Raw genomic sequence first — 144179 nt, forward strand, 5'->3', positions numbered from 1 at the left:
CTGTCTAATCAAACTCTTCCCAGATGTTTAAGATAATTGAGTGTTGCATATTTTCAAGCTATCTTCAAGCCGATCTCTCTTCTTCACCTCAATTAAATAACACAACACTTTGTAGGAGCACCAAAGAGATAGAAACGAATTTCCCTCTCATCTGCCACCTTGGCCCGCCCATTCAGAATTGCAGTCCTGTACTATTAGAAATAACCTGGCCAGCCCTAAAGTCTGCGCTGTGTCCTGGGGTCAGCAGCACTGTGGCTAATGCAGGTGTTCTATTTTGGGAATGCCATAGATTTTTCTGTAGATTTCCACAGGAAATTACTGAACTCAACATAGTTGATATTCCCAGGCTCAGAACGGTCCATTTTTTCCAGCCCACACAAAAGAGGTTAGTATACAGTAACATTCCTATGACCTGTTTTGGAGGATAAAGACTTCTGGCCAAGGTATATCAGCAAGACAATCTAACATCTTACTCTTACGTAGCTCCGGGTCAGACTAAAAGAAATTTTTTTCCTACGACAGGAAAACATGAAATGTGAAACTCACAATGAAGTATATTTCTGTGATGATTTGCACAAATTGCCCGTCTACATCTACATCTAAACACTTCGACCAAGTGAACCAAATCCTTAAATTGAATGCATTTCCAAACAAGAGTGCCCAACCCTTCATTAAGGCCACAGAAAAGCACATCAAGGACAGGGTGAGGTTTTGCTTGTTTACGTAATAAAACAGACACCAATGTTTAGCTGCCAAATGTATAAATTTAGCCTGTGTGACAGTGGGGAGCTTAGAGGGAAGGAAGCAATTAGGGAGATACCTCCTCCCCACATCACAAACACCCTCAGACCCATCAGAAGACCCCAAAACTGGGCCTTACAATATGTGCATTTTATACAGCAAACCCACCCTCTGGCTTCAAGCTGTGTGTGACCTCGTTTCTCCTTTTAATTTTATAACGAGAGTGGAAAGCTAGCAATGTAGTATGTCATGGTCAATATGTCAACTGCAAAGGAAGTCCAATGTTGCAGAAAGATTCCAGGAGTCATTTAGTACTTTTCCCCTGACACTGGAGACAACATTGGAGAAATGTTTGGGGTCTGGAGTACCTAAAGTCAAATCCCCACGCCTCTCGTTCTCTGACTGGGTTTTGGAGTAAATTTTATGTACAGGGGTAAAAGGAGTTTCTTTCTGGAGGTGGAGGGCTTTTTGGGAATGGATGAGGAAGGCGGGGTGATGCTTCTACGAGCTATTATTTCATTTTAACAGTTGTCAGACACATCATCCCTACTACTTTTGAAATGGGGAACACACAAGTCCCACTGCTCGGTCGGGCATAAATGTTCCTACAGTATCACTACAACATCTGAAAAAATATGTTTTTGGTAATTTGTGAAACTATAGTTGAAGGCACCTTTTTGCTTGATGGGCTGCTTTTTTTACCCTACTGAGCATATAACACCTACGCACTAGGACTTAGGGCTCGAGAGTCCCCTCCCTGCCCACCCCCTGACAAGCAGGACCTCAACTCAATAAATATGAAAAGCGATACCCTCATTCGTAGTTTTCTCTTTGCAGTCAAGTTCATCCACGAGAGGCCCCTTCTCAGCCACCCTAAGCCCCCAAACAATCAGGGAACAGAAATACATTTTTAAAGTTGGTTCAGCAAAAAGAGGAATTTTAAAATCCTCGTGTAAACTGCATTCCAACAGCAGTGACGTTTATCTTAGGACTTAGTCATGATGGTAAATCTTTTTTTTAAAGGCAGGTAAGAGGCCAGAGGGTAATTTCCAGAAAGTGATGGAGGCTGGGGAGGAGGTTCAGAGGTCCTAGGTTTATAACCTTTTCTTGGCTCCCTCTTTTTATGCCTTTCTTAGAAATGGTTATGAAGCAGGAGTTTGGGGGGCAGCAGAGATGAGTGAAAACTGTGGGAGTTAGGGAGGGGATGACCTCAAGACCCAAAGTAGTGAGAATTCATTCCAAAGGAAGAGGGAGCGGGCCAAAGTCTCTGGGGCTTCAAGAGCAGAACTCGGCTGGACTAGCACTAGCGGCTGTGGGTGGCTGTCGTGGAATCTACATGGTCGCATTCGTTTTTCCTGATTAGTGGCAAGCCAGGCTAAGACAGCCACTGGGCTTCAGAGCAGATGGTGCCTGGGTAACAGGATGACCCTTGTCTTATTTATTCAAGAACGAATCATGTCATTGGAAACACTAACGTCAGACTGCGGGTGTGGCTGGGTGATAGGGCCCGTGCCCTGCTAGTGCTGGATTCCATTCCTGGTCCTGGGGTGCATTGAAAACACTGAAGTCATAACACAGGATCCTAATTGGGTCCCTCCATCTTTGGGAAGGAGGACAATTGCTTTAAGCCAGTGGTTTTCAAATTGTGGTTGTGACCCATTAATATTGGGACCTGATTTAACTATTTGATCCATATTTTTAGTGGAATATAATAGAAATATCAAAGTGTATCTCATATACAGTTTTGTGGATTTTTCTTGCTTCAGTTGTATATATATAAAGATATGCATGTGCTGGTTTAGACTAGAACGTGTAATTCTTTTTGTGAGCAAGCTCCAAAAAGTAGAAAAAATACTGCTTAAGGCTACTTTAAAACAAAAGGAAGATATGTAATTAGTGTAGTTGGGCGCACAGGGCCCAGGTGTGTTTTTGTATAGGTGTGCACGTGTGTGTGTGTGTGTGTGTGTGTGTGAGTGTGTGTGGGATCTAATTAGGCCATGTTGTGCCCGACCATGTTGCATCTCCTAAGAACAAGAAATTGTGAGATTCAGAGGTTCACCTAAGGAAACATCTCTGTGTATGATAATTTAGAAAATCTTATGGGTTCTTAAGATGAACATGTGTAGCTTTTTGACATTGACCTAAATTTGTAAATAAGTTCTTCTTTTTGTTTTTTTCAGTTCACCATCTCTTTGCTTAAGCAGAAATCTGTTAACTCGGCAATAATACCACAATTTCCATGGTTGATATTATGAAGAAAAAGTTTCAACTGAGTTATTAGTGGTGCCTGACTCCTGAGGGGACACGTTTCCTGAATATATTTCCCTAGCAAAAGCCTAGAAAATCACCAATATTGCCCTGTTTCCAAACAAAAAAAAAAAAAAACAAAAAACAAAAAATATTTCTGCTTTAGCAGAAAAATGTTATCAGCCTTTAAAAATCTCATATCTGGTAGCAAGATAAGTGTAAAAAACTAAGTATGCTCACTCCACGAACACCAGGAGAAGTCTTCTGATAGAGAAAAGGTATCATGATGTTCAGACACTCAGACACATTATCACTGATTAATGGAACATTTATTATTACTCGTAAGGCATAGACTGTAATACCAAAAAAAAAAAAAAAAAAAAAAAGAGAGAGAGAGATGTGAAATGACAGGTGGTGTCCTCATTGGCCTGCTCTGCAGCTGTGGGCCTCGCTGGTTCAGGCCATACACTCTGCCAGTCTGAGGACTTGGGCTCTGTTACCTCCAGCACAAAGCCAGGGCCTTGTCTGCAGTGGCAGCTGATGCACCCATCTGGATTTTGTATGTTCACACAGTTGGCCACTAGAGGAGATGATAGTTACCTTCACCTGCGCCTCACTGCCAACCTGCTGAAGTCTCTCTGCTCCTGACAGTAAGTTTCAGACACCTTGTGACGGTCATTCTGAAAATGGATGCACATGAGAGGCACAGGAAGGGCAGATGACGGCAAGAATCACTGAAGGAAGAGAGGGTGCAATGGGGATGTTCACCCTCTCAAAACCATGCAGGGAACTGCCCACCACTCCCTTCTGACAAGACCTCACGGACTCTCTTCCCAATTTGCAAGCAGTCCTCCCGAAGCAGACACTGGTCTAAGGTTGAAAACGTTAAGTTCACTTTGCCGTGTCTTCTGCCATTCTGCTAGGGATTTGTCTTATGTTGGGAGTAGCCAATTCTTCCAAATCCTGGGTTTCTGGGACTTGCTATTTACTCAGCAGTAACTTGTAAAGTCTATGTTTTTCACTTGATTGAAAGAAATGAATCCACAGCATCTTTCATCATAAATATAATGCCCTGGGAGAGGATACAGCAGCAAACCAGACAGACAAAGTCCCCAGGGACCACAGTACCCAGGACAGTGCCTGGCACACAGGCATATGGTCTCCATTGAGCAAATATGCAAATGACGACTGGGCTGAGATTGTTAAGGTCACAATCTACTTCAATGCTTTGGGTCTCTGAAATCACCAACTTCCATCTAATCTGTTAACAACAGTATTTTGTTTTTTCTTGGCCAGCATTATACTTGAAATTGATTCATACAATAAAAATATGGACCATTATAAATATCTTAGATTTCCTGTCTGGGTACCTTCTAGGGGCCAAATCTTCATACCAAAGAGATGTTAAGGAATTGCAATATTCCCAACTTGCTTGCAAAGATTGACTAAAATAAAATAGAATCATCTTATCCAGGTTATAAAAACAAAAAGTTATGAAATAATTTTTCTGTACAAAAGTAGACCAGTATTATTGACCATAATGCCAACTTAGTTCCTCAGGAGCTTTATCTCATTGAACTTTCAGCTTGTTGTTCTTTCATCCTAAGTATAACAGTTCAATGTCTAAGGAATTACGTTTCAATTAGTAATTACTTCAATTCCTTGTAAAATGTGAGCACACTCTCCTCCACTTTTATACACAATGATTATATCATTGCTTAAGAGTCCCCCTTTTCAAAAGAAAAATTGTAACAGCATAGTGGAAGACTAAAGAAAAATCTCATGAGTAAATGTGGTGAAGTGTTAGTTATCTGAGTACCTTATACATCATATCCTATTATTATCATTCTCAGAGGCTGCATGCTAATCAGTTTAACTGCCTTTAAGCTATATATTCAAAATGTGATTAAAACATACAGTCTCACAGTAAATTTAAATGGCTTATTAAAGGCCTCAGCGTCGGTATCATGTGTCAGAGATGAATGGTGTTTCTAATATGCTAGCCACTTGGGTCAAGTTCACTTTAAGCAGGAAGCATATTTATACAAGTAAGGGTAACAAAAATGGTCTCTTGGGGAAAACTGTTTGTGAGGGTTTAACACTTTTATGTATGCCTTTGTATTTCTTCTAAATAGGCATTTTATGGGCATTGGGCCTTAAACCCTTCCTTGATACAGGTCTAACTATCGTCACTGCTGCCTGAGTATATAGGGAAGGGTGGGGGTGCGTGTTTCGGGGTCAGGCGGAGGTGGGCGAGGGTCAGGGCTTTGAGCCACCTTCCTTTGAATGACATTTTTTTTTTATCTGCTTCTTCAAGTTGGAAATGTAGAGGCTCCCCCAGCCCCACCCAACCAGAAGCTACTTCAAAGCAGATCCCAGATGACCCCTACGCAGGTCAGAGTGGGGAAGCCCTGCAAGAGGACCCCGAAGTCCTGCTTACTGGTGGCCAAGCAAGACATGGTGTCCCCTTTCTCTTTCTTCCTCTCTTCTAAAAGCATCCTTCTGAGAGTGCAGCATCTCCTCAGCCAAGGTCACCCTTCCTCTTGTCACTCCCTCACACACTGCCCAGACCCACATGAACTTCCCAGCACTGAGGTCCTTGCTTTTATCAAGAAGCTACCTCCCATGCTCCTCCTGACCTCAGAGGCTTCTTGGGCATGTCACCATGTGGTATTGATTCCTAAGGTTGTGAATTTGTTCTCTTCCTGTGGCTGAGCCCTACCTCCTTCATCCATCCTCCATTGAGATCCCATCCTCCTCTGTGGTCCACCCAAGTGCACCCCCTCTTTCCAATTTAAATCCCTTCTGTGCTCAAGGGGGGCCTTCTCTGTCCCTGTTTCTATTAGGGAACATTACCCTCCTCTAAACATCACTCTTACCTCCTCTGCTAGTATTTATGGGCTACTGAAAGGAAAAGAGGCAGTCAGGTTAGATGTTTGGCAAAATGTTTGGGGGACTAGCTGCTGGGGTTTACTCAGTAGCAGGAGATGCTATGCAGTTACCTACGACCACTTGGCAGACCCCGTAACACACTTCATTTGGCCCCACCTTGTGCTGAGAGGTTCAGCCTACAGCAGGCGCCCTGAGGCAGCTGGGCATCCAAACCTGGACTCAGACTGGTCAGCCAGAGGCCCCTGGAAGCAATTTGGTCCCTCTGTTCCAAACTGAGCTGGGGTAAAGGGCTCTGAAATAAAGTGAACTGGCATTTAGAAGCGCATTGCTTACAAACTCAGGCTCCGTGGGCTGGGGGTTAGCGCAACCAATGATCAAGGGGACATTTGGGGGTCAACCAGGTGAGGACCCCTCGAGGCTCTTCTGGAGTGGTCGGCACCCAGAACAGATTTCTCTAATCAGAGGAGACGGGCAGAGGGAGAAACAAGATGGCTTTCTGGCCGTAGTGAGTCCGGGGACCGCGTTTGCAGCTTCCGTTCTTCTTGAGGCCAACAAACCAATTCTTCTCTGCGTGCTTCTTGGAGGTGTAGGTGTTGTAATGGTTTTCCTCCAGCCTTTCCAGGAACAAGCATTCCTCGTTTGGGGTCTGCTACAAAGATAAAACCAAAATGGGGTAGAACTCGTTAGCGAGTGCTTTTAAATGGGGTCCCTTCATTTGTTAGCAGTTTAATCTTGGGCAGATTACTGAACTTCTCAGTGTCTCAGAATCTTCTTCAGAATTGGGATAAAGAGGGAACCCATCTCAGAGGGTACTCACGAGGACTTTGAAGGGTAACCAGCATGTGATGGGTCTTCAGATGCATCCACTATTACTCTGAGCCCCACTTCTGCCTGCTGTGCTCAGGACCTAGGATCTCTGCTGGGAGATCCTGCTAGACTAAGGACCTCAAGGGCAGGCTGGAACCCTCATCTCTGTGGAGGTGTGGCTGGCAGACACGATCATGGAAGAATGTTCAGGACAGGTGAAGCCGGGCTGTGATGCAGTGGTGTTTTTCAAGTTCGGATTTGAAATAAACAAACATCTACTAATATTTTCTTTCCATTCTGGTGATTTCTACTAACAATATCTGAGGATTTTACTTCAGTGTTGTTATGGATGTGAATGCTTGTGCAAAATCTGTCCTAAGCATAAAACATATCCTGGAAGTTAAATAATTTTTTTAAAAGTAAAAATAACTATTTTTTGCTACCTATGAAAAGAATCGAACTTTTATAAAAACCCATAACTTTATTTTAAAATGAAAAAGAAAAGAAGCAACCAGAGTCCACCACTCAGATATGGTTTTTTGTTTGTTTGCTTTTTGTGTGTTTACTCATTTTGTTTTTGTACAGTCCCGGGGATGGAAGTCCGGGCATTACTCATGCTAGGCAAGTGCTCTACCACTGAGCTACACTTCTAGTCCAAGGCAACTGTTAACAGTTGATGAACCCCCTCCCCTCCATCTCTTTATGTACATACACAATAGATAAGACTCTAGGAATACAGATTTATGGTATTATCAAAATGGCATGTTTTATCTACCGTTCTAATATTGCACAATAAAGCTATGAAAACACATTCAGTATTGCCAGCAAGAAGAATGCAAGCTAAAAAATGATCATTTGTTGGCTATCTTCTCTGCAAAGACCGAAGAGATTTCCATATCAGTATTGGTGAGGGTGTGAAAACCGGCCCTTTCACGCACTGTTGGTGAGATGCGGGCAATTTGGAGGTATGTATCAGAATTTAAAATATGCATAATCTTTGACTCAGAAATTCACTTCTAGGAATTTACCCTTAGGAGATAGTTAAACAAGTGAAAGACCATAGTTTCAAGAATGTTCTTTGAAGCATTGGGTATAATGGCAACAAACTGGAAGCAACCCATTTGCCCATGGTAAGGTGTGAGTGGGTCTGGTGCAGACGTAAGTGTATTAAGCTGAAGCAGCCACCACAACATTATTAAAAAGAGTAGAGGACAGTGGAATGAGTTAGACATTATTACCCTATGTGCATATATGATTACACCACCTGTGTAATTCTGCACTGTGTACAACCAGAAGAATGAGAAGTTATACTCCATTGATGTATGATGTGTCAAAATGCATTCTACTGTCATGTATAACTAATTAGAACCAATTAAAAATAACTCTCACAAGAAAAAAAAAGTACAGTACTTGGAAATTATCCACCCACTGATGTTTTACTTATAACTTATCTGTTAAGATAGTGGGGGAAGCCAGTCTTTGAACTTTCTATTTGTCCAAATTTTAGAATACATTTACTCCCTTTGAATTTGAAGTGGGGATAGCAAAGCTCTTTTGCTGTATACTGTCCTTCCAATGACCTCCTATGTCTAACTTGGCTCCTTTTTCAAGTTGAATGATCTGTAAAGTCTCTCTCTACCCATGTGGCTGGTGATTTGCTTTCTTGCTGTTTCGTCATCTTGGTCATTGTTCTCTATTTGTGGACGTGGTTGTCCCATTAGACTGCAAATCCTACTGAGGGAAAATAGGATCTTGTTGGCCTTGTGTCTATCCCCAGACACAGAGCCACCTGGTAGGTGTACACCAGCTAAGGCAGCAAATTAATTTGATTTTTTGTTAGTTTGTTTCTGCTGGGAATTGAACCATGTGTATCCTGGGCGAGTGCTCTACTGCTGAGCTACATCTCAGCCCTAAAGTTAGCTAGTTTTCATTAGTAAGAAACTGTAACAGGAAGTGTCCTACTTCTTATTCATTGGAGTGTAGTGAAAGGAAACCTGCGTGAGACACTTTAGCCCTTTTGGAACAAGATGAGATATAAATGTACTAATTGGCTGACTGACTGCCTCCAGAGGAACTTGGTCTGGACCTTTGTGTTTGATGCACCTTGTTGGGGTGGAAGGAGGGAGGAGTTTCTGGACTGTGTGGGCTGCTGACCCCCAGCAGGAACAGCTCGCCCCATGACTCCCCCCAGTGGGTTTCAGGCCTGCCTTCTGTCATGCAGGTGAGGTGGCCGATTCCCCCCTGATGTCTCGACTACACTGGACATAGACAAAGCGACTGAGTCACAAGCTGAGTCGCAGGTCAACCCAGAGGTACCACAGCCTCAGCTGGGGCTTTTCAGCACTTGCTGTGCATGAGGTAGTGCCAGCATGTTGATTCACGCCTGTTACTGTGGTTGTTTCTTTTTTATATTTAGCATGCTTTTCTTCCAGTGACACAGGTGACATACTCACTATAGAAGATTGGAAAATACAGGAAGGCACACATGTATGGTAAAATCACCCATTAACCATGTCCAGAGATAACTGTGTTAATATTTTGGTTCATCAACTTTCAAACTTACTCTCTTAAATAAACACATCCTTGGGAGGGGTGGGGGGAAGGGAAAAAATAACAGAATGAATTAAACAACATTACCCTATGTAAATTTATGATTACACAAATGGTATGCCTTGACTCCATGTACAAACAGAAACAACATGTATCCCATTTGTTTACAATAAAATAAATAAATAAATAAAATGTAAAAAAATAAAAATAAAAATAATAAACACATCCTTTCTACGTACACATTCAAATTAGTCTGAATAACTAAAATTTGTTCATGAAGCACGGCTGTGAGGTACTTTAGAATTTCAGTGGGGGAAATGCTACAAGTTAGGTACAGTGAGCTAAGATCATATTTCAGGTGAGCTGCAGGGCCGGCCAGGGCAGTCGTGGGAAAGGGGCTGCCTGGAACCTAAAGGAAATTGGAAGTTCTCCCACAATATTTTTACATAAGTAAAAGAAGTTCACAATAAACATCAAAAGTGGGTCAGGTGTAGTGGCACACACCTATAATCCCAAGCTACTCAAGCTAAGGAAGGAGGATCACAAATTCAAGTCTAGCCTTGGCAAACTAGAGAGATCTTATCTCAAAATAAAAAAAAAAAAAGGGGCTAGGATGTGGCTCAGGGGTAAAATCCCCTGGGTTCAACCCCAATACTGCCAAAAAAAAAAAAAAAATTTAAAGGAGAAAAAGTCATAAAATATACTGTATAATCTAAGACAGGAATTTTAGCTATTCATCCTAATTCAAATGTGTGTGTGTGTGTGTGTGTCTGTGTGTGTGTAGAATGGATGCGTTTATTTCAGCAAACAGCCCAAGAGAGGCTTTCTATTACTGTGACCATTCCACCTTCTGACCCCTAGTGGGCAGTGTAACAAACTGAACTCTGTTCACATTCAGCACCTAGGCTCAGCCAAGTCAAGAAAGGGTTTCTGGGGGCTGGGGAGATAGCTCAGTTGGTAAAGTGCTTGCCTTGCAAGCACAGGGCCCTAGGTTTGATCCACAGCACCACAAAAAGAAAAGAAAAAAAAAAAAAAGAAAGAAAGGGTTTCCTACCCCTGCTCCTACTTAGCAATTTGGTATAAGTCAAAGGAAGCCCCTGATTAAACTCACCCTATGGCTACATTTTTTTGGAGATATTCATAAAAGGGAAGAGTAGTTTGAACTGGGTCATGAATCACAGTCACACCTTGGTTATGGGCTGTTAAGATACAGAGAAGGATGGTTGAAATTTGGAAATAATTACAAATCCTGCAATTATTCATTTCGACTCTCCATTCAGTTAAATCTTGTCGTAGAGGAAAATGAGGGGCAAAATCATGTTGCCTCTGTTTCTATGCTTTTCCCACAAAGACCAGGAGGACATTCTCTGTCAAACCTGTAGAGTGCATTTATTCAGAGGAAAGAAGCAGGTGCGCAGGGTTTTAGTTACTGAAGAAACAATAGCCTATACTTCTTGATGTGACTCATTCTTCTTTATGTCCCTTTTAGTATCTAACATGGCACTGAGACACAGGAGGAGCCATCTGGGCTCTGCAATTTTTATCCAAAGTATTAAGATACACGCCTATAGCACATAGTAGGTGCTCAAGAAAACATTTTGGGAATGAATGAATAAAGCAAGAGTAGGTATTCTGAAATGAGTGTCTGATGAGTTACTAAAGCATCAATCAATGTTTCCTCTTGGTCTGTATGATAATACACCTGAGTATTTTGAGAGACTACCACAAGAAACTCTTTTATGTTTATACCTAAAATAAGGCAGGGTAGAGGGTGGGAATCCTACTGGAAAAAATAACAAACAGAGACTAATTGATACTTTTGAGTTTGCATCACTCAGTGTGACAAGATTTCCGGAAACCTCAAACCTGGGCCGTGTCTGGAGGCACGTCAGTTTCATACTTACTGAGCCATATAAAAGCCCATCGGTGTCCATGGCCAAGTACTGGCCGGTCTCGGTACTCTTTATATACACCTCCCCCACACTTTCCGCACTGAGCTGCAGCTGAACTGGAATAAAAATAACACAAGAAAAAGTAAATCAACACTATGCTTGTGCCGGTAGGGCCAGGCAGCCAGGACAGTCAGCTCTGGAAAATTCTGCTCATTGGTTTTGTAGAACCCCAAGGATGAGCTTTCAATTAATCAGAACATAGAAACACAGTTGCTTTTTCTTTGCCCTCCAAAGAAAGCTGTGCATGGGGAATCACATTCTTGAGAGGAGGAGAGAGAATGGCTGGCTCCTCTATTCCTCCACCCCGGTTGTTACAGTAACCCTGAGGGAAACCTCCTGGTATCCACTCCCCTCCTGCTGTCACCTGGCGAAGAATCTTCAGGAGGAAATGGCATTTGCTTCCCTGGCTCTGTCATCCCATCAATCTTGGGGTGCCATAGAGCTGACTAGCCTGTGACTCTTGCTGACAGATTTTTGATGTTGTTGTTTGAAAGACAACGTCCAACTAACTTGCCCAGACTGGCCTTAAACTTTCGATCCTCCTGCCTCAGTCTCCTGCCCAGCTGGGATAGCAGGTGTGTACCATCACGCCTGGCTTCGTTATATTATTATTATTATTTTTAACTCTGGAGTTGTTATTTCATTTTATTTTTCCATACAGATAAGTTTCCCAAGGAGTTAGGATGGTTGGTTGTCAGCTATGAAATGCAGGGAACTAACCACAATGAAGTTCAGGCAACCCCTCAACCTCTGGGGAAGCCCACCTGGGGTCCAGACCCAGGGGGAGTCACTAGCTTCCCATCTAGAGTGAAGCAGTGGCCTGGAAATGCAGTGGTGAGAACAGGGATTCTTGGCTGGGGCCATTTTGTCCCACAGGGGACACTGGGCAATGTCTGGGGACAGTTTGAATTGTCACAACCAGAAGGGTTGGAGGATGTTACTGGCATCTAGTGGGCAGAGGCCAGGGGATGCTGCAAAACAACGCACACAGCAGCCCCCAACAAAGAAGCATTCAGCTGGAAGTGTCAGTGGTTGAGAAACCTGGAGGTCGAGGGCAGTGGCCAGGTCCCCTTCCACCTGTTTTGCACAGATGGATAATCTCAAGGTGCCTTGCCCAGTGCTGGGTTCAAAATTGCAATCCAGTACGGAACTGATGCAGGTGTTCTTGCTTGTTCATCCCAGAGTGCCTCTGAAGGGAGGGACTTTGAGGGTTCTCATTTAGGAACTGGGATGAATTCTGGGTGGTCCTGGACAATTTCTGTGGTCACCAGACTATCACAAAGCACCCATACAATTAGGCCTGAAATCCAGACCAGGAACCTAGTTCTCCAGGAGGGCCAGGCAACTTCTCTAAGGCTCAGCTTGTCAGAGGCCGAGGGGCGATGGGGTTGGAACACAGGGCCTTTGGTTTACAGTCTAGACCCCTTTCTTTGTTTTAGTTTTCATTTAATTTATTTGAACATTCATTCCCATGCTTCAAACTTAGAAGCCGTCTCAGAAAAGACAGTGGAGAGTCCTCTGGGACCCCTCCCTCCTCCTGCCATCTAGCCGGTGCAGAAGTTGGAACACCAGCAAAGATCCTGCCCTTCCTCCCTGCAGCTCATTCTCCTGGGGAGACAAGGAGGAAGCCCTCCTTCTAGCGAGATGATCTGCATGGATTGCTGAAGCCGCATCCCATTTATTGTACACAAATGATAACATTCGATTCACACAGTGCTACACCCTAGGGTTGGTTGGTTGGTTGGTTGGTTTTCCTTAACAACTCTGGCAGTACAGAAACATTAAGTTCATTGTTTTTGCCAGTTGAATTATGTTCTACCATGTGGCTGCACCATAGTTATTTAGCCACTTCCCTGTTGATATGCCTGTATTTTCTCCTTTCTGCTGTTGTCCTCACCTGATTCATCCCCAGAGTGATACACAGCTCCAGCACTCCCACTGAAGATGAGAAGTGGACCAGGGATGCTTCTCCCATTCTTGGGAGTCTTTGCTGTAGACTCGGGACTTCTTCCAGCTGCCTGTGGTAAGTGGAATTCTTTGAATTCACTGGAAGGGAACTGGAAGCCTCTGATCTTTCCCACAAGTCCTCTTGTCTTCATTTACCTCTGAGAGTGTGGTCATGAAAGAACAGGCCAAAGAACTTCCATCGGGATCTGGGTCCTGCCCTCTCCAGCCTCGAGTTACACCACCTGCTTGTTCAATCACTCCAAGCTCTTTCTTGCCCCAGGATCTTTGCACATACTATACTTTCAGTCCAGTACCTTCTTCCTCTAGATAGTCACAAGATTGTTTCTTCCTTCCTCCAGGCCTCAACCTAAATATCCCCTCCTTGGAGACACCTTCTCCAAGTGTCTGATGAAGTAACATGTGATGCTCTGTATGGTTAGTCCTTTCACCCCACCTCTGCCCCACCAGTACCTCCCTAGTCCTCACGTTGTTCTTTCTCAGGCCCTTGCTTGCCTCTTTTGTGGCCCTTAACATATAATTACCTTATTATTTAGGGGTTCACTCATTTGCTTCTGCCTTTCCAAGAAAAGGTACACCCTAACAGGAAGGGCAGGAGTCTTGTCTGGTCTGTGCTCCCTTGGGTCCCCAGCCTCTCCCCGTGTCCTGCACAGGGGGGACAGCCAGCATCCATTCATTGAATGAATGACATCATGCAAATGTTGGCAGAGATGATTCTGCTGGTCCACCATTAGTAAGCTGTGTATTTTGAACTGTGTTTCCAATGGTGCTCTGTGGGGTGAAGGGAGATGGGACCAAGGTGGGAGTCAGAAGGCTGGAGGCTAGCCTCTGCTCCCAACCAGCTGGCCACACTCCACCTGGTCTCTGGGCCTCAGCCTTCTTATCTGTATAATAGGAAGAGTTTGGATTTGTCTCTATGAAGTTCTCTCCAGGTCTAATAGTCGACAAAGCAAGTAGATATGTTTAGCAATAATGCTACATACAATAGAAAATTTTTCCTTCATAAGAAGGAACCAAGTACTGATTCGTGCTACTTTGTGAATGAATCTTTGAGAAAAAAAGCCAGTTACAGAGGACCTTTTTTTTTTTTTTTTCTGCTCTGTACTGGGGATTGAGCCCAGGGGCACTCTAGCCCTGAAATATATCCCCAGCCCTTTTTATTTTTTACTTTGAGACAGTCTCAAAATCGATGAGTCTGGTCTTAACTTGCAATCCTCCCTGCCTCAGCCTCCAGAGTCTCTGGAATTACAGATGCACATCACAGTGACCAGCAGGACCACATATCTTATTATACCATCTACACAAAAGACCAAGAATAAGCAAATCTATAAATATAGCAGTAGGTTAGTGGTAGCCAGGGACTCAGGAGGGGCAGGAGTGGAGATGGAAGAATAGTTAAGAGACATGGAGTTTCTTTTTGAAAATATTCTCAAATTGATGGTGGAGATGGTTGTCCACCTCTACTAAGAAAAATTGTAAGAAAAAAAAAAACCACTGGATGATATACTTTAAATGGGTGAATTATATGGTATGTGAATTGTATTTCAATAAAGTCATTTTTTAAAAAAGTTCTGTATTTTCATTGGACTTTATGGTCATCGGGGAACCTTCACAAGTATTTTTCTATGGATTTCTCAGCATAATCCTGTATGTTTCATCGAGTCCAAAGGAAGGTGATAACCATTCATAGGTCACCTCCACGTGCCAGGCACCAGGCTGGTTTCTGTCTTAGTAGAGTGTAAAGTTAAGGAGTGTGCTCTGGAGTCAGGCACGTGGGCTCCAGTTCTGGCTGGGCGATGTGGCTGTTGTGTGATCACTGGGCAGGTTGTTGGTCCCTGTGTCCTTACCTATTGCCATCGCTGTCATGAGGGTCAAACAACCCGCACATGTAAAAGGGCCACTCCAATCGCCATCCTTGCCTCTGTGCTTATACAACCTTGTCCGCTCTTCACCGAGTTTCCCTGAAGGAGGTGGCGCCTGCTCTAGGTGACAGGTGAGGAGCTGACGCTTTGGTGAGAACAATTGATTTCACTCCAAGTTATAAAAAGAGGCAAAACCACGACCAGAACCAGGCTCAAGTCCCCCAAGGTCCTGCTATGTCCTCTCTTTCACACAACTTCTTGGGCTCCATTCATGGGATGGACTAGTCCAAATCCAGCTGTCCTCTCCAGGGTGGACCCCCTTATATTGGCGATGTTGGGCGATCCTCCAGGTTCCCATTAGTAGCCGTGGAATGGAGTGAGGCTTGTGCTTGGGGCTTTGTTTTCCTACCCACCACTCATTTATGCAAGTATTTAGACAAACACACTGTGAGGGCTATAGAAATCCCAGAGGGCAGGTCCTTTTAGGTATCGAGGAGGATTTTTAAAAGGCTCTTCATTTCCTTGTTCTGTTCTATTGCCCGTTTGTCTTGCCACGGGGCCGAGTGGAGTCGACTCCGCTTTCTGGGGAGTCCCGCCATGGCCTCACAGAAGTCAAGGTGGGCTGAGACCTGCCTAGCACATGACCAGCCCTCAGGCAAGCGCCCCAACACCAGAGTTCGTCTCAAGAGTTTCCTCTGTAAATATTATTTCTCCAGGATGTCCAAGTTTCATAGCTCATTTTCGCTGGATTTCTTTCTGGCTGAGTTTCCTCGACATATATCCTTCTGCAAGCAGAGCTGGCAGGAAGGAGCAACACCCGGCTGGGCTGCTCACGCGGCTGACTAGGTGTCCAGCTCTCTAGTGTGACTTCATTCCAGTTTTCCCAGACCTACATCCTTTTGCAGCTGCTGCTGAAGAAGAGCAAGGAAGGAGAGAGCCTGGGAAAGGGGCCTCAGGGCAGGCGAGGGGGCACCAGGGCTGGGCCGGGGCTGCTCACATCCTGAGAACTGTACACAGCGCCAGGCACAGGCCCTGCGCCCAGGGCTGATGCACAGTCAGTGGCATAAGTGACATATACATGAACCTACATGATAAGGCAACACAACAGACTCCCCTGGCTTTTGAGCAAAAGCAAGCAAAAATTCACAAACTACAGTAAGAGTTCTCTCTCCCTCTCCCTCCCTCCTTCTTTTTTTCTCTTTCAAAGAAAAGCAGAAAATCACATATAACAAAAACCCAGGTTGTGGGAGAACATAGTGAATCTTCGACGGGAATCTCGTAGGAAGCGTGAACCCATGCGCACAGTTCCTGTGAAGTAAAACATAAAACTGCACCGGATACGGCCCAAGGGCGTAGAGTAGCTGCCCTGGGGAGAAGAAGAAGAAGGACTAGGACTGGAGAGAGAATGGAGGGACGGTCTCCTCCCTCCATGCTTTATTTCTTTAACAAAGAATCTGAGGCTACCTCTGCATGATGGGCACCGTGTCTGCTAGTCTTTGGTCTGTTTCTAGCACACCTTTTTTTTTTTTTTTTTTTTTTTTTCTGTTTTCCTACATAATTATTCATGAGATCCACGGATTAGTTTTTTTTTTTTTTTTTAATAAAGTTTCCATCAAAGACTTGCCATCTCCCGCAATTATTTTTTCTCTTGTACCAGGAATTGAACCCAGGGGTGCTTTACCACTGAGCCACACCCCCAGTCCTTTTTATTTTTTTATTTTGGGACAGGGTCACACTAAATTGCTTAGGTCCTCACTAAGATTCTAAGACTGGCTTCAAATTTGTGATCCTCCTGCCTCAGCCTCCCTATCCTGATTCTTCTCTCTCTCTCTCTTTTTCTCTATGCAGAACTCAGGGTCTTGCTCATGTTAAGCATGTGCTCTACAGCTGAGCTACACCCCACCCCTTCCTACTCCTATTTTAGGAATGCCATAGAGTGTGTTGGTTTAGGGGATGTTCTGTTTATCAAAAATAAATGTCAAGTAATCTGAAAGGTACAGTCTCACCTTTGTGGCCCCTGCTCATATCTTGTCGTGTGCTCATTATTTAAACCCAGTCGTGGGTCTCCACATACTGAAGGCACCTGCCAAAAGTGAACCCAGAGCTTTCGAGAGGATATGCCAGTCCTGCTGGGCACTTGCCTTTTGTTCGAGAAACTGTGAGCTTGTAGCTGTGGTTTGTCCTCAGCTCCCAGAGCCTTCCATGGTGTCTTAGTGGTAGTTTGTTGGTAGTGAGTCACGTGATCCCTCACTTTCCAAGGGCAGAAAGGAGGAGGAGGGATGCGTCTGCCCAGGCCCAGGCAGCAGCGCCCCGGTCACTGCTCTCTCTTTCTGAACCTGGCATCTCTCTCTCCTGCCCTAGGAATTTTTAAAGATAAGGTTGTAACGGGTGCTGGAGAGTGCGGAGAGCTGTGCAGCCCGTCTGCCCTTTAAACCTGCTTCCCAAGGAGAGGCCTCAGGGATGACGCGCGGCTTATTCTGGGCTGGAGACTTCCCGTCCTTTGCCGTGTTTACCCAAAGTGAGGTCAGCCTCATTCAGAACTCAGGGAGGTTGTTTTATGTCAGTGGCATTTATAATTAAAATGTAGCCACAAGCCGGGTTCCGCAGAACATTAAAGAAAGACAGAGAAGGGGAGGAAAGTGGATTTGAGGGAAAAACAATTCCAATTCCAGTTGTTTCGAATACACACATGCACACGCATGCACACGCACACATATATATGAGAAAGACTTTTTTTTCTAAATTCACATAGGTGTCTGCTCTTTTAATGTCTGAAAACGATGCCTGAAATTTTTTCATTTAGCCCAGAGATTGTTATCATAGAATCATGATATCATATTTATATTTCAAAGTTCATCTGGAAAAATCCCTCCTTTTAATCAGATAAGGACTAGACATTATGAAAAATGGTGGACTGAGACAGGCATCATTACTCTATGTACATGTATGATTACACGAATGCTATGAATCTACATCGTGCACAACCATAGAAACAAAAAGATGTACCACATTTGTGTACAGTGAATCAAAATGCAGTCTGTAAAAAATAATAATAATAATAAAAAGGACTATACAGGTAGGGAGAAGGGGTAGGGAGGCTTTTATATCACCTATGACCCTGTTGTGGGAATGCTCCTGCCTGGAGATCTGCTCTTTGCTCTGACATCTGGCAATGGGGCCAACTCTGCCCACTGTGGGCATTTGGAAAGTTATCTTGACTCTGGGCTCAAGCTAGTGGGAAACCTTTGAGTCACATCTAACCAGATGACAGAAGTCTGGTTCCCCAAAACAATGATCAGGGAGGGATTTCACTGAGGAGCCATCTGCCCTGGATAAAGGGCTGCAAAGTAGGATTCTTCTGACCAGCAAACCCCCTAGTGCCTCTAGGATGTGGCTGGATTTATAAATATTTGATTGACACACACTTCGCTCAAGAACATTTCCATTTGTATGGTGAGTGGTGCCGGTAATCCTTCTACCCACACAGCCTGTGACGTGTTTGGGGAGGCTACTGGCTGTGGGCCTTACGAGGCTACAGACTAGTGATGCTCATGAGAATGTCATTATTCTGCCGTTATTATTCCTATTGAGGAATAAGTCACAACACTCCACCCCTGTTTGCCAAGTTGCTTGTTGGACCAGAGAAGTTAGACAGGGCAGAGCTTGTGGGTCCAGGGCCCAGGCACGTCAAGCCTCTGTGCCAGGCTCCAGAGCTCTCACCTAGGTAATCCCAGAGAAGCTGGCATGAAAATCCACCCTCAGTTCTGTGAGCAAGAATATAACTCACTTAATTTTTCAGATTTGAAAGATCAGATGGTGAGATGAGGGAGGCCAGTAAGCCTAGGAGTGACAAGGAAGAGTGTCACATTCAGCATTGACATGCCTGGTAGCATGCAGCACACTGTACAAACAGGGTCACATTTCAGATCCCTACTTGCCTATGAGTTAGTTTGTTACTGTGGCCATGAGGCACTCAACCACTGAGCCACATCCCCAGCCCTATTTTGTATTTTATTTAGAGACAGGGTCTCACTGAGTCACTTAGCACCTCGCTTTTGCTGAGACTGGTTTTGAACTCACGATCCTCCTGCCTCAGCCACCCGAGCCACTGGGATTATAGGCATGAACCAGTGTGCCTGGCTGCCATCCTTATTTTTAAAATGAGGAAACTGAGGCACATAGAAGAGAAATAACTGCCCCAAGGTGACATAGACATAGAACTAGTAAAAGGCAGTGATGGGCCCTGTACATCCAACCATCGGACCCACATGACTCCAGCGTGCTTATTTAGTGGCGAAACCACCATCATGGGGTTGTTGTTTGGGAGATGGAGGGACGTGGAGAGAACTGTAGTACTGGAAGTGAAGCATGACTGGGCAAGCTGCCCCCATTGGGAGCTGTCCACACCCTGTCAGCTTCAGTGTTTTCAGAGGAACCACTCAGGGTTAAAGTTAGGCGGAAGTGAAAGAGTCTAGCATGATGCCTGGCAGAGAAGCAGGGCTTGATAGAAAGTTCTTGGATCTATTGCTGAGCTCGAATTTATCTTCCACCAGTACAATTCAGTTACTCAACAAATTAATGCATACCAAGGGACAGGCTATGGGCTGGACACAAAAATTGCAATGTTGAGCATTAAGAGACACAGTCCTTGCTCTCAGAGAGCCCAGTGGGAAAGAAAACTGTCAAATGATCACACAAGGAGTGAAGATGTGTAGCTTCAAGGTGGGAATTCCTCATGGCACCTTGCAAATGCTCTGTGTCCCAAATGGAACCGGCCATCATCCCCAGCACCTTTGCCTCTTTCTGGACACTCCTCCTCATGGTGACCTATCTCCCCTTCTCTGGCACCAACAGGAGTCTTCGCACACACTGCACCCCCTGGGTCTGAGGCTGCAGGTCTCCCCGTCTGGTTGTACCTGGCATGGGTGGTGTGGCAGGGTAACCAGTGTCCACAGCCCAGATTGATCACTGCCTACTGCTGTAATCTTCTCCATGTGCAGAAATTCCCACTAGTGGAGACATTCTACTCAGTTCCCTGTTAGGATGGCTGGCAACACACACTCCCTAGAAAGAGGGTGGTTCCACAATAAGGTACTTGGAAATTCACTCCCCACTAGGGTAGGAGGAAGACAAATTGGACAACTTCCCAATTTTGCCCAGCACAGACCAACTAGTTGAGGACAAGGACAGGGTGTGAAAGGAATTATTTTTTGCCTTGTGGAGCTTCCAGGAATACAGTTTTTTCTTGAAGGATTTATTAGATTGATTTAAATATTTGTTTGTCTGTTAGGGGTGCTCTTTCTGAGGGAAGGCTCAGAGTGTGACTCTCGACCTACGGCAACAGTCTAGTCACACTCAGACTAACGATCAAGGAGTAGGAATCCATCCCCCTGCTAGACAGACTGCAGATCTCAGTTACCCAGGGGCATCCATGCCACACCTGTCCAAGGCTGATTCTGTTTCAGAATAACTTTGGAGTTCAGAAGGACCGTGGCAATACCACCACTGGGCAGAAGAGGGCGACAGATCCACATTCGGAGTCCATTGGTGCCTAGGAGGACTCCTGTCAGCTCCAGGATCTTACTAGTTTTCAGCCTTGTGAAAGACACAGAGCAATGGTATCATTCCCATTCCATGGGTAAGAAACTGAGTCTCTGAGAGTAAAAGATTTTCCCCAAAATCAGACTGCTGAGGACACTGGAGATTGGAAGAGTCTTATAGGTAGGTGACTTGAAGTTTATTTTGCTGAACGCTTCATGCAAAATGAAGAGAATGTTCGTCGTCCAGTTTGGAAGTGGCAGAACAGGAATATGGGCTTTCGAACACTAAATCTAGGGCCCCTGACTCTGCAGATAGTATGCAGATTATCCAGTTCTGCAAAGACAGGTCAGGGATGGATTTCTGCCCATAACCCCTACTTACTCTGAGTTTTGCCCCCTGAACCCTTCCTTAGCTTCAGAGTAAGAAAATAATAGACCAATATAACCACTCTGAACATTGACAGAGAGGCACTGAATTAAAGCTTGAACCTAGACCCTTGCCCTTCCTGGGCAGTGGCATTACAGAAAAGAGGACTCTTGGGAAGTTCCTTAATATTGTGCTGCATTTCCATATGCTGCATTGAATACGCAGAAGTCTTGATGATGATAACAGCAATAGTAGCCAATATTTGCTGCACTGTTACTCTGGGTGGGGCATTATGCCAAGAACTTTCAATATATCACCTCATAACTTCCCCCAAGAAACCGGTTAAGCAGGTAATATTATTATTTTTATTTTACAATTGTGAAATATAAGACCAGAAAAATTAAGTGACTTGCCCAAGTTCACCTGGCAAATAATGCAGCACCACTTGGATGCAGGCACCTGACACACTCCTGTGCCTGCTGTGCTAAGAACCAAGGGTTCCTGATGACTTTAGTCAGGTAGCCAAATCCACAGCAGACCTTAGAAGTTGTCCTGATGTTATGTACCCAGAGTGCAGTCTTTAATGTTAATGATGGAATGACAGTAACGAAGACATACAATGTTTGTACAGAAATCTCACTCATTGCAGCCTCTCATGACCCTGGAATTCAAGGTTTCCCAGAAAAACTGGCTTTACCCCAAGGAGTATGTCACCAAGGCTGGATCTCAGAACCTCTTCCATTGATTCAGAAAACGATAAGACTTATTAGAGACATTTAAAGCCCAGGGAAATTAAAGCTTGCTTCCCTCTTGTGTGGGCAGATCACATAAATTGTATATCATGCTCAACACAATGGACTAAAATCTTAGTCCATTTACTTACAGGAAATGCTGCTTGTGTTTAATGTACTAGAGTCTTTTTCTTTCTTTCTTTCTTTCTTTTTTTCCCTTTTGGATTACTCTGATACTTATTTTCCACCGAAAATAAAGCATGCAGGAAGTCCATTTGAAAACAAGTCACCAAAACAAAGCCCTGACCTTAGCCTTCCTGCTTTCTTCTGCTGGTCTGAGTGAAGGGTGGGAAGGAAGGGACAAATGTCAACTGGCCTGTAAATGCTGGCATCCGTGCCAGTTACCTGTACATCTGGGGACAAAGAGCGGGTGGCAGTGAAGTGGTCCTTGCGCTCCAGGCCTGCACCCTCTGGTGCACAACCCAGGAATATCAACACCTGCCTGATAGGTAAACCAGAACCTCGAAGGAAGGCAGTGTTTTGCAATCCGTTTTAAAGCCATCTCATGGAACCTGACTTCCTGCCTGTGCTCTGGTGTCTCCTGATTTCACCCACACTTCCCTCCTCTTGATCTGCAGCGTGTTTGACTCTTGAGATTGCAGTCCCCCTAAGCAGGATCCAGATTTGACTTTCAGCTTCTCTAGGACATCTAATGCGTTAGTGGTCCTCAGGGAATCTCCAAAACATCACTGTAGGACCCAGAAACCTAATGGCACACATATACTCCAAGACCAGAAATACAGAGGGATTTCTGAAGGAAGAGGTCTTATACTTAGTCAAGAAGATTCTTTTCCCTGAAGTCATACGTCCATCTATCAACATCCTCTGAGAGTCAGGCTGCCGGGAAAGCCTGGAAGAGACAGTCAGCCTTTGGCTGGATGGCGCTTCCTCTCTGGCTTCTAGAGAATCTGGAGAATGACTTTACCCCTCCTGATTACCACAGCCACATCTGCATGATGTGCGGCGGGAGAGCTGCATAATTTATGATGTGTAAGAGTACAGTTATAGACCAGGATTTCACAAATCAAGCCCAGCGGAAGCATAACCTGGAGAGTCCGTTCACTTGAAACCGAGCCCACGTCTTTGTGCAGGATTTACCGTCCCTGCCCATCTGGCTCTTCCCATCATGGAGCAAGCCAGCCCCGGGCCAGCCTCAGGGGCCAGATCTTTCACTAGTTACGGAAACTCAGGAAACACCCAGCAATTGAACACCGGCAGCTAGTTATGTTAGGTCAGCAGAGAATCCTTTTAAAAACTTGCAATAGGACCCCTTTAGATGTGCAGTGGCCCACAACTCCCCATTTTCCAAACCACCTCTGACTGTGTCATGCCAGAATAGAACCTTGGAGAAGAGGGGACTGGTGCTGAGTTCCCACCCTCTCCCATCCTTGACTAAAGAAGACAGAAAGAGAGAGGGTACAATGCAGACGGCTGCTTACTGTGCTGGTCGCTCCTGTCCCTTGTCCCATCCACTGTACCATCTGGAAGGATCCTCAAGAAGTGGCCTCCATTGCTACAGTAGAGCAGTTTGGGCTTCTTGTAGTTCCCGGGAGGCAGATTGAACTTCTCGGTCAGGGCTGTGAAGGTCGTGATTTCCCCTTCAGCCATGGCTCAGTAGCGGTTGCTGGTGACACCTTCAGGACTGTAAGAAATTAAACAAACCTGTAGAATGTTCTTCCAGCAAAGGCACAGCAGACACTCGGAAGAGAAGGACTGCTTCGGAGCACAGGGTGCCTGGTTAGCTTGTGACCATAGACTGGCCAGGTGATGTCCACAGATGACGGACCCGTGAGGTGTCCGCTGGCTAAAGAAGGGTGGTCCCTGGCCTGGGAGGGGTTTCACAGCACTTCTGTCTTTCCGATTGGACACAACTTGGGACCAAGCTGTGCATTTTTTAGAACTTCAAATTTAATCATTTAGCCAAGGGGAAAAATCATGTTTTGGTCCCTCCTTCTGGTCCACACACATCCTCAAATTAAACACTGAAGTTGCACTAAAATAACACCTGGGGTCTGGCTGAAACCCACAAAAGCCAAGAGGCCAGGCCTGAGGTTCAGCCCTCCACCCTCACACTGTTTAGACTAGGTGCCGCCAGGCTCCCTGCCGCAGAGAGCAGAGATGGCAGGGGACATTTGGGGACCTGTGAGCAAAAGACAGCAGAGATAGCAAAGGGTTAAAATGTGAAGGAGTCATTCTGGGCTGGTGAGGAGGCCTAGGGAATGAGGCAGGGAGGGGGTCAAAAGTGGTTGCTGAAAGGAAAGCACTATGCCAAAGGAGGCTTCATGAGCTAGATCTCTACAAAGGCTGTGCCTGGTTGCTGCTTGTTCCGTAGTTCTCACACATCCCAACCGCACACAGAGAAGTCGGGTCTGTCCCTGTCACAGGCCATCTTCATCCTGATTGTCTTCTAATATGAGACATAACACAAAAACTACCATATTGCACATTATAATCCCCAAATGTTGTACACACCACTACATATAAATTCATATTATTAGTATAAATATGCATCCATGATTACCCCCAAAGGATTAAAAAAACAAGGCCAATGAATGCTAGAATTTTAAAACATATATTTCCCTTACGGAAGGGCTGGTGACTATAAAGATTGTAAAAGAAAGAAGTCAAAGACAGCAGGAGATGCTGTGGGGGCTTTGCTTCTAAGTGAGGAGGTGACAGTTGTACACATAGACTATCAAGTGGTCTTATAATAATAACAACCATCACCACCAACCACATATGCTGAGCCACAGGTCAATGCCTGTTAACCCCACCGTGACCCTCTGGCATGGACACGAGTATCCCTATCTTTTATAAAATGAAATCAGAGCTTAGAGAAATTAAATGACTTTCCCAAGGTCAATAGCTAGAAGGGATAGAGCCAAGACTCAAAATGAGTCTGAATGCAAAGCCTCGATCAGCCCTTAATCACCAAGAAAAGGTTAAATGACTTCACGGATATGCATTATCAGCAGAAGTGGGGTTTTACCTCTACCCGGCAGGTATATCCGCCTCCTTAAATTTGTCATTCAGTTCTTTCCATTTTTGACCCAAAGGTTGACTCCACCAATAGCCTCTGCTCTTGCCCTCTGCCGACCTTGAAGCAGGATTCAGGCAGTTCCTCATTCCCGGAGAAGCCCAGAGCACCAGCACTATGAGCCCAGGAAAGACCCACTGGCCTCCCTGGATCCCCACCTGAGCCGTGGGCTGCTCCAGCAGCAGCCTCCTGGAGCTGCTCTCACAGAAAGCAGTTCCATCATAAAACAAGGCACCAATTGAATCATTTGTCCTTATGACATTGAAATTGGGGCTGATGTTAGAAACCTCCATTTGTTTTCTCTGCTGTTTTGGGTACATTTTTCCTAATCTGCAGTCACATGGGTCATTTATTGACCTGTTTCAACTGCTGTTTGAGGTTCCTCCAAAGACCCCCAAAGCTAATTTTGCAAGTACCATATGAACTATGTTTATAGTCAGACCATCCCAAATGGCCCCTCCATGTATGGTGAAACTCTGTCCAGTCCTCTTCACACAATACAGTCACGGGGTGAAAATTAACTTTATTTGTGTCTGCTTCAGAGGGCAGACAGCAGAATTGACTTTGCACAGCACATTCTAATTTCCTCTTAAATTCCCACTATCTCTTCCAGACCCTTCTCTGTCATCCAAAGCCTCTTAATCTCTCTGTGCCCATCTCAAGTCTCCCTCACTCTCTCTCTACCCAGCCTCTCAGTCTCAGTCTCTCTCTGCTCAATTTTAGATCCCCTTCTCTTCCCTCTCCCTGTCTCCCAGGGATGGAACCCGGGGTCTCACACATGCTAAGCATGCTCTGCCACTGAACCACGCCCCAGCCCTGTGGACCCCCTTCTGATACAAAGCACTCGAGCTCTTCCAAATGTGAATACTTTCATCTATCACATCTCCATTACACACAGACCCCCTTTCTTAAAATACAACCTCGGATTTCATATATATATATATATTTTTTTTTTTTCTTTTCATTTTTTTCCAAGCACTTCCTAAGTCATTTACTTAATTTGGTATATAGGAGACAACAATTATATTCTAGTGGTTGCCATTTAACTGTGCAAACAGATGAATGCGTTTTTGTTTCTTGTAGTCTCTGCGTCTCCTCTAGTGGGGATTTCTGGTTGTTGTTTCCCTGATTGTGGGACAACTGCCTGTTAAGGATCCAGCCTTGGTGAGCAGTCTCCATTAAGTAGTTTTCTAGGTGTTGAGCATGGATTTGACTCCATTCGTTTGCATTCTTGCTTCCACTCCATGGGGACAAAGATGATGCACTAGCAGAATTGCTGGAGCTGGAGGTAACTGCTCTGGCCAAAGATGACACTAATGCTCATATTCACTAGTGTGGATAGGCCGTGCAGCCTGGCCTTAGTCACAGCAGAGCTCCCATCAGCTAAATGACCTTGGCCGGAGCCCAGCAGGTCCTCAGGGTCCCCTTCCTCCTGAACACAGTGTGACATGCAGTTATACAAGGCCACACTGCTCTCTGCCTATTCTTTGCTGTAAGATGGACAGTCATGGGGATGACTGTATTCTTCAGATGGCTCCTATAACCCTGGAAAATGGAACATAATCCTAGAGTCAACCCAGAGCTGATAGGCTATGGCAAGAGGATTTAGCAATCAGCCAGAAACCCCAGGGGACATGAAAAGCCCTTATTTTTAACTTTATTTACAATTCACCTATCTTCTGAGCTGTGGTTGGTCTGAAGTTCTTTGCCAATTCACTGTTTGTTTAGGATAGGAATAAAGGAAGTATATGACATGATAAAACCATAAGGCAGCAACCTTAGCAGGCCCTTGGGGATTTACACAAATTGTTCTAATAAATGAATCCATTAACCAAGTGAAATCAGGCATTAAGCATAATGGAAATTTATGAGCTCTGCTTCTCATTACTATTTTCTTTTTATTGACTGTCAGGGGAAGGGATTATCTCTGCTTGTGCTGAAGATGGAGAAGATCAAGCCCAGTGGACTCCGTGTCATCATCATGCACTAAGCCCAGCCCTTGGAGGTTTGGGACACTGGTGAGGTTTTAGGAAAGCCAGGTTATTGTCTTGATTTACCAGTGACACCCACGTAAGAGGAGCATGGAGTCCACTGGAACATCTGTGTCGAGTCTGACACACTTGGTCAGCTGTGACCTCTGGAGGAGACTCTGGACTTCGACATGTGAGCAAGATGTGAAGGGTACACTCTTGTCCAGGAATACAGCAGTCACGTTACAGTGTGGGCTAGTGAGCAACCACTGCACTACCCTACCAGTACCCAAAGTGGCTCTGGGAAGAGGAGCAGCCCCCTCCTTCCAAGGTGTTTGATTCCAAGGTATCTGATGGGTTAAACTGGCACAATATTCACAAAAGCCCTTGGGAAAGTATAAAATTATGACTCAACCTAGAGGAAATAGGAGTAACTGGTTATATTAAACTAGTTGAAACCTGGTGTGGTCTAGGTTATCTGTGATTAAATACTTCATTTAAGATAATTTTTCAATGGGCTTTAACATAGAGGATTTTTTCTTTTTGCAGTGCTAGACAACTGCTTTACCATTTAGCTACATCCCTAGTCCTGAAAGTTATTTTCATTCCCTCCCAAATTTAAGCTAAGACTCTCCTCCCAGTATTTAGGCCTCAAACAGCAGAGAGGAGGAACAAAGCAAAGGTAAACCACATTGTTTAAGAGGGTATTCAGGTCTTTTTTTAGATTGGTTCTCAGCTTATCAGTAGCTTTTGAAGCAACATTTATTAAACTTGCTATTTCTAGAAGACATGCTCAGCTTGGCTCTGGCGACTACGCTGAAAGGAAAGACTTAAGATTCTAGAAATCAAGGAAAAGCAAACATTGACATTTATTTATTTATCCCTGTCACTACTTATGCAATACAGAATACCCATAAAGCAGGACATTTTGCAAAGTATATAAAGCCACCAAAGGTAGATATGTGTGAATCTTAGTTAAGATGATAATTAGATGTGTCCTCAAATCCAGCATATAAAAAACAGGATTTAGCTTTGGTTCCAGATTGACTCTCAGTCCTCTTTCTTCCTTGTCTCTGTAGATTGCATCACCCAAAGCCTTAACTGTTCCTTAGAGATATTAATTAACCTTAGATTTTGTTAAGACAAATATGCATATTAAATGTGAAGGGTAAAAGAAATTCCAACCAGTATTTATGGGAGAGGGGGATAAGGTGAAATAAATAAAACCTAGCAAAAGTGTCAAGAAAAAAGAGGAAAAGAACAAAAAATTTTAAAATTGCTTAAAATTAGGTGGCAGAAATTAACCCAAATATATTTATAATCACAATAAATGTAAATGGACTAAATTTTCTAGCTATTGGATTTAAAAAATAATCCACATACATTCTGATTATAAGACATAAATTTAAAAGTTAAGGATGCAGAAAGTAAAAGTATGAAAACTAAGTGGGGCATGATGGTTTCCACTTGTAGTCCCAGTTACTAAGGAGACTGAGGCAAGAGGACAACTTGAGCCCAGGAGTTTGGGACCAACCTGGGCAATATAGCAAAGTCTTATTTCAAAATAAATAAATTAATGACTGAATAAATAAATAAGATGATCTTCAAAGGTCAACAAAAAATTTAAAGTTGGTATGACTATTTTAATATCAGATAAAATAGACCTAAGGCAAAGAGAATGATTAAGAGTAAAAGGAATTATTACATAATGATAAGTGGAAAAATTAAACAGAAAGATAGAAAAATCCCAAGCTTGTGTATATCTAATGACATAGTCTCAAAATATATAAGGCAAAAATTAACAAATATATAAAGAGAAATTAGCAAATCTACAATGGTGATGGAAGACTTTAATACACTTCTGTCATAAATGATAAAGCAGACAGACAGAGGATATTAACGAGGATGAAGAAGACTGAAATATACAATTAGGATGTTTAGGTGAACAAACACCTAAGAGAATTTGCACCCAACAGAGAAGTGGAAAATGTTCTTCTCAAGGACATGTGGAACATTTACCAAAATTTCCTAAGGCAAGACTCAACCCAAACAGAAGAATGAGTTTCATTTAAAGGATTCTCTGAATAGAAATCACTCCCATCCATCCAAGTTGGTGACAAGGTCCTTCCACTTTTACCTTTATAATGTCTCCTAAAAACATGGAGCCCCTCTCCTCCATCCTCACTGGGCTGCCTTAGAGCAGAGCCACACCTCCTTTCGCCTGGGCTGCTGTAGTGGACTGCAGTGGTCTCTCTTCTCCAGCACTGCTCCCATCAGTCACTTCCAACACTGCTGCTGGTAACCTTTCTAACTAGGGGTCTGATGATCACTCCCCAGTTGAAGCTCTTTGAATGGATCAGTGGTTCTCTGCTGCCTTCAGAAAAAGCCCAGTCTCCTACCGAGTCCTATGAGGCTTTCCTCTTCTGCTCTCTGCCTACCCCAGTGGCCTTTTCGCTTACTGGCCTCTTCTCACAGTTGCTCCACACTCCCACACTGACCCAGGCCTTGACCCACATGTCCTCCTGCTGCCAGCAGTAACTCTCTCCTTTCCCTCACCCTTCCAGAGGCCTGGTTAAGTCATACTCACCCTTCAAAAATTCAGCTAAAAGACATTTCCTCCTCCGGCAGGCCCTCTTTGGACACATCCCATCACTTGACCTCTGACATTTCCCTCCACACCACGCACACAGTTCAGATGAGTTGAGTCTCCTGTGCCCCCAGCACTTATTTGCTTCGTGGCAGCACTGGGTGTAATTGCCATCTGCATTCCCTGCCCCAGTCCCTCCATGGCTTCTTGCTGCTCTGTGGTAAACACCAAAGCCTTGACCCAGCCTGGGGGACCCCAGGAGGACCAGCCCATGCTTCTTCCCCTGGTTTATCTCCATTACACTCCTTCCCTTCTATTTCCTGGAAAGCACTGGCTCTCTCTGGCCCTAGGACGCTTGCCCACACTCTTCCCTCTGTCTGGAGCGCTCTTCCTCTCCTCCTCTCTGCTCCACCCACCTGGTTTACTACTCGTTTTTCTTCAGCTCTTAGTTCAATTGTCAGTTCCTCAAGAAATTCTTTCCTGGCTTCTTTTAACTGGGTCAGGTTCCTCTAGTTCTCACAGGACCATTTAATATTTCTTCAGAGGGTTTACATCAGTTTTTAAATATGTACTCATTCCTGTGATTAATTAATGTCTCCCTTCATGACTGTTGGTTCCATAATAGTAGAAACCAATCTGTGTGGCTCACCGTGGTTTCCAGTGCCTGGAAGAATGCCTGGCATCTGATGGTCACTTGACAAATATTTTTTGAGTGAGTGAATGAACATAATTTAACTATGCTTCTTGACTGTCTCCTTTATTAGTCTCTGAGAAACTGCTCCTTTTCTTTCTGTATACAACACTTAGCAAATATCTGCATGTGTCAGTATCTGGTGCAGTTTGTTGACTGAATATCAAGGCAATCCCTTCTCAGGAGGCTCTAGCATGCAAGGTAGTATCCTGCAGACATGGACAGAGAAGCTAAACCAAGAGCCAGTGGGTATTTTAATCGGGTTCAGTTTGCAGTGAAATGCCCTGCCTTCAGTTTCCAGCAGGCCCAAATTCTATTTCCATTTATAACAAATCTTTCCTTACTTCTTTGAAGGAAATACTACAGAAATCAAGGATCTCAAAAGTTAAACGATCAGACTTTGGTTCCAAGTCTGACTTTGTTAAACCAAACAACAACTGCACCAAAACAATTTCTAGGGCCTAGAAAAAATATTCCAAGTTTTGTCATTTTAGCCAAGATTATTAGGCTGGCAGTACCCTTCTCAAACCCTCTGGTGAAGGAATGTTTGAACTAAGAGAGACAGTGTGTTCTTTACCCTCAGTGATTCGTAAGGGGTCTGAAGTAGGAGTGTGGCCTTGGTTGACTAACCTGGGCTGACATATCAGCATGCTGTCCTCAAGTCAGTTCTGTTCCAGGAACTGTAATTCATTTTCCAAAATTAACTGTAAACTGTGAATTTCACTATGGAATGGACTTGACAGTGGTGTACAGGAGACAGCTCCTACAAGTTTATGCAAACCAATTATTACACATTCAAGAATTTTGCTGCTGACCGTAGCTTGAAATCAGCTCAGATGAAGATATTTATACTACAGAAATTGGCAAGTGCTATAAATCAGGGCCTTTTCTTCTTCTTTCTTTTTTGTCCCCTTTGTTAACTGAATTACCAGCATACTCCTAAACTTGGGTTTAAATCCTGCCAGGGAACTCATTAGTAAATTACTATTCCCACAGGGCCTCAGTTTCCTCATCTGCAAAACGGAGCTCCATAGTAGTAGGTACTGCACCTAATCCTTCTAAGTATTAAGTGGTGAGTCTTACAGAATGCTGAGCCCTGCACTTGAAAATCTGTGAGACTCAATAGGCGTTAGCCTGACTGTCACCATTCATGTGCCCCATTGTTAGTTTTGGTCTTCATCTGTGCTACTGATTTAGAATTGAACAAACTTGATTTTTAATATTTACTAATACTTTAGCAATATTTAAAAAATGCCATTTTCTGAGTGAGAGGCTAGGGCTTTTCTCATCACTGTGTGCAATGATGCTTTCACCTCAGGTCTCACTATGTTTCATAGGTTCCCATGTCTTACTGTCCAGGATGACAGAGAACTAAGGATTTAACAGGCTTCTAATCCTAAAAATCCCCAAGTCACTGAGCATGAACTGTTCCCAGTCTTCTAGGATCAAATATTGAAGAGAGATCAAGATACCATACTTCAGGTGCCAACAATGCCTACTCAGTGCTATCATGGGCAGAAGGCTGCAGGTGTCCTGGAAATGCAAATGAAAAAAAAAAAAGAAGAAAGAAAAGGAGAAGGAGAAGAAGAAGAAGAAGAAGAAGAAGAAGAAGAAGAAGAAGAAGAAGAAGAGGAGGAGGAGGAAGAGAAAAGAAAAGGAAAGGAAGAAAGAAAGAAAAAAAGAAAGAAAGAAAGAGAAAGAAAGAAAGAAAGAAAGAAAGAAAGAAAGAAAGAAAGAAAGAAAGAAAGAAAGAGGAAAAGAAAGGCTTAAAATTCTTCTTCCCCAGTTCTGAAGCCTCGAATGCTCTGAACACTGGAAATTCTTTCATAACTCAGACACAAACTGTCCTGAGACTATGTCATCATTAGTTACTCCACTTTGTGTTGATATTTATATATCTGGTAGAAAATCACAAATATGTTTGATTCTAAGTTACTGTCCCAGACCTTACTGAAGTTGTTCTGTAATATATGAGCCATAGTAACTTCTAAAATTCCCAGAAGTATAGGTTCTGAAACATATCTAGTCCAAGGTTTTTCAGATAAAGGATTGTAGTAGAAATGGGTTTCTGTCTTTAAGGAGGTCACATTCTACCCATACCTGACTCATCAAGTCATGCTTCAAAAGAGATGGGCATAGAAAATGGCGGCTGTTAGTCTAATCTAGCAGAGTGTTCCCAGTCTTGGCTGCCACACTCCTTTAATGAAGAGCAGAGAAATGTAAGGGTGTGCATCCACACATGCACACATCCCCAAGGATTGCCTCCATCTGGGGTTTCTTCCCTTGATTCAGGATCTTTCATTCTCTCCAGTCTAGCATATCCACTCCCCAATACACGTCCCTGCCATAGAGCATCCTGCAATTGGAGATTAGGAATTCTTTTAAGTGCTTGCAGAAAACAGCAACCACTCTAAGAGGAAAAACAGAGTGCTTCCTCTGCTGCGGCATGCTCTGCTGACCTCAGTCCTGCCTGAACTTTAATGGTGCACACTGGTCCAGAGCATCCTGCAGGCTCCCCGCCATCCCAAGGACCTGCATACTTCTTAAATGAAAATCCTTCCTGCAGACTGAAACATTAAAGCTCAGGGATTTGAGCCAAAAGCAAAGTGATTCTGCAGGTACTCTTGCAGCCTCATGCCCCTTCCTTTAACCTTCTCTTATTGATGTGTCTCCAAAAACCTTTTTAATATGTTGTGTGAGTTACAGTCTCCAGAAGCAGCCCAGCAAGGACATTCCTTTTCTGTCAACTCACTTTCTAGCTCATAGGAAGGTGGTCTGTTCACTGGTTTGTTTTTTCCCCCCTTCCCTCCTGACCTAGAATATTTAATCTCTCCAAACTCAGTTTTTTGAAGTATATGTCTGTTATCTGTTTGGAAATGCTGAAGGCTAGCTCCATCATATATTACCCAATCACCTGCTCTAGATATACCCATAAATAATCAAAGACATCCATAAATAATGGAATAGCAACCACTTCTTGAATGTGTACTATGTACCGGGTACTGTCCTAAGCACATTAAATACATTTTTTTTTTTTTTTAAGTACTGGGGTTTGAACCCAGGAGAGCTTTTCCACTGAGCTACATACCCAGCTTTTCTTTATTTTGAAACAGGTTCTCACGAAGTTGCTTAGGGTCTCACTAAACTGCTGAAGCTGGCCTCAAACTTGTGATGTAAGGGTTGTGACTCAGTGGTAGAGTGCTTGACTAGCATGTGTGAGGCACTGGGTTCAAATCTCAGCACCACATATAACCAAATAAAGGTCCATTGACAACTAAAACAGTATTTAAAAAAAATAAATAAACTTGTGATCTTCCTGCCTCAGCCTCCTGAGTCATTGGGATTACTGGCATGCTCCACCACACCCGGTAGGAAGGTCTTGCTTTTTGGTGGCGTTAGCTGAGAGGCAAATGTATAGAGTAATACTTTCTATGCAATCATGTACTCTATCTAGCCTGTATTAATGTCTGGAAGTTTAACAGAAAAGAGAGCTACCCTAAACAGAACTCGAGGCATTGCTTTTTTGTTTCTGGTTTTTTTTTTTTTTGTTTTTTTTTTTTGTGGTGCTGGGGATTGAACCAGAGCCTTATGCCTGCCAGGCAAGTGCTCTGCCACTGAACCATATTCCCAGCAATTTTTTAAAATTTTATCTTGAGCAGGGTCTCCCTAACTTGCCCAGGCTGGCCTCAAACTTGCCATCCTCCTCAGCCTCCTGAGGAGCTGGGGTCACAGAGAGTTGAAATCTAGTCACTTTTCCAGGATCACACAGCTGAACAACTGTCACAGCCCAGACCTGAAAGAAGGTTTTCTGATTCCAGAGTCTCTGATTTGAATCATTGTGGACAAGAGAATAAATGTTCTTGGACTGAGAGACCCTTCACCCTCTCTGTTTTTTCACCCCACCAGCATCTGTACCTCGTGTGGCCTTTGATCATGTTCTGAGAGAGGTATCTGCGTTCACTGAAGTCCTCCTCTGACAGACGCTCCTCTTCCACAGTGGTGCAGTGGCCACCACGAATGCTTTCCTAGTTGTCACCCTGGTACCTCCTCAAGGTGACCGAGCATCATGAGAGACTAGCTGGGCTCTCATCAGAGTAGCCATTTGCCATTGCTGATAAAGTACCCAGGATGGCCTGAAAACACAGGGTGGTGGGTGAAAGGTCCAATTTCAAGAGGCTGCAAGTACTCTGAAATTGAGACGTTCTCACGAGCTGAGAGTGGCAGACTTAGATATTGGTTTCTGCTATGTCATTAACTCCTTGCATGACTGGCAAATCCTTAATGTTTCTGTCCCTCAATTGCCTCATCTGTAAAATGAAGCTGTCTGGGTTGGAGTCCCAGGCTGCGGATGTGGCTCAGTGGTAGAGTGTGTGCTTAGCATGTGAGGCCCTGGGTTCTGTCCTCAGGACCACCATAAAAAAGGAAGACAGGAGTACTGGTCTTGTCAGGGTGCCACAAGGAAGAAAGAGAAAAAAGCCTGGGAAGGATCTCGCATACAGTGAGTTCCAGAAAATGCCAGGCATTATTATTGTTCATTAGAGCCTGTATCTTATTAGGTTGATTATTTGAATTTTTAAGACACTCGAGGTTTCACAGAGCATTTTATAAACAAACAAGCCTCTCTGGGTGACTATTGTGTGGACAGAACGTTAGGTACTTTATTCTCACTTTGTATTTGCTACTCTTCTTCCTACAAGAACCCCACCCCCACCCTCCAGGCAAGACGACTGTGCCGCAGAGGCTGAACAGCTTATCAAAGCAAATCTGCAGCTTAGCCAAAAACAAAACCCTCATTTGGAGACATGGGTTTATGATGTCGCCCCTCTGTTGGGCTGCCTCATTTCCAAAGGGCCCTGGCTCACTCAAAACAATTAAAAAAAAAAAATTAAAAGAGACACAACTCACATTTTTGTCAGACAGATGATACCCAGGCAGCTCAGGAAGAATGGCTGGCAGTCCCAGCAGCAGCTTTGTGTTTAAGGTGCTGGGATACAGGGAGGAATGTAAACCCATGGAGCTCTTTCCCATGTCATAGTCTATTCTGGATCTTGAAAGAGGGTATGGAGGCCCCAGCTGGGCCTGGAGAGTTCCATCCTGTGGAGGCGTCCAGCGCCATGCAGGAAGCTGGCAACAGAGCAGGGTCCAGGATTTGCAAAGGGTCTCAGTGGGTGTCACAGCCAAAGGGCAGGAAGAAAATAGTCACTGGCCCCAGTGCCAGCCTTCAAGGGCCCAGCTTTTGCAGAGCCTGCCTTAGGACAGTATAAATCTTGTTCCCTTTTGCATTCTTTCTTTTTAAGGACTTTGGCTATTTTTAGAGATTCCTCCTTCTTGCCAACTCTCCTTGATCCCCTATGAATAATACAAAGGGGACCATTTTCCCATTTGCACTGTTTTCCCTATTTTGATGGTGCCAAGGGCATTCAAGGTCTCTGGGCTGTGTCACTGCTTTCCACACACGGGTCCCCACACAGCCTAGACATTGGCAGGAACCAGGTGGGTTTTCTGGGAAGGAGATGGAGCAAAACACCACCACAGGCCCTGGGAAACCACTGGTGTTTGATAAGGAATGAATGTGCTTGGAAGTGAGTCGAAATCTGGTATCCAAGAAGCTGGCCGAAGAGATAAGTCTGGCCCTAGCATCTCATGTCTTCAGGACGGCATGCATTACAGTTAAGACACCATTTGGTAGAAAAATGGCAAGGGTATGTAGGTACCGACAACCACCGCGGTGTACTCATCTGTCAGAAGAGGCCTCTCCAGGGAGATTACTTCAGATCTTGGCAGGTAGCTCAAAGCATGGTTGGCTTCCAGCCCTTCAGCTCTTCATGGTCTCCCTCCTTGTTTGTTTCTTTTGGGGAGCTGACCTTTCAAAGCCATTTATCTCCTTCAAGGTCCACTGGCCCCTCTCATGTTTCAGAGATCAAAGACCCACTGTGTTGGGTGGGGCTGTTTGAAAAGTGGAGAAACTTTGAAAGCAGGTTAGGCAACAAGAAGCAAGGGGAAGCATCGGAGGGGCTTCTCTTCCCTTCTCTGAGGTACCATCTTTTGCATATAATTCTGACAGACAGTCAGAGATCCTGCATTCCTTGTCTCCTCCTGGCTTGGTCAGGTGCAAGGGCTCTCCTTGGAATTTGACAAATCTAGACCTTGAGATAGTCCCGTGGGGTGAGGTGGACAGAAGGCAGAACATTTTCCAGTGTTTCATCAGAGTGTATTCTTGAATCCTTAATGGTGTAAGTTTTCTATAGATCTGTTCTTACAGAAAATAAATACACAGTGGGTGTTGCTTTTCAAAATCTTCCTCCATAGGAGAAAGTTGCTAGCCTACATTATGTAGGAGTTTGACAGACTTGACTTGCAAAAAAATCTTTATTAACACATAACATAAAGGGTATCTGCCTTCCTGAGTCTAACCCCGTGGGGCCCACCTTGTCTGAAGGAGGCCCCCTCACTTCCCTGTTTTCTATCCCCTGTTTTCTATCCCCTCCCTAAATGTGTTTCTTTCATATCATTCCCGATAATTTATAGTCATTGTTCTTTCTCTCTACACTACTGTGTGCACACAAAAATGCAAGAGCGCATATCAGGCTCGTCTGCTCACATTGTATTGTCAGCACTATTACTCAGCCTGCCTTTTAGAAATCGTCATTATCATTCAAATAATTATATCAAAATAAATATTATATATTTTGTTCCCCATGGATATTTATGTATTACAGCAGAATTTTGAAAAATATCATATGAAAATATGACTTAGTGTGATTACTGAGTGAAGTTTTTGCCTGAAGCAGGTACTTCCCTCTCCTTGTCCTAGTCCCAACCTGTCAACTGGTTAACTTCTCTGAGGTCTATTAATCAAGGCCTTTGACTCCAGTCGAGGCTTAGCAAATGTCCATACTTATTAGCAACCCCCCTGGCAACCCCACTCCAGTTCCCCAGCACCTCCAGCCTTACCCCTAAAATAGCATGCTCCCCCAACCCTCTTTTTGCTGTTGTCCCCTCCTGTCATTTTCGTACACTGGGCCTGAGAGATCTCTTAAAATCTATATCAGATTGGTCACTCCTTGGTTTGAAACCTTCTATTCCATTTCTATAAATCTATAGGCGTTCCATTTCTATAAATCCTTACCCCGTGGTCTCTAAGACCCTGCATCCCTCCTGTTATCCCTCCTTTTGTCCCTACGTGTTAGTCACCCCATTTGCTCCTGGATCCTTGAGCTCACTGCAGTTTTCTCAGGCTGACTTCCTGCAGTCTCCTTCCCAACAGTGGCCCCTGGTTGGCACCTACTCACCTTTCAGATGGTGGCTGAAGCGCCACCTCATTGGAGGTCTTCCCGGCCTCCCCACCATTCTCTTCTGGAGCCTTTCCAAGGCTAACCACTGTTTATTAGTGACTGTATATCCACCTGTGTGAGTCGGTGGGGGCCTGGTCTCTTCTCCTTTAGACGGTCAGCTCCCAGAGGACTACAGAAGCCAGGTTTTTTCAGCTCCTTCCCAGCCCTCAAGCAAGGGCAGGCACAGAGGATTGACTCAAATATTTGTTGAGTGAATGAGGGAGGGAGGGAATGAGTGAATAAATGAATTTTTCAGATTGCAAATTTGTGACCTACAGACTCTGTCACACACTAAGGGACATTTGTGTACCATTCTGATCTCTGTTGTAATGACCTTTGCTCTTCTAAAGGGAGTGTTTTTCCCCTAGATTATTTTTATAGAAAAAAGTGAAGCAAATATAGAGATAATTATTGATTCTCACTCATCAAGTCCCTGTTCCCTATCACCAACATCCTCCTGAGAGCCTGTTGTAGAATTCCTAGGAACCACAGGAAGTAAGTCCACTAACCACTTGAAATGCTCTTACAAAAATAGATCGGTTTCTTCCTGCGGAAGGGCCTCTTTCCTTAGAACAAACATTGCAAAGAAATTTTATCTGTTTTTAGGATCCTCCGCCTCCAATCAGATAAATCCCAGCAGGATTTATCTGAACAGACTCAGAATCCTGTTCTGAAATTGTCTCCCTTTGGCTGGGTTATCACTCAAACAAACTGCTCATTTTTTTTTTTTTTTATTTCCGTGTTATTGTTTTTCTATTGAAATGATAAGATAGACCCAAATTAGGGTCTGGGAAACTACTGGGATATTCTAGTGCAGGTTGATATTCCAGAAGGGCTTTCCAGGCCTCCAGAGGCCTTCACATCCCCCAGACTTGGCTCAGGGGTGCTGTCTTCATTCTTTTGATCACTCCTTTCTTATCAAATTTCTTGCCTTTAACTTTCATTTAAATTATCCATGAGCAGTTTCACTTAAGTTTAATGTCCCTTTCTAAAGGAAGCTTTACCTCTCTAGTGCAATTGCAAAAATTTCCCACAAATAGCAGGCAGTCAGAAAGATAAACTCATGAAAGGATGAACTTGTCACTGACTTCTGGTTAGAGGCCTCCTGCTGAGCCCTTTGGCTCACAGAGAGAGCAGCAGTTCCTTTGGCAGAGTTGAAAACCTTTTTTTGTCTTCGCACAAAAGCTTTCTCCTTGAATAACCATAATAACTTAAGGAGCCTTAACAGGGGACTTGGTTTCTCTGAACTCTGAGTGCTGTTCACTACTGCTCCTGTATCTTGGGGTGCCTACCTTGAACTTGGGAAGCCAAGAACTAGTATTTAGGTCTGTTACTTTACTGCTGTTATCAATTCAACAAGCAGTGGATATCAGTCTACTAAGGAACTCTTAAATATGAGGGAGTGTTACAAATATTAGTAATATAGATAAATCACCATTAAAAGTTTCTAAGGACTGTGTAGGATCATTCTTTTTTTTTTTTTTCTTGTGATGGGAACCGAACCCGAGACCCTGTGCCAGCCAGGCAAATGCTGTACTATTGAGCTACAGCTCACTTGCTTGACTGTGTATGATCATACGTGTCAGCATTAACCTCTTTTAACTTTTTTGTTCAGATATGTAAGCAGTTTAGAAAGTGAGAAAAAAATGCATACCCTATATGTTTATTTTATAAATGTACATTTATATATTTGTTATAAAACAATTACAGAGAATCTAATTATTATTGATCCTCTTTTTTTTTTTTGTACTGGGATTGAACTCAGGGGCACTCAACCACTGAGCCACCTCCCCAGCCCTATTCTGTATTTTATTTAGAGACAGGGTCTCACTGAGTTGCTTAGCACCTTGCCATTGCTGAGGCTGGCTTTGTACTTGAGATCCTCCTGCCTCAGCCTCCAGAGCTACGTGTGCCCGAGTGCCTGACTATTGATGCTCTTTTATAGTGTGAATTTCTCAATACATTACGAACGTTTTCCTCATGAAGTCCATGCACATCTCCATTTGTGATGACTGCAAAGGATTTCATTTTATGAACATGCAAAGCTGCATTACTAATCCTTTATTGTTGGACATGTGGTTTGTTTACTGTTTGTCCTCATTATCAACAAAACTGCCAGAGTCATCTTTGTGTACCATGCCATTACTTCCTAAGGGAGAATTTGTGGAAATGGAGTTTGTGGGGGAAGCCATGTCCATTTGATAAGGTTTTTACTCAAACATTTCAGGAAGTCTCTACTTGTTATGTACTTACCTTGTAGCCCTGTCCAGAGTTGGGTGTGCCCTGGTCACCTGCCGTGGGGCAGAATGCCTGATGCAGTGTTGGTTGATACAGCCTCGAAAGCACCTTTTGCCTCAGACTCCTTGGGGGCCTGCTTGTTCGACCTCCCTCTCCCAGCTGTGACATCTGTTCAAAGCTCAGATCCTTACTTTTTTTTCTTTCTAATTGATACATTATCCTACAGATTTATGGGGTACATTGTAATCATTCGCTATGTGAATACAACATGTAATGTTCAAATTGGGATAATTGGCATTTCCAGGTCCTTGTCACTTCTCTGTCACTTCTTCAGGCTCCCCACGTCTAGTTCTGCATAACGTGTAGCAGGTTGTTATATCAACTCCTGACTTCCGATCTCCCCGGGCTTCAGACCCCTGTTCAAAGCTTACGACTTCCATGAGCCTCCAGGCATTGAGGACGCTGTTTAATCTAGACCTTTCGTAAAATCACCTCTAAATGTTTTATGTGTGTCCCTTTGATCCACTACAAATCTGGGCACTTGTTGAAGGGGGGACTGCATCTCCTACTTAGTAAAAGTGGGGCTCTCATGCCTAGCAGGGAGTATAATGTAGGAAGGTAGTGAGTAAATACTTGCTAAAAGAAAAAATCCAGTTAGTCTCCCAGAGTGAAGGGCAGCTTGGCATAGCCAAGTAAAAAATGGCAGACAGTTGAGAATTCTTGCTCACTTAGCATTCCAAATGGTGTCTGTCCTTACTCTCAACATTCAAGATAGCCTAGATACTAGGTGAGAGCCCTGGCTGTGATTCAGATTCTGTGCTCCTAAAGAGAGATGCATAGCTTCCTTGCTCTATTTCTTCATCTGAACTTTGTACCTACTCCCAGAGTGGGAAGAGATCAAATCTGATAGTAACAAGTAAAGGAAACAGTGACCCAGCCTGAGATAAACTCACCACACCACACATAATAGTATCAACATCTTTTATATTTTGGGACTTCACAAAATCATTAAGCCTCCCTCCCAGGTTTGTGCTATAGAACCGTCTGCTCCTGCTCTCCTTCATGTGATGCTGGGGAATGGGGCTGCTGGGCTTTCTCTAAAAATGGGTTGACTCTCTCCTTCTATGGAGGAGGGCAAATAGCTACTTTGGTTACAAACTTTCCTGTTAAGACTCTGCAACAGAGTCTGCTGAATAATGAACCAGAACATGGTATCACTCACCAGATGTGCCCAGGCTGATTGCTCATTGCTGTATAAAGCTGTATAATTTGTACTTTCCCTTTTGATTTTCTTATGCCTTTTCCATTTAATTATAAGCATCAGAAAGGCAGGGAGACATACCATAATGGTTTAAACCAGAAATTTCAGAGTCAGGGAGACCTGGCTTACAGTCTGGCTCTGCATTGAGTTACTAAGTGACTTTGGCCAAGTTCCTCCACTTCCCTGTGTCTCATTTTTCTTGTCCATGGGATGAAGATGATAATAATATCTTGCAGGGTGATTAGGAGGATTGAACGAGACAATGCATGTAAAATACATAGCACAAACTAAGGTCTCAGTAAACTTGAGTTACCATCACCATCTTGCCCAATTCCATTGCCTGCATCACCTTTTTGTTGTACTTAGCACAGGTACAGTTCGGTGTCAACTGAAGTGAGCAAAATAAACAGGATGTGTCCCTCTTCGCTTCCACCAGAAGGTGATATCAACAGCCTTCATTTTTCTGCATAGTGGAAGTCTGATTTACTTTGAAAAAGTTTTTAGCACTATGGTTGGAGTCTCCAGGAGTAGACTGGAGCTTCCTCCTGAGCTGCCTCTCATGTACTTGGCATAGGACACAGGACACACTATGGCCCTCACACCCTGAGCCCACTTCCCCTGCACGGTGTCCCAGTGTGCAGGAATCAGAGTCCCTGTCCCTGGGGTTCTGATTCGCTGGGCCGAGCTGGGGCACCTGTGTGTTCAACAAGACTCCACAGGGAACTCTGATGCACACCTAAGTGTGCCACCCCCTGGGTCTGGGGGAACTTTTTCTGTCCCAAGATAGAGGAAAGCCTTTCAGCCAAGAAGGGAGGGACAAGCTTGATTATTTTCCTCCTTTTAGCGAGGTCACTGAAGTATCTCCAAATCTTCTCTCCTTGTTTCCTTTAAAAGCAATGGTCAGGGAACACTGCCCATTTTGATATGTTTATTTTTTATCTTTCTTTCCATTACTCATATTTCCTTTACTGAATTGTTGTTTGTTGCTACTAGGGGGAAGAAAGTAAAAACAGAGAGTGAAGCGAAATGAAAGAGGCTGCTTCTCAGCCTGCTCTGCAGCCGTAGGCGTGGCCAGCGGCAACAGCCAACACATCTGGGCTGCATTTGGCTTGCTGGGGCTTTGCTTTGCTGACTGTAGTAGTACCTGGTGGAGAGGCCCAGATTTCTCTGAGCTGAGCCAGAAATGGTTCTGAAGAATCAACTGGGACCTAATCACAGCATATAAATCCACAATAAGATGAACTGGTGACTCCAGGTTGAGGAAGGTCACGTAGCTGGGAGTTGCAAGGGGGTGAGGCTCTATTAAGTTTTGTTTTCTCTCTGCCTCTTATTCGAATCCATAAAGTTGCTCCTAACTGTTTACCCATCTGAATACTCTTTATTCACTTGACACGTATTTAATAAGAACTTAGTATATGCCAGATACGAGGAATAGAGTAGAGAAGAAAGCAGAAGAAGGGAGGCCCTCTTGGAGTTTGAATTCTAGTGTGAATGAAAGAGCCCTATGAGGAGTTTCAAGATGGCGGAATAGAGAAGTCTGCGTTCCTGGCTGCTCTGTGGCATGAAACCACAGGCAGCTTCTCAGCAAGGAGGGTAAACAGAAAGAGCCCCATGAAAGGGATTTGGAGTGAACTTGGTGTTACAGTGGTAAAGTCCAAGACACCGTGGAAGGCAGGTACTAAGTGACCTACAGATGCCTGGGAGATGGAAGGACTTCGTGAAGGAAGGGGTGGTTATATTGCTAGTGAGTAGAGAGAGAAAGGTAGCAGTTAAAGTATGCACAAAATTCCTGAGTCCAGAGCATGTTTCACTTGGGGAACTGAAAAATGCATTGTGGATGAGGAGAGAAGACCGTGGCTGGGGAAGCCAGATCACTTCAAGCCTTACAGGCATTTAGCTGAAGGACTGTGGGAAACCACTGAACAATGCGGGCTATGGAATGACATTCCTAGATGTGCATCTTAAGAATGTCATTCTGGCTGCTGAGTGTAATACGGGAGGAAGGGCAGAAAAAGGGAAAGTACTTGCTATGGCCCAAGCCAGAGGCTGTGGACTTCAATAGAATGATATGTGTGGGTATGAGCCAGAGGTGCTGTCACTCTTCAGAGTGACTGCTCAGATATCCTGCGAGTATTGGCCCAGGAGCCTGCTCCGAGAGTCTGCAGCATGTAGTCAGTGCATCGTACCAGGAGATGAGCTAAACTTGGATTTAAATAGTGTACCGTGAATACACCAGGACACAGAATTCCCACACGGGGTGGTGCTGCTTTGGGACCGTGAGCTCATTGGTCTTCAGTAGCAGATTTGGAAATGAGGTCCTAAGACGACTCAGTAGATGACACATGTTGCCAGGATTCCCCCACTGCCTGCCGTGCCAGGCTGGGCACTCAGGATGGTTGTCTGTGCTTCTGCATCTTGACCTCAACTCACCAGTGACTGGACTAACTGTCTCTCCTTGGCAGCGTAAGCATGACCCCAAGAACTGAGTCTTCTAGTCATGCTACTATAATTTGCAAAACCTCGAAGACGGTGTCATTTCTGAGTGACTTAACCTGGTGGGGGTGGGGCGGGGAAGAGAAGTAGGACAGCTGGCTTTCCAGATATGTCTGGACTTAGGCTTCTGTGCATCCTGCTGATGCCAGAGGAGATGGCTGAGACTGCCAGGTGGACTTCATTCATTCACTTTGTAAATGGTCTTTAAGAATCTACCTTGTGCACGGTGCCATGGCGCACACCTGTCATCCCAGCAGCTCGGCGGCTGAGGCAGCAGGACTGCAAGTTCAAAGTCAGCCTCAGTAACTTAGTGAGGTCTTAAGCAAAATAGAGAAACGCTGTCCCAAAATTAAAAGGACTGGGGATGTGACTTAAATGCCCCTGGGTTCAATCACTGGTACCAAAAAAAAAAAACAAAAACAACAACAAAAAAAAAACCACTCCTTTGTTCTGGTTTCATTTTCACATGGTCGGCAAAGTCACAGAGGTTCCAGCCCCTGTCAGCGTACATTCTAGTAGCCCAACCTTCCTCCAAGCTCTCCTCATCTTTGTATTGCATAAAGACAAATGGCCCAGGAGTTCCCTGACATTAAATCGACCAGTGACCTCAAAGGAGAGCTTCTAGCTCTCAAATGTGCCAAGTTTGCTCTCACCTCGGGGCCTTTGAACTTGGTTTTCTCTTGGCCTGGAGTCTACCAAGGCTGCCACCACTCCCATTGCCTCAGAAAGACAGGACATTTCTCCCAGGCTTCAACTCAGAGCAGGCCTCATGCCATCTGTGTGCCTGTTTCCTCCAGGGCAGGGCCCCTGTCTATCTTATCCCCGTGCCTAACACAGGCCAGGCACATGAGATGTGTTTAATATGTCGACTCACACCATAGACTAAGAGCAACTCAAAATGGGTTGACATCTTACATGTAAGGCCTGAGGCTGTAAAATGACTAGAAGAAAACACACAAGAAAAGCTTCTTGATATTGGTGTGGGTGATGATTTTTTGAATATAATCCCAAAAGTACAGGCAACAAAAACAAAAATAGACAAATGAGATTGTATCAAACTAAAAATCTTCTGTACAGCAAAACAAAAACAAAAACAAAAAACAGCCAAAGAGTGAAGACACAACTCACAGAATGGGGGGAAATATTAGCAAACCATATACGATTAAGGGATTAATATCCAAAATGTATAAGGATCTCAAACAAATCAATAATAAGAAAACAAATAAGTCAGTAAAAACGGGCAAAGGACCTGAACAGATAATTCTCGTAAGAAGATATACAGAGAGCCAAGAGGTATATGAAATAACATTCAACATCACTAGTCACCAGGGAAATGCAAATTATAATCACAATGAAGTACCACCTCCACTTCTTAGAATAGATGTTTTAAAAAATACAAAAAGTAACAAGTGCTGATGAAGGTATGGAGAAAAGGGAGCCCTTGTCACTGTTGCTCAGAATGTAATCTAGTTCAATCATTCTGGAAAATAATATGGAGTTTCTGCAAACAATAAGATCCAGCAATCCTGCTACTGGATATATAGCCAAGGGAATTGAAATCAGTATCTTGAATAGATATCTGGCTCCGTGTTTATTGCAGAATTATTCACAACAGCCCAGATAAGGAATCAACTTAGGTGTCCACTGATGGAGGAATCGGTCAAGAAAATATGGTATATCTACACTGCAGAATATTACCCAGCCTTAAGAAGAAGGAAATCCTATCATTTGCAACAACACCAATTAACCTAGAGGATATTATGATAAGTGGAAAAGCTAGGGATGGAAAGACAAATACCACATGATCTCACTTATATGTGGAATCTAAAAACGTCAAACTTTTTTTTTTTTTTGGGTGCTGGGGATCGAACCCAGGGCCTTGTGCTTGCAAGGCAAGCACTCTACCAACTGAGCTATCTCCCCAGTCCCAAAACGTCAAACTTTATAGGAGCAGAGTAGAATGGTAGTTGCCAGGGGCTGGGGAAGGGAAGTAGAAATGGAAAGATGTTGATCAAAGGGGACAGTTTCATTTAGGAAGAATAAATTCTGCAGGTCTAGTGTATATATGGTTGTCATAGTTGATAATCATGCATTGTATATTTGAAAATTGCTAATGAAGTAGATTCCCCAATGTCCACACCACATACACACATAATAACTATATGACGTTAGAGATACATTAATTAGGGTGATTGAGGAAATCATCTCATGGTGTATACCATGAATACTTATAATTTTTTTGTCAATTACACCTCAATAAAACTGAGAAAAAAACGTATTTATTGAAAGAAAAGAGGGTGTTAGGGAAGAAGACACCCTGCTTCATCCTGTGTACTGCATCAGTTTGCCAGAAAGATACACACTGGCTCAGGCCCCTTCATGAACCAAGGTCCCATCAAATATACTACTTTTCCAATTATCATACTGAGCCAAAGTGTGAACATTTTTGATTAATTAAATCAATATGAAATTAATCCTATTTATTTTCTAAAACCATTGACAACTTCCCAGCCCCCACAAAAATAAACTGGCCTGCCAGAGAGATGAAAAGTTGGGGAAGAGACAAGATTTAAATAGATTATTATCATTCATTAATTCATTCAAAAACACATTTATTAAATGCTATCATTTAATAGGCACTAAGAGCACAGGGGCAAATAAGAAAGGCCAACTTCCCACTTTCCTTGTCTTTTTATTCCTACAGCAGGAGATATTACTCTTTCTTTCTTTCTTTTTCTTTCTTTTTTTTTTTTTTTTTAGTACTGGGGATTGAGCTCAATGTTGCTCTACTACTGAGCTATATCCCCAGCCCTCTTTTAAAAATACTTTGAAACAGAGTAGCTAGGATTATAGATATGCATCACTTCACCCAATGAGATATTGCATTTTAAAAAGTGAACAGTTAAATATGAAAATCTGGAATGACCAGGTATGGTACCATATACCTGTAATTCTAGCTTCTTTGGAGGCTGAGGCGGAAGATCCCAGTTTGAGATCAGTCTTTGCTACCTAGGGAGACCCTGTCAGAAAAGAAAGGAAGGAAGGAGGGAAAGAAGGAAGGAAGGAAGGAAGGAAGGAAGGAAGGAAGGAAGGAAGGAAGGAAGGAAGGAAGGAAGGAAGGAAGGAAGGAAGGAAGGGAGGGAAAAAGAAAATCTGAAATGATGCAAATGACCCTATCTCCCTGTCGAAATGAGGGGTGGCTGGAGGACACTGCAGCAGTAGCTGGCAGGTGGTCAGAAAGAGGGGTAGGGGCTCTTCAAGGAAATGACAATGAGTTGAGGCCCTTGAGGGTGAGCAGGAGTTTGCCAGGTGAGGTCAGGGGCTGGTGCAGGGCCTCACACATCTAAGCCTGTCTCACTCAGTGGAGGAGGTTTTGTGACCCTCGTGAGGAAGGAGCTGGAAGAAGCAACAGAACACTGATCCTCCCCCAGCTGTTAGCTAGAAAGGGCAAGGCATTCAAAATAACCCACAGGTTGCAGGGGACTGCAAGAGTTAATATAATCTTTTTATAGGACAAATGCTTCCCAGGGACCAGTGCTGCCTCCATCCTGAATCTGTCCTGATTCCTACCAAGCCAAAATTCATTTCCTCTATGGCATCCTGTGCATGTCGGCTGTAGCTGTTTGTGGCAGCCACTCACTCTACCCTGCAATTAGAGTTATTTGCATCCTCTGCTTGGCCTCCCTGATGACCCTTCAAGTCCTCAAGGGCAGGGATTGGATTTGGACACACCTTTCCCCTGTAGACATGCCCTCTGGCCATACACTGTAAGTGCTCAGTGAATATTTATTGATGCTCATATCCTTGAAGAACGAGGATATGAAGAACGAGGATATCTGGCTAGTACTTTGGAGACATACTTATTACAAAAAGAGAGGAGTTTTGACGTGAAGGAAGGGGAAGATTAGAGACCCTACAGTAGGTGGTTTGATCAACAAAAACATGGAATGCTTCAAGATTTTCCATTGGGGGTTGGCCAAGAATAATAAAAAGGAAGTTGTAGGGGACAAAGAATGGTGGGGGTTGGGGAGTGGACAATGGGGACTAATTGCCTATATTCCTGATTTGGTCTTGGTGGTGGTAAAATACCATTTTGATTTATCTTGCATGCTCCCTGCTACTCAAGGCTACAAATGTCCGTGTCTGCTTGAGATATTTGCCATCTTGGTTAGTTAGTTGGGTGATGTGGGGTTTGTTTCAATTTTCTTATCTTCTTATGTTTTCTATGTTCTTTCTTTCTTCCTTTCTTTCTTTCTTTCTTTCTTCTTCCTTTTCTTCTTTCTTTTTCTCTTTCTGAGGGAGTTTATTTGCTCTATATGCAGAATTTTTTGTCTTGAATAATCTAGACATAGGCATCTAGAATGTATTTTCTCTTGTTATTTAATGAATAGTTTGAAAGTTGAATTAGCATTTAAACTGAAATTCATTTAAACTGGAAATTTACTACTGAATATACTACTGAAGGTATCAAACTGGTTCTCACTTTTGAGAGTTGTTGTAAAAGTAAATGTAATTTTAAAACAAAACACATATATCTAATTAAATCTAATTTATTTGTACTCTTTTAAGTACTTCGCTTATGTTATCTCTTACTTAACCTATTGTAAAAGTGACCATAGGTACATGGTGTATTCCCATTCTCATTTCTCAGGTAGAAAACTGAGATCCTGAGAAATTAACTAACTTCCAGAGTTGGGAGATATTTTAAACATACAAACTACTATCCAGCTTTTGTTTGCACATGGAATATGTAAAGAGAACCTGGTTAATTTCATGGAGCTAAAAAGTAGGACAAAAATGGCATTGGAGATGATTAACTTTTAAAATAGCTACTTGTTTAAATGTTTACTTTCTTAAGTACAAAGAAAATCTAGTGAAGTATGGAAAACAAAACCAAAAGCCAGAGTAAAGCAGAAATTCTTTTCTAGCAAGAGTAGGTCCAAGCACCCACCAAAGTCCGAGGAACCAGCTGGCCCCCAGCTTCCTGGGTTCCCCAGTGGATGCCCTTGACTGTGACATCTCACTTCAGAACAAGGAATGGTCAGGTGAGAGAAAGGTTACCAGGAGGCAGAGAAGGCAAGAAAGATCCATGCGCTTTGGTTCCTTCTTGGCTGTAACTTATTAACTGGAATCAAGTTCATTTTCTTGTTTCCTTAGACTGGGGCAAAGTCCTTGTTGAGGCCTGCAGGGATAGTTTGTGGGGCCATTTCAAGGTCAGAAAACTCACAACCGAGCAGCCTTGTTTGCATCAGCAAATCCAGCTGCATCCTGCAAACGCTGGACCAGCCCGGACTTCCAACAAAAAACAGATGTCTGGGCTACAAAAGGAACACACAGAGCTCCTGATGTGGAACTTAATGACTTGAAAAAGGACAGAAGGTAGGTGGCACATGGTATGTGAAGAATTGACAACAGCAGCAAGGGAACAGACCTGGCTTTGTGTTGGCTGGAGCACGTGGGCTCCAAGAGGAGATGCGGGGAGCGGCCTGGGAAGGCCATGCAGCACCCTGCCTGAGAGAGCCAGGACTCTGAACTCTGTGCTGCGGGGCTTTGAACTGCCTCGGACTGGATTGTGGGAAGAGCTGGGGTCCCCTAAACCACTAAAGGGGAAAAGAGATCAGAACGAAGATTCCACCTGGAGCTCAGCTCTAGACACCGCTCTTCTGCTTTTTGTCTGCTAACATTATTGAATGTGATGCATATCATAGGTTATGTTATAAATGTCTCCTAGTAAATAAATGGTTGCTTGATTAGGTTAATCATGCTAAACATCTTTCAGGCAATGCTTACCAGCTAGAAGTATTAATAAATAATGAAAAACCAGATCCTGCCAGGTGTGGTAGAACGTGCCTATAATCCCGGCAACTTGGGAGGCTGAGGCAGGAGGATTGCAAGTTCCAGGTCATCCTCAACAATTTAGCAAGGCCCTGTGCAACTTAGCAAGACCCTGTCTCAAAATAAAAAAATAAAACGGGCTGGGGATGTAGCTCAGTGAAAGTGACCCTGGGTTCAATCTCTGGAACCCAAACAAACAAACAAAAAAATGAAAACAAAACCCCCAAATCTTTCTTGAAGGACCATGCAATTTCCCACTCACAGTATCCAGGGCACCCAGAAAACCCCCATGGCTTCTGTCCACTCATTTAAATGAACCAGTTTGTTTCCATATCGTATTGTATTCTACTAACTGAGATTCCTTTAGTAGATTTGCAAACTTGAATATTGTAGTACAATTCTCCCTAAGGACAAGAACTCAACAGATGCAATAACAATTTAAGATATTAAGAACTGTGATTTTTAAAAGGCAATATCAATGTATATGCATTGGGGAAAGAAGCTACAAATTACACACACACATCCCACAAGGAGTACATACACCAAAATATGAGAACCACCATCATTCGATGGTAAGCTTAAAGGTGTTTTTTGCTTTCTTCTTTTTATTTTCTAATGTTTTACAAAGAGCATGTATTTTTATATAGTCAGAAAAGTTTTATTTAAATGATCAATTTAAAAATACCATATATACTTCTTGCTGTAGTCTGGGAGTTAATACTTTGATTTACTGCTAAAAGTTCCTCAAGGCTCCCTAGAGGAAAATAGGGCTTTTCCCTCAGGTAAAATTTGGAATTTCTCAGTAGAGAACAAAAACTGGCCTTAAGATTCCAATGGTGCCGAGCATGGTAGTACACACCTGTAATCCCAGTGGCTCAGGAGCCTGAGGCAGGAGGACCGTGAGTTCAAAGCCAGCCTCAGCAATTTAGTGAGACCCTAAGAACTCAGTGAGACTCTGTCTCTAAAATAAAATATAAAAAAGGGCTGGGAATGTGGCTCAGTGGTTAAGTGCCCCCGGGTTCAATCCCTGGTACCAAAAAAAAAGATTCCAATGGTGCCTATGAAAGGAGATAACTAAGGGATGAGGCTTCTTATCCCTGTCTATGTACTCAGTGTATAAAAGTGTTTTCTCCCTTCCAGGTAACCATTTTTCTTCATCTGACCCTCACCTTGTCTTGTCTGTCAATAGGTTCCTTGTTATATAGTAAAGCAAATCTACGTTGGCTAGCCCCAGTTTGCTAATCGCAGGACTGTGGTCAAGTCACATAACATCTTTGTGCCTCAGTCTGCTCCTCTGTGAGCTGATAGGCTTATGGTAAGGATGAGATAAGTGCCCCACATGAGCTCATGTGAGCACCAGCCTAAAACGCTGGCCCTTATCACCATCCCACTGACCTGAACCAGTCATGCCTTCCAATCAGCACGTGAAGATCGCTTCTCTGATTTACCTGGGCTCTGTAATCTCCAGATGTGTGGTGGGACTCTCCTTCCAGAATGACCCCAGAAGCACTTCGAGAAGAAAAAAAGGAAGTAGTTCTTGCTTACCTGGCTGGCCTCCTGCAGAGGTGGCAGAGCCTTTGGTTGAGTAGTGAATTTCACTCCCAAGGAGCCCCAAGAGCCTGCTGTGTGGTGGCCTGCTGCCTCAGTAAGCAGAGCTCTCTATAAGCTGTTCCTTTTGGCTTCTCTGACTCAGAATGTCTTATGTCATCCTGAGACAGCCTTCTCCTCCCCACCTTCCCAATTTCTACCTGCTGTTCTGGACATTTGTCATCCTTTTTGACTGCCCAGCATCTGAAGCCACACCCCACATGTTTGAGAGTTACCACTCCACCTATCTGCCCCCCACTCCCTACACAGACACACACACACGCACACACACACACACACACACCAGACATGTCTTGGTCTGGCTAGACCATTCCTGCTGAGTGATTTGCGGCCACCAGACCTTCCCAGTGACTCTGCGAGCCACACTGCATTCTCTAATTTTCAGGAGTCTGTTTCAGTTGCTTACAGTGAAGAAACCCAGCCAGCTCCTCCTTGGCCTTCCTACCTACCAAGGCATAAATCCTGGCTGGTGGTTCCCAACACTCCTGGGTTTCCATTTCATGTCGTTTATTTACTGGTTGTGACGTGTTATTATTAGTGCCTGCTTGTTCCCCCTAGACTATTAGCTCCGTGAGGACAAGAACTAGGCTGTCATCCTGGGCAGGATCTCCACCACAGAGCAGACTGCCTGGCACACAGTTAGCCCTCAGCAAGGGCCAAATGAATGAACAAGTCAAGACCCTAGTGCACACCAGGAGGCCAGAGCAAGACAGTAGTTTCCTGTGGAAAACCAGCTAACTAGCCAGCTTTCTGATATCCTGGCTCAGCTCCTACCGGGATCCCAGGGGAAACCAGGTTTCCTTTAGGCTTGGGCAGGGGAGAAGCTCTTTCAGCAGCATTCTGTGCTCTTGGCCACAAGTGGGTGAGTGATCCCCCAGGCACAGCTTAGTGTTAAATCCTGGCTTATAATGCAGTCATCTCCTGGAGCTCCCGCTTAAAATGGAAAGTGGCATTACTCATGGCGAAGGGCAGACAATATAAAAACATTTAGGTGGGGCCCACACAATGGAGTGAGTATTCCCTGGTGATGGAGGAGTGCCTCTCTGCTCTGAGCCCTCGCCGCCCTGGCAGACGGCTCATCCCGAGCTGGGCTTTTGAGCTGCACTTCCAAATTAGCTCATCATCCTTGATCTTTGAAGTGTCGTGAGACATTTCATTCTTCAGCCTGCAGCAGGCCTGGTGGAAGGAGTGACCCCGAATCAATCAATACCAGGAGGTGCCGAACACGGGCTTTGGCATTCAACAGAACTGGGTCAAAATCCCAACTCTTAAGAGTTACTAGCTCTGTGATGTTGAGGAAGTTACTTAATCTCTCTGATCCCCAAGTTCCTTCCTCATCGTGAAATGAGTAAAATAATAGCTATTGCATGGTCATCAGGATAAATAAATAAAGCCCCTTTCCCAGGGCCAGGCACATTATCAACCCTCACTCAATAAGCGACACTGCAGTTATTGACTATGTTCTTTTCTGTCTTCCTTCAGTAGCTTCCACGACAGCCCCACTCTTTACGTTTTTATTTCTTTGTTAATGTCGCTTAGCCTCCATACCCTTACTTGGTCCAGGAATCATCTTTTACCTTTCACATGCTCCTGAGCTCAGCTCACACCCCAGCCCCCTCCACGTTCACTACTCTCATTTCTAAGTTGTCTCTGTTCACTTTGTAGGTGAACAAGATCCCACTATCCAATATCTGACCTTGTCATCTTTTTTTAAAATTTTTAGTTGTAGATAGACATGATGCCTTTATCTTGTTTATTTTATTTCTATGTGGTGCTGAGGATGGAACCCAATGTCTCCCATGTGCTAGGCAAGTGCTCTACCACACTGAGCACAACCCCAGCCGGCACCCATGACTTGGCGCCCCATGAAGCAAAACATGCTGAAATAAATTGATCTGATTTTAATGCAGTCGTATAGATTGGGCATAGATCATAAAACAATTGGGGCCTGACAGTTTCCAGTGCTGTAGCACAAATGCCTGAATCTGCAGAAAGCAAAGGACCCAAAGTCCAGGCTTATAAAGCTGGACGTGGGGTGACAGAGGCCACAGTGAAAACACTGCATATGAATTTTTTTTCCCTCAGGAAAGAACATACTGCTGACTTTCTAAAGATAGGCTTCTGTAGTGAGTGCATAAATTAGATTTGGATTTTTTTGAGGAAAATCCCTAACCTAAAGCAGGTTACATGCAGGGGACCGAAGGTGAATTGAGACTGAGCATTGTGCCCGGTAGTTCTACACCAAAGAACCAGACATGCAGCCACCACCAATTCCCCTAGGGTTTAGAAAACCTTCCACCTTTGACTACCCGTGACTAGATTAGCCTGTCAGTCATCTCAGTGACTCTGTGAGTCACACTGCATTCTTTAATTTCTCGGTGCTGAGCACATTTTTGGATACCATGCAAGATATTGTAAAAATAAAATAAGTAAATAGGTAGGTGGTTGCGAGCCTTGCACTCCAGAAACTTAGCAGCCAGCACAGGAGTTAATAAATGGGGGGGAAAATACGACAAGCATCACAAACAAGATAAGTGGCCTCAAGGCACAAATCACTTACGATGGAGATTTGGGGAGGAGGGGTCACTGGGGTCACAAGTCTAGGGTCTCAAAAGGCCTCAGACTGGTGGGTGCACTGGGCAGAAGACATGACTAGGCAAGGAACAGAGTGGTGAGATGCAGAGTGAGAATGGGAACAGTCACTTGGAATCCAGCATGTCTCCTTCTGTGGGCAGGGGGGAAACCTGGGAAAATCATTTGTAGTCAGATGTTACATTCCACCCCTGCTGAACATCTCCATTTGGATGTCCACTGCCCACCTTAAAGTTAACACAGTCCAAACAGAGCTATAGATTCCCCTTGCCCAACTCCCCATCTGTTCTTTCCCAAATATTTCAAATCTTAGTAAATATTCCCAGCGCCTTAGCCCCAAAAGAAAACTGGTTCTCTCCCGCTTACGCCGTCTCCTTCACCTAGCCTAATCCATTTCATTAGCAGTTTCATTAGTTCACCTTCGAAACAGATCCTCAACCTGGCCTGTTCTTCCCTCTCCATTACTACCACCACGTCTCCAGCCACTGCCATTTCCTACCTGCCTCCCAGCTTCAGTCCCTGTCCCTCCCCCTGCTGGGTGGGAGTGGGAGGAGAGCCATTTAGATGGTAAGGTCAGAGTTCTTCTCTCATGAGCACTATGAGGCACCAGGATGTTCAGAAATGACCTGCAGAGTGAAGGGGAGGTAGAACCAGAACTACTAGCCTTGGGTATGGCGGCTGCGAGCTGCTCTGGAGAGTGCTGACTGGTTGTTTATGAAGCACTACCTGATTGGGTCATCCTATTCTATGGGATGATAGCCCTGTGACACAATGACACTGATGGCCCCATTTGAGGCAAGAGAGGTGCCCCAGGGTCCCAGTGATGCTCCCCCATGCTTCTTCCCGCATTGCCTGCACCTACCTCTCAGGGCCCTGCTGCCCCCTCAGTCAGTGGGCCAGCACATGCTGTCCAGGCATGTGTCACAGTGCAGACACCCAGGAGTGCCCAGGTCCGCCTGCATCTGGTCAGAGGAGTGGCCACCTTGGCAGCCGGCTGCGGCCCTTTGTCATGGCCCCGTCACAGGACACACGTGTGTCTGCGCCAGCTCCGTCGGGAGCCTCATCCTGGGCACCTCGGCTCACTCCCTGTCCCCTCCACTTCCTTCGGCCCTGCATTTCCAGACAGAGTCAAAAATGGGTTCACATCAAATAAGATTTGTTTTGCTTCAGTGTCATTTTCCATTTATAGATGGCCTTCTCTCGGGAGGCTCAGTCCTCCTTCCTCCGTCTTGTTTTTTTCTCTGGGTATTTGGGATAAACTCTTGGCGGTTGTTTTTGAGTCCTGTGGTCAGCAGCCCCGCCGGTCATTCATTCAGTATGTCTCCAGAAAGCCAGTGGTTACCTTGACAGGAGTTTATGCTAATTTCTGTGGTTTCTGAGACCTCTATGGGACTATGCCCACAGATCCAGTATGAATTGTTAAAAAGAAACATCCGACCTGGCTGGGCAGGTCCTTGTCCCCAGGTGAGAATGATGACGATTGCAATGAGCACAGTAGCAGCTGACAACAGCAGCAAACTCCTCTGTGTGCTTTGCAGACGTGGACTATGAGGCAGGTGTTGTTCAAAACCCCGTTAAACAGAGGAGGAAATGAGTGCACAGAAATGCAGGCCAAGGTCAACCAGACTCCCATGTGGGGTCTGACCCGCTGACCCGCTCTCCTTTGCCAGCCTGTGCTCTAGCCACACCAGCCTCACTTTGATCTCTTGGATACACGATGGTCCTCCTGCTCCAGTTTCTGTGCACGTACCTCCCTGTGCCTGGACCTTGGTTCCACCAGTCTACAGCTAATTCGCCCTGACCCATCTTTCAGATATTCTTTGAAGATGCTCTTCTGACCCTGTCCCTCCCCATACACCCAGGCCAGCTGCCGCATTAACTCACAGAACCGCCTGCCTCGTCTCCAGGGCACTGGCTGGAGTTTAAATTCTACTTTTATTTGCGCAATTTTCTGATCAGCATCTGGCTCTCCCTCCAAACCGTAACTCCAGGAGGGCAGAGGCTTGGAAGTGCTGCCTGTGTGTAACTCTCTCATTTGTGCTCACCATGCTGGACTGGAGTGAGCTGTTTATCGTCCGTCTCATCCCTTGGTCTGTGAATTTCCCTAGGGTGGTGTCCAGGTCTTCTACAAACACAGTGCTCAGCTCAACAAATATTTGGTGAGTTGGACTAAATGAACTGGATTTAATTGAACAGTGTAACTTGGGAAAAGGAATCGGAAATTTTGGAAATTTTCGTGGAGCAAACCCATAAAATACAACCCATGAGGCACAACAGCCCACTCATATAACCTCAGTGACTGGGGAGACTGAGACAGGAGGAGCACAAGTTCAAGTCCAGCCTGAGCAACTTACTGAGACACCATCTCCAAATAAACCATAAAAAGGACTTAGGATGTAGCTCAGTGATAGAGCACCCCTGGGCTCAATCCTCAGCCCAACTACAACAACAAAAATAAACGCATTGGTACCAAGCTCTTGGAAATCGGGAATGATTTTAGAGAAAATGTTAGCCTTTTAAAAAGTCAAGTTCTCTTACAATGAACTAGAGGTCATTCACTGATCTTTGGATAATAAATTAGAAGGATACTTGACTTTCCCAAAGAAGCATCATATGTGCTTATAAATCCAGTTAGAAGTAAGGAAGAAACAATGTGCGTCCTTCCAAGTTCAACTGAAGTTTAGTAGTTAGGGCATAAATAACCAGTGGAATCTCACTGGATGCTGCACAGAATTTGGTTCCTTCCAGCCTTTGGTCTTGCATCATTTCCTTATCTCTCTTGGATGACATTGCCTGGCTCATCTGCCAGTGCTTTCGCCTGCTGTCTTCTACTCCATGAATACTGTGGCCTCATTGAAAGGAAGTACCCTCTTTGGGACTGGACTTTCCAGGGTTTGATCCCTCTGTACTGGCAGATGAACCCCAAATAAGAGAGAGAAAAGGAAAAGGGGGACTTCTTTTATGCCCAGAGGAAGGATGAGCAGAGGGTCACGAGCCTGCTGTTCACCCAGCAGGGTTTATGAAGACAGTGCCAGGTAACCACAGGTTCCCGCAGCCAAACAGGGCCTGGCCTCAGCTCTGCCCACCCAAGCTCCAAGGAAAACAGTTATTTGGAAAAATGGTTTTCTTTCATGCTGCCTCCTCCCCCCTATCATAACAGATCATGAGCGTGTTCCTTGGAGGATTGAATGGTCCTTTTAAGATGTTAGAAGACATTTCTGAGCGAGAGGATTAGCCTAGTTAAATTTAGTAGACTGGCTGCACAGGACATATTAACAGGTAATTTGAAAGAACATCATTGAGGCTCCAGTAAACCATTATGATGCTCCTAAATTTCCAAGCATTTTGCAATAAAAATACCACCTAGTTATCACACTTAATGATGAAAGTGTAACTGTTCTCATCTTGTCCACCACTGAAACTTGCTCTTAGCACACTCCCTGGCACATAGTAGGCACTTGGCAAATATTGCTAAATGAATACAGGAAAGACAAGGCTGTCCTGTGGTTCTGACAACTGTCCAGAGTGGACAGAAAACCTCAATCTCAGTCACGATTGTTTGCTGTTCTGCTTTGGCTTCTAGATCTAGTTCTTGCTTATCCAAAATTACGAATCTTATTTCCAATAGTTAATAAATGTAAGTGGTATCCCAGTAGCTTAACTCATATCTAAGAAGGCATTAAAAAAAATTACTGTAATCACCAAGGAATTATTCCTAAAAAGGAAGCAGAGCCATGAGTAACATGAAAATATAGCACAAATACTAAAAGAGAACACCTTGGGGTTTCAGTGGCTACAGCAAAAGAAAGTCAAAGATTTCATTTATGTCAGCATTAGAGAGCTAGCATTGCTTTCCAAAGTAGAAATCTGGCTGGACTCAGGCTGGTTCGTGGCGCCTGAGATCAGAAGAGGGCGCTCTGAGTCAAGTGTGCTGCAAAATCAGAGGAACTCCACCAAGAAGCAGTTTATGCTTCGTCTTTGTTTTTCCTAAATGTTTTTTTGTGTGTGTGTGTGTGTGTGTGTGTGTGTGTGTGTGTGTTTTCTACCCAAAGGAGATAGGGTTTTACCTACTCTGCACCAAAGAATGATCTGATAATTTCACATACTAAATGCCAAGTCCCAGGAATAAAATGATGTCTGTCTTTAAAAATGTTAATGAACATAAACCTTTGATCTCCTTGAAATCCGTGGACAAATTTCCCTCACGTTAAATCTTAACAGTGTAAATGTGCCCTCAGGAATGAGAATCTTCTTCAAATATTGACTCTACACATAGAAGGTCATAAAAATCAAACCAAGAAGGTCAGACTGTAATGTTATCTCTTTGAAAGTGATTTATATTTGGTCTATGTTTATCAGGTGAATAGGAGTTACTTATGCATAATACAATTACTACAACATCTTGATTAAAAAGAAATCTGTATATTCATCAAGTTGGAATACTTGTTTTCAATTTACAAGCTCCCTTGGAAATGTCTTCTTCCCTGTGCTTGTTATTCCTAGCCCTGAGAGAACAGACAAATCAAGAGGTCCTTCCAGGAACCAGCACATTATGTGCCAGCCCTACAACGGGCAGGTCCAGTACTAAGAATTTATCCTACAAAAGCACTCACACAAGTGCCCAAAGATCTATGTGTGAGATTCCCTGCAGGGCTGTTTGCAGTAGCAAAAAATTTGAAAATAAAGTCATATCAATAATAGAGTAATAAAATAAATCATATAGCCAAGTCACATCAAGCAACTGTAAAAAAGAGAGAGAGATTTATGTAAATTTTTGAGTAGAGAAAAAGAAAGCCCTAGAATAATAGATAAAGAATTACCCTATAACTTTTTAAAATCACATATGTATGTGTATACATAGATAGGAACCTGAAAATTTGATTACTTCTGGGGACGAGTTGGGGTGGATGAGAAGTCACATTCTATTCTGTTACTGTAGAAATTTTTGTAATTTAAAAGAAAACAAAAACTTTTAAAACTCCCTAAAAAGAGGGCAAGAATACTGTTCACTGAACTTTTCCCTTTGGCTCCCAAACTGCCTCAGTCCCTTCCACCTGAAAACCCTTCTGTATTATGGTGTGGATATGAGAAGCCCCATAAAAGCTCCTGTTAGGCAACACAGGAGAATGCTCAGAGATGAAACAATTAGATTACGCAAACGTAACCTAATCCATGGATTAGTTCATTTGATGTATTAATAATTTGAAAGAACTACCTAGAAAGCGTAGGCAGGGATGGTTGGAGCTAGAAGGTCACTGGGGTTACTTTGGGCTTATATTTTGCCCATGACTTCCTGCTCTCTCTGCTTTTTGGCTGCCATGAACTGAGCAACTTTCCTCTGCCACGCCTTTCCACCATGATGTTCGCCATTACCTTGGGCCCAGAGCAATGGAGTCAACCCACCATGAACTACATCTCTGAGCCCCAAATAAGCTTTTACAACTCTAAGTTGTTCTTGTCAGGTATTTTGGTCAGAACGATGAAGAGCAGATGAACACACCTCCCAATCCACCTGGAGGCCCTCTCTCCCCTGCCACTCTCAGCTTCTTTGCACAGCTGAACTTACTAAAGGAAGACAGCATCCTGGTCCCTTGGAGACATCCGCAGCCCTCTGGGGCCCTCTTCCAGCCTATTCCTCCATGGAAACCCATCTTGGAAAAGCAGGTGCATGATCTCCTCCTGCACCTGGGTTGCAATGTCTTGAGGCTATATTGTGGACATTGTTCTTTTCTTTTCACTCTCTCTTTTACTTCAGTGCTAGGGATTGAACACAGGGCTGGGGATTGAACACTAGGAAAGCACCAACACTATACTATACCTCTAGCCCTTGAATATTGTCCTTAATTGACTTGATTTTACCAATTGGAAGATTTCACATCAAACTCCTGCTCTCTGGTTTCTCTTTAACCATCACAGGACCTGGCCCCTTATACCCGCTGTCTTCTCCAGCTGGAGCTGAGTGAATCCAGAGACTGAGACCAGCTCTCTACCATTTTCTTGTGAACTCTCCGACCCTAATGGGCATTAGGACTTTTCATCCCACTCCAGATAATGCTGCACTTTCTGGTTTCTGGGTCTTCTTTCTCTGTACCTGAACTTGCTTAGTGCCCCGCACTAGTTTCTTTTCCTTTAGCTGCTGTTTTAGTCAGCTTTTCATCACTGTAACAAATACCTGGGAAAAACAACTTAGAGGAGGAAAGATTTATTTTGGCGCACAGTTTCATAGGTTGGCTGGCTCCATTGCTTTGGGCCTGACATGAGACAGGGCAGAAGGGTGTGGCAGAGGAAAACTGCTCAGTTCATGGCAGCCAAGAAGCAGAGAGAGAGGATAGGGACTGGGACGAGAAATACCTTCCAGGGCACATTCCCAGCGGCCTACTTCCTCAATCATGCCCAATAACCTACAGTTTCTACCATCTCCCAGAAGTCCATATAGCTACCAGTGGGTTCATCCACACATAAGGTCTGAGCCCTCATGATCCAGTCACTTCTCCAAAGTCACACCCCTGAACGTTGCTGCACTGGAGTCCAAGACGACGACGCATGGATCTTTGGAGGACATTCCAGATCTAAACAAAAATATCCACCCTTTGAAGTATGGCATCCCTCAGGGTCCTGTCTTGGATGATCTCTTTTAATATATGTTCTCTCTGGGTGTCCTGGACTGCTTGAGAATCCACCATGTCTCCCAAATCCCGTTCTATACCTCTGCCCTGATCTGCCAATTCGTAGCTCCCACCACTTCCAAGAAACCTTCCTAGACATTCTGTAGATACATCCCAAGGCAGAATCCGTGTGTTCCTCCTTCCATTACTCCTGAGAACACAGCACAATGTTATGAAGTAACCGAACTGCAGACTCAGTCATGTTCCCTTTCCCTCACTACCTACGTGCATCTCCTCATCCTTGGATCTAAATGTCTATTAAGTTTCCCTTCCCTTCTATCAATGACTTAGCTCTAATAAAATAATTCTCAATTTTTATCCATGGAAGTTGCTTCTACTTTTTCTCTCCGCAGTTTATTCTTCTTACCTGGTCCATGGCATCTTTAGCCTTGTCCTTCCAAACCTCAGATCTGACCATGCCTTGCCCTTGATCAGATTTCTTCCATTATTTCTCATAGCCTACATGCCAAAGGCCCAACTTCTTAGCTTGGCAGACAACATCTGTACGATCTGATTGCAACCTTTGTTCACCCAGGCAACAAATAACATCCACAATGGGTCATGCCTCACAAATACTTTTGTGAACTGAATAGCCATGATTCTTGCCCTAATGGGACCACACTGTAGTGGGGTTAGTGGGCTTTATAGGTAGCACCCCTGGGTGCAGGTATGCATGCCCTTCCATGTGCATGCAAGATCCTGGGAGACCTCTGAAAGTCCCCAGTTTCTTTATGAAACATGAATGACACCAGTTTCTACTTTCCGAGGGCTGCTGGAGGATTCAAGGACACATGTAAAGAGTTAGCACAACACCTGGGACAAAGTAAGGGCTCAAAAGCCAGGGGTGCCACTGTTAGAGGAGTGCCATTCTTTAGCTGGGCCCATCTGAATGCTTCCAGATGCTTCTGAAAGGATTGCAACCAAAGATGACAAAGGCCATGAACTTTGGACTGTTTTTATTGACTCTCTGACCCAGATACTTCTTGACTCCAGAGAAGCTTCTGGAGTCTAAGCAATGCTGATGGGACCATATCCCTGTCTTACCAGCCCCCTATGGGGATACAGTAGGAACCAGACTCTGGGCAATGCCACAGGCTTCCTCATACAACATGGCCATGGTTTCCCTTAGTTTTTCTGTAGTGGGGGTTTCCTCACAAGACCCTACCTGTTAAGTAAATGGAAATATCTGCATTCTTATCCCATGTGAGATTTAAATGGTCCAATTAGGAAATGTTCTGACCTCAGTGCCCCGCATCCCTGCCCCTGGCTATAGGAGAAGTAGAGGGGGGGGTCACTCAACTCAACCTCTTCCTGGAAGAGAAGAACCAACGAGGCTCCTGCAAAGGGTCCTCTTGGGGCCCAAGCTCTCTGGCATGAGTGTTCTGCCCACTCCTTGGCCTTTATGACTCAAGTTGGGACGACTGGTCTGTCTGGGCCCAGGGCGGCTCCTGGACTGACCAGCTCTGGCTGGCCATGGGCCTCTGGCTCCCCACCCAGAAGGTTTGCCCAGACCCCACTGTAGGGTCACCCATAGCAGCCTCTGGCTCATATCTCAGCATCTGCATCATGTGGGAACAGCATCGAAGCACACCCACTTGCCATCCATTACTCCCGTCCCCCTCTCAACCCTCACGTTGCAGCCCCCCACGTTGAGAACCGCCTTGTCTCCAGTTCTCCCCTCAGTGTGTCAGGATGTTTCTAAAGCCAAAATCTCCAGCCCCCACCACACACACCACACAGACCTTCTTTTTTAACCCCATCTTTGGGACTGACCCTCGCACCCCACCCCCACAGTAGTGGGCGCTCCACAGACTCTCTGCCGAGCCTCGCCCTCGCTATGTGAATTGGGAGCACAAACCATTTTGCAAGTCTCTCCACAAATCTTGGCAGTTGAGTCTCTCCGCTGTCTTCTTTATTCTGTTTCCTCTTCCTTCTCTGGCTACGGGAGACCAGCCCCCTGGCCCAGCCTCTGAATGGGAGGCCCAAATGGAACGCGGATTACAAGCATTGGGATGAGGTGAGAGGAATGACAGTGGCTTGGTTCATCTTTCCAAAACATTTCCCTCATACAACCGTCCCTCTTACAGGCGGGGCTATCAGAACCGACATCCTCCAAGGCCTACTTCTTTGCTCACTCTTAGTTACGTTCATTCCTGCTGAGCATCTCCAGTGTGCAGGCACTGTGCTGTGGACACTGTAGCTGCCTCACAAATGGTACAGATATTCTCATCTCCACATGGAAAGATGCTCAACATTTCTAGCCACCAAGAAAATGCAAAACAAAAGCACAATGTCATGTTATACCCACCACGATGGGTTTAATGGAAAAGAGAGACAATAACAAGTATTGCGGAGGGTATGAAGAAATTGGAACCTTCATGTGTTGCTGGCAGGATTGCAAAATGGTGACCACTTTTGGAAAACACTTCAAATGGTGAAGCAGAGTTAACCAAATGACCAACAATTCCACACCTAAGTATATACCCAGGAGAAATGAAAGCATATAAAAGTGAGTCTACTCATGTTCATTAAATTACTCATAGTAGTCAAAAAGTAGAAACAACCCAAATGTCCATTGAATATGAATGGATGAAGAAATGTGGTACATTCATACAGTGAAATATTAGCCATAAAAAGAGTGAACATAACATGATGAATCCTGAAAACTGCATGTGAAATGAAAGAAGCTGGTCACAAAGGACCATATTTTATATGATTCCAGGTGTAGGAAATGTCCAGAACAGGCAAATCCACAGAGATGGGGAAAGAGACAAATAGAAAATAGCTGCTTAAAAGATATGGTTGTTTTATTTTATTATTTATGGTGCTGGGGATGGAGCCCAAGGCCTCACACATAGTAGGCAAGCACTTAACCACTGAACTACATCCCAGACCTGTTTTTTACTTTATTCAAACACTAAAAACATCCTGAAATTAAATAGCACAATAGTTGTGCAACTTTGTGAATGTACTAAAAGCCATCGGATTGTACACTTTAATAATAGGGTGAGTCGTAATGGAATATGAATTATATTTCAGTAAAGCTGATAAAAATGCCCTCATCTATTCTCTAATGGTCTATCTATCTACATTCCTTAGCTTTCCTTAGAATGAACATGAATTCAACTTTCTGTCATGTCAAGACTTTTTCTAGCACATTTATTAGAGTCCCATATTATGTGAACACCAATATAATGATTTTTTAAAACATTTTTTGAGTGGTTGATGGACCTTAATTAATTAATTACTTTATTTATTTATATGTGGTGCTAAGAATCAAACCCAGTGCCTTACATACGCCAGGCAAGCGCTCTACCACTGAGCCACAACCCCAGCCCCCAATATAATCATTTTTAGTGGTCATTTTCCACTAGAAGGTGGGCTTCCAGAGGGCAGGAACTTGTGTCTGTTTTATTCTGTCCTGTCCATCATGCTTAACACAGGACCTGAGAGCAGGGCCTCCCTCAGTATTTGTGTCACAGAGCTCACCTCTTAAGTGCACACACAATCCCAGTGACAACTGCTCGTCATTCATTCAGCACGTGAAAGACTTCTTGGTGTATGGAGTGCAGGGATGAGGCAGACATGGCTGTGCTCTGGAGGGGCTTAGAACAAAGAAGCCCACACTAAGCAGGTTTCACAGTTCAACCAAACACTGAAAGCAAATGATGTCTAATATTTAATACAAGTTTGCATATATTGGGATTGCAAGATTTTCATTGTTTGGTTCTTGTTTTTGAGATGGGGGGGTCTCTGTATTATCTCAGACTGGCCTCAAACTCATGATCGTCCTGCCCCAGGGGACCTAGGGTTACAGGAGTGTGCCACAGCACTCAGTTTGCAAGTTGTTTTAAAGTTCCTCTTAAAAAAATAAAAATAAATAAAGTTCCTCTTGGTGGGGCTTTGTAGGAAGGTTAAGCTGAATTGAGACAGTCATGTGAAGAAAAAGAAGGAAGTTTCTAAGGGGCCGAGGATGGGTAAGAGGAAGGTCATTTGGGAAAAAAGAAAATCACCCAATAGAATGATCTTGTCCATTAGGAGGCATTTCCAAATTGTGATTTTAATTTCTTGTTGACACGGGGCGTGTAAAATCAGAAGAGGGGAGAGTGCCAATTCCCATCCTTCATCTCCAGTTGGGGAAGGCTTTGAGAAGAGGTGTGATGGGAAAGGGTGACTCAGTGACTGGGAGGGGAGAGAACGAGGGTGTCTCAAAGAGCTGAGAGGATTTAATGAAGTATAATTGCCCTCTTCACTGTGGAAAATTGTGAGGAGGAGCGCCAAGAGGGCAAGACAGAGGGCGAGAAGACCACGATGACGACACGGGTTGGAAACCCAGAGGCCCACTTGGCCATGCTTAGCCCACAGTGGACGGTGGAGGTCTTGGGGTCAAAATGAGAGCAAGGGAACCTGTCCAGTGGACTTTTTTCCACACAGGCAGCCTCTCTCTCGCCCTTTATTTTCATCTTAACATGCAGGGATTCCAGAAAACCTTTCATGAGGAGTGGGGTCCACAGGACTGGGAAATGATTAAGGCCTGAATAAACTCCTGAGAAGGCAGGGTGAGGTTGAGATGAAGACGCTTGGGGAGGTGGGAGGAGGCAAGGAAGATGTGGGAAGAATAATGTCAAGGTCAGGGAAGAGGTCACAAAATCTGGCACAGATCACCAGTGGAGTTTGGGGAAAGGGAGAGATGGGTCAGAAAAAGACCGTAGATGGAGGAGGCTTGTGAAGCAGGAGAGGACTGGCCTTCAGATGTCCTGAAGGGCTTGCCTGACTTCACAAAGCAGATGCCTTGCATCCCAGAGTCCAGCGGGAACCCCAGATGCCATGAGGGCCCAGGCACAGATGAGCCTGTGTGGGTCGACCAGGCAGCATTCTCTTCTCCTGCAGCTTAGTGTCTCCGTTTCGTTCTTTGTTTGCCAAGCCCACCAGAAAGAACAAATGACGAAGATGGCCCAGATTGTTCACAGGCAGTGTGGACTCCTGGCCAAGGCCCGGGAGTTTGGGCACAGGAAGTTGCTGAACACAGATCTGGGTTCTGCAGCTCCCTAGCTCTGTGTAACCTACTGCGAGCCAGACTCCACTGCTTCTAGCCTGGGTCCAGCCCTGCTTTTGCAATGGGAAGGGCCACTGTGACAAAATGTCACAGTAGGCAGAGCCCCTAGTCCAGCACAGCCTTGCAATGTTCCATCAAACTCAGATGCACCTTTGGTTAATAGTTTAACATCTCTAAAATCAGGCTGTGCAGCAGTTTTCTCTTAGTGCTACCCAAAATGATGGCATGTCTTACAATTTATGGTCCTGTAGATTAAATACGGGAGTGGTCAGACAGTAAGTGGCGGTTGGGGTGTTTTGTGGCATTCTACCTGTGTTTGAAACTTGACTGATCTACTTTTGGGGGTTTCCTTGTTTTCTCCAGGCTGGGCAGGAGCTGGAGCCCTGGGCGCAGCCCAGCTGAGGACAAGTCTTTACTCCATTAATGCTTTCTGTGAGAACTAGGCTAGAGCCTGTCACTTCTCTGAACCTCAGTTCCCTCTTCTTTACAACAGGGATAATAACAATATCATCTAAACACATTGTAGGGTTGTTGTGAGGATAAAATGAGATAAGCTTATGCAAAGTGCTTAGCATGATGCTGCACTATTAACTAAGGAGGCAGAGGATACAGATTATTAAATAATATTACCTTATTACACATTATAAAAAGTTACTATAAGAGACCTGGACTATAAGAGACCTGGGTGGCTCCACTGCAAAGTACCCATCTTAGACTCTCACTGGAAGGGAGATCAAAACCCCAGGGTCATTGTCTGCCATGGTAGCTAGGATGCAGCTGCCCATCTACACTGCACCCCTCAGCCCAGCTGCCCACCTGCCCTCCTGCCTGCCTTCCTCCTCTCTGAGCCAGGCTTCCATATCCCGGTGCTGCCCCTCCTTAGGGTTTTGGACCATTCTGGACAAATTGGTTGAGGAACTGCTCACTGTTAGAAAACTTCACTGTTAGAAAAGCTGTATATTTACCACAATGGTAACTCACGCTCCTCAGATGTCCACAGATCTCCCACTCTCAGTCCTCCAGGGACTGGGGAGCATGGCACAGCCTTCCTCCTCCAGCACAGTAAAGGAGCTTCTCCTCTGGGGGACCTGCAGGGGTTCCCAGGTGGCGACCTTTGCCTGCTCTCCCCACCCCCTTGCAATTGGCCCTTCAAACCTGTCCTGCCTCACTGCACCAAACCCAGACTTAGGAATCCAGACTCGGGCCTGCAATTTAGATGCTCCGTGGAGTTCTGTTGTAATTCGAGCTACTCTGGTATGACATTTGATAAAGATCTCAGACTTTGTTGAATGAAATTTAGCTGCAGGTTCAACCTTGAATCCCGTTATCATGAGATCTATAGCAGCATCATGGGCCTGTGGATGCCCCCGAGGGGGCTGAGGAATAGAAATAGGACTAATGGTCTAAGGAATATGTCAAATAAGTCCCAACTCCTCAAAATTTATTTCTGCTCCTTTAAAAGTAGTTATGTCCATAGTGCAGTGTAGTGACTAGGATGGGGTGTAAGATGCCCTGAGATCCAGAAGCTTGGCATTGTTGAATCAGAGTGTAGCAAGCACAGTGTGTTAGAGGGGACTCTCAACATTACTCCCTCATGGGTCTGTCCCTCTGCCTGTCTGTGTATCCTCTGACATGTCCCCCCAAAACGCAGCATGTAAGCCAGGATATGGAGGACAAAGCAGCACATAAAGATATCTGTGCTGTAGACCAGCCAAGTCAAACTAAAGGCCAATCAAGAAATAAAACAAGGAAAGGCCACTGACTTAGTCCATATTCTGTTGCTATAACTGAGTACCCCTAATTGGTACTTTATAAAGAATGAAGGTTTATTCAGCTCAGGGTTCTGAAGGTTGGAGGCCCAAGGTCAAGGGGCCACATCTGGTGAAGGCTTTCTGGTGGGGGCTTTCTACAGAGTCTAGAGGCACTGCAGAGCGAAACAAGGCGAGAGAGAAGTGTACCAGAGACAGAGCCAGAGTAGTTTTGTAGCAGATCCACTCTGGAGATAACACATTAACCCATAATTCCATGAGAATTCATAGGCCCCTCGTGACCCAGTCACCTATTAAGTGTTTCACCTGGTCCTACCTCTGAATACCTCACAATGGGTATTAAATTTCAACATGAGTTTTAGTGGGGATATTCAAACCATAGGAGCCACCAACCTCTTGGACCCTCTCAGATGATGGGGAAGGAAAAGAGGAAAGAGGAGCAGACTGTCCTCCTACTACCAATGTCCTGCATGTCAGATATCACAGGTCTGGGGAGCACTGAGGTCCAAACTCTGGGCTGTGTCCCTACAGGCTTTCTGGGGCTACCTCCCACCTCATTCACCAGCTCTTGTTCATGCCCCAGAGAAGAATGGAGGAAGCGCCCTGGCCTGTTGGTTCCTGTGCACAGGTCTGGGGGTGACCAACCCTTTCCCTTTCCTGACCTTCCTGTCCCAACTGTCCTTACTGCAGGCCCAGCATGCCCATGCTCAGGAGGGCAGGCCTGTCTGAGCTGAGCAGGGCCCACGTGGTGACCTGGGGAACTCTCCTGCCCTAAGGAAGCAGATGGGTCCAGTCCAGTGAGGGAGGGACAGGATATCCCTTGTTAAATGTCCCTCTCACCTTGGGCAAAGGCAGCTGTAGCTGTGTGAAGGGCAAGTCTTTTGCTTTGGGAGCCTGGGTCCATCAGGGCCATGTGATGGGTATCACCACCCAAATCAGATCAGGTTCAATCAATATGGACTCAGCAAACTGCCATTTGATCCTTTGTCACCAAAGCAGTTAAAAATGTTTAGTTTTCCTTTGGAAACTGTCACCTCCGTTTCCTAGTCGACATGTAAAGGAACGTGTGACCTCTGATGAGCCTGCCTCGGTCATGTCTCAGTGAGCGTGACTTTCACATGACCTCCGAGAGACTGTCCTACGCTTCCCTGTCTCTTTTCCCTGCATGAAGCCAACCCGTTAAGGACGCTACAAACGAGGAGCCTGACCCCAGAGCAACAGAATGAAGGCCGAGTCATGGTTAAGGTTGCGGGCTTTAAAGTAAGGCTTCCTGGTTTAAAATCCAGAAAGTCAGTTCACCTTTCTGAACCTCAGCGACTTCCTCTATAAAAGCAGGCCAGTGACAGCACCCACCCTGCATGCGTGTTACGCAGATAATGCAAACAAAGCACTGAACACCTGACACATAAATAAAAACTGCATTCTAGTGCGTCTCATAATTTGAGCTATTATTTTTGTTGTTATGATGATTCAGGAGGAATAAGATAAGCTCTCTGTCCTTGACAGAGGGTGAGAGGCTAAATAATAGACATCACATCAGACTGTGCTAAGTGCTCTGAGGGAGGTGCCCAGAGTGGCGGGGGGGATGGAGGGCTAAAGAGGAAGAAGGGAGCAGGATTCTGTGGAATCTGTGGCATCTCAGACAACAGCACAGAATCAAGGAACTGCCTGAGTGGCTGATGCCACCGAGCAGGGGCGGGGGTTTTAGGGATGTGCAAAGTTAGTGTAAGTTAGTCTGGAGTCAACTCATGAAGGACCTCAAAGGATGCCATTCCAGAGAATTCAAACTTATCTGCAAGCAAATAAAAGTAGAGACAGTGGAGCTTTTTTTGAGAAGGGAATTTGGAAAATGCTTCTGGAAACACTTTATAGGGAAATTTTGGTTACTGGTGGGGGTGGACAGAGCAGAGGCCGAGGAGCACAGAATTTCCAGTCTCTGAAAAGTGAATCTGTCCTCGCATAGTGTCTGTCTTCTTTACGAGGCTGCAGGCTGGCCTAGGACAGGGCCAAGCGCTTCCTTCTTGTGCTCATTCCCCCCAGTACAGCCCCTGATGCTCAACAGTTGTTAAACTGAAATAGAGAAAAGATCTTAAACTTGAGCCATGAGAGTAGAAGGAGAGGATCGTTCTACAGTCACCCGAACAGGAGGATGGAGAGGCTTTGGCAAAGAAATAATCAGACATACTTGGGTGGGGCAGGGCTGGAGGAGTGAATGGAGAGCTGTTTGCTGAAAGATGGGAGAAGCCCCTTCAGCAGCGCAAACACCAGGCTGCGGGGTGTGCGGCAAGTGAGGTGAGTAAGAGCCAGACGTCTGCTGACCGCTGCCTGGCAGGCAGTGAATGGACCTCTGGAGAGAAGCCAGATGTGTGGCAGTTGCAGGAAAGTCAGAGCAGAGAGGAAAGAGGAGTTTTTGTTGTTGTTGTTGTTGTTTTGGGCTACTGGGGATCGAATTCAGAGCCTTGTGCTTGCAAGGCAAGCACTCTACCAGCTAAGCTACCTCCCCAGCCCGAAAGAGGAGTTTTTTAGGGAGAACAGCCTGAAGACTGGATACAGGTAGACAGAGGTGGCCACCCTGGGGTCACTGACCCTGGAGTCACCCGGTTAGGCACTAGATGAGCAGTGGAACCTGAACCCATAACGTAGCAGGGTCACCGGGTTTTTTGAGTTGCCTTTAAAGAATAATCAAATAACTTGTATAATAACAGGTGTACTAACCCTGAGAGTAAACACGTGGAAACAAAGGGAACCAACTAGGAAATACATCTAGAAGGAAAGATCAAGGGCACTAACTCCTGACAGGATCTACTAAGATGGTTGTAAAGTTAGAATTTATGGTTGGAGGTTTCTCAATGTATTTCACAAGGGAAATTTCACGAGTAGCACAGGTACACCAAGATGAAGTTTGCCTGGTTGTTGACCCCAGCACCCACTTTAACATAGAATTCATTATAGATGAAGCTCCCATTGAATGGGGGTGGTGGCCATGACAGTTCCAGAGAAGACCAACTAGGGTCAAAAACTTCCTGCCTGCCATGAAGGAGGAGATAGATATCTGATCGGTAAAGACAGCAGAAGGGGGACCCCAGGTCTTCTGGTAAACATCAAGCAGTAATAAATTTGGAAGTAGCATTATTTCCTTTGCCATTCTCTGGAGATGACCTTCTTTCCTTCTAGACTGTTCTTTGCTTGAGCCTTACTTTCACTTATAATAAAATTCTCTTGCTTGTCTTTTCATGTCTGACTTAAGATTTTCTTTTGTTAGGACACAAGAACTGAGGCTTGGATCTTGGGTTCCCCATTTGCCTGTGACAACCCCACACTCCCAGAGACTCCCAGTGCAGCCGGTTATCTCAGAGAAGTCACAGAGGCCTGGCAAGTAGAGGCAGAGTCTGGAGGAGAGTCAAAGGGCACAGGATTCAGCATCGGAGGGGTGTTGGGCTGGGCCACACTGTTCAAAACTGCAAAGAGGTTAAATGTGGAAAGTGGGCCCCAGAGCCTCAGGATTGCTCTCCTGCCTCCAGTGGTGCTGTTCCATTCTGTTCTGCATACTGTCACTGAGGTTTCTTCCTGTAGGAAGACCTGCCTACAAAAATTTGAGGTTAGGAGATCTTTCCTTGCTCCCTACTTCCCAAATTTCAAGACCCCAAATCCTTGCCTAAACATTTAAGTGGACCCAAATCCAGACTGAAAGGCCTCACTTCCCACTGTATCTTTCCAGCCCTTTGGGCATCTCCCTCTCCCTATCACACACCAAGAACTCCCACCCCTTCATGCATTGTCTCTTGCTGTTCCCCCACCTGGAAGGCCCTTCTCCATTTTTTTGCTAATTAAAACTCTTCTCATCCTTCAAGTGTCTGCCGAATGCAATCACCCTTGCAAAACTTTCCCTGATCTTGCCATTAAGAGCCTCCCTGAAGGACCCACAGTGTGGCGCTTGCCCAGCAATTACTTCATTCCTTAGCCAACCAAGTTGGCTTGTCTCTCTCTGCACACTGCAATATGAGAGCAGAGAACACATCTTATCCTTGACTCCCACAGTGTGGTTCTTACACACAAAAGGCACCCAACCAGCACCAGCAAGGCATGTGCCCAAACCTGGGTTGCCTTAAAGTTAAATGTGTTAACTGTGATCTCTGGAGCCTCTCTGGTATTGAGAACACACCACCCTATTACCCCACCCCAGGCTTCTGAACATTTCCCATGATTAGACAGAAACGTAAAAACTTGGCCTGGCCATCAGAAGTGCTTTATCACATACCCTACTGCCTAGGATGGCGATTTAGAGAAATCCTACATAATTCCATCAGGATCATGATCATATTCCAATAAATATGAATTAGGAGGAAAAAGCATCTGCTCATTTAATCATTTATCATCTTCTGATCTTCCCAAGAGGCCCTGGCAGTATTTAGATTAAATAAACACACTGTTTCAACCCTCAACAGTCTGCTGTTTATAAGGAAACATATAGTCAAGATAAATACCCAATACTACTAGGTGTCTAGTGTGTCTGCATTAACAATGTATAGTATATGAATAGATAAGTTCTTCCTGCTGTCTGCATTATAGAGATTAGCCATTTCCTGCATTGTTTTATAAAACGGAGAGCAATTTAGGATTGATCTAGAGAGTCCTTTTTTGTGTTGTTGCTTCGCCTGCTTTGTTTTTATTTGAGGATAGACAGTTACAAAATGCAGCTGGCCCAGTGCAAAGAAAGGCTACGTTCCTTGTGCAGCTGTGAACAAAAGAATTATTTAAAGATATCTCTAATGCAATCAACCTGGTTCTTGGTGGGGAAGAAAAAAAAAAGAGTTAATTGTCTTTAATACTTTAGACTTTGACATGCAGCCCATCCCCCGCAAGCCCCCCACCCTCCAAAAAAAAAAAAGAAGGAAAAAGAAAAATATAGCCAGACGGTATTTTGAGTGATTTGACAATTCATTTTCCTTGGCTCTTTCAGAGTAGAAGGGGAGGGAGTTTTCCAAAGCACTGCACTAGTAGAAAGTGCTTCCTTCTTCATAAAAGACATTTCCTGAGCCTCCACCCCCTGCTGGGCAGGGTGCTCAGGAGAGCCTTGCTGGTTTTGCCTCATTGAACCCTCTGAGGTCTCTGCCTTTTATACGGAGGGGAAACTGAGGCTCAAGAAAATGAATGTGCCAGGAAGGACTGAAATTTAAACCCAGTTGTCTAGCTTCAGGACCCACATTTTAGTCATAACTGAGTTTTTTCCTAACTTATTCCTATTGTGGTGAATTTACACCAAAGCATACTTGAGAGGTGAGTAATGACCAGCACTGAGGAAGTGCAGAGGGTTTTAATGACATCTCAACTTGAAGTGATTCTGAAGGTCAGAGGCAAGAAACATGCCAGTTAGTCTACCCCAAAGGGCCCTAAAAAGAATTATCTGCTCCCTTTTATATTTGAATGTGTAGTTTTTGGTTTGTTTTTTCCTTTTTAATAGCACTGTAACTGCTATGATCTGATTGTTTGGGGCCCAGAAAATTCATATGTTGAAATTCAAACCCCCAAGACAATGGTATTAGGAGGGGGCCTTTGGGGAGTGACTAGGCCATGAGGGCGAAGCCCACTTGAGCGGGGTTACTAATCTTATAAAAGAGGCCTCAGAAAGGGATCCCTCCCTGCTTCTGCTGTGTGAGGTCACAAGGAAAAGATGGCTGCCGGGAAGCTCCCACACCGGACACTGAGTCAGCTGGCTCCACCATCAAGACTTCCCAACCCAGAACCTCATAGAAGGAGGGACGGAAGGAGGATGAGAAAGGGGAGGAAATATGCAATGAATTCAACAAAATCATGTGACATGATTTTTTTTTGTTATGTAAATGTGCCGAGGGGACCTTCACCTTTATGTATTTGTAGAAGTACCAACCAAAAATAAATAAATAAGGAGCAAAAGGAAGATCAGTACAGTAGAGGAAGGAGAACAGCAGAAAGAAGGAGAGGGGGAAAGGCAGAGATGGGGATTGAAATCAAATTCTTTGCATGTATAATTTTGTCAAAATGAGCCCAACTACTATGTATGAGTATAATGCTCTAATTTAAAAAAAAGAAATACATTTGTTATTTATAGCACTATAAGTTTATGGTATTTTGTTATAGCAGCCCAAACATACTAAGATGGTAGCTATGCATAACTGTTTTGTAGAAGAATGTTTAATATGGTGTTATTGATAATTATGACCACAAATTGAATATCTAATAATATGGACTCATTAAATAAATTATAGAGGAATACACTGCCACCATTAAAAATTCCATTATAGAAGATATTAAATGGAGCTAGGAAGGATGGTAGAATGAATCTGACATTATTACCCTATGTGCATATGTGTCTAACACAACCGGCGTGATTCTAGATCATGTACAACCAGAAGAATGAGAAGTTATACTCCATTTATGTATGATGTGTCAAAGTGCATTCTACTGTCATATATGACTAATTAGAACAAATAAAAAACAAACAAGCAAAAAAAAACAAAGAATATTAAATGAAATGGGAAATGTTCATGATATATTAAGTAAAAAAGTACGTTAAGTACAATATAGAATTATTTTTATTATACACACACTATACATGAATAAATCACTAGGAAGGTAGGTAGGTAGGTAGATAAGGAGAGACAGACAGACACAAACACAAATAAAAGAAAAAACTGGAAAGGTATAAATCATTATTATCGATATTTTAAATAGTGATTATCTCTGGATGATGGGTAAATTTTTATTTTCTAAAAATTGTTAAAGTTCTATTTTATCTTTTCTTCAATTACATTTATTTTAATCACCCTAAAATAATTTTAAATAACATGTACTCATTAACTCAGCAATATCATTAAACAAGAAGATCCTGAGCATCCTGAGAGGATCTATACCAGACACTGTGTATTCAAAGCTATAAAAAAGAGAAAATGAAAAAGACAACAAACTTGCTCATATCCCTGCTCTGCCAGCAGTTTGGATGCTTTCCTTCAGGTCTTTTTCAGTTTCAAAAACATAGTAGTGACCCAACCAGGCAGCAAGGAACCTGGTTTGTAGTTAGGCGACCAACCTCCAGACCCTGACTGTCACATTCTACCAAGTGATGTCCCGACGCCTCCACTTAAGCCTCAGCTCTGTCGTCCTTAAAAAGGATTAAGCGTGGTACCTATGCCCTTGATCTTTTTGAGGATCAAATGAGTTAATAGAAATAGAAGCCTGCAACGCCCAGCAAATAATGACTGCTATTATTCTCTGCCAAATTTTTATGTTGTACTTCGGTTCCATATTCCATGTGCTTCCTTCTGAAGAGCAATAACATAGTGTGTGTTCCCCAGAGAGCAGGAACCACTGCTCATGGCGTTTGGGTATACATATCATCCATGAGCTGCAGACTAAGTGAGATCACTCCGTCAAAGCAAGTTCTATCAATGTTGTACATGTCGTCCTTGTTTTTAAATCATGTTTTCTTCCTAGTTGATCAAACAATGCCTCAAAAATAGTGGATTTGGCCCATTTGGGCTCAAATCTCAACCAAAGATGTAAAAGACAGACAGAGCTACCATGGTGTAAAGAAAGAAGAGTAGTTATGCACCTTTCAGGACCACCGGAGGGGCAGATGTTGAACAAAGAGCTTCTTAACTGTGTTTGGAAATCTACTAAACACGGCCAGTTACAGGCAATAGGCTGTGTAACCCCCATGGCTCATGCTGGCCAACCCTGCAACTGGGGCCTGGATGTCTCAGGCTGGGTTACAACTGTGGGACATAGTTCTCTGAGCTCTTTGGAAGGAGCTAATTCCCAAAGAGCCAGCATGTGTTCAGTGGTCCTGCTCCACTCCAGCCTCAGCAGCCGTCACTTCCCTGCCTCTCCTCTCACCCCTCTCCAAGTCAGTTCTCCTTTTAGGAACCAAGTGAAGATCTTAAAATGTCTACTACCACCTGTCACCACCTTGCCCAGTGGCTTTCCACTGCACCCAGAATGAATCCCCCAAACTCTTCTCGAGACTCCAGGACCTGGCAGGACCTGGCCACTGATCCCCTCCCCAGCTTATCTTGACCACTGCCTCTTTGCCCCCTAGGCTTCCAGCTTCCCAGTGTTCCATTGCATTCTAGAACATTCCATGTTCTTGCCCATGCTGGGGCCTTACTACATGTTCTTTCCTCCCTGAGGAAGTCTCTACCCTGCTCCTTGATTGCTTGGTGCCCCCCATTCTTCTGGCCTCTGCTTCTATGGCACCTCCTCAAAGAGGCTTCCCCTTTCCACCCCACACGCAAGAGCCTCTGCTATACCGGCCTTGCTTGTTCTTTTGAGTCAATAGACCTTTTTTATTTCTATGATTTCTACTTCTTCCATTTATTTCTTTGTTGCCCTTCTTGGTTTGTGTGAAGATGTTCTGTGTCCTATTCCCGGGCCCCATCAGAATGTGACTCCTCAAGAGTAGGGACCGAATCTGTCCTTTTGTTCTCATATCCCCAGTGCCGGACCCTCATGGTGTTGCTCAATAAATGTGAAAGGAAAAGAGTCAGGGAGAGAGGGAGGAAGCCCCCCAAAACAGGGCCACCATTCTAGGCGGTCCTGTTTCCTGTGGACGTAGGCAGTATGTCCTGCTCAGCCCTAGCATTATGGTGCAAGTTAAAAATAAAACCCCGGTGGAATGAGAAGCCTTTAAAGAGGATCGGGGAGAGATAATGAGAAACATGAGCTGACCAACGCAGGTCCAGCAGGATGTGGGACTGGCCAGGAAGAAAAGAATCTTGACTCCAGGAAAATACTGACTTTGGGGCTGCCATAGCATGATGAACGTACAGCTCCCAGTTAGTCACCAGAAGTCTCTCCCTTGAGCAGCAGTGTATGAAAAGATTTTAAGGTAGCCAACTCAGGACACACTTCCATCCTTGAGCAAGATGTGGTTAGAGTTTTTAAGAGACAATTCCTAGAACAGGGGCCTCTGCAGCCCTCCTCCGACTGTGAGCAGTGAGAAGAGGGAGAGGCCTGGAGGTAACCCAGAGGCGAGGAAGCCTTTTGACTCATCCCCCAGCTGACCTCCCCCAGGGCCCATCCAGCGTGGGATCCGAACCTCCCACCATAGTAGGGCTCCAGCCAGCTAGCCTAAGGTGAAGCCACCCTCCAAAGGCTTGGCTCAGTCCTGGGGCAGCACAAAGCAGGGAGGGGAGGGTCAAAGGGTCTCCAGAAACAACCCAACGTCGCCTTGGAAACACATTCCCCCCTTGCACAGCGAGCATCTGGATCCACCCTGAACCAGCTGTGTGTCAAGCCTTGGTGGGAGGTGGGGAAGTGTTAGGAAGGGCCAGAGTGGGAGAGGCAGGGTCCATTTCCTTTAGAGGAGAATATCAATCTTTAGGCCTTGGGGAGACATCTCAAGTCCCAGAAGAGCAGTAGGCTACAAATCCGTATTCCAGGCCTGGCTCGCTGGAGTGAAAGGATGGGCTGAGCGGGGTGTGGGGGCTGCCAGTATCCCCTCCTCCAGACCGCAACCTGGACCCCATCCCAGAATCCATCTGTCTGTGCTGCTTCCATAAGCCAAGTGATGTGCTCATGGTCACCTGGTGTGAGGGAATATTCACAACCCTCTACAACATTGATCACCACTGGATTTTTCCGTTCACAGCTATGAGACAGTCAGGAGGGCCACAAAGGGTGGGAAGGGAATTAGCAAGAGAGACAGCCGTGCAGTGAGCTTTACACATCACCTCTAACTTAACTTCCACAACCATCCCCCAGAGGAGCTCTTGTGGAGAGAGCTGAAAGAGGACCAGTTCCTTAACCCAGGTCACTGGGCCGGGAGGACAACACGTCAGGCGCAGCTGGATGCAGAACGGCTGTGTGATTTCCCACATGTAGTAGGTCACCTTTCCAATCCCCGCAGTCAACTTTCAGATGATTTCAACTCAAAGTCCAGCACTAGGGACTTCTGAGCAGAATTTTTAAGGAGTCCATGTACGGAGGGTGGGAATTCCAAAGACTTCATGTGCGCTGAGCAAAAGGGGTAAAAGCCGACTCTCTTTAAATGTTTCTTGGAAATATCTCCATCTTGAAGTTGCCAGAAAAGCAGCCTACATGTGTTGTGGGCTCCAACCCTTCAAGGGACTATTGCTCTCTTGGTGGGTTCTAGGTTCCTGTCATGAGGGTTTCAGGTGCTAAAAATCACAGGCTGATAATCCTTCCCAGAGACAAAAAAAAAGGCTCTCAGGGAACAGCAGGGTAATAGGTGACCTTCATGCCCTAACCAGGACCATGTTTTGAGTTCAAATACATTTATACAAAGACTTCCAAAAGACCTTAGCCAGACAGCTAAGTTTGTCAATAGCAATAACAATTCAGATTTTACTGAGCAAACACTACAACACTCTGCATTGTGTACTAAAACATTGGGGTACTTAATGTGTTAATTCTCTAAATTTTTATACCAACATAGTATTGACATAGTATTGACAGGTACTATGGACTTTGCCTGTATTGATTCACATATTTCTGTCAATGAGTGCTAGGGTATAGGTACTATTATTATGTCTATTTTATAGAAACGGAGAAGCAATGTAACTTTTCCAAGGTCACACTGCTACTGAGTACCAGATCCAGAATTTGAACCCATACAAGTGCTACCCAAGAGTCCCTACTCTTGACCACTATACTGTGCTAACAAAATTCCAGTCTATTTCTGAAATAGTGGAAAGGCAATGAGAGAGATGGGTCAGAAGTGGAACTATCAGAAGAATTCTTGGTTTCCTATGCCAGCAACTTAGGGTCTTCTCAGCCAGCTCTCAGCAAAGACATCCCAGGACAAGTCTTGGATAATGGCAATGAGTTTTGTGTGGCCAACTGCATGGAAGTGTCACACAATTAAAAGGGAAGAAGAAAATTTCCTTTGAAAGATGCCATTGTGAAGCTGACCTGCATCTCTGTCATTTAGAAATGTCCCCATTATTACTTCAAACACAGAAAAAAGATCACACATAAGGAGTGATATTTGGCTTCTATAACTAGGATACCACCTGTCATGAAGGTGATGCAGCCACCTCCAAGAAGCCCGGGTCACCCACCTGCACCCCTGAACAGAGGACAGGGCCTCCTCTAGGTCCTGGACTTGCTGCACGACCATAGGGCACAGCTCTGCAGCACTCCCTCCCTGCTTTTCCTCCAGGGCCGTGTCAGATGCTGCCATAGATTCTGAGGAAGAACAGAAAGAGGGGACCTGCTAGAAGCCCTTTGTGCCATCAAAGGTCCTGGGCAGCACTTTGCACACACTAGTTAACCATGGGGGCAAGGCAGAGGTGAGCTACTCCCTCCCACTGCCTCTGTGGGTGCAAAGGCCAGAACTTGCTGGATCAGTGCCTTCCTTCTGGGTGTCTGGCATCCCTTGCTTGCCTCTGATGCACATCAGCCAAAGAAGTTTTTCTTTTCTGAGCATGAATAATACCATGAGGGTAGATTGTTCCAGAGATAACACCCAGTCAGTTAAGCCAGAGCAGTAACACAGAGAATGGGGCTTGGAGACCTGTGAGGGGCCCCTGATGCAAAATTCCTGGTTTCACTCTCAGACGGGCCTGCCCCTTTGCAGAGAGGCAAGGACCAACAGAGGGTAGCGGTCCCATTGCTGTCCTGGGTCTTGGTTGTCTCATTCTCAAGATGTAATGATTCACTCATTCACTGGACAGATATTTATTGAGCCCCTACTACATGGGTAGGCTCTGTGCTATGCACTGGGATATAGCAAGGAACAAGACAGAAAAGATCTACTTCCAGTCCTCCAGAGGCTTACCTAAGGGAGAAAAGGAACCGCAACTTAAAAAAAAAAAAAAAAAAAAAAAAAAGTTTCCTGAAAAGAAATTCAATAGTTCAGGAAATAAAAATAAGAATTGACAGATGGAATTAGATTACCTTAAAAGGCTTCTGCACAGTAAAGGAAACAATCGATAGAGTGAAGAGACAGACAAACTGCAGAATGGAGAAAGTCTTCACCAGCATTCATCTGACAGAGAATTGATATCCAGAATATAAAAAGAACTTGAAAAAACTCAGCAACAAAAGAGTAAGAAATCTAGTAAAAAATTAGGCAAATGATCTGAACAGACACTCCTCAAAAGAAGAAATACAAATACAATAAATATATATGAAAGCTTGCTCAATATTTTTAGCCATCAAGTAAATGCAAATCAAAACTATACTGAGATTCTATCTCACCCTGGTCAGAATGGCTATTACAAGGAATAATAATAAATGCTGCAGAGGATGTGGAGAAAAAGAAATCCTTATACACTGCTGGTGAATGTGAAATTGCACAGTTGCTATGGAAGACAGTATGAAGGTTCCTAAAAAAAAAAAAAATATATAACAACCATATGATCCAGGTATAGCACTCCTGGGTACATGCCTGAAGGAATCAAAGACAGTATAAAATACAGATAACTGCAAACCCTTGTTTATCACAACTCTTTTCCCAATAGCCAAGTTATGGATATGAAAATGTGATCTATATAGTGGAGTATGATTTAGCCATATATTAGAACAAAATCATGCTTGTCGTTTGCAGGAAAATGGATGGAACTAAAGAGCATCAGGTCAAGAGAAATAAGCCAGATACAGAAAGCAAGCATAGCATGTTCTCTCTCATATGTGGGAAATAGAAAGAAAAAAAAAAAAGATGACTTGAATGTAGAAAAGGGACTATTATTAGGGAATGGGAAAGGACTGGGACGAGGGGGAGAGAGGGGAAGATAAGATAAAAAGAGGCATGATACATGCGTGTGTGGAAATGGCGTCACAGTGAAACCCATTAACCTGTATGATTAACACGCATTCATAAAAAATCAACAAAATAGGAAAAAGAAGAAGAAGTGATGAGTAACTATCAACTGGGATAAGTGCCATGAAGGAAAGAGAGGGAGGAAGGGAATAACGGGGAAGCATCTTGGAGGGGTTGACAAGCCCTTCGAGGACTGAGAATGGAAAGAGGTCTGCTAGGACAAGACTGGGAGCCTTCCAGGCAGATGGAACAGCAATGGCAAAGTCTCAGAGGTAGGAAAGGGCCTGGAACAGCAGAGAACGAAGGGAAGCCAGCGGGATCGAGTGGACACTCTTGAGTGTATAGCGAAGCGTGCTCTAGGAAATCATCCTTCCTTAGCCAAATCCAGTCCCTCTGCTCAAATCCAAGTGAAGGGAATTCTTTTCCAGGCAGGCAAGGTGTGTAGTAAAGACTTGATGTTGAGTTTTCTATAGCAGAACTTTTGTAATAGATGTACTGTGTCCGCGGCATTTAACAGGGTTCCTGAGGATGGGAATGGCGGTCAGGGACCAAAGAGGCAGGCAGCTAGATGGGCTGGGATCTCCCTGCTCCCAGTACAGACCTGGATGGCTGTATTTTGTGTGAGATTACGAATGAGACAATTTGACCTTGGGTCTTCTAAACTTCTCTTTTCAGCACCCTCTGCCCATTTCAGACCCTTTCTAGAACGACTTCTCCCCCAATGTCCTCAGGGGCTCTGCCTGGGCTTCCTGGCCCCTCTCCCATAGCCTGCAGCACAAATGGCCTCCTGCAGGTAAAGCACAGGCAGGCAGAGCAGAGGCCGAGCTCATCAGAACTCTACATCCTGCAAATGATGCTGAAGAAGGGGCCTCCCAGCTGCGTGTGGCAGAATGAGCCTGGTCCAGCTGCCCACACTCAATAATTAGCCTCCCCAACAGGAAAGAACTGCCCCTATTTAGAGTCTTCCCAATAGGGCCATATAAACAGCTAGAATGTACACTGTTGAGAAGGACCATGACTGGAAGACAATTTAGGAAGTAGCCTAGAACTCCACTCCCTAATGCCCAGGCTGCTGACCCCAGTCTATAAAACCAAGGGAGCCTGACATCTTGCCTCAGGGACAGCCCACTGCCAACCCAGGTCATCAGCATCTTTAGCCCAAGATATTTTTAAATGAAAATTTGGCCCTATGTATGATCACTTTCTCCTCAGACTTTCTATAGCTCACAATTTAATGACCTAAATCCTCCACAGGGTCATGTGGTCTGACCCTGCTTGGCCCCTGGGCTCCCATTCTCCCACACTGACCTTCCTCCAACCACTGGGCAGTGCCAGGCTTCCTCACACCATGTGGCCTTCACACATGCTCTTCCCCCGCCAGAAACACTCTGCCTCCCCACCTGATGCCTGCCAGTCTTCAGATCTCAACCCGAGCACCACCTCCTCGTCACCTGCCCAGATCCCTTACTTTCCCCCACTGGGTCAGGCGCCTCTGCCGTATGCTTTGCAGACCACCTTGGAGTCATTGCTTGACTGATGTCTGTACCTCCATTCAGCCTCCAATATTCATGGTGGTGGGGACTGTGTTGCAGCCCAGGAGACCTCCCTGACACACAGGAGGTGCCCCATGAGCGAGCTAGAGGAACCTGCAGTGGTCATCAGTGATCTTCGTATGCCCATCCTGTCCCCACTCCATCTCTTTCTCCTCCTGCCTCCTTTTTGTGTTACTTGCCCTTGCTTCCTCCCCCTTCTGTCTTTCTATTCAGTACTTCCTTCCTGATCCTTGAGCCTACTTGTAACTCCAGAGAACACCAAGTAAGTCACCGAAAGACACTCTGAGGTTGTTTTTTTTAACAAAAATTGCTGTAACTTTGCATAACATATTGACCCTCAACTAGATCACTAGAAGCTTGAGGTCAAGGTTTCTGCTGGTTTGGTTCCTTCCAAAGACTGTGTTTATAGGACTCTCCTTGGTTTACAGACGGCCATCTTTTTCCTAGTCTCTTCATTTCATCTTCCCTCTATACATGTCTCCCTTTTCATAAGTTGCCCTTTTCATAAGGGCACCAGTCAATGTAGTTAGGGCACCCTCTAATGACCTCATTTTAAATTTGATTTTCTATGAAAAGACCCTATCTCCAAATAAGGTCGCAGTCTTAGATACTGAGGGTCAAGGGGTACATTTGAGCATATAAATTTAACCCATAACATCTACCCCTGACCTGCCCATTTCCCCAAACCACTTTGACTCATTGAATGAAATAAAAATAGGAAAACAAAGGAACATAGCATTTTCTGAAGGGATCATATGTGAGTTTGGGAATGTGACCTGGAGAAAGTCACCCCACCAAATAATGAGAAAGGAGGGCTGAACTGCTGGGCTAGAACTACTCTCATATAATAGCCTAGTGGATCCATGTCTGGGTTCTGGTAACCTGAGTTCAAATCCCAGCTCAGCCACTTCCGGCAATGAGGCCTTTTCCCTCACTTGCAAAATGTGACTAATAATAGTATCTAATTTATGAGATTGCTGTGGAGAATTAATGAGAGATTAGCATAGTGGAGGACCTAGTCCTTTGCCCAGCACAGAATAACTCAATATGCAGAAAGTGTGTGCTTCTTATTTCTATAACAGGTATAGTTTCAGTCAGGTAATTCAAGAAGTGACGACAGAGAAAAAGCTGCCACTGATTCTGGCCCCACAAGCCTGTGTTTCTTACCAGTAATAAAGAGAAGGGAGTCAGAGCAACAGCACTTTTTAAATTGTGAGTTTCTTTTTTTTTTTTTTTTGCAGCACTGGAGATTGAACCCAGGGCCTTGTGCTTGCAAGACAAGCACTCTACTAACTGAGCTATCTCCCCAGCCTGTTAGCTTCTTCAGTTGTGATCTATGGACCACAAGACACAGCAAGAGAATGCCACCAGTCTCCCTGTGGCACAGAATCACCTGGGCCCCACCCAGGAAATGCAGAATCTGGGTCTCTCATGGACCCACTGAATCACTACTGCACCCAGGACTCAGAAACCTGATTTTTTAACAAGTTCCTCTGTGATTCTTATGCACATTAAAGTTTGAAAACCCCTGGACCAGAGTACAGTTCCTGGAGGAGCAGGGATGAGTCATGTCCATGAGTAACCCTGCACATCCACACCACCCTGGTGCAAGGTGGACACACCCCTCACACCTGTTTGCATTACCAGCATTCCTTGGACACAGCCAGAGAGCTCATCTTGAGCAATTAGGCATAAACCAAATTTCTGTAAGTTACACTTTAAGTGTACTCTTTAGAGGGATCAAATCTTACATAATTATAAACTTTACTGTGGCCAGACATTTAGTTTTGGATTGCCCACTTCTCTTCTTCCCACAACTGGGGTCCCCCAATGTTAACCTCAGGCTTAGCTCAAGATGACCTCTGACCTTGAGTTTTGGAGGATGGAGGGAGTCCTGGCCAAGTCTACTGGCTAAGCCTGTGTCTCTGATGTCAGGAAGCGATTCTTCTGTCCTTGGGCACCATCCCCCACCTGCTTTAGGAAAACCAGAGACCCACCTCTTCCCTCAGGGCTGGCATTCACATCTAGTTCCCAAAGGCTATAGGTCTTCAAGACTGATTCTGCCTGTAGCCCAAGCAAGCATCCTACCATCTCCTAGCAGATTCTAAATCCTGGTTTACTTTCTAGGGCTTTCAAATATCCCCCTGTTGCTGAATTCCTGTCACCAAATTCCACTGTCTCTCAGGACACCTCCCATAGTCCCCCTAACCCTCCCCCCCCCCCCCCCCCCCCCCGTTAGGAGTACAGCAGTCTGGAAAACCTGGGTGTGAAGCTCGGCTCTGCCACCTGGTAGCTGTGGGACTGTCAGTAAACAACCCACCCACCAAACCTCAATTCCTGTGTCTATAATATCTCCTATTCCACAGGGTTGTTCTGAGAATCCAGTGAGTTGGTTCAATTAAACTCAATCCCAGTGCCCAGACATAGGAAGGACAAGCAATGCTGGCAACCAGGACAGAAGTTCTTCTGTTTCTGATTCTCATAGAGGCAAACAAAGCCCCATGCCAAAGCAAAAGTGCCTCTGTGCTGCCAAGAGATGGCACCCATGGTCACTTGTAGGACATGGCTTGGGACTTTGGAACAAATGGACTTGTGAGCAGTCTCTTAGGAGCTCCTCGTTCAATAATATTAATAACAAACACTCACATGATACTCTAAGCCAGGCATGGTACTAAGGTTATTACTCCTTTCATTCTTTCATAACAAGGTTGGGGCTGGGAAGGTAGCTCAGTGGTGAGTGCTTGCCTGACGCATACAGGGCCCAGGGTTCCATTACCAGCACCAAAAAAATTAAATACAACAAGACTTGTATTTCATCTCTCCACTTTACAGATGAGGAAACAAAGGCACACAGTTACAGAACTCAAAAGTGGCAGAGTGAGAATTTGGACCCTGGCTGCAGAATCCATGTACTCAGTCACCATGGTATAGTACTTCTCTTCCACAGGAGTTAAAACAATGGCTATCCCTCTTTCTCCTTTCTCTCCCTGCAGGCCACTGGCCCAGAAGCCTGCTCTTGGGCTCCTTGACTTACCTTCCAGCTGAGTTGGACAACTATCAGCCCAACCCATCTCTGTACCTGCCCAGCCAGGAGGTTCCCTCCCTTTTCTGTGGTTGATTGGGCTGAATCCAGTCCCATCTGAAATGGAACACCCTGTGGGTGCTTGATGAACAATCACTGCTTAGTGAATCCTTCCATAAGGAAAAGTACCCACTGTTTATGTGCCATGCATAGATGTTAGCTTTACATAAAGCAGAATATGTCTGTGGCACAAATGGCTACAGTTATTTTCCCTGCAGCCCAAACCAATGGTACTGCATCAGGCAAGCAATGCCTGTTTAATGAGGTGGAAGTGGGTGTGCCTCCACTCTGCACAATACCTAGCTCCTGGCAGCTGGCACAGTGAGGCTGGCAGCTGGTGATCCTTGATAGCTCATTCAGGGTCCACAGGATGCATTTCTGCAGAGAGACTGTCACACTGTCTCTCCCAGATCAGATATCCATTCACAAACATAGATGGAGCTTGTGGATGTCCACCCCTCTCTCTCCTGAAAGTGACGTCATCCTGGTCAGTGCTACTCACCCCTAAGGCAAACCACTTAACCAGATCCTGCTTGCTTATTTTTGGAACCAGGTAAGGCATATATTAGGAAAGGGTATACTCATTGTTTTCTTGCTTCACTTTTTGATAGTATCTTTGCTTTTGATTAAGTATTTCATTTGCAAACTCATTTAGTCATGCTAAAAAAGACAAGGGCAACAAAAGAAAGTCTCCCTGCATCTTCAGCCAGCTGCCTCAGCAGTGAACTGGTGATCTTGCCCTCAGAGACATGATCTTCAGAGGGGACTTTCCTAGGAAGTCCTCAGTGACCAACACAAAGAAAACAAAGGAAAGGGGGATTTGTGGTTATGAATCAGAGGCCCCACCAAAATCCACACTTATTCACACAAATGATACTGGGGAATAGCTGGTCAACCCTTCACCAGACACCACTACTAAAGCAAGATCTTTTAAAGCCTTTGCCACTGTGGGGCTGGCTCTTCCTCATGTCAAGTCACAGGGGACAGCTTGGCTTGCCTGTTGCTGGATGCTCGTGTCCTCCCACTACGGCCCAGGGAGCTAAACCATGAACAACCACACCCCTGTAGAGAATGAAAGGTAAGGTGCTGGTCACCAAAGCCCAATGGAAAGAGGAGATGGGGAGGTAGATGTAGAACAGCCAGACAAAGCACAGAGTGCTTAAGTTCTGCTGAGACACAGTGAGCTCTTGGACCTGAAATGGTAGGTGAGGTCTCTTGAAAAATGGTACTTGATGAAATGCCTGAAATTCCTATCCTAGCACCTGGAGGTCCAAATTTCTCAAGTGCTCCTGTCTAGGAGCTCTGCATACTTCTGGTCATGTAAATGCAGCGAGGGTGTAGATCACCTGTGTGACAGAGAATGTGCCCAGGGGTCAGCCGTTCTGGCTCCTTCGCTACTGGTGCCTATGGGAGGGGTTCTGAGATAAGGATATGATAGTCAAAGATGACCAGAAGGTAAGAAATAACCCAGAATACTGCCCTTCAAAATAGAGAGCTCATACCCTCAGAGAGTCCTAGAATTCAGCTTGACACTTATACATGAGGCTGATAAAATCTAAGCTGCCCACTGTGTTGACAGGTTGCCCAACGCAGCTGAATTTCCAGGCTACCCGGGGGAGGGAGTGTGACACAGCAAGATCATGTCAGCCAGACTCCCCGCGGCACCGCTCTCAGCTTCCGCTGCACCGCAGGACCACATACAGCATTTAGTAAATGAGAACCTTCCTGGCTCCGCCGGTGCTGGGGCTGGCACGGGGAGGGTGAAGATAACGGGGCAGTACGGTGCATGATCACTTTCGCAGCCTCTAAACTCTCGGTGCTATTTTTACATATCTGTGGCATCAGCAAGACCTTCGCTCTGAGCCGTCTGCTCCGTGGTTCCAACCCAGCCAGAGAGGAGCTTCTTGGGATTCACTGGCAGGGGTGCTGGCTCCAGCGCTATCTGCTCTGAACATTTTTCTGCCTAACTTTTCTCTTTTTAACATTCCTCTCCAAGTACCCTTATACTTGCACCAAGGGAGACACACACACACACACACACACACACACACACACACACTACATATACACACTCCACATATACAACCTCAGCTCTGGATGGAACCTAGTCTCCCCAGAATAAATCCCCTGATTCTTACCTGCAGAGCTTGTAGGCTGAAGGCTGTCCTCCCTCCTGGATTGAGGAAACAGAATCGACTTGGTGTCCTCTGCTCTGTGTTTGTCACTGTCACCTTGCTGCGGCTGCTTCCCCAGCAGCCCCAAGCCAGCTCTCTGAACCTCTGGGCTACTGTAGCTCTGTGTGGGGAGAGGGACGGGCCATGGCATGCACATCAGGTTGCTGGCCTGCCTCCAGACGCCATGCCGCAGAGCAGGCCACCAGTCCCGGAGGGCTGTGTGGGAAGCGGAGAGGGGGCAGGGGGCAGGAGGCTGGGAATGCCAGCTTCTAGGTCTGTCTCTGGCCCTTGTCTATCATCAGAGGGGACCTGCCTGTTGACCACCACCCAGACCCAACCACGCACAGCAATGCACACATAGCTCTAAGCACCCCCGACTCTGGGCAGCAGGCCCAGGAACACAGAGCCTTTGGCCTGCAGAGAGAGGCAGAGACGGCAGACAGTGGCAGCAACTACCCCAGCTGTTATTTTAACATGGTTTCTCTTGGGGCAAATGCCTGAGCTGAATGGACTACTGGCCCGTCTGACCAGAATCCTGTTTATTTTGAAGCCTCAGTCACCAGGGAAACAGCAGGTCGTGGCTCAGAGACACTCCTCTGGAATCAGAGCGCTGCTGGATGAAAGGGAGCCCTTTTCTGTTCTGTCATCTGGCATTCTCGCATAGGGTGTAGGTGTGTCTGTGTGTGGCAGTGTCTGTCTGTGCCCTTCCCAGAGCTTAGCCCTAGGAAAGGCACTCTGCAAAGCCTGTCAAGGCAGTGGCTGTCCAGGCTAGGACTGGGGAGGGGTTGCAAAGAGACTATTTCTATCATTCCCCACCACCATTCAAGCCTGTCCCTGTTAGACCAGGTGAAGGCTCAGGTGAGCCCAGTGTCAGGGCTGAGGATTCCTTCAATGGACCTCGAACATTGTTCTCACACCACTTGATGGCATGGTGGGAGAAGGAAGGAAGGAAGGAAGGAAGGAAGGAAGGAAGGAAGGAAGGAAGGAAGGAAGGAAGGAAGGAAAGTTAGTTGAACAAATAAAGGTGGAAATGAAGGTGGACTGAAAGGTGTCTTTGAAGAGACCAAATGGAAACATAATTAATAGTTCCCTATAATCGGTGAAGAGTCCCTCTTCCCTACACAGGTGCTTGAGCCTGGAAGGCTTGAGTGGGGTGTGCATGTGTGCATGCCCATGGATAATTCAGATAGAGAGGGACAGGCTGACCTGCTGGAAATGGAAATGGGCTCTCCAGTCTCTCCCTCCTAGGACAGCTGCTCAAGTGCAGGGAAAGTGGAGGCAGGTACCTGGAGGCTGCTCATGTGTCTTCAGAAGGGAGGGGCCCCAGGGAGCTCAGGGGTCAGAGGCTCAGACATTGCATGACTCCAATCATGGATCACTGAAAAAGTTGATTTTTCAAAACCCTATTAGCTGAAAACTTTGTGAACTGCCCCTTCCACATATTCAAAGGAGACTGAAAATTTACTTTAAAACGTAATAATCTAGCCGGGGTATGGTGGTGCACACCTGTAATCCAAGTGGCTCAGGAGGCTGAGACAGGCAGATTCAGAGTTCAAAGCCAGCCTCAGCAACTGAAAGGCACTAACCAACTCAGTGGGGATGTGGCTCAGTGGCCAAATGCCCCTGAGTTCAATCCCCAGTACCAAAATCATCATCGTCATCATCATCATTATCATCATCATCAACTTCCTGAGAATCTGCAAGATTCCAAAGAAACTTCTCAATCATAGGAAGATAAAAAATATTTGGACCGTTGTCTTTAAATTTTGAAGAATTATTATGCTACATAGAGTATGTGTTCACTCTTTAACTATGAAATGGCGGCGTTGGAAGCTAGAGAATGCCCTAACGAGGTGGAGTTCAGAGAGGCATTCTTTTTTTGCCACATCTGCTGGGAGAATGAAGACCATTCTAACAATCAGACTGTGGATATTCCAAAAAATGTCAACATCACCCTAAAGGAATCTTCAGGAACCCTGCAGAGGGACTTCACCACATCGGCATAGAAACCAGTCTCCTTGCAAAGAAGAGGCCCCGCGCTCACCGGTGGTGGGGAAATAGAGCCTGGCTCCCATTGCCACCACCTGCAGTTATCCTCAAGACCTGACCCAGGTTCACACCACTTCCTACAAGACAAGGTCTGCACTTCCCCATCAATGTCCTCCCTCCAGACCATGGATCTGTTGTTGAAATCCAAAATTTCTTGGGTGAAAGATACCTCGTAGGTTCAGATGAAGCCCAGGTGCTGCTTCTTCATTATCTAAAGCCAGATAATGGAGAATCCCTGAAGGAAGTAACAGTGAACTTGTATCGAATTCAGCTGCTCTGATTCAGCAAGCCACAAGGTAAGACAAGGATACCAGAAGATGTTAGGGTGGCATCTATGTCTCTGAGAAAGGAACAGTTCAGCAGACTGAGAATAAGATGCAAGTGTTGTCCAGAATAAGAAAATGATCCCAGGTTATAACACCAATCTGTGATATTTCGATGAGGCCATAAAAGACTTCCGTTGAGCTGGGGGCCACGCCTCTAATCCCAACCACTCGGGAGGCTGAGGCAAGAGGAGTCCAAGCTCAAGGCCAGCCTCAGCAACTTAGTGAGACCCTCTCTCAAAATTTTAAAAAGAGCTAGGGATGCAGCTTAGTGGTAAAGTGCTTGCCTAGCATGTGTGAGGCCTTGGGTCCAACCCCCAACACCACAAAATGGAAAAAAGATGCAGACCCAGAGCCTCGCCTGGTTACAACCCTAATTAAAGTCTCCACTGTGACTAAAACCAGGTCTCCCCACTTCAGGTGTCATTGGTCCTTCCTAGGCTACTCAGCTCAGGGCTCCAGATTCACCCTTTCCTAAAGGAGATCAGTAAGGGTGTGTATTCAAGGCTGGGCTGTGGCTCAGTGGTGAAGTGCTCACCTAGAACGTGTGACGCCCTAAGTTCGATCCTTAGCACCACATGAAAATAAAATAAAAGTATTTTGTCCACCTACAACTAAAAAAATAATAATAATAATACTTGACTACTCATATCACCTCTGCAAACTTACAGGATCTTCTTGACAATTACAGGTGTCTGAGGCTGCAAAGCAAAATTATTATTTTAGTTTATTTCTCTCTTATATGCAGTTGTGAAACACCGTTTAACACACACACACACACACATACACACACACACACACACACACAGAGCTTTTAGGCAAATGCAATCCCTAATTACTGACCTACATGTCAGTCTCTACGACTTGTTGAGTGTTCAGTAATGTTATGGTCCAAATACTGGTAAATAAAGACTCCTCAGTTCTTTAACATATTTCCTGTAATATAATTTCTCCCAATGTTGAAATTTCTTGAAATTTCATTTTAACAACCCTCAATTTGTATTTATTTCAACTTCTATGTCAAGGATCTAGATTTATCTCTTAAATAATATACATTGAGGTTTTTTTTTTTTTTTAAGTCCTAAGACATGATAATGTGAACGCTTTCTGGCCCCACTGTTATTTAGCAGGGGGAGGGACTCTGAGATTACCTAGTGGAAAAGTCTGGCCTCCATCTCTGAGCCAGGAAACACTCTGTGGAAATAATAGCTGTCAAAACCACTAATTAAGTAACCACAATATACTAGATCCTATACAGTATATGTTACAGAGAGTATATCTTCCCCCCAAGCTCTCATCCCACGTTAAAAGCTATTTCTGTCATGATAACACCAAATTTGAGAACCACACTACCACTGCAGAGAAAGGAAGAAAATGATGAACTCCAAGAACCAACAAAAATTCCAGGATGTTTATCCACAGAGATGGGTGCTTACCAAGGTCATTCCCATCTAAACTAGGGGGCTGATCCTGGAGGTAAGGTTTCCCTTCCTCATCCAAAGAGGCAGACTGGACATGGAGCACTTGGGCAGTAGCTAGTACAGAAAGCAGCTCCAAACCTCTCGTGAGAGCTTTAGAAGGGCAACAAAGGAAGAAAGTGGCATTGCGGAGCCTCTGAAAATCAGACCTAAAGCTCTCACTATTTCATTTCACCAACATGAACAAAGGAGCAGAGCATGATGGGTAGACTTAGCAGGGTTCAGAATGCCCCCAAACATGGTGTTTTCTTCCTCTCCTAGCATCGCATAGCCCCGGCATCTCGTCCTTGATTCTTTTTGTTGTTGTTGTTCTTTTCAGTTCTACATGACAGCAGAGTTGTCCTTGAATCTTGAGACTGACATTGGGTATTTGCTTTATGATTTCCCCCTTCATTCATTCTGTTTACACAAACGAGGCAGTTCTGCGAAACGCACACCAGACCCACTGTTTTCTCCCTAATCTCATTCAACCTTGTTCAGGCACAACAAATCCTAATCAGCTGACAGGAGAAATCAATGCTGCACGCCACTCTCTTCCCCCAACAGAGCACTTCCTTCTGTTTATGTCCAATCAGGCAGTTAAGTGAAGGGCATCCTGGCATCCTGGTGAACCAGCTGCCAAGAGGATGGAGGGCCCTGGGAAATGCAGCAGACGCTGACGGGAAATTGCATTCCTTGTCCAAGGAGACCTGACACAACACCAGAGCCGCAGGACAGAAACTGGGTCCAGCGGCTCTCAGGAACGGAGGCGCCCGTTCCAGTCCTACTGTAACCCAAGAATGTGACTTGCCCCAGTTTGTCAGCCAGATCTCCACCAATGTCCAGGCACGATGCTTGGAGCTGTGGGCTGCTTCTCCTCTGAGGCTGATCACTTATTGCCTGTTCTATTTTCCGTTTTCCTCCATCCTAGCTTTAGAATAATTTTTATTTTAAAATATTTTATCTTCAAGTAAAAGGAAAACTTCATGCACATGATAAAAATGTTTAATGTACGGAGAAGTATAAAATGATCCTCGGTAACCCTTTTCTCCCCCAGAGATAAACACTATTAATTTTGTGCGTGGCGGGGGGTCTTTTCAGGGGAAATGGACGTGCGTGTACTTAAAAACAGGTTACTGTGCACAGTATCCTGCATCATTGTTTTTTTTTTTTTTTTCCACTTAATAATAGGTCGTTGCAAATCAGTCCATTCAAGCACCCATATTTTTTGCCTGAATTACTGCAACAGCCTCTTAACTGGTCGCCTGCTTCTGCCCTTAGATCCTACAGTTCATTCTAGAAATTCATTGCTAAAAAGTAAATTAGATTACATTCTTCTTCGTTTAAATCTGTTCAGTGCCTTTTCCTTGCACTGAGTGCAAGAACTAAGCTTGCTAACACCACCTGCCTCTCCAAATTCGCCCCCTATGCATTACCCTTTGCTCACTGTACTCTCGTTACATTGTTCTTCCCATAAGCCAAGCTTGGTCCTACCTCAGGGCCTTTGCACTTGCTCTCTGTTTCCTCTGCCTGAAATGTACACTTTTATTTTCTGCTGCTAGATTCTTTGCATGACTGACTTTTTCTTATCCTTCTGGTCTCAGCTCAGACCACCTCCTGCTTGAACAGCTGTTCTAAATGTGCCCCTCCTGACTGTTCTCCACATCCCCCTGCTTTCTATTTCTTCACAGAATTTACTAATATCTGAAAGTTGTCACATTCAATAAAATGTTTGTCTTCAGTCACCCCTGCTACGCACACTGAAACTCCATGAGAGTGGGACTTTGTCTCCTTGCTGTCATACACCAAGTGTTTCACAAACTTGAATGTGCACTAGACTCACCTCGAAGGTTTGTTAAAATAGAGATTGCCAGGTTTCTAATTCAGTAGGTCTGGGGTGGATCCACCGTGTTAGAATTTGCCTTTCTAACAGGTTCTCCAGCTGCTGGTGCAGCAACAGCCTTTGCAGAGGCACCAATCTGGACAATGCACCGCACAGGGTGGGTGTTGCCTATGCATCTGTTACATAAATGCAAGGCCAGCCCACAAGGCTGGGCCACCTTCTTTGTAGCAACATTTTCTGTGACAGGAAGGCCCTGAGTTTTGCAGATAAAATGGTTTATCAGCTGCATGGATTTGTCAGCTGGAGATTAAAACTCTAAAGTTTTATGGGCCCTAGGGGAGCCAGCAAGAGCCACTTTTTGTCCCCTGCCTCCGCAGGTGGTCAACCCAAAAGGTGGTGCTGCTCATGTGGGATGTGACAGAGGACCTCCCCAGGAGGGGCCACACAGGCCTCCCCTGCAGTGGCTCAGCACTACAAATCTGGTTTCAGATCCAGCCTCGACGCACTGGAACATTCTATCCTGGACCCTGCGCGGGTTATGAAATGGACAAAACTCAGTGGTTTTTCTAAGTCACAAAAACCCTTGAAAATCTGACAAGATCTACAACCCTATTCCCCAAGAAAATAAATGTGTGTCCACATGCTGCACACGCCCGTGTACACACATCCACATACTCTCTCACACGTTTTCATATTTAATTTCAGGAAGTTGCAAGATGCCCCAACTCCTGACTTAATAACTGGCTTGCTCTTTGGCAAAACCAACAAAACCAGTCCATATCCCGTTTGTTATTTAAATCCCTAATTTAATCAGAGGATTAAATATAAGAAAAGACTAAGCTTAGAAGAAAACATTTACGAGATTTATCACCTTAGAATGGGGAGTACTTTCTGAAGCATGATTTGAAATCCAGAAGTGAAAATAGAATGAGATTGATTCCATAAAATTTATAATGACCTGTACAGAAAGGGAGTGGGAGTCTTCCTGATTCAGACGCCAGGGAGACATCTATGGATCCGGCCTGTTCCATCTGTCATCTTTCCACTGGAATTTTGTGAATGGTCTGTGGCCACGCTCTATGGAGCGAGACGAGCTTATCAGAGCAGACAGGGTAGGATGACATCCTTCAGCGAAGGATGAAGGATTCCACTAGCAGTGGTTTGGGATTGTCGTTGTTGTTGTTACTGGGGATTGAACCCAGAGGTGCTTACCACTGAGCTCCATCCCTATCCCTTCCTAAATTGCAGAGGCTGGCCTCAAATTGGGATCCTCCTAACTCAGCCTTCCAAATCGCTGAGATTGCAGGCATGTGCTACCGTGCCCAGCTTGGTTTGCAATTTTTCGTAACACCTATATTGAGTTATAATATATCTTTTTCACCCATTTAAAGTGGACGATTAAGTGGTTTGGGTATTTTCATAAAGCTAGGTAACCATCACCACTATCATTTCAGAACATTTTTGTTGCCCAAAAAGAACCCCCAAACCCATGAACAGTCACTCCCCATTCCTCCTTCCTGTCAGATCCAGGCAAACTACTAAACTACTTTTTATAGATTTTCCTGTTCTAACTATTTCATATAAATAGAACCATACAATATTGACTTTTTCCCTTAGCATAATGTCTTCAAGTTTCATCTGTGTTGTAGCATGTGTCAAAATTTCTTTCCTCTTCATTGCTAATATCTTGTTGTATGGGTGCACTACATTTTATTGGCCCACTCATCAGCTGGTGTACACTTGCATTGTTCCCTGTCTGGCTATTTTCAATAATGCTGCTATCCCTGGGCACACTGGTCCACACCTGTAATTCTAGCCATTCTGGAAGCTGAGACAGGAGGATCCAAGTTCAAGGTTAGCCTGGGAAACATGGAGAGATGCTGTCTCAAAATAAAAAATAAGAAAAAAGACTGGGAATGTAGTTCAGTGGTAGAGTGTCTCTGGGTTCAATCCCAGTACCATACACACACAAAATCTCCTGCGAATGTTCACGTGTAAGTCTTCATGTGAACATGTTCTCATTTCTGTTAGGTCTGGAAGTGTTCTCTTAAGGATTATATATACATACATATATATATGTATGTACTTAATATATATATCATTCACATACATATATGTAGGCATAATAGATATACATATATACATGATGTACTAGTATGTAATACATAACGTACAAGTGTGTATATTGTACATACTATATGATGTATGGCATTTATGACATATATAATATATCATGTAATACAAATACACATATGTGCATATGTGTTTATTTATTTACTTATCCCCTATCTTAACCTCATGGAGAAGCCAGCAGGCCTGGGTCCTAAAGATCTTAGAAAATGTCCATTCCCAGTCTGGGACCTTGGGTATAGCCTCAGGACAAGCTTAGCCTCACTGTGCCTCAGCTGGTCCATCAATAGAAGGCAGGTGAGAACACCAGTTCTTTGGCCCTCTCACAGGATTCATGTGAAATGACGTAAGTCAAATAGGATCTGCTCCTTCGAAGACACTAACTCACGTGAACAGGCTTGTGCAAATGAACAGCACGCGCTCAGACCAGGGTTCTGCGGGCACAGCCCAGGGGCCTGGGGCTTGTGATATAAGGGCACAGAGGGTATAAGACACATTCACTTTTTCTCAAGATTTTGAGATCAAAATTTGGTTGTCTTCCAAATCCTGTCAGCCGACCCTGAGGAAGAGCCCTCAGCTTGGTCACCCTTGTCAGGGGCAGGAGAAAGGTCAATCCTTGCCTGGTAACTGTTGGCCAGAGTCGCAAGTTTCCATTCTAAAGCCTGCTCCAGTCAGCGTTCTCCACTCTTTAATTAAAAAGCACCTCGCTCTCTACAGAGCTCCAGAGGCACCTCCTTTTTGAAGTCCCTGACCCCTTGACCCTTCGTTGGCTCTGGGGAAGGGGTGTGCACACTCACCTGGGCAGAATCTAATAAAACCTCCCCCCATAGAGGCACTGGAAGGGCAGGTGGCAGAAGAAGGGTCTGAAATGCCTGAGCTTCCTCAGGCCATCTGACTAATCACCGCAGCCCACTTCTCTTTAAAATCAAGCAGCACAAAATTTGGCTGATAAGCATGTCAATGATGAATGGAATGGAAAGGAGATGGCAGACGTCCCTGCGTTCTACTCCCAGTATCACCACTTCCCAGCTATATGATCCAGGACAGTGACTTAATTGAGACTCAGTTTCCCTATCTGCTAAACGGGTTAATAACAGGACAGGCCTGGTACGGCTGCTGGAAGGAGTACCTGAGATGCTGCCTCTAGGGCTCCCACATACATTCTGAACTCAATCAATGTCCGCGATCATGGTACTACTTTTAAAGTCAGAATTAAGAGCCATCCTTCCTAACTATTTAGGGAGGCTCATTCTCTATTGGTCAATTAACTGGACTCTCTTAATTGGGTACCTTCTCTTTGTTGACTACCAGACAGGACTAGAGACAAAACTTAATTTCCCCCCATGAATGTGAAATTCAAGTTGGGAAAGAAACAGAACAAGAAGTTCTTGAAGAACATGTACACAGTAAACAAGAGCCCTGACACCCAATTCAGGTTCAAAGAGGGGAGAGAGCAGAAGATTGAGGAAGAGCCGGACAAGGGCCCAGAGGGAAGCAGCACTGAGGCTGGTCCTTGCAAGGCAAGAGGAGTTCACAGCACAGGGGAGACAGGCCTGAGCAAGGACGGGTGAGGGGGAAGGAGACCCAGGAGCGCACAGGCAGCCTGGCGGCCAGGCAGGTTGGGGGATGCTGGGTGGCTAGAGACTGAGCTAGGCGAGCCTGGTGTCAGTGGCTTTCCCAGTCTGAGGGGGTCTTTTCATCACCTGTCCCACTAATAATGATCCTTCCTATGAAACCTGTTAAAAATGCATTTTTGTGGAATGTAAGAGGGAGGAGGAAACTTGACTCAATCTAGACCATTGCAAAAAGAGCAACACAGTGACCACCACTGACTTGGACCACCTGCTCTACCCCCACCCCTCCTCCTGGGACTGCCTGCGGTTTTGGATGGGGATGACCACAGTCCCCAGAGTACAGTCCCCACACTGGCTTCATGAGAAACAACCTGGGACTTTAGGTAGGACCCGTGGGAATGAGGAGCATTTTTTCTTGCAGAGTGGCCCTTCAAGGAGGGTGTCCGCCTGAGCCAAGGCAGTCATGTTGCCACCACAAAGCAAGGCTTCCTGGAAGCAGAATGACATGGTGGTTGCAAGGCCCAGAGATGAGAGAAGCAGATTCAGGATGCTACTGTCTGCACACCTAGACCTTCTATTTCCAACCCTGGCTTTTCAATTACGTAAGAGAAAAAAAAAAAAAATCTTTCTCTTTCTGCCCAAGACCCTTCCAACTGAATTTCAGTGTATGGTCACTTCAAGAATCCAGACTTACACTAGTAATTACCTTATTCCCCTCAGACTTCTCAGCATGGATATTTGTAGTCCACAGCCCAGGCACAGTCTGCGTCCTGTCCACGTGTGCACAGGATAGTGGCCTCCGTACACATCCCTAAATAGGCATTTGATGCTCTTGGGTGTGCAGAAACATTACGAGGGGAGACCAAACTCCACATTGGTTCCACGTCTTTGTCCCTTGACTCTGGTTACAGAGCCATTCTCCCCAGATCTTTGATTTTATTCCACTTGTTCTCAACCAGAGTAACGAGTTCTTGGATCTGTTAAGTGTTTTGCAGGGCTCTAAGAAGGCAGGAGGAGATGGGAGGGGAAGCGCTGCAGATCCCATTTTTGATTTTTCCTTTTTGCCTAATAACAAAGAATCAGCTGGCATCCTCTTATTTCCTATTTCATGCAGTGCTTTTAAAAATGAAGCATTAACTCTACTGTAATGGGGTTTGTCTAATGATTTCCTGGTACACATCTTCTTGGATCTCAGCAAAGATAATTCGCTTGGTAGGAATCACTTCCTGCTCTCCCGCTAATAACTAGACCTGCCTAGTTCTGTCTGGGAGTCAATTGGCCTCTGAAGGAGAGAAGGGAGTACAGGAATCTTTTACAGCAGCCTCATCACATAGTCTCAAGCCTGCCACAGACCCAGACCCAGGAAGGGAGGAGGGAGGCGTGGGGGGTGGGGAAGAGCGTCCATGCTGAGCGAGAGCCTGAAGCCAGGTGACAGTCTGTAGCAATCCCAGCCCTGCAGAAACACATGCACTCACCTCTTTGCCTGGGCTCTGGGGCGCTGTCTTTCTGGAGCCCTGGCTGCTGCAACATTCACACTGTACAGCAGGCAGGCCGCTGCAGGAGGAAGGGAGTTCCCATCGCCATCAGAAGGGAGTGTCTTTCAAGAAAGGAGGCGATGCCCTTATCCCCCTGGAGGCTATTGGATTCGCTGGTCCTAACTCTCTTTGCTCCCTTTCTGGTTGAAGCTGGAGCTCCAGGAAGAAGGGCTCAGTGACACACACCAGGCACCCTCCCTGACAGCAGGTTGGCCTCCTGGCTTTCGGGCCTGGGGAGGGGGGCAGTGTGTCCTCAGCACCCTCACTCAGCTAAGCTGGTGTGCCCACGGGAAACCCAGGGACAAGCACTGGAGAACTTCTTTCTCTCCCTCTCATGTGATCTTATTTTTTGGACTGGACACACAAGCTATTTGGGGGCTGGACAGCTGCCAGGTGCAAGGACAGTATCTCATCCAAGTCGTCTCTATGCCCCTCTCTGAACCAGTCCCTGTTCCTTTTCCCCATGTGCAGCAGGGGAGTGAGGGTCTTGCTGCAAGCAATTTGTGCAACTTAACCAATTCTTTTTCCAACTAGTTGATTGCTACCCTTGGAGGTTTCAGAGAGGATAAACGTAATGGAAAAAATCATTACTTCTATGCCTGAGGCAGGTGGGTGTTTCTGGGCTGATGATCATGTCATGCAATCATACACACTATTTGAGTCACAGAGACCTTCTCATCAATAACGGGGCAAGACCCCCCCAACCCTGGAGGGCACGTGTAAGCCATGTTGCAGGAGGTGCTGGGCTTTGCATGGAATGTACAGTTCTGCTTTCCTCGCCTGGTTGTTTCTGCTTCTAACTTCTAGGCTTGTAAAACTTACCACATTGAAATAGCGTGATTTTCCACCTCTGATTCTTCCTCTTTGGACCCAAAAGGAGAACTGAAACAGGCATGCCTGACCAAGTGCCAATTCCATATCATCACCTTTATTACCATCACTGTAGTTACTGAGCTCGTGCGAAATGCCGTTCACATGCTGAGCACCTTTCCTGTCTGGTCTCTAATTCTCATAACAACCTACTAGGAAGGTGGCATTGTTCCTATCTGACAGCCAGGGCAGCTGAGGTCTGGAATGGTCCTGAACTTAACCTTTGGAAAGCCTATAGTGAGGCCCAAGCTCTAGGCTGTCTGACTACGGTTGGGACCTCTTCATCACTTTGCTCTGCTGTTTCTTATAAATGTTGAATTTCACTGCTACTTTCATTTTATAAGATCAAAAACAAAAACCTTATGCTTGACTCAGACCCCTAATTATCATTCTTGATTTCTTTACCAAATTCAATTCTAACAGGGAAAAAGAGATTAAGGTTTTTACAGTCTCCAGCCTGGATTTTAGGTATAGAATGGAGGATCTCAAGCCTCCATTCTTGTTGGAGGCATTGCCTATGAATAATTCACTGTGCAAACATGCACACTAGAGAGGCCTGGACTGGGCCCCCACTGAATACAAGCAGAATTGCCATTTTTGCAGTCCTGAGGGACAGCCAGCCATGGAGCCCAATAGCTTGTCCAACACTGCCCTCTGCAGGCTGATATGTTGCATTACAATAGGATAGTGGTCTTGGAGCCTTAACAAGAATGATTTTTTAGAGGATCAATTTTCAAGTTGTCATTTCTATAAATACTCCTTCCTAAAACTGGTTTGCCTTGGAACATGTCTGTGTTCATAATAATTCTTCCCCTAGTGTATAAAAGGAAGGCATCCTGGTTGTTCTGCAAATATTAATAAGGTGACTTTTCCCCAGGTAAAATTCTCCAGGTTCCCAAACTAGAAGCTTCCTTTGGTGGTTTAATTCAACTTCCTTTAATGATTCATTAGGCATTTGACAACTTTGTCTTCCATACTTTGAATGTCAGAGGATATAATCATGGAGCTAATCAAAGAGAATATTAGAATAATAATAACAGAATAATAGGTGCACCTCAAGAATGATGTCATAGTTTAATTTTAAAATTCTAATAGTTAAAATATGCTGGAAGTAATAACCTTCAAAGTACATAAACTTAATGTGAAAATTAACGTATCAAGTTTGAAAGGTGTATACATTGCTTTTCAAAACTGGTTTAGAAGGCACAAGAGGTTGGCCAGGTGCGGTAGCGCACAACTGTAATCCCAGCAGCCTGGGAGGCTGAGGAAGGATGGCGAGTTCAGAGCCAGCCTCAGCAACTTATGGAAACCCTGAGCAAATTAGAGAGATCCTCTCAAAATAAAAAAAGGACTGGGGTTGTGGTTCAGTGGCTAAGTACTCCCTGGGTTCAATCCCCAGTGCCAAAGGGGGAAAAAAAATCATGAAGGTTGCTCTTTCCTAGGGTTGATTACTGCTGACTCACATTGGTTGTCATCCAATTCATCTAGTCAACACCCACTAAGTTCCTACTACGTATTGAGCCTTGTTTGGGACACCAGATATAATAATTATGAGCAAAAACTAACAAATTACACCGAGCATGGTAGCGCACACCTGAATCCCACCAGCTTGGGAGGCTGAGGCAGGAGGATCACGAACTCAAAGCCAGCCTCAGCAATGGTGAGGCCTAAGCAACTCAGTGAGTCCCTGTCTCTACATAAAATACAAAACAGGGCTGGGGATGTGACTCAGTGGTTGAGTGCCTCTGAGTTCAATCCCCAGTCCCCCACCCCACACGAGAAAAAAAAAAAAAAAAAAACTAACAAGTTACATGCCAAATTCTTTGAGAGTTAGAAATAGATTGATTTAGTAATCACTCAAATAAACATAAGAATACATTTTTTTTTTTTTTAAGTACTGGGAATTGAACCCAGAAGCATTGTACCACTGAGCTACATCTCCAGTCCCCACAACCTTTTTTTTTCTATTTTGAGACAGGGTCTCTCTAAGTTGACCAGACCAGTATCAATTCTGTGATCTTCCTACCTCAGCATCTCATGCAGCTGGGATTACAGGTGTGTGCCTCCACACCTGGCCAAAAATTGGTCTTCGATTAACACCACCAAGGAAGCATATTTGATGATTGGGAAATACATAATGGGCATCGACAATGTACAATGGGGACCTTTCTGATGCAGGGTGAAGTCAGGGAAGGTGGCCCTAGAGAAATGAAATCTAGACCAAAAGTAAGGTATCCAAGAGTCTTTACAAAAAGACAGAAACCCGGGAAGAAAAACCATTTTATCATGGGGAGGTTGGAGGGAAGAAGGATCCATCTTTCTAGAATTAGTTGCTTTCAGAAAGGAAATTGACCTTCTCCAAAGTCATTCCATTTTATAAATCAGTGGTCCTCGTTATGGTTTGGATAGGAGGTGACCCCAAATCTCCTGTCAATGCAAGAATAGTCAGAGGTGAAAAGATTAGATCACAAGGACTGTAACCTAATCAGTCCATCTTAGTTTGAATGGTTAACCGGGTGGTAACTGTAGGCAGGTGGGGCCTGGTTGGAGGCATGCCCCTGCAGGGTTGGTCTTCCCTGTGATCCATTCCCTACACCCAGCTGCTTCCTGACCCTGTCACAAGCTGAGCAGTGTTCCCTGCTGGGCCCTCCCCCCATGGTATGCTGCCTCACCTTGGGTCCAGAGCAATGGAGTTGACCATCTGTGGACTGAAACCTCTGAAGCCTTGAGCCCCAAATAAACTTCCCCTCCTCTAAGTTGTTCTTGCTGGGTATTTTGGTCATAGTTAGAAAAAGTTGACTAAATCAGTCCTCAACCGAAGTGATTTTCCCCCAGGAGATCTTTGACAATTTCTGGAGACATTTTTACTTGTAGTAACTGGAATTGTGCCAGTAGCATTTAGTAAGTGAAGCCAGAGAGGTTACTTAACATTCTACAATGCACAGGACGCCTGCCTCCCCTGTCCCCGCTCAAAGAATTATTTGGCACTAAAAATCAATAATGCTGGGGATGAGAAATCCTGTTAGAGATGAGGGCGAGTTTGTAGAGGGGTGGAGAATTCATTCGCCGGTTTGTTCAGTCATCGGACAGACACTAATTGGGAGTCTTCTATGTTCAAGGCACCATTTGGAGTGTAACTGAGACACACCAAGCAGCCTCTAACCAAAATTGTGTCCTCAACTAGCACTCTTGGTTGTGTTCCTCTGTTCCCTTGCCTAAAGTTCTCCTCCTTGGAATGATGGCAAAACTGGTCTTCTTGTCTCAGGAAGGAAGATACTAAAACGTATAGAGATTACTCACCAGGATGGCACCAAAGCATGTTTGGAATTGTGGAAACAAATCAACAAATGAATAATTATACATTTATGATACAATGGCATGCTATTGGTAGCAGCTCTTTACCTAATTCCTTCCTCCATGCTGATTAGATTCTACCCCAATTTATCCTCTCCATTACTACCACCAAACAGTCACCACCTTCTTGAGTTTTCAACTTCTTCTATAACATCCATTGCTCATTATTAAGTCCAAGGCTTTTCAAAACATACCCATAGCCAGTCTTCATGAGCTCTTCCTGGGTATGCCCTCAGTTTTAGTCCCTATTCCTATTCTTGCCTCCCTGGAACTTAAGTCATAGTGAACTCACCAGAATTTCAGCATGTCACACTCTTTTAAAACAAGTTTACCTCTCTGCCTGGGAAACAGTTCTTCTTTTTGTCTACCTGTATTAGTCAAGATAGAAGAGGTCATCCTGTAGCTATAAGTAATTCCCAAATCTGAGTGACTTAAAATAACAAAGATTTATGTCTCTCTAACCAACATTGACATGTCCATTTGCTGATTGGTTGGGAAACCAGGCTCCTCACCCAAGGACCTGGATCCAAGGAATTCCAGATCTCTGCTTTCAAGATGGAAAATGAGAGACCTGTTTATGAACACACTGGAAGTTACACTACTCACATTTCGTTGACCAAAGTAACGTGGCTATACCTAACATAAAACGAGGTGAGGAATTTTAATGCTACTATTTTCTTGGAAAGTATGGTATCATAAATATTTGGGGAACATGAATTATATAGGTACAACAGTGTGTCCACTAAGTCAAGTTTGTTAATCTTGTTCAAATAATCAATATCCTTACTCATTTATCTACTGCCTCCTTAAGATTTTTGGCAATGTTAGTTTTATATTTTTGAAACCACATTAGAAGATGTGTACAAGTTTTATAGTTGCTGTATTTTCCTCGTGAATAAAACTTTTTATCTTCATGCATTTTTCAGCTATAGTAATGCTTCTTGCCTCAATCTGCTTTGTCTGATATCAACATAGATATTATTAATATTAATATAACTTTTAATATTTACATTTTACACTCAGTTCAACCTTTTAATACTAATATTTTAGATATGTTTTTTCTTATACTTTCTGCCTCCTCTTTTTTTTTTTTTTTTTTTTGGTGGTACTGGGGATTGAACACAAGGGTGTTTTGCCTCTGAGCTACATCCCAGTCCCTATTTAAAATTTTATTTTGAGACAGAGTCCCGCTAAGTTGCCCAGGCTAGCTGATCTCAAACTTACTATCCTCCTGCCTCAGTCTCCTGAGTAGCTAGGACTACAGTAGGTGCCACTCTGCCCGGCTAGATGTGTAACTTACAAACAGTATCTAGATTTTTATACAGTTTGATAATCTTTGACTTTGAATCAAAGTATTTAGTTTACTTACATTTAATATATCTACTTGGATTTAAATCTACTATCTTATCATTTTCATTTGTCCCACATGTTGGATGCTCTTTTTATCCGCCTTTTTTTTTTTTTTTTAAATCTGCTTTTGGAGGGTAGTAGTTGAATATCTTATTTTTACCTCTATTGTGTGGGAATTGATATAACTTTCTAGTATTCTTTTAGAATACTAGAGATCACAATAGTTGTCGTTGATTATCAATGTCTAATGTTTATTTGTACTTTTACCTTCTATAATAATACAAGGGGTCTGGGAATGCAGCTCAGAGATGAAGCTCTTGCCCAAGCAGGTACAAGGACCTGGGTTTGATCCCCAGCACCACAAATAACAACAACAACAACAATAATAATAATAAAAGAACCTTAGAGCATTTTCATTCTATTTGCCCTGGCTCCTGATTCAAATGTACCTTTTATGTGTTTTAATTTTTTTTAACCCCAAGCAGACGTGGTTATGTTGTTTGGGGTCTCCTCAAATTAACCCTCATTTTACTTCTTCCTACATCCATAACCTATCATCTTAAATCACTTTCCTTTTTTTTTTAAAGAACATCTTTAGCATTTGCTACTGGTAAAAAAAAAAAAAAAATCCTGAAAATATGTTAATTTCCCTTTTATTATTAGAAGCTACTTTCACTGGGCACAGAATTCTAGGTAGATAGGAATTCTCTTTTGGCGTATGAAAAATATTTAAAATTTCACTAATTTCTACTTCCATTGTTTCTGACAAGAAGACAACAGTCTATTACATTTCTTCAAGTAGTGGTGGCTGCCTGTAACATTTTCCTCCTTATCTCTGGTTTCATCTATTTTACTGTCATATACACCTAGATGTGGCTTCTTAAAAATCTATCCCACTTGCAACTCCTATGACTTCTGGAATCTGGTTTAATGTCTTGAATTTATATTGACAATTTCTCAACCAATTTCTCTTCAGATATTGCCATACCCCCATTGCCTCTCATCTCCTTCTAGAACTTGCTTTCTCTTTATCTTCCATAGCTCTTATTCTCTCTGCAGCATCTTCCATCCCATTACCTCTCCATGTTTCAGCCCCATGTTCATCTAACCTACTTCCCAGCTGATAGTTTCTCTTCAGTGCTCTCTGGTCTTCTGTTAAACCCATCCACTGAGCTTTTTACTTTTGTCAGTGTATTTTTCAGTTCTAAATTTCTGTTCAGTTATTTTTCAAATTTTCATCCTCTTTAAGTTAATAGCTATCTGCCAATTGTTTAAATATTGCCTTTTATCTCATTACCCTGAGCAAACATAGTTATTTTAAAGTTGTTTCTGGGATTGTTTCTATTGTAATTACTGCTACTGAATCTCTTTCATGTCTTATTTCCATATGGGCCTGGTTATTTTCACGTGTGCTAAAATTATATGTGAAAAATTGTTGGTAGAAGTAATGTGAGACTTATTATGATGTTATAGGATGTTATCATATTCCTCCAGAGAGTATTTAAATTTGATTCTGTGAGGTACCCAGGGATACTAAAGATATGGGATCACCTTCCTCTAATTTGAAGAATTCAATTCATTGCAGCTTGACTGAAGTTCTCTGCAAAATTCCATCTACTTCCAATTTATCAGTCCTGAGACACAATCTCTCATCATCCTTGCCTAAAACGGGGGGTTACAGATCCTCCCCCTCGTTTGGTGGGCACTGGACTCTAACTTTTTCCCCATCGGCTGGTCACACCGCCCTAGTGCTGCTTAACCTCTCTGCTTCTTCAAGCAGCAAATGTCCAGGGGAAACGAGGACTTGCCTGGGTAAATACCAAACTTTCCCCAGAACCTGGTTTTGTGATTCTTCATTATCTTTTTAACTTTGATGGTTTCCAACAGATTTTTTTTCCCCCTGTTTTTCTAATCGTCCTCACCTGGAGAGCAGGACCAGATGATCTAGTCTGCCATTACCAGATGGTCAGAAATATAAATGCTGAACATGAGCCAGGTGTACATGGAAATGCACACCTTATAGGAATGGTAGGTGTGGGGAGTTAAACTAGAGAGCATGAGCCAGCACTTGCCTTGTGGAAATGAGGGCCTCGTATTGCCGGGTTTTCCAAGAGCAGTAGGAAAGGAAATGCAGACTTGGACTTTTGAAACGTGAAATCCTGATTTTCAATAAGTGTTAAAAAAAAAAATTAACTCTCACCTAGACAAACAATACACCCACACCCAGGGGTTCATACTTAGCCCAGGACACCAGTTTAAAATATCTAGACCACAGTCTGCTGATAGAAGTGGGTGAAGGTAGAACTCCCTTCTATCAAATTCTAGCCTCCTGGCAGCTTGCACTGCCTTGAATAAACAGCAGCTCCGCATATAAAATATAGTTTTAAAGCCAATTCACGTCTTTACTGAAATCTCTTAAAAATGCCAAAGGGAAAGGGGTGTATTCCATTCACAACACCAACACATTTCTGGAAAGTCCTCTCTTGTCTCTTTCCCAAATCCTTCCCTTGACAGCCCCACAGCTACTCCAACTTCCCTCAGTGTAGCTCTTGAATTCTCCCCAAGTCAATTCGTCCCTGGCTCTGGCCTCTCTCCCCACCCTCTCACCTTCTGATCTATTCTGCTTACTTTAGGAGGTAACTCCCTGCCTTTTCTTAGGTGGGCTCCCTCAAGCCCTCCCACCCACAGAACTGCAGGATTCAGAAGTCCTTCCCACGTGTTCCCATATTCTGCACAAGAAATACTCCAGCACTTGGCTGGCCAAGACGAAATCCTCCTTCACAGGAAATGGGGTGGGGAGACGATGCTGTAAACACTCCAAAATACATATTCTTTCCTGTCCCACAGCTATGCCATCTGGGTGGGTGAGGCCAGGACTGGATGTCATTTCAGAGGCAGAACTCCTTTCCAGGAGGCTTTGGCAACAAGGTGAGTTTTCAGGTGGCTGTCGTTTTCCTGTCGTTCTTACCTTCTATTGATAGGAGAGGGTCTTCTCCCAAACCACCACCCTTCCTGCAAAACTGGGAGGGAGAGAAACCAAACTCAGACTTTCCCTGATTTGTCTAATAATAGAAAGTTGGCAAAGCATGTCACGGAATAGAATGTATTTGATAAAAATAGCATCTGTTCAGCTTGGGACTCAAGCTGGAGAAGCATGAAAATGTAATTTATTCCTTCCTGCGTTTTCCCATCCTAGTATAACAATTCCATCCCTCCCGTTAGTGAGACCTGGTTGAAACGCTGCTTGCCGCAACCAAAATGGCTTCCTTCCCTAAGGGCTGGACGAGGAGGAGGTTCCGGCAGAACTAAGGAAAGCACAGGCGGCCTTGGCCCCTCACACCCGCCCTGCACAACAGAGGAGCTGGGACGTCCTGGAGGAGGCTTCCCAGCAGGCCCAGGGGTTGACCGACAGGGGCCAGCTCGCCCAGGTGTCTGGGTTTTCAGGGTCTCCTTCTGCAGCTGGATACCCACCTCGGTTCATGGACGGAGCCCAGGACCCAGCCTTCCCTAAGGCTCACCCAGAGCTCTGTGAGGTACTAACCTGCGGATCCTCTGGTCTCCAGCCCTGCGGGTCCCAGCTCCTTGAGGTCCTGCTCTGAGTGGAGCACCCTTGACAGAAAAGCAGAACTGGGCAGAGTAGAAATGGGGGAGGAGTGATCAAGGGGCCCCTTTAAATCACTCAATTTTTTGGTGGTTGGTTGGTTTAATTATGGTGACATATACATAATACAAAAGTTATAGTTTTCAGCACTTAAAAATGTACAGCTCAGTGGCAGAAAGTACATCCACATGGTTGTGCAACCACCCCTACCCTGGTCCCTGGGACTCTTTGATCAACCCAAACTGAAGCTCACTCCTCAGTCCCCAGTGCCCTCTGTGTCTGGCAAGCACCAGCCTGCTTCTGTCGTCATGAATTTGATTCCTCTAAGGACCTCTGATAATGGGATCATGCACTATCTGTCCTTCTGTGCCTGGCTTATTTCACTTATCTTAGTGTCTTCAAGGTTCATCCATCTCGTAGCATGGGTCAGAATGTCCTTCCTTTATAATCCCCAAAATAAGTCGCCTGGATATACCACCTGTGCTTGCCCATTCATCTGCTGGCGGCCACTTGGGCTGTTTCTACCTTTCGGCCAAGACAGTTCTGACCTTTTTGTATTTTAATGGCACTCTTTAGGAAGGTATACCAAGTGGTGGAATATCAGAGGCACGAAGTTTTAGATGGAGGTAGACTTAGTGTCCCTTGCATCAAACCATGTCACCTACATGTGGTGCTGCCTTAGGACATATGTTCTGATTTCATGTATTTTATATTTCTTCACTAAAAACCATAGAAAGTTACACCTGGTGGTAGAGAAATGTTTCTGACCATAAACAATTTCCCTACCCCCTTGACTCTGGGGCTTTATAATCCAACACGGCTTCAAATATCCCCCGTCCCGATCCCTCAGGCCCCAGCTGGTTCAGCATCTGCCCTCTCCCCATACTCTTCCCTATCATCAGCTCCTAATTTTCTCCACATCAGCATTACCGCCATGCTCAAGTCTTTATCAAGACAAAATTACCAGGTGAAAGAACAACCCCTCCTTAGAGCCCTGCCTCCACTCTCTCCTGCTCTGAGGCCTGTCTCCCTGAAGGAATGACCTCCAGTTTCCACGTCCCTGCTCCCACTTCAGCCCCTCGCTCTGCCAGCCCTGGGTTCTGATGGGTTCTGAAGTGACCCCTTGGTTTGAGCTCCTGATGGGGGTTCAGCCTCCTGTTCAAGGCAAGAGCCCTGGCACTATGCTTCAGAGGCAGTTCCTAGGATACTAAGAATATATGAGCATGTGTTTTCTTTTCTTTCCCATCAAGATCAGGGCTGTGGTTATGTGAACTGTGGAACCATGTCCTTACAAGTCGAGAAACAAGAACAAATCATCTTTCCTAAAAATCAAGTGTAGAAGTTAGGAGATCAACTCAGTCATCAAACATCTCCAGAGGACTCCCAGCTCTGTCAATTGCTAGTGGGGTAGCCTTGGGCAAGTTACTTAAACTCTGTGCCTCCTTAGCTCCACTCTAACTTGGCCACCATCACAGCACCTACTTAACAGGCCTATTAGGAGAAAGAAATAAGATAATCCATGTCCAGTGCTGAGCATAGTGTGTAGCTCATAGGAAGCATTTCATAAGGGTTAGTTCTCATTACTACTTTTTCCTAGTATAAGGTGACCTTATTAGTATTTCAGTGTATCTTGATTTTTTTTATAATTATAAAATTTGAATGGAGAAACGTGGATCCTAAGTGACCAAAGACATTCACTGAGGACAGGTATTAGGAACTGCAGAGAGAAATATTAACAGGGGTTGATGGAAAGGCAGAATCCCAAATGGCAGTGAACACTGCTGATGTTGTGAGATAAATCACAGAGCCCAACAGTGGGACTGACGCATGCATCAGCCATTAGCATCGGAGAGGATGGAAGATCTCTGTTGTGCATGTACAAACACAGGCTGTGTTGGAAAACAGCCTCTGGAAAAGCTATCGGCACTAAAAGATAGCAGTCAACACAGTCTGGCCACCAGATGAGGTGTTCTACTGTTCGACAAATTCTATAAAGCTATAGACCTCACTTTAAAATAAGTTGTAATGTTCCAAGGACAGATTGCAGGGTGTCGTGTCCCTCGCCCGCAAGAAAGCACGATACAGGAATTTTCCTTCAGCAATTTAATAAGGACCTTATTATTATAAAACCATGGTTTTTCTTCTTCCTCCTTCTTGAGCCGAATTCATACACTTTTATACTCTTGCAATAGCCAATCTACTCCTGCCACTTGGCCTATGTTCATAGGTGCTCCCATTTGCAACAGTTGGCTCAACCAAATATGGGCTTGTTTACCTAGAAAGCACTTCAGGAAACCAGCGCCATCTTATCATGGTGGCGAGGCGGCTCGCCACAGCAGGGCACATGAATAGGTATGTGTGTTGATAAAAGAGTTGAAATGGATCCAAATACTGAAGGACGTTGAAGTAAAATGGGCCCATGTGGTTTGACATGTGAAGGCAAGAAGGCGCCTGGGCACAGCTGAGCCTCCAGTCAGAGTCTCGACCTGTGCTACTCACTGTGGAAGCCAGGAGCACGTGGGACTCTGGAGCACTTGAAATGTGTCTACTGAGAACTAAGATCACTACAAAAGTAAAACACACGCCAAGCACAAAAATAGGAATGAAAAACACATCAATGATTTTTCAAACAGTGGCATACACCTGTTATCCCAGCAATTCAGGAGGCTAAGGTAGGAGGATTACAAGTTTAAGGCCAGCCTCAGCATTTAACAAGACTCTACCTCAAAATAAAAAATAAAAAGGATTGGGAATGTAACTCAATGGGTCCAATCACCAGTACAAAAAAAATTACATATTTAAATATGTTAGCAAAAACCAGACATGGTGGTACATGCCTGTAGTTCTAGCTACTCAGGAGGCTGAGGCGGGAGGTTCACTTGAACCCAGGGGTTCAAGTACAACTAGGACAAAATTGTAAGTTCCTCTCTCCAAAATAAATAAATAAATAAATAATTTGTACATAGTAGGTACGACTCAGGAAATGTAACCTACTTTTTCTGTTGCTATTGAAATTCAAAAGAGCTGACAATTTATTATATGTCAGGGCTATGACTTGTATATGATTTGTTTTCATCAAAACTCATGTTAAGACTAGATCTCCAAAGTGGTGGTGTTGGGAGGTAAGCCTTTAAGAAGTGGGGCCTTTTCAAAGGTGATTACGTCACAGGAATGCCACTCTTAGAAGATTTTCATGCTTTTCTTGCAGGACCAGGTTGGTTACCACAAGATTGAGTTGTTACAAAGTAAATTTGACTTTCTCAACTTGCTCTGCTTCCTCTTTTGTCAGGTGATCTCTTTGCATGTGCTCCCACCATCAGGCCAACCCCCATGCTATGAAGCAATCAGAAGGCCCTCACCAGTGGCAGAACAGATGAGGTCACCCAATCTTCAATTTCTGACCTCTGAAACTGTGAGCTAAACAAATCTCTTTTCCTTTGTAACGTACCCATCCTCAGGTATGTTGTTATAGCAACACAACATAGACTAAGACAGTCTGTATCATTAGGTAAGAAAATACTTGGAGATGCCTTCACGGTCTACCAAATGGGAGAGGGAACCATTCCTACTTGTGGAACAGTGGTTCTCAACTGGGGGCAGTTTTGCCTCCCAGGACATCAGATGTTATCTGAGATATGTTTGATGATCAAAACTTGGGAGAGGAGGCTGTTACCGGCTTCTAGTAGGTCAGGAATGCTGCCAAACAAGCCCCACCACCACCGCACACGACAAAAAATTACCAGGTCAAAATATTGATAGTGACCAAGTTGAGACAGCCTGAATTAAAGGCTCTTTGAGAGCTTACAGACTGACTGATTAATAATCAAGCCCTGTACATGTACCGTACAAGAGACATCCCTATCCAGCAACAGCCAGGAAGTAACAGAAAGACAAATCTTCAAGCCCCACCCAGTCCTGCTGAGTCAGAATCTCTGGGGGTAGAGCTCAGAAATCTGTATTTTAACAAGGCTTCCAGGTGACTCTAGTGCTTTCTGCAATCTGAGAAGGCTGCTCAGCTGATCCTGTTTCCTAGTTACCAACTCCTGGCCTGAGTGGTGGGTGGCAGCAAATCCTCCAATAGCATAAAAATTGCCAAAAGCTGAGAACCTGATTGTTTGCACCATATCAATCGGTGACAGTTGCTCTAGAGTAATTTTGCACTAGACTCACAGTTAATGCAGCTTTCTAATTTCAGGACAGTGGGGTTGGGGGGCATTCAGTTATTCTGAAGTCCCTTCTTAGTTACATAGTGTTTCAAAGACTCTGCAATCATTTACTTCTAACATATGTTACAAGTGCATATTCTCCAGCAGAATTCAGTGAGCCTCTGGCTTGGACTATTGTAGACGCTTTCTTACCTGGTCAAATCCCAAGCCATGAATGAGAATAAATCATTTCTGCCATACTTGAACATCTGCCAGCCAAGTTTTTGACCCATCACATACTGAATGCCATTTTGGTTCCTCCTCTACACTTGGACCAGATCTGGTGAGTGATGAAGGTCTCAAGCTTTCCTGGATCTTTTGTCAGGTAGGTAAAATTGAATATTTGGCAAAGCAGGTTAAGGATCAAGGACAGTGCTTTACAGTTCCGGTAATTTTTCATTTAGGCCACAAGGGGGCACCCTCCACTCAGCCATGGACCCTTGCAAAGACTGAGGGGTAGAGTTGAGACTCGCTGCATAGTGAAAAGGGTGGGAGGGGCTGCCATTTTTCTTCTGTAAAGTGGGAAAGTGATGACTTTGGGGTTTGTCCTCAGCCATGAACTCTAGGTTTATTAAAATGAGGTCCCCCAACCAGTAGCATTACCAGGGGAAGTTTTTAGAAAAGTGAATTCTCACATACCACACTATGCACTGGGTTGGAACTCCAGGTAGGGCCCTGTAATCTCCACTTAATGACCTCCCACCCCTACCCCTGCTGAATACCAAGCAGGCTCAAGGTCCAGAACCGCTGCTCTGAAGCCTAGAGCACCTTCCCGATGAGTCGCTGGCTGCAAACCCATGTTGGTATCTGATCTCTTCACACTTATGCCAGGAGGTGAAATGGAAGAGCCCTCATTTTGATGCCCATTGTCTTCTTCAGGTCCTTCAGAACGCCCAGGAACACTGAGGTCCGTCATTCTGCAGGAACCCCTGCAGTCTCTGGGCTCAGTCCTGGGCCCAGGGGCTCTGAGTGAGATAAAAGAGCACCAAGTGAGATGTCATGTTCCTGGGCTTCCAAGGCACCCATGATGACGGAGGGGTGCAGGGAGGGTAGGAAGGACAGGAGCTGGGAGAAAGTAGGATTGAATCAGTCTGAGATGGCTTACAGAGAGGAGGAAGGAGGCACAACGCCAGGCGGGGGAGTCACTTGAACCAGCTGACATGCTGAGGGGAAACCCTTGTAGCAAGAGCAAGATTCAGTGTTCACACAGCGATGCCTGAGGTGAATCCACTGAGTGAGTGACAGGGAGTGGAGGGTGTCACTCAGTGGATCCGCCCAGCACCAAAATGGGTGGTCAGCTGGCAGGCTGCTCTGCCTCTTGGCTGTGGGACCTCAGGCAGGCTGTTTTGCCTCATGGATCCTTTCCTTGTCTGTAAAGTGGACTTTCTAACCTGTACCATTTGGTGAATATTAAAGAAAAAGTTGCCGGTGCCAAGTTTAGCACGGCACCTAACTGCCACAACAAATCAATAACGTCATCAATAACATTAGTCATTATGATCTATATTATGAACTAATAACAGTATTTATTATGATCACTTCTGGCATTTGGTTAATGTTTGCCAAAAGAGTCAAAGGGAGCAGTGGCATATGCACCCAGTTTGCCCCATGGAGTTGGTGATCGGGTCAGTAGTTTAAGCTTGATCCTGGTCCATGATTTCCCCTTGTCTTTTGAGACCTGGGAAATAAGGGTTACATTAGTTTGAATGAAACTTCAGCTGTGACATAAACTCAGAAACGAAGCCATCTGGCCCCCCTGAGAAGCAGCCTGTTCCAACAAGCAAGTCTGACCACGGATCCTGTGGTGGAATCAGCCATATCTTAGTATCAAAGCTGCTGATTCCACAGAGGACTTGACGGCGCTCTAGTGAGTCTAGGATTCCTGTGGGTTACACCATTGCGTCCAGGTGCAGACAGAACACACCCTCTCCTGGGCAGCTGCAGCAACCCGGTACCTGGCACAGAGGAGCCCATCTGGTGGCAACGTGCAGCCTTTCAGGATGCACACCAGTCACGCTGGCTCTGGGTGAGTGGCAAATGCATCTGTTGCCATTGCCTCACTGACATCCAATAACTCAGAGCGGACGGTCTTCCAGCCATGTGGGAAGCTCCAGACGACCACTTTCACCTTGGGGATTCCTACCAGACCCAGGAAACAAGGGGAAAGCTGTGTAAAATCATGATAATCATGCTTTCCATCTCTGTAGTCCTATTTAAGAATCTTGGCTGCTGGGACACACGCAAGTTTTTCCCAAGGTCTCTGTGCCAGCACTGTGTGTCTTTGATTTTCAGGCAGTGATGAGAGCTCATGCAGAAGAACTCAAAAACAGACATTTTGGTTTATTTTTTCTGGATGAAATAATTTCTGCCGCAGTGATTCCCAAACTTAGCCGTGTGCCAGATTCCTCTGTGGACTGCAGCCTGCACGGGACTGCAAATCCTGAATTAGTGGGTGTGTAGCCAGACCCAACACCTGTCCAGATGCTCCTTTACCTCGAGGGGGTTATGTCCATAAACCCAGCACAAGTAGAAAATATCCTAAGCCAAAATGAATTGAATACACCTCGTGGACCAAATGTAACTACCAAGAAACACTGTCCCCTGGAGAGTCAGGTGTTTCCCTTCTCAACTGCAGGGCTGACTGGGAGCTGGGGCTCAGGGCCGCTGCCCAGAGTCATAAGAGGATTGTAGCCCTTACCAATGGTCTTGGAAAAGATCAGAATTTGAAGTAGTTTCTACTGAATGAACCTTGCTTTTGTACCATCCTAAAGTCAAAAAATCATAAGACCATAAGTCAGGGACCGTCTGTATTGTTAACCAGCCCCAAAGGACTTACTTCGCACCGTGTGGTCTGCAGACTGGCTGCACCTGATCACCTTTGGCGATTGTGAAGATGTAGGTTCCTGGGCCCACTCCAGGCCCATGAAATTGACAGCTCTAGGGTGTGGGTTTAACAGGTGACCTTCCCCATAGGTCCAGCTTGAGAACAGCTGCATTTATGACTCTGACGTATCGTGACCCTTGGAAAGCCATTACGCTAGAACCATCCAGCCCGAATTTCTGACTCGTAGACCCTTGATCTTTTTTTCCTGACTCAACTAGACTTCTCTCAGCAAATGAGGGAAGTATCATCCAACAAAACACAAAGAAACAAAGAAAGTAGAAAAGTGATGTAATCTGAGTCCACATTGAGTCTGAGGCCAAGACTGATGGAAAAACACAGGGCTCCTCACCTTGACTCTGACCCAGCCTTGGGGGTTGAAATGGAGTGTGTGAACAAATGACACAGTTCTTTGGCAAAGGGACTGGTTAGAGTTAGCAACCTCCTCCCAGAGAAGATGCTTCTGCAGCTGCTTCTGGGCTTGCGCGACTTTTTGCATTCTCCTGGATGTCCTGGGGCAGTGACCCTGTGAGCTAAGAGACCAGAAACTTGGATCCCAAAGGTCAGGTGCTAGGTCCCAGCCTCAGCCTGCAGGGTCTGACCTCTGAGGGAGCAGGGAGGCACCGCCTGCTTGTGTGTGAAGTGGTTCAGAGCAGGCTTTCCTGCCAGCCCCACGGAGCCTTCCTCCCCCCAGGAGTGCAGGAGCAGAGCCATTCTCTAGGGACCCAGCCAGCCAGACAATGGCCACTCTGTTCCAGTGTTTGCTGGCACCCAGGCAGTTAACCCAGAAACCGCCCTTGTGCCCTTCGGGGCAGGCAAATTTTAAAGTACTCCCTTCAACTTTGGCCCAGTATATTATAGGCTGAGAAGATGCATTGACTGCCCGCAAAGCACTGTTTTTCCATATTCTTGGACAATGATGTTTTCTAGAGGGAATCCTTTCTTCCTCTGCTGCTGATGATCCCTGGGAGAATTTGTAGACCTGCAAAAGAATTCTCCCAGGAACTCCTGAGACAAGAAAAACCTATGTCCCCCCAGTAAGATGGGCTGGGAACATGCATAGTGTCTTTCTCCCATCCCCATGGCAGCCAGGGATCAAACAGTCATCCAAAAGGCTGGAAACTGGACACACTTTAAAAACTCTTATTTATTTACTTACTTATTTATTTTTAATTTATTATTTTGCAGTGCTGGTGATTGAACCCGGGGATGCTCTATCACTGAGCTACATCTCCAGCCCTTTTTATTTTGAGACAGAGTCTTGTTAAGTTTCCCAGGCTGGCTTTGAATCTGTGATCCTCCCGCCTCAGCCTCCTGAGTCACTGGGATCACACACTTTAATATTTGTTTTCAAATCTTTTTTGTTGTATTTCCTATCATTTTAAGCATTCATGTAGCTAACAAAAATGCCTACAATATACCTGAAGAAAAGGTATAGAAACAAAGGAAAAATAAAGGAAGAGAAAACAATAAACCAGGTGGAGGATTATGCGTTCAATCCCTGACATTCCAAGATAATATATAAATTTGGTTCTAAACTTTTTAGCAAGAAAATAAGTACTCAGTCTTAAAGGTGGTCTCAAATACCTGCAATGACTTTTTCTTTTACTTCATTTAAAAAATGAGCAGTATCGAGCTTCTATCATAGGCCAGTCGTTACCCTAGACACAAGGATACAGCTGTGAACAAAGTTAACTCTCTGTCCACCTAGAGCTGACTCTCCAGATGGGGAAGATAAATAATATACAAGTAATGATGAAATATACGATGATATGTCAGGGGAGGATAAATGTTAAAAGAAAAACGGAACAGTATCCCCTGGCATGGAAAGTGATGAGGGGAGAGGTAGAACCATTTGTCCCTGTAGGGACTAGTGACACTTGAGAAGCAAGCTGCAGAGAGAGGAGTGAGCCTTTGGGTGTTTGGGAAAAACGCACTTTCAGCGTGGAAGACAGTGTGTGCCAAGGCCAGAAAGCACGGTGAAACTGGCTTCTCTGGAACTTTTAAAAGGTCAGGATGGCTTAAGCACAGGGAAGGAGGAAAAGAAGCGGGTAAGCAGCTCATGACATCCTCCAGAGTCGTGCAGAGGCAATATGGGAGGAGGTGGGGTCAGGAGGCAGGAGCCAGGGCGGCTGAGCACAGACACGTGATTTCAAAGACCACTCGGGCTGCTTCGTTTAAAATAGGCCCAGGGCGGGTGTTAGTTTGTCAGGCTTCCACAATAAAATACCACACACTGGGTGGCTTAAACGGAAATTTATATTTTCACAGTTCTGGAGGCTGGAATTCCAAGATCAAGGTGTTGACTGGTTTGGTTTCTCCTTGGTTTTTGTTGTTTGTTTTTGGTTTCTGTTTCTGCCATGCTGGGGCTCAAACCTGGGACCTTGGGCATGCTAGGCAAGAGCTCTAGCCCTGAGCAACACCCCAGCCCCTCTCCTTGGTTTTGATGGCCACCTTCTCTCTGTGTCCTCAAGTGGTCTTTCCTCTGTGCCTCTCTTTGTGTACAAAGTTCCTGTTCTTCTAAGGACACCAATCAGATTGCTTTAGGGTCTGCCCTAATGGACTCATTTTAGCTTAATTACCTCTTTAAAGATCCTATCTCCAAATACAGTCATATTCTGAGGTTCTGTGGAATAGAGCTCCAACACATGAATTAGGGAACACAATAGCAAGACAATGGTAAAAGCAGGGAGACCAGTTAGGAGGCGAATGTCATGATCCAGGCAAGAGATAATAATGGAGGCCTGGACCAGAGTGTTAGATGTGAAAGGCTGAGAAGTAGAAAGATTCTACAAATATCTTACAGGAAAAGTAGGTCTCACTGTGTTCGGGTGTAGGGTGTAAAGAAAGAGGAGTCAAGGACGGCTCCAATTTTTTTTTTTTTTTTTTTTGGCCTGAACAACTGGAAACATAAAGTTGACATTTATTGAGATGGGAAAACTACAGGAAGAACAAATTTGGGTGGAGGATGCTGAGATCAAGGAGTTCAGTTTGGGACATGTTAAGTTTTAAATGCCTATTAAGCATCCAAGTGAAAATTTCAAGTAGCCAGTTGGATGTGCCCATCTGGAGTTTAGGAGAGAGGGCAGGGTTTACTAACATATAAATATTTTTTCTCATTCCTATGATTTCTTTCTTTTTAATAAAAGTTTTATTGAGACAAAATTCACATACCACAGATTTTACCCTTCTCAAGTATATAACTCTGGAGATTTTTGTATGTTCACAGGATTGTGCAATGTCACCACTGTCTAATATGAGGACACTTTCATCACCCTAAAAGAAATTCCATATCCACTAGCAGTCCCTGCAAAGTCCTCTTACCCCTAAGCCCCTAGAAACCATTAACCTACTTTCTCTCTGTTGATGGACCTTTATGGAAATTTCATAAAAATGAAATCTACTACATATAGCCTTTTGTTTCTGACTTTTTTCACTGAGTATAATGTTCTCAAGTTTCACCCATGAGAATCAGTGCTTCCTTTCTTTCTATGGCTGAATAATATTCCTATGCACCATTTTTTTTTAATCTACTCATTGGTTAATAGACTTTTGAGTTGTTTCCACTTTAGGCTGTTATGAACGATGCTGCATGATATTCATGTGTAAGTTTTTATGTGAGTGTGTGTTTTCAGTTCTCTTGGGTCCACTTAGGAGTGGAATGCTGGGTCATAGGGTAACTCTATGTTTAACATTTTCAGGAACTGCCAAACTGTTTTCTTAAACAGCTGCACCATTTTATCTTCTCACCAGCATTGCATGAGTTCCAATTTCTCCAGATAGTAAAAAATCTTATTATTGTCCATTTTATTCCAGCCTTCCTAAGTGAGAGTGTGGTGGTGTCTCATTGTGGTTTTGATGTGTATTTCCCTGATGACTAATAATGTTGAACACTTCTCATGTGTTTATTGACCATTTGTGTATCCACTCTGAAAAATACCTTTTTTAATTTCTTTTTTTAGTTGTAGATGGACACAATGTCTATATTTTATTTATGTATCTTTGTGTGGTGCTAAGGATCAAACCCAGGGCCTCACACATGCTAGGCAAGCGCTCTACCACTGAGCCACAACTCTAGCCCTGGAAAATAGCTTTTTGGTTTCTCTAGCCACTTTTTATTTGGATTATTTATCTTCGTATTGTTGAGTTGTAGAGTTCATATCTGACATATGAGTCACAAAGATTTTCTCCTATTCTGTGGATTCTTTTCCCGCTCTTGATTGTGTTCTTTGAAGCAGGAAAGTCTTTCATTTTGATGACCTACCATATAAATTTGTGAGCCATCAGTATATTGATGTTATTTTAAGTTACAAGACTCCATGTGATCCATCGAGAAGTTAGTTAAAGAAGGATTGGAAGTGTCCAAGGACTGAACCCAAGAATGCTCCTCATTTAGAGGTCCAGAATGTGGGATGACAGTAACAAAAGAGATTGAGAAGGTCTGCACACTCCTCTTCTTTCTGGTTTTGGAGTGCTCAGTCCTTTCGAGAGTAGCAGCAGTAAATTCAAAGTTCTCATTTGTTTTTCAGGCAGTGAAATTCTGACCCAATGTCTCAATTCTCTCCTTCAAGGTCATGCATATTCCAGGGGCCTTGCCCATTTTAATGAAGACAGCTCCATGTCGTTCAGGTCCTTCAGGAAGCAGATGCCAAGGTGGCGTTAGAAGCACTGGGGACTCTTTAAATATAACCTCCATGAAAAATAGAGGAGAAAGGAAGCAGAAGAAGTCAGGGAGGGTCTTCAGAATGCAGGGAAGTTATGTGAAGGGAGAGAGAGAAAGGGCAAGAGCTCCAGACTGCTGTGCTGTTCCAAGAACCTATCGGCTAGACCGCCAGGGAGCTCTAGCATTAAGATTGCCCATAAGGAGGTCCATGCTGGCAAGCAATGGCCGGTTTCTGATACTTCTGCCATTCCCAGTCTTTGATGGGAGCAGCGTGGGGAGAGTGTGGCCTCAGCATGAACGCTGAGTGGATTGTGAAGATGCAGTGATCGGCCAGGTATTGGGGCACACACCTGTAATTCCAGCTGATCAGGAAGCCAAGGCAGGAGGATTGCCAGGTTTGAGGCCAGCATGGGTAACTTGGCAAGACTGTGCCCCAATACAAAAAAAGAGTGAGGGACATAGTCCAATGGTAGGGCACTTGCCTAGCATGTGCAAGTCCCTGGGTTTGATTCCCAGCACTGCAAAAGTCAATAAAATTGAAAGTGCTGCAGCTGGAGCAGCTGGAGACTGAGCTAACTGCCCATTTCCCAGCAGGTTCTTTCTTGAAGAGACACCTGAGTGGTGCATCCATAAGGCTTCAGCAATCCATCCCTCATGCCCACAGGTCTGCTGTCCCCCTCCACACATGCTCAGGCAGCAGCTCCTCCATGGTTTCCATGAGTTTCTCTTCTTCTCCCTCCTCACTATGCATCCAAAATTCTCCTCACCTTCCCTTTTCACCTCTGCAGATCTCTGTGGCTTACCTGGTGATGTGACTCAAACCCTCATTCTTTTTTTTTTTTTTTTTTTTTGCGGTGCTAGGGATTGAACCCAGCTCCTTCTGCTTGCAAGGCAAGCACTCTACCAACTGAGCTATATTCCCAGCCCCACAAACCCTCATTCTTAAGAGGGCTGAGCCTCAGCCTTCTCAGCTGGGGTTATTATACCTAAATACATGCCACCTGGGTCCCACATGCATGACTTCACATCTTTATTGTGTATAAGCAGCCAATATTAGTCAGCTTTTTATCACTGTGTTCAAAATGCCTGACAAGAACAACTTAGAGAAAGAAAAGTTTATTTTGGCTCACTGTTCCAGAGATTTAGTCCATGGTCCTCTAAACTGATTGCTCTGGGCCCAAGGCGAGGCAGAACATCTTGGCAGAGGACGTGGTAGAAGAGCATTGCTCCTTTTATGGCAAACAGGAAGCAGAGAGAGAAAGAGAAGGGGCTGCTGGGCAAATGCACATCCCCAATGACCCACCTTCTCCAGCCACATCCCACCTGCCTAGTTACCAGTCAGTCTGTTCAAACTAGGACGAACTGCTTAGGTCATGCTTCTCACCACCTAGTCATTTCACCTCTGAACATTTTCTGCATCAACACAGGAGCTTTTGGGGGACACCTCATATACAAACATATACCCAGCCCTACTACCTTCTCTTTCTAACAGAGTCACTAACTCTGCAAAGATGGTAACTTCTTTCCTACTTGCCCTTAGACAAAGAATCCAAAGTTCTCTGACAGCATTCACAATTGTAGTTCAATGGGGCCCTTGCAATGTCATTTGGCAAAATGTATCTCTCTGAGAGTCATTGACCTCCAATCCCACAGATCCCAGAGTTTGGGGACAGGAAATATAAAGTTCCTCCATGGGTCATGTATAATGGTAAATGGGGTCACTCCTGCTTCTATACCTTGGTTCTCTGTTCAATATATTCATCTTACTGAGGACAGTTTCACCTTGAAATCTCTGATTTAATGCCTATAATTGATCCTGATGCATGACGCCCATCCTTCAGCTGTGCTCTGTAAGGCTCACTGCATTTGGAGGGGGTGCTTTTATATGTTGTGCACCACAGATTCTATATTACAGGGCTCACACCTGTACCTCCTTTGCTATGAAGTGTTCCCAGACCAGATGCTATATTGAATAGAATAACAACTGTGCACTAGTTGTTCTAAAAGACCCTGGATTATGGTGTTGACTAAGACTCTGTCAGCAGGAAAGACAAATCCATACCCTAAATAACTCTATTTCTAAGGATGAACCTATGGCCCCTCCCAGAAAGAAAGAGCTCAATGTAGTCAACTTGTCACCAAGTAGTCAGTCTCCTTGAGGAATAATGCCATGCCAGGGGCTAAATTAGCTTCTTAGGACTGCAGTATTTGGAAAACACCACAGAACAGGTGACTTTTTTCTTTTATTGTAAACAAATGGGATACATGTTGTTTCTGTTTGTACATGGAGTAAAGGCATACCATTTGTGTCATCATACATTTACATAGGATAATGTTGCTTGATTCATTCTGTTATTTTTCCCTCTCCCTCACCCCTCCCACCCCTCTTTTCCCTCTATACAGTCCTTCCTTCCTCCATTCTTACCACCCTCCTTAACCCTAAACCTAAACCTAACCCTAACCCTAACGCTAACCCCTCCCACTCCCCATTATATGTCCTCATCCGCTTATCAGCGAGATCATTCGTCCTTTAGTTTTTTGAGATTGGCTTATCTCACTTAGCATGATATTCTCCAATTTCATCCATTTGCCTGCAAATGCCATAATTTTATCATTCTTTGGGCTGAGTAATATTCCATTGTATATATATATACCACAGTTTCTTTATCCATTCATCAATTGAAGGACATCTAGGTTGGTTCCACAATCTGGCTATTGTGAATTGAGCAGCTATGAACATTGATGTGGCTGTATCACAGAGCAGGTGACTTTAACAATAGAAATTTATTGTCTCATGGTTCTTACAGTTAGAAGTCCAAGAGCAAAGACATCAACAGGGTTGGTTCCTGCTGAGAGCCATGAAGGAATCATGGAAGGCCTCTCACCTGGACTTGTAGTTGGTTCTTTTCTCTCTGTGTCTTCACATTGTCTTTCCTCTATACATGTCAGTGTCCAAATCTCCTTATAAGGGTGCCACTCACATTGGGTTAGAGCTCATCCTAATGGTGTCATTTAAATTTAGTTGCCCTCTTTAAAGACCCTATCTCCAAATGTGGTTACAGTCTGAGAGTCTGGGGTAATAGACTTCAACATATAAATTTGGTGGTGATGGGGACACAGGGCAGCCTGTAATATAGGCTTGGGGCTGATTCTTTGTTGCTTCCCTGTTGAACATTCAAAGGTAGCAGTAGCTAGACCAGCCATGCTCAGTGGTGATCCACGTTTGGCCCACAGATCTAGGGGCCTCCTTCTCTGCTACCAAGGCTACTTGTTGCATGTGCCCACCATGCACATGACATCAGGCAGCTGAGTCACTTTGTCTTCTTGGTTATTCGGTGCCTCTTTCATGGTGGATGCTTTTTCGTGGACATTGAAATGTGATATAAACATTTTCACTTTGTGCCCACTCCCATCTATTCACCCATGTGTCTCTGCCTCAGACCTCCTTGTCTCTGATCTCCCAGACCTCCAATCAGATGAACGCTCCTTGGATCTCTGCCCATAAAAGTCTATATGTTCTTACCTTAAACTACTTTTCCTTTCACACAAAATAGATGAACACGTGCATTACTTTCAGCTCTGTTCATTGGGTAGATTATCCGTCTCCATCCACCTTTTAAAGCAGTCCTGAATGCAGCTGTAAAGCAACTGCTATGCCACATTGTCTTGCACCCTGCTACCAAGCTAGTCCATTCATGAACCAAGCTGGGGCTTCTTCCTCCTCCTTAGCTGGACTTGAGGAGCTCCACCATGGTACAGATACAAATTCAGGGAAGGCCACTTGTCCACTGTGACAGGTGTCCTGGGGATCTAGACTACCTGTTCATGCAACTTAATCCCAAAAGTATCATTTCCAACTTAGAATGTAGTGCTGCTGGGCACGTCCAACTTTGTAACTTGGATTCAATAGAACCCAGCTCATACAAGACTGTTTCAGACATATGACCAGTTTGTACCCCATGATCAAATGAGCTTGCTCTCTACCATGGCCCAGTTCCCCATGAGGAGTGGTCTCTCTAACAGCACATATCATCTGCTGTGGGTGGAATGGTCTTGCTCTAGAATTCCCAGCTGTGTTGATTCTTCCACTAGGGCTTTCAGCAAGTGTCTTTTTCCTTAGAGGGGTATTCTGTCACCCCTGCTCCTGACCAGTGGCAATCCCTGAACCTTTATAACCTTCATGTCCCCCCTGCTAACTTTCCCTGTTAGCCACCTCTTGCTCTTTCTGTCCAACCAGAGTGATGCCACCGATTAAATGCATCAGTGCGATGTCCTCTGGGACTTCCAGGGAGTGCAGATCTCTTTGAACTGCATTATGACAGAGAACAGGAGAGTTAAACTAGCACACAGGCAAAACTGAAAATAAATATTTTCAGTATTATAACAAAGGGAACTTTCAGATCCTCTTTTCTGATTAGAGTGAAAGCGAGCACATTCACCAGACCAGTGGCCACACACTTTCTTTACAGACAAGGCGTTATCAATCTACTCTCGCAGACGCTCCACATCCAGCACCAGGGCTGCCATCAGGGCTCCTCCTTGGTTGAGCTTGTGGAGGGGAGGACTGAGGTGGCGATGGAACACAAGACAGCCCATTAAATGGGCTTGGGGCTGATCTTTTTTTTTTTTTTTTTAATTTATTTTTATTGTAACCAAATGGGATACATCTTGTTTCTCTGTTTGTACATGAAGTAGAGGCATACCATTTGTGTAATCATACATCTACACAGGGTAATGGTGTTTGATTCATTCTGTTATTTTTTCCTTTCCCCCCAGCCCTCCCACCCCTCTTTTCCCTCTATATAGTCCCTCCTTCCTCCATTCTTGCCCCCCTCCAACCCCGCATTATATGTCATCGTCTGCTTATCAGCAATATCATTTGTCCTTTGGTTTTTTGAGATTGGCTTATCTCACTTAGCATGATATTCTCCAATTTCATCCATTTGCCTGCAAATGCCATAATTTTATTCTTCTTTATAGCTGAGTAATATTCCATTGTGTATATATATACACAATGGAATATTATATATATATTATATATATAATATATATATATATATTATATATATATGCCACAGTTTCTTTATCCATTCATCAATTGAAGGGCATCTAGGTTGGTTCCACAATCTGGCTATTGGGAATTGAGCAGCTATGAACATTGATGTGGCTGTATCTCTGTAGTATGCTGATTTTAAGTCCTTTGGGTATAGATCAAGGAGTGGGATAGCTGGGTCAAATGGTGTTTCCATTCCAAGCTTTCTGATGAATCTCCATACTGCTTTCTAGAGTGGCTGCACTAATTTGCAGCCCCACCAGCAATGTATGAGTGTACCTTTTTCCCCACATCCTCACCAACACCTATTGTTGCTTGTGTTCTTGATAATCGCCATTCTAATTGGGGTGAGATGGAATCTTAGGGTAGTTTTGATTTGCATTTCTCTTATTACTAGAGGTGTTGAACATTTTTTCATATGTCTGTTGATTGCTTGTAGATCTTCTTCTGTGAAGTGTCTGTTCATTTCCTTAGCCCATTTGTTGATTGGATTATTTGTATTCTTGGTGTAAAGTTTTTTTGAGTTCTTTATAGATTCTGGAAATTAGCGCTCTATCTGAAGTATGAGTGGCAAAGATTTTCTCCCACTCTGTAGGCTCTCTCTTCACATTGCTGATAGTTTCCTTTGCTGAGAGAAAGCTTTTTAGCTTGAATCTATCCCAGTTATTGATTCTTGCTTTTATTTCTTGTGCTATGGGAGTCCTGTTAAGGAAGTCTGATCCTAAGCCGACATGTTGAAGATTTGGACCTACTTTTTCTTCTATAAGATGAAGAGTCTCTGGTCTGATTTCGAGGTCCTTGATCCATTTTGAGTTGAGTTTTGTGCAAGGTGAGAGATAGGGGTTTAGTTTCATTCTGCTGCATATGGATTTCCAGTTTTCCCAGCAACATTTGTTGAAGAGGTTATCTTTTCTCCATTGCATATTTTTGTCACCTTTGTCTAGTATGAGAAAATTGTATTTATTTGGGTTGTGTCCATGTCCTCTATTCTGTACCATTGATCTGCCTGTCTATTTTGGTACCAATACCATGACATTTTTGTTACTATTGCTTTGTAGTATAGTTGAAGTTCTGGTATTGCAATACCCCGTTTCACTCTTCCTGCTAAGGATTGCTTTAGCTATTCTGGGTTTCTTATTCTTCCAGATAAATTTCATAATTGCTTACTCTATTTCTGTAAGGTACATCATTGGGATTTTAATTGGAATTGCATTGAATCTGTATAGTAGTATGGCCATTTTGACAATATTAATTCTGTGGGGCTGATCTTTGTTGCTTCCCTGTTGAACATTCAAAGGTAGCAGTAGCTAGACCAGCCATGCTCAGTGGTGATCCATGTTTGGCCCACAAGTCTAGGGGCCTCCTTCTCTGCTACCAAGGCTACTTGTTGCATGTGCCTATCATGCACATGACATCAGCCAGCTGAGCCACTTTGTCTTCTTGGTTATTCAGTGCCTCTTTCAAGGTGGATGTTTTCTGGTAGGCAGAAAGCAACTTCATGAGGGTCCTCTCCAGAATCTATCCGCTCTCTGTAGGGACCTGCCTGGCAAGTTCAATGAGGGTGACCATCAGACTTGTGTCCCTCAGGCTTTTAATGGTGATATTGTCTCTATCCTACCTGATGTAATATTTTTTATTTACCATCTTGGCCAGAAGGAGGAGATAGCTTTAGAGGTTTCTGCCATAGCTCTTACCCCACAGGCCCAGGATACAATGCGGGGCTACACCAACTGCTCAATTTGTCAATCCCAATCTTCCACTCATGGAATGGGGAAATGGTTACTAGGGAAATGGTTACCAGCTGTATTTTACATATCTGGGTATTCCTGCTTTCTTAGAGTATGATAACCTGAGAGAATGTTCTAGTAAACACTTGCCATTATGTTGCTATGTTCTTTCTGTCAAGGACCCATCCACCTCTTCAGTCAGTAGGTTCAGGATCTGAAATTGACTGGTTCAGAATATGAGTGAAGGACTATGACTTCTTATTGGGGTGATTGCTCTCAGTATCCTGCTTGTTCACTCTTGCTTTTTGTTAGGGGGAAAGAGGGAAGTTTTGAACATTAAGAATCTCCTTTGGCTGCCTATCTGCTTGATCCTAAAAAGCTGTGCTTTCACAATCATCACAGCTAGGCGCAATGGCACATGCCTATAATCCCAGTAGATTCAGGAGGCTAAGGCAAGAGGATTGCAAGTTCAAGGTCAGCCTCATCAACTTAGTAAGACCCTAAACAACCTATCATGACCCTATCTCAAAATAAAAATAAATAAATAAATAAAAAGGGCTAGGGATATAGCTCAGTGGTAAAACACCACCCCTGGTTCTATACCCAGTAAGAAAAAAAAATCATTACAATGCCCTCAAGGTGAAGCTCTCTTAGTTATCCCTCCAAACTTGTCAGTTAGTATGGTAAAAGCCACGAGAGCTGGCTTCTGATGATTAATGCACCTGGCCTCTATTACTTCAGAATGGAGGGTCAAACCCATGGATATCAACACAACTAGTCTGAGACGACCTCTGACCTGCAGAGGAGAGCCACTGTGAACCTCTGGTACCCCTAGTACCTGATGACTTGATCAGTGCCGTGTCTGGGCCGCTCATGGACCGTGCCCTCTGTCCTCATATAGTCCTTTCCAGCATCCTCACTCCCTCCAGCTTCTTTATTCCTTTCTCTACTATCTTTCAGGGCAAATCAGGTATTTTTCCTTTTTTTTTCAGCAAGGACCATCCATTTCTTTGGGCTTCTTGAAACTACTGGATTTGCTATCTATTGCTGTGGAACACATTCCCTAAAATGTGTGGTGGTTTAAAATGACAAGCAGTTCATCCCACAGTTTCTGTGGGTCGGGTCAGGAGCTGTTTAGCTGAATATTTCTGGCTTGGGGACCATGAGGCGTTTTGACCGGGGTTGGAGTGCCCCTTGAAAGAAGGGTCACATACATGGCTGGGAGTTATACTGGCTGTCAGCTGGGATGTCTCAGCTCCCCTTGAGGTGGCCTCCCAGCCTCCAGGATTTCCTTGTCCATATAGTTCATCTAGTAAGACAGCCTGGACTTCTTGGTGGCTGGGGGCAACACTAAAATTTAAACCAATCTAATCACAGAAGTGGCATTGCACCACTTCTGCAGTATTCTAGTTATTACAAGTGAGTAGAGAAGCCCACACTCACTGGGAGAAGGCTACACTAGGGCTTGAATATCAGACTCCAAGGATCATTGGGGCCATCTTGGAGGCGGTCTACCATGGCTCCCTGAGTAGCAGGTCTGCCTCAGCTCCTGAGGCCCTTGACAGAGTGTTAAATCCCATGCCCTAAGGAGTGCTCTGAGGCAATGGATTCTTGCTTATTCAGTCTTACATGCATGTCCCTTGATCAAGAACTCTCAAATCTAATCTAATCTAATAGGACCTTCCCTGGCTCTTGCTAACACCTGCCAGCTAATTCTTACAGGTCTCTCTTCTTCCTTATCAGGCCTAGGATATCTAGGACTTTAGATACCTAGGTAATGGCAACTACTGGGGAGCCAGGAAAAATGTCACTGTGGTGGGGAGAGGCCTCTGCAGCAGCATCCAGTGTAGGGAAGTGTTCTTCCGAAGGAAGAAGGAAGCTATCTCTCTGCCAACTCTGATGGGCAGAGCCACTTCATGGGGGCGGGGGGTGGGTATCATCCCCTCAGATATTAGAGAGCCCTGATCATCCATCCAGAAGTCCCCATCCCATACTTCAGAGCCTGGGTTTTCCAACCAGGTTTTGGTCTTAGTGTATCAGACTAGTCTTGGCTGAGCAGTTGAATTTCTCTGAGACTCTGTGGCGCTAGCAGTCAAATCATGAATCTGCTCCTCAGTCAAGCAAGCTCTTCACCACAAGAGGTAAGGGCCTCTTGGTAAACTACCAAATAAGCCCTCTGGCTTTCACTCTTAACCTTAGCTGTTTTGCTGTTGTTGTTGTTGTTTGTCTGTTTTGTTTTGGTTTGGTTTGGTTTTAGCTGTTTGTTAGACCCTCAGTTTTTCCTCTCTCCAGAAGGCTTCAAGGCGATAATATAGCAAGGACCTGCAGACTCTGTTGCCTTTGTAGACACAGCCGCCCCCAGTAGCTTTCAAATGCCTGAACTGTCTCACCCGCAAGGCTGTTCCTTTGCACCAGAATGCCTCTGTTGCCAGTGCCAGGGACACTTCAGCAATTAGGCTGGCACCTTCTGCCAGGGACTCTGTGTCCCACAGTCTACCAAGGTGTCCCTTTTGTTTCCCTGGTAGAGAGTGAGGCAGTCCCCAAACCCCATCCTTCTGCTGTTTTCTCCAGTTGTCCCTATGCCCTGCTGGTTTGGGTGCTCTGAGAAGCAGATGTGAGGGTGCAAGAGACTCTCCTGCACGTAAGGGAGGGAGCAGGATTGCTCAGGGAGTCCTCAGACTGTTCTGCAGAACCGACACCTGTGTAAGGAAACTGAGAAGAGGATTGACTTGGAAATGACTCAGACTGCAGTGCAGTTCTGAGAAGGGTCAAGCCAGACCAAGGGAGAGTCCTCAAGCCATAGCTAGAGGGGTCCTGCAGGAGGGCCCCGCATGCTCAGTTATTGGCTCTGGAAAGCAAGACCTGGGCACAAACACCACCAAGAGTTTAGAGGGGCTTCCAGTCAACTATACTCCCTCAGAGGAAGAGGAGATCTGAGGAACCTGGGGAGAACCTGCAAATCCCCAAGTGTCTGAGTTTGAGGCTTCCTCTGTCCTGGAAGCTCAGTCAAATACCCTTCCGGGGCCTCGCCTTCCGCTCCACACATCAGCTCTGCTCTCAGGAATACAAACAGGGAGGGCACAGAACCAACAGTGGAGACGTGGGCACAGAGAGGGTGGGCGCAGACAGCATCCTTGGAGTCTCATCTAGGATCCTCTGGTCAGGCTTGGGAAACATGGAAAGTCCCTCAACAGCCACGGCATCCTCAGGGCTAAGTCCCCATCCAGAGAGTACCTGGCGGATTGAGGGGCTTGCAGCTGTGTTTCTGCCCTGCCTTGGTGGCCTCGCCCTCCACCCTGGAGTCATTGCTTTGCTTAGAACACGATCTTCCCCCAGACTCTTCTTTGTAAACTATCCCTCACTCTCTTTGCCAAGGATGGAAAGATCAAACCACAGATCCTCCCGGATGAACTCATTTCCCCGTCCCTTCCTCAGCCGGAGGAATAACTCCAGTAATAGGAATGCAGGAGGGCCTCAGAGAAGGAGGCGGGCAGATGGGAAGACCCTGAAGGCAAACGAGCTACTGCAAAATAGACTCTTGTTCCCGCCCCCGATTACGATCTCTTTTTCTCTGTGGTATTTGGCCACTTTACCTGTTGTAGGTATTCTAGGGAGAGATTTTGGTGTCTTTGAGGCAAGAGAACAATCCTTCCTGTCATGCAGTAGGGGACAAGACATTCTATTGTCATATATAGATAACTAAGAAGAACAAATGAAACAAGAAAGAAAGAAAGAAAGAAAGAAAGAAAGAAAGAAAGAAAGAAAGAAAGAAAGGAAGGAAGGAAGGAAGGAAGGAAGGAAGGAAGGAAGGAAGGAAGGAAGAAAGGAAGGAAGGATTAGGCTGTGTCTCTGTCCCTTCAGGAACCTCCAGCATGTGTTGGAGGCTGAGATGAGAGGGGAGAATGAGTTGTAACCTCTTCAGGTGAAAAATATCCCAGCCCACAGCTGTGAGGAGGGCCTACACACCTGGTTCCTCCCAGAGAGCGAACCTCTCTGGTTGTTCTTGTCCATCGCAGGTCACCCTGGCATGTGTCCAGTTGCAGGACAAGATGGGTGCCAAAAGAGCTGGTCTGGGAATGACCTTTAGTCAGGTGTTCGTCATAAACCTCACAAGCAGAGTGGGTAAGGATAGATATGCAGTTCTCAAGGGGATCAACTTTAAAGTGGAGCCTTTTCTGGGTGGTGCAGAACTGGCAGGTGCCAAGCTTTGCCATCCACCCTGGATGGACCTGGAGCTAGCTGCCAAGCAGCTTTGGGCTTTACCTTCTAAATCTGATAATAGATAGATTAAAAAATAGCACTTCCCTCATCCAGATTCCAGGGACATAAAGTATTTTTTAAAATAATAATAAATTAAAAAAAAAAAAAAAAAGCACTCAGGTCAGGTCTGACATCCTAAGATCTAAAAGAAAACTGCTCAAAGTGTAGTGGTTTCCAAGGTGGGTATTGGAGCAGTTGATTCATACAGCTTTCTAAACTCAGATGTGTCTGAAATGTCCCATCATTTCATTACTTAAAAAAAAAAAAAAAAAAAAAAAAGTCAAGCCAGTCCCGTGGCACTCGCTGGAAATCCCAGTGACTCCTTATACTGAGGCAGGAGGATCTCGAGTTCAAAGCCAGCCTCAGAGGGCTGGGGTTGCAGCTCAGTTGCAGCATACTTGCCTAGCATGTGTGAGGCACTGGGTTCCATCCTTGGTGCCACATAAAAATAAACAAAGAACGTAAAGGTATTCTGTCCATCTACAACAATAACAACAACAGCAAAAATAAAAATAAAATTTAAAAAAGCCAGCTTCAAACCCCTATCTCTCACCCTACACAAAACTCAACTCAAAATGGATCAAGGACCTCGAAATCAGACCAGAGACCCTGCATCTTATAGAAGAAAAAGTAGGTCCAAATCTTCAACTTGTTGGCTTAGGATCAGACTTCCTTAACAGGACTCCCATAGCACAAGAAATAAAAGCAAGAATCAACAACTGGGATAGATTCAAACTAAAAAACTTTCTCTCAGCAAAGGAAACTATCAGCAATGTGAAGAGAGAGCCTACAGAGGGGAGAATATCTTTGCTAACCATACTTCAGATAGAGCGCTAATTTCCAGAATCTATAAAGAACTCAAAAAATTCTACATGAAGAATACAAATAATCCAATCAACAAATGGGCTAAGGAAATGAACAGACACTTCACAGAAGAAGATGTACAAGCAATCAACAGATATATGAAAAAATGTTCAACATCCCTAGTAATAAGGGAAATGCAAATCAAAACTACCCTAAGATTCCATCTCACCCCAATTAGAATGGCGATTATCAAGAACACAAGCAACAATAGGTGTTGGAGAGGATGTGGGGAAAAAGGAACACTCATACATTGCTGGTGGGGTTGCAAATTAGTGCAGCCACTCTGGAAAGCAGTATGGAGATTCCTCAGAAAGCTCGGAATGGAAACGCCATTTGACCCAGCTATCCCACTCCTTGGCCTATACCCAAAGGACTTAAAATCAGCATACTATAGAGATACAGCCACATCAATGTTCATTGCTGCTCAATTCACCATAGCCAGATTGTGGAACCAACCTAGATGCCCATCAGTTGATGAATGGATAAAGAAACTGTGGCATATATATATATATACAATGGAATATTACTCCACAATGAAGAATGATAAAATTATGGCATTTGCAGGCAAATGGATGAAATTGGAGAATATCATGCTAAGTGAGATAAGCCAATCTCAAAAAACTAAAGGACGAATGATCTCGCTGATAAGCGGATGAGGACATATATTGGGGGGTGGGAAGGGTTAGCATTAGGTTTAGGGTTAGGGTTAGGGATAAGGAGTGTGGTAAGAATGAACGAAAGAAGGACTGTATAGAGGGAAAAGAGGGGTGGGAGGGGTGGGGGAAAGGGAAAAAATATAATGAATCAAACATCATTGCCCTATGTAAACGTATGATTACACAAATGGTATGCCTTGACTCCATGTACAAATAGAGAAACAACATGTATCCCATTTGTATACAATAATAATAAAAAATAAATAAATAAATAAATATTCTAATATTTACTAAAAAATAAAAATAAAAAAATAAAAATTCATATTTGGTTCATTGGTAAAAAAATAAAAAAATAAAGAAGCCAGCTTCAGCAACAGCGAGGTGCTAAGCAACTCAGTAAAATCCTATCTCTAAATAAAATATAAAAAAGGACTGGGCATGTGGCTCAGTGAAGTGCCCCTGAGTTCAATCCCAAGTACCAAAAAGAAAAAAGAAAATCAAGTGAAGTTCAACTGTAAGCCCTATTCTATCAGGCTTCCAGGAAACTTGATCTCAGTTATTACTCCAGCTCCCCTACCTCTAGGCTTCCCAGGATGTCCAGACATTGGGGAGACCTGTAATTGACTTGGGGGGCTGATGCAAGGGCCTTGCCCAGGTGCAGGTGAGTGCTGGCAGCCGTAACTCTGCACTTCTATGCCTCCACAGGACTCTCACACACTCTCTGCCTCCCTGAACCCACCATGAGACTCTCTCCCCTTCATTTATCTTGAAATTCCGATTCTCCATGTCCTCAGAGATCTCCAAGGTCCTGTCACTCACCAACCTGCAGAACACCCTCTGCCGGAAGAAATCTTGCCCCTCCTCTCCCCAGAGCCAAGCCCTTACCCTGTGGGCCCCCTGGGTCCCCAGCATCTGCCCCTTGACCTTGTAAGGTCTTCGTGAAAGACAGAAGATCAGGTTAGCTTCAGACAACTTCTGCTTTAGCTCTGAATCTCAAACTCCCCCGAGGCAGGGTGGCAGCAGGGGAAGTAAGAGAGGGAGATACTTATTACTTTGCTTATTTATTCAGAAGTCTCTTCTCCATGCCAGCACCACCGTTGTCCCTGAGCTTCATTAACAAACAAGTGCTTTCCCTCCAAAGGTCCAATTGCTGGTCGGGGAATAGGACAAGAAGTACATACACAAACACAGTAAGGTGATTCTGCCCAGTGTTAAAGTGCTTTCAAGAGAATAAAGAAAGGAACAGGCAGAGCATGGGCTGGGGAGTTAACATGGGCTTAGTGGTTGAGGAAGGCCTCTTCTAGGCTGTGCTGCCTGAACTGCACTAGGATGCTGGGAAGCCAGCTGCACAAATGTCCCAGTAGAAGCAAACGGTGGAGGGAGCAGCCTGGCTGTGGGATTGAGCTGGCCTGTTCCAGAACCAGGAGCAAGGTAATGGTTTCTTTAGGGGCCAAAGTGGAAGCAGGAGTCGGACAAGGTGGTGCACACCCATGATCCCAGCATCTCGGGAGGCTGAGGCAGGAGGATCACAAGTTCAAAGCCAACCTCAGCAACTTAAGTGAGTCCTCAAGCAACTTAGCAAAATTTAAAAAATGAAAAGGGCTAGGGATGTGGCTCAAGGGTTAATCACCTCTGAGTTCAATCCCTGGTTTAAAAATTTAAAAAGTGGTAGCAGGAGAATACAGAGATGCTGTCACATCATACAGGGGAGGCACATTGCCAGCCTGCAGTGTGAACGATGTCATTGTCCCACCACAGTCCACTGCCCTTGGTGTTACTGTTTCAATACTTGTGCTGCTAGATTCCAGCAAAAGCAGTATAGCCTCCTTTCTCCCTTCTGGTAGGCATTTTAATTATACTCCTTGTTATTTCCTGTTTTATTTAGGAATAAATATAGGCAGTTTCCTACTAAGTTATTCCAAATGTTATGCTCTGTCATTGTCAAATTAGTGCTTATGAGTAGAAGTACATTCTTACGATGGGTTCTTTGTCTTTTCCTATCTTCCATTCCTATTTGATGTTTCAGAACCATATCGTTAGCTGGCTCATTCTTCCCTTGATGACGGTGAATTTTGTGTGTCAACTTGACTGTTCTAAGAGATGCAGAGATAGCGGCAAAACATTGTTCCTGGGGGGCCGTGCGTGAGGGGGTTTGCAGAGGAGAAGAGCATTTGAATCAGTGACTGAGTAAAACAGGTTGCCCTCCACACTGTGGTAGGCATCATCCAGTCTGTCCAGGGTCCAGCTAGAACCTGAAGGTGGAGGAAGGGTGGATTTTCTGTTGGGGTGGGGTGTCCATCATCTTCTGCCAACAGACAGCAGAGCCTCTGGCTCTTGGCCTTCAAAATCCAGGACTTAAACTAGCCACACCTCCCCCACTCCCTCCCTAACCACCAATTCAGATCATTAGCCATGAACAAGGATGGTTGGCTCCCTGGTTCTTGGGCCTTTGGACTGAAACTGAACTATACCATCAGCTTCCTAATGTCCTCCACTTTGCAGACTGCACATCCTGTGACTTCGTGTCCTCCTTGATCACATGAGCCAAGTCTCATAATAAATCTCCTTTATGGATCTACACATATCCCGCTAGGTGTGTTTCTCTGGAGAATCCTAACACAACCCTCATTTCTCTCCTTTTCTTCTTGTAAGAGTTGAATTTGGTCAGATCCTGCCCTGACTCCATTTTTATGCCAATGCTTCATACCCTCTGCAGTGAGGAAGGGCATCAAAGGCTAAATAAGGATTGCTCCCATAAAAATTAGGAGTATTTAATCATAATGGTGCATTGTTTAAGCACTTACTATGTGTAGGTACCATGTTAAAAGTTTGTCTTATTTAATGAAATGAGTACTTCTATTGTCCCATTTTACAGAAGAGGTCTGGGAAACTAAGCAAATTTCTCAAGGTCTCCTGCTTAAGTGAGTGGCAGGACCCAGCACTGAGCCCACGCTGTCTGATTCCAAGGTATGCCCAGACGAACCACCTCACCTTTTACGGCCCCTTAACTTTTTAGGCTTGACTAAGCCAATTTGAAAACAGAAAGATGTGGAGCTATGTGAGCTATGTGCATTCTCTGCACCTAAGGGAAGTAAATAACATGCAAACTCAAGTCAAATGCACAAGCATCTATTTGTTTTCTGAGTCAACCATTTGGGCATTTTCTGTAACGCGTGGCTCCTTGAGTAAGAATGGACCTTGATTGAATGTGACGTTGCTGTCAGTCTAGATTTGTGCTTACATATGTGGATGGTCCCCGGAGGCTGCAGGACTCGTGACAGCAGCTCAGCAATACTGCTGCCCACAGAGCTGATGCAGTTGCTAAGCCAGTCCAAGCCTAATGACTTTCTTTATTTTCATGCCTGGCCTTTGTTAATGACATTTGGGCATCACACGCACACACTAAATAGGATTAGGATGTACTGGAAAATGTGACTTCTATATAGGAAGTTGAAAATCCAAAAAATTGCCATCTGGATTTCATGACTTCTTATACAATGAGACAGCCTCTAAAGACAGTCCATTGTTGGGCAGCTTGGCAGTGTCTGTCAGCGGCTTGCTTCCTCTCCATCCTTCCCGTTGCAGATGCTGAGTTCAGCTCTGATGCTTAGGTGCAGCAGGAGATGGGTGAGTGGATGGAGAATCTGCCACCATGCCTTCCTTGTCCCCTGACTGTGGCTGGGGACAGGCTTTACACTTCTCACGTTCCTTCTGTCTTTGCTCATCTGCCATGGGACTTCATTCCCCGTCTTTGAAACCTTCACGGAACCACCCTTTAGAGAGGTCTGACCCTCATTCCCTGCATGGACAGTCTTCCACCACCTCCTGTGTTCTGTGAAGGCTGGGGGAGCTCCCTCAGCTAGGAGAGAAGGAACAGCAAAGCAACTTAAGTGGGAAGGCTAGGTTTATTGTTTGCTTTGCTGAACTAGAGGCTCCAATGTTAATATGGTTCCTTTAAAGGACTGCTACCTGCTTATTTGATCTGAAGACTCTGTGTGTGTGTGTTTTCCAGCCATTGACGGACTGCTTGCTGATAGAATTCACTGGTCACCACCCAAATCTAGTTGTTCAGCTTTCTAGGTGGTGGGAATGGAGCAGTGAGCAAAGGAAACCAAGTCCCAGACTTCATGCAACTTATAGACTAGTGAGAAGTTTAGGTTATTTACCAGATAAATCATTATAAAGTACATGTGCTAGGAAGGAAGAGGACATTGTGTTTTGAGAGAGAAATCAAGGAAGCATTTATTTGGGTGGAATTATCAGTTTAATATTGTGTTCAGCTGCAAGTTCAGAAACCTGATAAATTGTAGTTTAAATAATCAGAGTTCGTTTCTTTGTGGGATGAGAAGTCTAGAGGTTAAGTAGAGCAGAGTTGTTATGAAAGCTCTTCAGTGTCTTCAGGACCCTACTGTGCTGCTAACTTTCTAACCTGTCACTGTTAGAATATGACCCTTGGTCCTATGCCTACAAGAAGGCTGATAGAGTTCCATCCATTCAGGCAGAGGCAAGGAAAAAGGGCCAAGTTCAAACAGAACTAGCTTGCCTATTGAACTGATCTCCCTCTTAGGGAAGATTTCCAGAAGTACACTCTAACAATTTCTATTTATTGTCTGGATCTATGTTATGTGGCTACCTCCAGCTGCAAGAGAGGTTGGAATATGTAGTATTTTCTAGAAATGTTTCCATCTCCAATAAAATCAGAATAATGTTAGTAAGAAAGAGAGGAAAATGGATCCTGGGCAAGCAACTTTGCCACAGGATAAGGGTCAAGGAAAGGACTTTTGAGGAAGTGCTATCTAAGCTAAGACCTAAACAGTGAAGAATTATCTATGCCAAGAGCCGTGAGAGAGGCATTCCAGAAGAGGGAAAGCAATGTAGAAAAGAGGAGAAGTAGGGGAGAGGAAAAGTGTGGCTTCCTGGCGTTACCCTCCTGTCATAAGAAACACGAGATGACTCTGGCCCCTTTCTGGCTTCCTTTGAGTGACATGAGGACTAGAGTCAAATAATAAAGATGCTGAGCAGGAATATTAAATGACTGTTCTCAGAAAGAGAATGTCATACATCACCCTTCCTCCGTGAATCATCCCTTCCCACGTATCTTCAATTTTGAGCACTTAGTGCTTTTTCCACTGGAAGTATGAAATGGTGGTCCTTCTTCCTGCCAAACTTCTCGTCAGCTTTGTTCTGGACATTGGAAAAAAGAAATCCTGTTTCCTGTTCTTTGTTTCCTGGCTGTAGCCTCTGGTTCCACCCCTTTCTTGGTCTCACAGTGTCTATTTCCGCCTTAGGCCCCAGGGTCTCTTAACAAACCCATAGATCACTTTTCTATTCCACAATCACACAGGATTATCAAAGAGGAAAGTAACTTCTCTCCCTCCCAGGGTTTTTTTTCCTTGGATCACTTTATTTTATTTTTTTTTCCTGAGGTTCATTTCCTAGGCTTCTTTTCTGCAAAGACAGGAAGAAATTAGCAGGTGTTGGGGGTCTGGTTCTCTGGGGGAACATACTGGAGCAGCATTGGAGTCAGACCAGAAATGATGTCATCAAGTCCCTGGCAACAAGATGAAGACAAGGAAAACCCCAGGGTTTAGATCTTGGGTGTGGGGATTAAGATATGATGCTGTGGCCAGGAGGGGGAGTAAAGTGTGTCCCCTCTAAGGGAATGGATTCTGAGTTAGTATAATTTCTCCTACTTCTGAGCTGGTTGATCTTAGACAAGTTTCTTTTTTTTTTTTTTTTTTTTTTTTTTTTTTTTTTTTTGCAGTGCTGGGGATCGAACCCAGGGCCATGTGCATGTAAGGCAAGCACTCTACCGACTGAGCTATCTCCCCAGCCCTAGACAAGTTTCTTGATCACATTAAATTTGGGGTTTTTATCTGTAAAAGGGAGATAATAGTTCCTACTTATGATAGTTAATTTTATGTGTCATCTTGACAGGGGTAAGCGATGCCCAGACAGCTGGTAGAACATTATTTCTGGGTGTGTCTATGAAGATATTTGCAGAAGAGATTAGCATTTATATCAGTTGAAGCGTTTTAAATCAGCAGACAATCTGCCCCCACCAATGTGGGCAGGCATCATCCAATCCACTGAGGGTCTGAGCAGAACAAAACGGTAGAAGAAAGGTGAATTTGCTCTCTGCTGGAGCTAGGATCTCCATCTTCTCCTGCCCTCAGAGATTGACCCTCCTGGTTCCCAGGTCTTTGGCCTCAGGCTGGGAGTTACTTTAGCTCCTCTGCTCCTCAGACCCTTGAACTCAGACTAAATTACACCACTGGCTTTCCTGTATATGCAGCCCATACGTTTCATATCATGGAACTTCTTGGCTCCCATAATCACATGGGCCAATTCTAAATAAATCTCTTCTCATGTATCTATTTGATCTGTTTCTCTGGAGAACCCTAACCTGATTGAGTTGCTGTGAGGATTAAATGAAATGATGTATGTGAAGTGCTGGTCATCATGCCAAATAATAAGCTCTCAATAAACAACCATTAATGTTGTTACTAATGGGATTTAGATTGTGATTTTTATTAAAATAATGAATAATACTTTCCATTTCAGCTATGAGAAGAAAATATTTGGAAAACCACTGATTTCTTTTTGGAGAGGCTGATGCTGAAAAGATTGGCATCTGTCTTGAACCCTTCCTCTATGCAGACTTGAGGTACACATAATAAATTCCCTGGAGTGAGGACTACTTGGGATGACTAATGCTGTTGCTTGGATCTGGAATGACCCTCAATGACTCGTGTGTTAAATTCTTGGTCCCTAGCTGGTGGCCCGACTGGGAAGGGTGGAAACTCTTTTTAAACTTATTTTAAATTATTTATTTATTTTATTATTGGGAAGAAGTGGGGCCTATATTGGAGGAAGTAGGTCACTTGCAGGTATATACTCTAGGAAGGTATATTGGGACCCTTGCCTCTTCCTCTCTCTCTCTCTCTCTGCTTCCTGGCCATCTTGAGGTGAATCTGTACTCCTCACCATGATGTTCTGACTTGCCTCAGGTCCACAGCAGTGGAGTCAGATGACCATAGATTGAAACCATGAGCCAAGATAAATCTTTCTTCCTTAAGTTGATTTTCTCAGGTATTTTGTCACACCAATGGAAAACTGACTAACACAAGATGGTATTACCCAAGGTATTTTCAGTTTGAGTTCAGCCCTAGCTCTCTAGGTCTGAGGACGAAGGAGAGACAGTTTGTTATGGATTCTCCACAGGATATTAATGAATTAGTCTATTGAAAGATGAGGAGAGTTCTAGCTGGGAATACAAATTTAGGAACCATGTTTCTCACTCTCGCGATGGCATAGAAGCAATACTTCTTTGACTCTTGCTGCTAGTGAGTTAAAGCTATTCTGATGTTGACAGTAATACAAAGCTTTATTTCATTATACCACTAAATCACTAGCTTCTGGAAGTTAATTGTAGACCAAGATGAGAGGACATAGGTGAGTATGTTTATTATACGTGCAGACTGCGTTTATATCTTAGCTATACCAGTCAAGATAGGATAGAATGTGCTGCAGAAACCAACATCCCTCAGGTGTCAGTGGCTTAAAATAATAGAAAGCTATTTTTTTTCTCACTGCATATTCAGATCAATGTCAACTTGGAGAAGGGAGACACAGAAAATCATATTCTGATTCTTATACTAACCACCTTCCAGTAGCTCAAGCAGATCCTGTAGCTGACTAATTTTGGAAAGTTCTCTTATTACTTGCTATAGTTGGGCTGTTGAATGTTCCCCAAAGGTCCAGGTATTAAAGTTTGGTTCCTAACATGGCGCTATGGGAGGTGGTCGAGTCTTGAAGAGGTGGGGTCTATTAGAAAATCCTTAGGTCCTTGGGGTGTGCCTCCAAAGGCGTTATGAGTCCCCAGATGGTTCCTCTTCCTCATTTGATTCCTAGCTATGGAAGGAGCGCTTTGCTCTGCAGTGTGCTCCCTGACGTTGCCATCCACATCTCCACCAGAGACCTAAAAGTAGTGGGTCCACTGGGTCATAGACTGGAACATCCAAAACTGTGAGCCAAAATAAACCTTTTCTTTTACAAGTAATTAAAAGTCTAGTATAATATAAGTAACTAAAAGTCTAAACTCAGGTATTTTGTTATAGTGACAAAAATCAGTTAGAATATTCATGTTAGAATTTTTCCAATTCAGCCAGGCACAGTGATACATGCCTATAATCCCAGCTATTGGGAAATTTGAGACAAGAAGATCATGAGTTTGAGGTCAGCCTGGGCAACTTAGTGAGGTCCTGTCTAAAAACAAACAAATAACGAAAGAAAGAAAGAAAGAAAGAAAGAAAGAAAGAAAGAAAGAAAGAAAGAAAGAAAGAAAGAAAGAAAGAAAGAAAGAAAGAAAGAAAGAAAGAAAGAAAGAAAGAAAGAAAGAAAGAAAGAAAGAAAGAAAGAAAGAAAGAAAGAAAGAAAGAAAGAAAGAAAGAAAGAAAGAAAGAAAGAAAGAAAGAAAGAAAGAGAAAGAGAGAGAGAGAGAGAAAGAAAGAGAGAAGGAAGGAAGGAAAGAAGGAAGGAAGGAAGGAAGGAAGGAAAGAAGGAAGGAAGGAAGGAAGGAAGGAAAGAAGGAAGGAAGGAAGGAAGGAAAGAAGGAAGGAAGGAAGGAAGGAAGGAAGGAAAGAAAAATTTTCCAATTCAAATGGATCTACTTGTAGTCAGTGTGAACAAATGGGTATCTTGAACCTTCAAAATGTCTGACTTGAAATTATAAAGAACTGACCACTAATCTAATTGAAAGAAACAGGAAAGGAATTATAAAATACCTTCTAAGAGTAACTTTTAAGTAAGGAATAAGGTGAGGGGTGTAGCTCAGTGGCAGAGCACTTGCCTAGCATATGTGAGACCCTGGGTTTGACCACAAAATTTTTAACAATAATAAAATTAAAAAAGAAAGAAGAAAGAAAGAAAAAAGGAAAGGAGAAGTATCTCATCTGTTCACTGTGTTCAAAATCAAACCTACTCTATGCCTTATACTGAGTCTTAAAATAGAGAAAATTTGGGCAGTAAAACAGCAAGGTAAGTGAAATAGGAATGCTGATTTTCTTCGATAAGTAGGTGGCTGGAGTAATCTTTGTAAGAATAATAGATTTAGTGTGTACTGAGCTTTTCCCAAATGAAATATCAGAATGAAAGTGTCATTAGTATATGACTTTACTGCCTTATTCCAGATTAATTCTGCTTATAGTTTAGAAGTGGAGAAAGTACTATATTTTAGTTGAAGATGACTTTAGATCATACCTGCCAGCTAAAACACCCAGAATACATAAGACTTCTCAACGGTTGTGCATGAAACTTGTAAATGCAGCCAGCAGGGATGTCTTTATAACTAAGTACTGGGCTCTGCCCACCCGCATGTGCCTGGCACTGCACTAAGCATGTCATGCCTATCACCTCATTTCACCCTCCCCAGAACAACAGGCAAGGCCACGAGGGCTTTGGGAGCAAGCCTTCTGCCCAAGGTCACACAGCTGGTATACAGCACAGTCAAAGTCTAATCTCAGGTTTACTTGAATCCAAAGGTCAAAGTCTAAACAGTCAAGAATGAATGAGCTAGACTCCACGGAGGGACACCATAGATTTATAGAAAATTCTGATTGGTTGTACATGTGCTTGTTTGTTTTCCATATGAAGAGTTGAGACACAAAAAGAATTCACCCACGCGTATAGAGTGGGTCTTATATTGTCCAAAGCCTAGTTCCAGTTCTGAAAGTGATAGAATAATATTATGCTCCTGTCCTCAGGGAGCTATCTGGACCTGCTATCTGGACCTGAGCTCTTGGAGAGCTAACTTACCCATGGCTGGCACTTCAGCCTTTTAGCTTAGACTTGCCCTGTCAGGTTTTTGGAAACTTCTGTTCCTTTTAAACTCAAGCCAAAGCATGGTGGTGCCTCAAAGATGGAACAGTTCTTCAGGAAGGGAAGCAGTAACCCAGGATCCCAAGTGCAGGATCATCTGGTGCTGTTTAAAGACTTGGCCAACCTTCGAAGTTGGCTGGATTCACTTGGGGTAACCTGAACTTTCCATTTCTAGGAAAGTATTTCGTTCTCTTTTCTATTTTTCTTTCTTTTTTTTTCCTCTTTCCCTCCCTCCCTCTCTTTCTAGGTGCTGGGGATAGAACTCAGAGCTTTGTACATGCTCGGCAAGTGCTTAACTACTGAGCTATATCCTCAGCCCCAGAAATAGATTTCCTGACACTTTCTCCTAACTCTATGATGATCCCTCAGTCTGAAGTCATTATGGGATATTCGCTGCTTTTATGAACATTTTTTGAGTGCCTCCTCTGTGCTGGACATGTGCTGGCAATATTACGGTGGACAAAATGTAACTCCTTCCTTCAAGGAGCTTATAGTCTAGTCAAGAGTATATAACATGACATGGACAGTGAGTTCAGTTGCCAATTTATTTGAGATTCAATACCACGTTTAGTACTCTTTTCAGTGATGCCTTGGACCAGCAAACACTTGTAATTTAAGGCAATGGAGCATTATGTAAGGAAGACTTGGGGGTAGATGGAGACACACAGCTAATAAGTCATTAAGTAATCCCATGGTGCATTAGCCCTATTGCTGGACTTCATGAGCTTCTATTTTCCCCTCTATAAAATGGGCATTAAAGGACCTTTGTAAATATTGAGGTCATGCATATAAAAAAATCCAGCATCATATCTGGTTCACAGGAGTTGATCTGTAACTGTTAACTGGAATCATAATAATGGGGATGTCAATAATGATAATAAAAATATCACAATGAGATGGGATAGGAATAAAATATAGGATGCTAAGAGAAGAGACTTCAATCAATAAAGTTAATTACTCTGTGATAGTCAGCTCTTAAAAGGCACATTCAAATGCAATTTCTAGCCCTCTTAAAAATACTTGAAGAGTTGAACTTTCCTTAAATTTGTGTGTGAAGTGTGGGTGTAGCCAAAAGGAAGTTGGTTTAAACTGAGCCCAAATTTTTCTTATTTTCTTTTTTCTCTTGTCCTTTCCTTTCCTGAGGTCTAGAACAATAAACCTTGCTTAGAAAAAGAGTATTTGCCCAAAGCCTGTTTCCATTTAAGATATTTCAGGAGGACAGTGAATAATCTTTTATTCTATTGAGGATTTTTCACTTTGTAGAATTACTGGAACAAAGATGTCATTATTAAAATAAGCTTTTGACCTCCCATAGAATAGTGGCTATAGTTAGAAAAGCATCATTCACAATGGCTTTACAAGAATGAAAGCTATGACATCATTAGCATATGGAACACTCTATCAAAGATCTTCATTTCAAGAATCAGAATTCTTTGGTGGCAAGGAATTGAACAAACTCTGGCTCATTTAAGCAATAGAAAGAATTTATTAGGAGCGTATGGCGTTGTTTATAGATCCCCAGGGAAATCTGGAAAAAAAAACAGTTTTCAGAGAGCCTAGGAATCAGGACAGCTCAGAGTAGAAACTAAGATTTTTTTGGGGGTCACCCAAACCAGTTGAATCAACTTCATTTATTTTCAGTCTCTGCTCACTTCTCTCAAATTTGATTTCCTGGGAGACAGAATCTGATTGGCCACACTTGGGCCTCAGACCACCAATCAGCTAGGGGGCCATGAAGCACCTTGACTGACATCCTATCAAGCCTTCCTGTACCTACCTAAAGTGGGAGACAGTTCGCCGGGAAACTGAGGTGCTCCCACCAGAAAGGGGACTAGGTCATGGGAAGGTACCCAGAGTTTTATACTACAGAGAGTTAATGGAAGAATCACTGGGAAACTGAATGAAAGTGGTTTGCCCCAGGAATCACAGTGCCAGGAATGAAACCATCATTTTTTCCTTCCTTCCGGGGCTAGGGATTGAACCCCCAGCCTTGGGCATGCTGGGCAAATGCTCTATTTCTGAGCTACACCACCAGCCCAGAAAACATACCAGCCAAATGAGTATGTTTCCTTCTTAGGTCCAGCTTGCTAAAGGCAATGGTTCAGAGATCTGGCAGTACATTAGAATCACCTACAGAACTTGTTAAAACTAGAGCTAGGTTTGGCATGGGACTAGGGCATCTGTATTTTTAATACCCTTCTCATCTGATTCTGTTTGCAACCAAATCAGAAACCCACTACACCATGATTCCATAGGATCTTCCACAGAAGAAGAACACTGTAGGACTAAAACTGGGATAAAATTATTTTAGGGAGTTTGAGTTTGGTGATAAAATGCTTTGAGGTCCAATTTGTGTTAGCTGTCTTCATGGTTTGGGACTTGAGAAAATGAGAGGGCAGAAGAATGCTTTTCCTGTTTATGGCAAGCCTGGGCCAAGTGGATCAGGAGGGTGAGGCTGTTTTCCTAGGATGCATATGCCATTGGATCCTGTAAGGAGTGGGACTGGGGCCTCCCTTAGGTGGTCCTGATCATCTGAAGTACTGAAGGGGAAAGATCAGATTATATGAGTGAATTTCCTCAGTGCCAGGCTCTGCAACATACAAAAAGGCTGGGAAACAGGACGGAGCTGGCACAAACAGGACAGGGATCTGTTACCTGTTATCTTTTTGTCTCATCACAACTGATAAGACAGGCTAACCTAAGCTTCTTTTTTTTTTTTTTTTTTTTGCAGTGCTGGGGATTGAACCCCGGGCCTTGTGCTTGCAACTGAGCTATATCCCCAGCCCTAACCTAAGCTTCTTAACCAACTTGGAGGATGGAAGAAAAGGGAAAATGCCATTCTTCTTCTAGGAGGTAAATGCTACCATACTTAACCTCCACATTTCCGTCCACATGTCAGGTCCTGGATTAAATTTCTCCTCAAAGAGGTCTTCCTGACCCCACGAACTGAACTAGGACTCTGCTGCTCTCTGTTCTTTCGCAGGACCAGTTTCATGGGCATGTAACCTGTGCAGTCATGCAGGGCACTTAGGAGGACACCATGCTTGGTCTAAGGCTCTACTCTCACCATTTCGAAAGTTTTAAGTTCTTGAACCAGAGACCCTCCACTTTTCATTTTGCACTGGCTTTTGCAGATCTTATAGCTGCCCCCATCTTTCCCTTCCTTGAACTTAGTACCATTTAATCGCAGTTGTCCTGACGTTAAGCCCCATGTCTGCCACTAGAATAAGGCTTGGTAAACATTGTCTATCCATTTGAAATTAAAATTATTCAACTATTTTTGGTTTATCAAAAAAGCAAATTGGTATGATTCAACCTAAAATTTTTTCCAGATCAATGAATTAATGAATAAGTGTAGAAAGAAAGATGCTTTAGACACAGTGAGTTATGGACCCAATATCTACTCACCTACTTTCTCCCTAATAAAAGCCCAATTATGAGCAGGTGTCTGTCTCTTCCCCAGTGACTCAGGGGAGGTGATCCCAT

At 44.4% G+C, this 144179-nt stretch overlaps 1 protein-coding gene and 1 non-coding gene across 13 annotated transcripts; both read right to left on the minus strand.

Moving 5' to 3' along the window:
- Positions 1-3357: 3357 nt before the first annotated feature.
- Positions 3358-97632, minus strand: Fgf1 (fibroblast growth factor 1). 12 transcript variants are annotated; one of them, XM_047556393.1, is made up of 6 exons: positions 97271-97629; positions 86384-86540; positions 50609-50669; positions 23154-23356; positions 11142-11245; positions 3358-6529 (listed from the first exon to the last, which is right to left on the minus strand). In XM_047556393.1, the coding sequence occupies exons 4-6, from the start codon at positions 23320-23322 to the stop codon at positions 6335-6337; spliced, it is 468 nt and encodes a 155-aa protein (XP_047412349.1). In that variant the 5' UTR covers positions 23323-23356; positions 50609-50669; positions 86384-86540; positions 97271-97629; the 3' UTR covers positions 3358-6334. The 12 variants fall into 12 exon arrangements, with proteins under 12 accessions (XP_047412349.1, XP_047412353.1, XP_047412354.1 ...); XM_047556397.1 differs by lacking the exon at positions 50609-50669 and adding an exon at positions 53329-53420; XM_047556398.1 differs by lacking the exon at positions 50609-50669 and adding an exon at positions 63515-63630.
- On the minus strand, positions 33390-33510 carry LOC124987743 (small nucleolar RNA SNORA36 family). Its single transcript, XR_007109258.1, has one exon. It is a non-coding gene; the product is annotated as a small nucleolar RNA SNORA36 family (small nucleolar RNA).
- Positions 97633-144179: the final 46547 nt, after the last annotated feature.

Source organism: Sciurus carolinensis, chromosome 6, assembly GCF_902686445.1.
Source record: "Sciurus carolinensis chromosome 6, mSciCar1.2, whole genome shotgun sequence".
Classification (NCBI taxonomy): Eukaryota; Metazoa; Chordata; class Mammalia; order Rodentia; family Sciuridae; genus Sciurus; species Sciurus carolinensis.

What these genes read in the sequence shown, in the direction of transcription:
- Fgf1 (XM_047556389.1), bottom strand. Translation starts at nt 13,288, where the DNA reads ATGAAGACAAGAGGACTTGTGGGAAAGATCAGAGGCTTCCAGTTCCCT. An exon ending in TCACTCTGGGGATGAATCAG is followed by an intron (nt 11,246 to 13,086) that starts GTGAGGACAACA and finishes TTTTTATTCCAG; the next exon opens with TTCAGCTGCAGCTCAGTGCG. An exon ending in ATGGGCTTTTATATGGCTCA is followed by an intron (nt 6,530 to 11,141) that starts GTAAGTATGAAA and finishes TTATCTTTGTAG; the next exon opens with CAGACCCCAAACGAGGAATG.